Source organism: Staurois parvus, unplaced genomic scaffold, assembly GCF_062004578.1.
Source record: "Staurois parvus isolate SC_StPar_1 unplaced genomic scaffold, SC_StPar_1.0 ptg000630l, whole genome shotgun sequence".
NCBI lineage: Eukaryota > Metazoa > Chordata > Amphibia > Anura > Ranidae > Staurois > Staurois parvus.
In genome coordinates, this window is record NW_028318426.1 from 82,700 (window position 1) to 225,357 (window position 142,658).

The 142,658-nt window shown below is 43.6% G+C and overlaps 1 protein-coding gene across 1 annotated transcript; it reads left to right on the plus strand.

Moving 5' to 3' along the window:
• The first annotated feature begins 26,869 nt into the window (after window positions 1–26,869).
• Window positions 26,870–112,236, plus strand: ARPC5L (actin related protein 2/3 complex subunit 5 like). Its single transcript, XM_089693384.1, has 4 exons — window positions 26,870–27,220; window positions 90,414–90,486; window positions 90,914–91,090; window positions 111,320–112,236. Exons 1-4 carry the CDS (start codon window positions 27,075–27,077, stop codon window positions 111,380–111,382), a joined length of 459 nt encoding a protein of 152 aa, XP_089549510.1. The 5' UTR covers window positions 26,870–27,074; the 3' UTR covers window positions 111,383–112,236.
• Window positions 112,237–142,658: the final 30,422 nt, after the last annotated feature.

The window sequence follows — 142,658 nt, forward strand, 5'->3', positions numbered from 1 at the left end:
GGGCCCACTTCCATTTCCTCTGCTCCGGCTCCTGCTGTTCCACCTTCCGCGGTTCCCCCGGTGGAACACCATCCTACAAGATTCCAGCTGCCTCCACCACCTCACTTCTCTGGTGATCCCAAGGCTTGTCGAGGCTTCCTCAATCAGTGCTCAATTCATTTCGAGTTAGCAGCCGATCATTTCCCTACCGATCGTTCCAAGGTGGCATACATGATCTCCCTCCTTTCAGGTGAAACACTGGCTTGGGCCTCGCCACTGTGGGAGCGTCAAGATCACACTATCTCTAGTCTCCCAGCCTTCCTGCATGCCTTCCGAAAAACGTTTGATGTGCCTGGCAGGACTTCATCTGCTGCGGGAGCCTTTCTTCGGCTACGCCAAGGTAGCATGACGGTTGGTCAGTATGCAGTACGGTTTCGCACCTTGGCTTCAGAACTTGCATGGAACAATGAGGCCCTTTCTGCAACCTTTTGGCAGGGTCTAGCAGACCGAATTAAGGATGAACTAGCTGGGAGAACCATACCCTCCATCCTGGATGAGTTGATTGCTCTTAGCATCCAGATTGATATCCGCTTCCAGGAGCAAGATCTGGAAAGGGCTCATCCACGTCGCTTTCCAGTGGGTTCTCTTGCTCCTGTTTTCCAGGAATTCCCTGATCAATTTACCTCTGAAACCGTACCTACGTCTGAAGAGCCCATGCAGTTAGGTCGAACGCACCTTACTCCACAAGAGCGATCGCGCCGCCTAAGATTCGGTCTATGCCTTTACTGTGGGGCTGAAGGTCATCTAATTAGGTCTTGTTCTGTCCGCCCACCTCACACTGTACCCATGGCTGTGGCCACCACCTCTCCGATGCTTCCTCAACATTGCCAGACTTTACAAGATGTTTCTTGTAGTAAGGCTGCTCCCCTGCCTACTCCTATTACGGCCCCCCTTCCGGTGCTGTCCGCCTCTAGTTCCTTACCCTCTTTGCTGCCAGAATCTTTGGTCCCTTTACATATGTTGCAGCTCAGAGCGCCTATATCGCGACCTTTTCGGATGGGTGGAGGTCCCAACATCTGTGACCTCTGTACCATCTGAGTTCCCAGATTCATGTGCCCTGCATGCTGAGACCCCAAAATTCCCTTCAGCTGCTTTGGAGCCAGCCGTGGGTTCCACATTAGTAGCTACTGAACCCTCTGTTCCCAGTCCTGTCCCCCTACACTCTACCGTGCCTTCTGTCTCCTGTACTGCCCCCATACATCCTACAGTGCCCTCTGTTCCTTGTATTACTCCAGGTGCCTTTCCTGCACAGCCTGTCTTGCCCACTATACAAATCAAAGCCTTCACGCCCACCCCTGTGCCCTCCCTGACAGCCTCCTCACCAGACCCTTCATCCCGGTTATTGGTGTCTGCTCCAGCTCTGCTTCCTGTCATATGTTCTCCTATTCTTACTCCTTCCGAGGCAAATGTTTCCAAGAGCTTACATCTGTCTGCTTCTAAGTACAAAGTAGCTGCAGATTGTCATTACCGAGTGAGTCCCAAATATTTCCCGGGTGACAAGGTTTGGCTCTCTACCAAGAGTATCCGTTTACGGGTACCCTTTATGAAATTTGCTCCTCGGTTCATTGGTCCCCTTACCATCCTTTGCCAGGTCAATCCTGTTGCTTTCAAATTCCGCCTCCCTTCACATCTGAGAATCCCTAATGTTTTCCATGTTTCTCTTCTGAGACCGTATACCATCAAAAGATTTTCCTGTCCTCATCATCATTCTTCCCCATTAGCGAGTACTTCCGATCATTATGAAGTCAAACAAATCTTGGATTCTAAATTCATCAGAGGGAAGCTCTTGTATCTAATTGACTGGAAGGGATATGGTCCTGAGGAGAGGTGTTGGATTCCTTCTACTGATGTTTCTGCAACCCGTCTGGTGGAATTGTTTCATCAGAGGTTTCCCCTTAAGCCTGCCCTAAAAAAGTGGGGAGACCTCATAAGAGGGGGGGTACTGTCACAAGTTAGCTTGCAGCCTTTTGTGTGTTTACTCTTACCTCCATGCTGCTCTTGATTCCTTCACATGTGTATTGTTCTGTGCTTACCTATGGGTGTCGTCTGCTATTCCCTGGGTTTTATGTTCTTCCCTTCCATCACTTCCTGTCCCACCTCCTTGTCTGCCTGTGTATTTAAGATGTGCTCAGACTGGGCCACATTGCCTGAGCAACGTTTTGTTGTTGGAGCTCCCCAGTGTTCTCCTGAATCTGTTTAGTATATCTGTGTACCGACCCCGGCTTTGTCCCTGACATTCCTCCTGTATTGTCTATCCGTGCACCGACCCTGGCTTGTTCCTGACATCACTAGTGTTCCACCTGTCCTGACCTTGGCTTGCCTACTGGATCTCCTGTCTCTACTCCCATTGCACCCTGCTCCCGCTGGCGGTCTCTTCTACCTCAGCTGGGTGTACCTGGGGGCAGCGACCTGGGGAACCCCAAGCTGTGGTTTTATAGAGCTCACTACCATAGACGTGACAGAAGGTTTAATGGCACTGTTCCCACATCGGGTCTGGCTGCTCCACAGACATAACAATTAAACTTGTTGTGCTGCAGGGCACTGTACCTCATCCATTCTAACCAAAGATTTACATCTAAAAATTCAGTCTCCGCTGTCACGGTATCTTCAAAAGAAGGATCAGAGATGGCAATCATATCCTTAAAAATACTGATGTGTGGCTTCCGGGGATTGTAATCATTGTTATTATACGTCTTGTATCTTAAATTTCCCCCTTGTGCCCGATATACCCCCTCCCCAGTATAACCCAAATACATACATTCCCGAATCACTAGGGCTGGGATTTTCTATGGTAAGTGTATATTTGGCATTGGGCTTGGTAAGAGTCATTCTATTTATGAGGGATTTTCCATTCTTGTCCTTCTTATTTATGGCCGTGTCAGGTTTGTATCCCCAGTCAGTTCCTATGTTCCATCCCACTGCTTCCCAATAATCACAGTTACTCAGATATAATCATCAGTTACACAGTTGTAACCTATTCCCTCCCTCTTGTGCGCCCTTTTCCTGCTACTCTCTTCATCCCCTCTATCTGTGAGGTTTCCATAGGTGAAGAAAAAAGTAGCAATATGGGTGTTAGAAGAATCGAAGTACAATGTAGTAATCTTTCCCTTTCTGGTAATAGCAACCTGTGGTTTCTGTGCTGGTATATTGGTTTCTCTTTTGGTCCTAGTGTGTATTGGGTGTGCGTTTTTCTGAGATATTATTATCATTGTTGTTGTTGTGACCACATATAACCTGAACAGCACCCAGACCTTCTGGTGAGTATATGCAGTTGGTCACTATCCATATTGGGGTAAACACTAAAAAGGTAATCAGTCCCAGCAGAATCCATAGTTTGCCAGAGTCCTTGGCTAATAGAATGCTCATCTTGCTTATTTTCAGAGACTTTGTTACCGACTTCACTCACTCTTCGAGAATTTGTATCACCTGCTTCACCTCCTTTAATAGGAAGCACCTTGTCCTGGTCCTCTCTTATGCCTATGTCTTTGGCCACTTTAACTCTTTTCATCCGGCTGGCATGGATCCAGGCTTGCTGATTTTCCACTAAAACTGCGGTTCTGGTGACTGCTATCACTCTGGTCTCTGGCCTGAAAGGATATCCGGCCTTCTTGTTCTGGGATAGCTGCTTGACCACTACGATATCCCCAACCTGGAAAGGATGTGTTGGTACCTGTGAAGAAAAAGAGAGAGGTGCGAGCAACATTTCTTTCAACATTGTTCAAAGTTTCAATCAATTTACGGACATACTCTTCCCTGATCTGATTCAAATCTCCTGCCTCTAGGGTTAAAGGTGATTTAGCCCAGGGAGTAGGGCATGGTCTTCCTATTAAGAGTTTCAAAAGGTGAATATCCTTTGGTTTTGCTAGGTGTCATTCTAATCTCTGCAAGGATAACAAGTAGCATCTTTGTTCAATTTGCAAAAGTGTTCCTAGTTGCTTTCCTTAGTTTGTCTTTTATGGTCCTGTTCATTCTTTCTATTATCCCTGAACTTTGTGGGTGATAGGGAATGTGAAATCTCCATTCTATTCTAAGGGCTTTTACCAGGGCCTGACATACTTTAAATACAAAAGCTGGGCCATTGTCTGAGCTGATCTATAGAGGGCACCCCCATCTAGGAATAATTTCCTGTGTGAGGATATGAACAACTGTCTGGGAATCTTCCTTCATAGTCTTGAAAGCTTCTACCCACCTAGAAAACACATCTAAAATCACCAAAAAATATTCTTGCTTCTTTCCTATCTTTGGCATGTGTGTGAAATCAACTTCAAAATGTGTAAAAAGAGTAATAGTAGATGCTCATGCTTGGGCTTATTTAGTATGTTTGAATTATTACGGATGCAAACAATGCATCTGGATACAAAAACCTTCACTAATTTGGGGAGACCTGCAATGTAAAAATCTTGTAATAAAACTTTACAGGTGTTTTGCCAGCCCGTGTCCTACCCCGTGGTATTGTTCTATGAATAGGGGAGCACTAGCTGCAGGGATGCATGGCTTCCCCTCTTTGAGAAAGAGACCTTTCTCATCTTTTACTAGAATGACTTCATAGCCGCTCAGCCTCTGGGAGGACATGTGCTGAGTGTGTATATTTTTTAGCAAAATAGCTACATTATGTGTAGTGTGTAATGTCGTAGGGTGTCCTAAGGTGAATGACATGGACATCTCTACAGCCATAGCGCAAGATGCTAATGCTCTGAGACACGCAGGCATGCCTTGGACCTGAACTGGCACCATTTTTGAGAAAAAAGCTACAGGGCGAACTCTGCCTCCGTGCTCTTGGGCGAGTACACCAGCCATGGTCTTACATTTGTCCCTTGCATACACATGAAATATTTTTACATAGTCAGGGAGGCCAAGGCCAGGGGCGGTTCCCATTGCATTTTTCAAATACACATATGCATCAACCATGTCATCTGACCATTTAATAATTTCTGACATTTCCTGGGTTGTGGCTTGTCTCAACAAGTTATCATAGTAGGAACAGTCAGGTATCCAATGGCGGCAGTAACCAATGGCTCCAAAAAAGGAGAGCATATCTTTCCTTTCCCCCTTTGTAAGCACAAAACCCAGATATTCAACACTTGTTTTACACCATTGCAATTTTTTCCTTTGACACCTTGGGGTTTATTTACTAAAGCTGGAGAGTCCAAGATCAGACTCCCTTCTGCATAGAAACCAATCAGCTTCCAGGTTTCATTGCCAAAGCTTCATTGAACAAGCTGAGGTTAGAAGCTAATTGGTTTCTATGCAGAAGGGAGTCTGATTTTGGACTCTCCAGCTTTAGTAAATAAACCCCCTTGTGTCCACTCTCAAAAAAAACATTTCAACAAACTCTCCCCATCCCTCAAGCCGGCCTCCTTATTGGGACTACAGAGGCAGATGTTATCTGCGTACTGCAGCAGGACTAATCCATGGACCGGTGTCCACCCCCTCAGAGTGGCCTGGAGGACAATTGAGTAGACTACAGAAAAATCCACAAAAAACCCCTGAGATATTTCACACCAGGTCATCTGGCGGCCGTGGAAACAGAAACCAAAAATGGGCTGTGTCTCTACATCAACAGGGACGCTAAAAAATGCATTTGCTAAGTCAATTACTGAAAAACAATCAGCATCAGATGATATGGCTGTAAAAAGAGATGGCACTTCAGGCACCAACGGGTGGTATCAACCAGTGAGTCAATAATTAGTCTAATGTCTGTGTGAAATTCCTGTCTTTACATGCCTTCTTTAAATATGCTAATATTTTTCCCAGTGTAACAGTGGGCTTGGGACAGTGTTTTGTAATACGGTCAATGTCTTCTACTTCTAAACATTTAATTATTAATGTGTCCCCTACTGTGAGAAATGGATATTACTTGGTCTGTGTCGCCACCTTGTGTCTGGCTCTATCTGCCAGTCCGGGGCTCCCTGCCGGTCCGGGGCTCCCTGCCGGTCCGGGGCTAGGGCCTTTTATCAGATATACCGGACGTCCAGCAAGACGGACGTGTGTCGGCGAGCTCCTGCTCCCCTACTCCCAATCCGCTGCCATCTGGGCGGCAGCGGACCCTGACGGGGGCCCCACGACTCTCCGGTCCCTGCTCGTCAGCCAGGGAAGGCCACTGGACCTTTTTCCCGGAGCTCCGGGACTTGCGGCCTACCCGGCACCCGAAGCCGCGGCCTCGATTTTTGGCGCGGCCGACCCGGATCACCGGGCATTAGCCCGGGCTGCTGCCGCTCTGTTCCCCGGTCCCTGCCAATCAGCCAGCCTCCCCAGGGTCCCCCTCACCGGCCCTGGGTCCATCCCCGACCACCGGGTACCAGCTCGCCTGGAGCAGCCACTTGATCGCCAGCTCTGGCGCCCCCGCGCCCCATCCGCTGCCATCCGGGCCCCTGAGCCTGCTGCCGAGTTCCCCACCAACACCCTGAAGGGGCCACAGACACTCCGTCCCTCCGGCGGTCCGAAGCGGCTTGAGGCCTACCACGGCACCCGAAGCCGCAGTGTTTCCTGCCGGCCATGGCCGGAATCGCGGCGGGATGCCTCCGCTCCTCCGGGGAAGCTACCACCACTGGTCCTGCTAACACCTAGGAGGGATCCACCTCCACCCCGATGCTCCAGGACCCAGGACACCAGGTACTCCACCAGGGGCACCCACTACCCACCAGGAAGCCCAACCACCATCACACCGCCAGCCACCAGGGACACACTCAGGGATCCCACCATCCACCGGAAACCCCAAACCACCAGGGACCCTAAGCCACTATCCCTCCAGGGATCGCTACTACCCCACCAGGGATAGCACGGCCACCATCCCACCAGGGATTGCCTGCCCACCACCCCACCTGGGACTACCAGCCAACCACCCCACCACCCTGCCTTCCGGCACGCTATTCCCTCTGGCGAAGCCCCGGCGACTCGTGGCCCACCACGACCCCTGAAGCCATGGTCTCTCCTACCGGCCGCAACAGAGGAGCGCAAACCACGCAGGGCTGACGATCGCTACCGCGACGCCCCGCTCTGGACCCCGCAGATTGAACGGCGCAACAACCACCCCCATTAGCAGAAAGAGAGTAGGCCGCCATCGGCCCAACTGGGTGAGCCGCCGCAACAACCACCCCCACTAGCACAAAGAAAGTAGGCCGCCATCGGCCCGACTGGGTGAGCCGCCGCTGCCACATCTGCCCCCCATCGTGCTCCACTCAAACGCGCCCTGCCACCGCACAGCCCCGCTCCATCCGACGGAGGCGCCCACCGACGCCCAGCCCATCCCGGTCATCAGCCCACACCACCTTCAGACACCAGCCTACACCACCTCCTGAAGCCGGGCCCTCTGCACCTCCTGACGCCGAGCCCTCTGCACCTCCTGACGCCGAGCCCTCTGCACCTCCTGACGCCGGGCCCTCTGCACCTCCTGACGCCGGGCCCTCTGCACCTCCTGACGCCAGGCCCATCGCCTCCTGTAGCAGTGCTCTTTATGCCTTCCAACGCCGGGCCTCCAACACCCCTGACGCCGAGTCTGCAACACCTCCAATCACCGTGTCCCACGGCTCATCCTGCCGCCGCACCACCGTGCCCACCGACGCCGAGCCACAACACCCGCAGACACCAACCTTCAGAACCAACAGACTGCTATCACCCAGCTGCGACCCAAGCCGCCCACCACTCCCACCCCCTCCTGCGATTGGACACTAATGAACTGATGAACTCTGACATGGCATAACGGACTCTCCCCATCCTCACACCTGGACTGATACTTCCCTCCTCTCCGACCTGAACAGCACTCTGCTCACCCTAGCATGCCACCTGCTCTCCTCCTCCTCGTTCTCCTCTCCTCCATTCCCAAACTTGCCTCCATCTACCCCCCTACTCCCCCAAAACAGCTCTTCATCGCACCCTCACTTCTTCCTTCCCCCCTCTATGGCTCTCACCACCTCCTCCTAATACTCCACTCCCCTGCTGACCCCCTCGCCACCACTCACAGACCCACACGCTCCTGCACTTCCCGCTCCCATGCCACCTTCCTCACCCTCCTCCTTCTCCTAACCGCCGGAGACTTCTCCCTGAATCCTGGCCCCCCATCCCCCCACTCCACCTCCCAGCACCCCTGTACCCCCACCAGCCACCGCAACCCCCTCAACCTCTTATCTGTCCCCCTCCTCCCCGCTCCCATCTCCCCTCTCTCGGTTGCACTCCTCAATGCCCGCTCGGTTTGCAACAAACTCACTGCCATCCACGACCTCTTTGTCTCCCACTTCCTCAACCTCCTAGCGGTCACCGAAACCTGGATCCAAACCACTGACTCCACCTCTCCTGCAGCACTCTCCTCCGGAGGCCTCATCTGGACCCACTCACCCAGACCGAGCGGCCGCAGAGGCGGTGGAGTCGGTATGCTCCTACCGCCGCAGAGCACCTTCCAGGTCCTCCCCAACCCCTCCTCCCTATCCTTCGCCTCATTCGAGGCCCATTGCATCCGGCTCTTCTCTCCCACCCCCCTAAGGTTTGCGGTAATCTATCGGCCTCCTAGTTCCGCTTCCCCCTTCCTAGATGACTTTGCCGCCTGGCTTCCCTTCTTCCTCTCCTCCATCATCCTAGGTGACTTCAATATTCCCATCAACGCCAATAGCCCGGCTACATCCCAACTCCTCCTCCTGACTTCCTCCTTTGCGCTCACACAGCACACTCAGTCCTCCACCCACACCAATGGAAACACCCTGGACCTTGTTTTCTCCCACCTCTGCTCCCCCCACGACTTCACTAACACCCCCTTCCCCCTCTCTGACCACCACCTCCTCACTTTCTCCATCCCCCCCTCCCTTAACTCCCCCCCCAAAGCGTCTAATCACCACCCGCAACCTCCGCAATCTGAACCCGACCCATCTCCACCCGGCAGCCGACCGTCTGCATGACAGTATCCTCCCTCTATCCTGCCCCGACCTGGTCACTACCGCGTACAACGTCTCACTGACTGCTGCCCTTAACTCCCTGGCACCACTGACCACGTGCAGCACCAGACCCCGACTGCTTTAACCCTGGCAAAACAACTGTACGAAAAATCACAAACGATGCAGTCGCGCGCTGGAGCGCTTATGGCGCAAATCCAGATCCCCTCACGCGTTCTCCCTCTACAAAGCCGCCTACCTCACCTACACCACCTCCCTCCACGCCGCCAAGCAAGCCTATTTCATCACCCTTATCAACACCCTGTCCACCTGCTCTCGCCGGCTCTTCTCCACCTTCAAATCCCTGCTCTTCCCCCCCCCCCCACCTCCACTCAGTACCTCACTCACCGCCCACGAGATTGCCAGTCATTTCCATAACAAGATTGACGCAATCCGTAAGGACATAATCAACTCACAACCTACCTCTCCACCCAGCCTCCCGCCCTCCTCCAACCCCGCAACCCTCACCTCCCCTGACCTCATAGCCACACTACCCCCCCCCCTATACCCCATGCCCCGCACACCATCACCTCCCCAACACTTCGCTCCTTCAGCCCACCCATCCCTGAGGAGGTCTCTATGGTCTTCGCTGAAGCCCGCCTCACCACCTTCCCCCTGGACCCTATCCCCTCACAGCTCCTCCAGTCACCACCCCCCTCAATCATACGCTCCCTCACCCACATCTTCAATCTCTCCCTCTCCACTGGCACTTTCCCCTCCCCTCTAAAACACGCACACATCACCCCCATACTCAAAAAACCCTCCCTCGACCCCACTGACCTTAACAACCTTAGACCCATCTCCCTGCTGCCCTTCACTTCCAAGCTCCTTGAGCGCCTGGCCTACAATCGCCTAAGCGCTCACCTCACTGACAACAACCTCCTTGACCCCCTACAGTCTGGCTTCCGTCCCCTACACGCCACCGAAACTGCCCTACTTAAAATCACCAACGACCTGCTAACTGCCAAAGCTAATGGCCACTATGCTGTCCTCCTGCTCCTTGACCTCTCCGTGGCCTTCGACACCGTTGACCACCCTCTCCTCCTTGCTAAACTGCACTCCCTTGGCATCAGGGACGCTGCTCTCTCCTGGATCTCCTCCTACCTTTCCCAACGCTCCTTCAGCGTCACCTATAACAATGCCACCTCCCCCTCTCTGTCGGAGTCCCCCAGGGCTCTGTCCTCGGACCCCTCCTCTTCTCCATCTACACCTCTTCCCTTGGCAAACTAATACACTCCCACGGTTTCAACTGCCACCTCTACGCCGACGACACACAAATTTACCTCTCCACCCGCATCGCCCACCTCCTAAACGACATATCAGACTGGATGTCGCTCCATTTCCTCAAACTTAACCTGTCCAAAACTGAGCTCCTGGTCTTCCTCCCACCACGCGCCCCCCCCATCCTCTCCATCACTACTAACCACGCCACCATCACTCCCACCCCACTTGCCAAGGTCCTGGGTGTCACCCTGGACTCCCACCTCTCCTTCCTACCCCACGTCCAAGTGCTCTCAAGATCATGCAGGCTCCACCTCCGCAACATCTCCAGGAAACGTACATTCCTCACCCCAGACACTACCAAACTACTCGTGCACTCCCTCGTCATCTCACGCCTGGACTACTGCAACTCCCTCCTCACCGGCCTACCCAAACGAACGCTAACCCCACTCCAGTCGATCATGAACTCGGCGGCGAGACTCATCCACCTCACTAACCGCTCACCATCCGCAACCCCCCTCTGCCAATCACTTCACTGGTTCCCGATTGCCCAACGCATCAAATTCAATCTACTAACCCTGACCTACAAAGCCATCCACAATGCTGCCCCAACCTACTTAACCGACCTGATACCCAAATACTACCCTACCCGTGCCCTTCGCTCCTCTCAGGACCTCCTATTCTCTAGCTCCCTGATCTCCTCCTCCCACGCCCGACTGCAAGACTTCTCCAGGACCTCCCCCATCCTCTGGAATTCCCTACCCTAATCCATCAGACTGTCACCCACCCTCACCACCTTCAGGCGCACCCTGAAGACCCACCTCTTCAGGGAGGCCTACCCCTCCCTCACCTAACATCTGACCTCCACTCCTCCCACCACCTCATCCCCCACAGCCACTTCCTCCTGTACCACTTTCCCCTCCCTCCTAGATTGTAAGCTTGAAAGAGCAGGGCCCTCGAACCCCTCGTGTATCGCACTGTCTCTGTCTTGTCTCATGTCTTCTCCCCCTGCCTTTGTACAGCACTGAGCAAACCCTTTGGCACTATATAAATACTGTATAATAATAATAATAATAATTTCCATATGAAAAGTGTCATTATCTCCTGTTCTCGGGAACGGACTTGAACTTCCCATTGCTTCATTTCACCCTGCTAGATTGTCTATCCACGGATTTATTAGGTAATAATCAGTCCCACAAATCTGGACTATGAAGTCTTTACATGACTCCCCCTGTTCCGGACAAGGTGTATTTTTACTCTTATTTTGTCCTATTTTATCTATTCAGAAAAAATGTATAGATTCAAAAAAAAAAAAAGGAAAAAAGAAAGTGAAAATGATTCACAGTGCTTGACTGCCAACTGAGTTTCCCTCAGATGCGTCTTCCTAATACATAAATCTAGTCACTTGTATACCTTCTCGGGTTGAGTGATCTGTGACCAATTATCACTCTTATCACAAAAAATATAGAAAGACAGAGAAAGAAGAATATACAAATTTTTTCTACTCTATACCCTGCAAAGGACACTCTATATAATAATATCCTTTTGTCTCTAACCTGTCTTTTAACTTCTTCCACTGTAAGTCCCTCTTGAAATTCTACTGGACAATGTAAATTTACCCTTTCTACCTGTATGTTAGAAGTGCCTTGATAAAAAAGTCTTCTGCCTAATTTATATTTATATCCTTTTTCTACCTTACTCACAAGGTAACCTCCTGGAATACAATGACTAAAAAATAGTCCGCATACACATTCAGGACAAATCATTTGCAAAACATTTAATCCGTAACTACCGGTCCATACACTTACCACCTGGACATCGGTGTCACACAACAAATTATCTTATACTTTACGTGACAGAAAGATAAGCAACAGAATTTTGGCAGCCCAAATCTACCAGTGTCAATATTTTCTTATTTCCTAGACATCCAATTGTCCTTAAAAGTACTCACCAAAAGTACATACACATTTTCTGGACAACCAATGTCCTTCAGTACTTCCCAAAAGTACTTATGCCGGCCGGCAATCTTTTACACTATACCCTTTCATTAAAACATACTTCCAAAGTATGTGGGCATCGGAACTCAGCCAGAGCCTAGTCACGGTAAATATTAGAAAATATGAATCAAATACTTACCAGATAGGATGACTCTCCGATCCCGGGACGAGCCCCCAAACTGAAAGGAATTTGTGCTTCTAATCATCACTGATAGATTTCGGTTTCCCGTTGAGCTCAAGAGACTGTGTTCTGGAAAGAAGAAATTAGCATGCACACACAGGTTTCCAGAAGACAATCTGAATCTTTATTCGTAGATTCTCCTTCTTATATTGTAACAAAGAAAACCATACAATAGGATTTCGCTGGATACTTGTCAAGGCTGTGAACGTGAGATTTTTCGGACCTTGAAATCAGTTAAAAGTAACCAACAGTTATTTTCCCATGGGACAGAAGTATTTGACTTTTAACTATATCATAGCAGAAATAGGTGCTGTTAGTACAAAAAAATAATTGGTTAGTTTTAATGCCTTGAGCAGAACTAGATTTAAAAGAATACATGAGTGCAGGCCTATAGCACATAACTGACACACAACTATACATTTAATTATCTAAACAATATAAGATGAGAAAATGGAGGGCAATGAACATACATTTCCCTTCATTTAGTAATAAATCTTTCTTTCTGAAAGTGTTAAACCGTTTCTAAAGCGCTTAATTGCAATTTATGAATTCCTACCTCTAAAGAGACGCTACTGTGTTTGTCTAATCCTGTGCCCAATCGGTCTGCGGTGACCATATTGGACAGACGACTTTTCATTATAGTGTATATTTGATAAAGAGAGTTTCCTCTTTCTCTGTACAAAAAGGGGTGGTGGCAGTGAATGGTTAATTGCATGATTAACCTGACCAAGTAACAAGCGCATTCAGGCTGCAGGCACAGATTGTAGTCCATTAGCTGGAAAATTGCTGTGCAGGGGTGGAGCTGGGTGTGGCATTGTTACACACGTCACATAGCAGTTTTAGATCGGCGAGTCCTTCGGTCACGAGTTTGGTGAGAAGGTCTGGGGTCTGATGCCGCGATCGTGACATATTGGCTGGCAGCGTACATGGGATAATTGCATTAAGAGCTTCAGTGCAGTGTTACAAAATTGGCTCTGCACTGAAGGATTGTAACCTTTGTGGAAACAGTCCTTAGAAACAAGCGGTGCATGTATATATATATATATACAGAGAGAGAGAGAGACAGACATATAGCAACAGCTCCTTCCTTTTCCTACTATCTATTCTATCTTTGCTTGAAATTATGCCTGGTGTAGCAGAATACGAGAAAATGAGCAAAGGTAACTTGAAGGCAGAATGTACCTCACGAGGATTGGACGTCGGTCGCTAAAATCGTGCAGATTTGATTAGTGATCTAGTGGAGTATGATATCCGAGCAGAGCAAAACTCAGGGGAACTTGAACATGAAGAGGTTCACGCTACCCACATTGCCAGTGGCTCAGAGACGGCCTCGCAGGATGGACATACAGAGATTGACACTGGAAGATCACCAAATGTTATCGTCACACCACCACCTGAGCGGGCCAGCGCCGGAGTGCCTGTAACCAGCAGAGACTCTCCTCAGATGCAAGAAGCCCTGAAACGCCTCATGGAGACAGATCTTGAGGCATACCTGCAGTTCATTGAACGCCAGGCTGACAGAGAAGCTGCGAGAGAGGCGGTGCAGAGGGAAGCTGATTGTCGGCACGAGCTGGAGATGGCAAGGCTCCAGCAGCGACCGGGTCAGAACCTCGGGTCCCTAGATCACAGGGACGCCACTCTGGCCATAGGTGCAGCCAAGTTTCCAGTGATGGAAAAAGACAGTGACATTGACACATACTTACTGTCATTTGAAAAAACGTGCCGTCAGTACCATGTGCCCCCAACTCAATGGGCTCGGTACCTGACACCAGGGCTACGAGGCAAGGCCCTGGATGCGTTTGTTGAATTGCCAGAGGGGCAAGACGATGATTACGAAATTTTAAAAGATGCCATCATCCGGAAGTACCAGATGACCCCGGAAGTGTACCGCAAGCGGTTCAGGTCCATGTAGAAGGGACCTGGGGACTCTTACACGGATATGGCGAGTCGCTTACGCACCACATTCCGACAGTGGACTAAGGGACTGAAAGCTGACTCCTACGAGTCTTTGGAAGATCTCATGATATGAGATCAACTTTTGCACATTTGCCCAGCAGACGTCAGACAGTTCGTCTTGGAGAGGGAGCCAGCATCTAAAGCTGCAGCAGATCTGGCAGATACCTTTGTCCACACGTGGGTGTCTGACCCTCACAAGGCTCCTCCGAACTCTCCTACTTCGGTGAGTCAAGCTTCTCCTCAGCCCACACCTGCAGTGCTTGGAGCCAAGCTATCCCTGCCTGACACCCGCCGATGTTTCACCTGTGGGAAATCCGGACATCTCAGGACGCAGTGTCCTGAGCAGAAGCAGACGACATCATCTGGCCAGCCGGCCAGCAACTCTTCTTCTGTGCTGTTCGTTCGCAGGAAGATGCGGGTAACCCCCGCCAACCTGCAGCAAGTTACCGTGGGCAACCGGTCTGTAACTGGTTTCCGGGACACCAGGGCAGAAGTCACCTTGATCCGGCCAGAGCTGATTGAGCCACGGAACCTCATCCCAGGAAAGTTCCTTACCCTCACAGGAGTTGGGGGGACCCGTTCACGCATACCCTGTGCAAAGGTATTCCTAGACTGGGTGCGGGGAGGGGGATGAGGGAGGTGGGGTCTCGGACGAAATTCCTACACCTGTCTTGTTGGGCGCTGACCTAGGCACTCTTGTTTCTTATTATGCCCCTGCCGAGAATACCCGGAAGGGCCTCCTGGAACTCTCTGGACATGCCAAGGTACTGTGGGCAGATATTGGGGTAATGTCTGGGCCACCTATGGATGGACAGAGGGAGGGGGCTGGGAATGTAGTGGGGCTACAGGATTCTCCATTAGCTGGAGAACAATAAGAAATCCCCTTGCCTGGGGAGGTATCGAACTCATGTGTCATTGATCTTATAAACGTGACTGTTGATAATGGTTGTGATGACAATGGGGATGATATTAGTAATGTCATTGATAATGTCAGTAATGTTGATGAGAATGTTGGTAGTGCTAACGATGATTATGATATTCATGATGAAACAAATGATGCATTTTCAGTGTTGGGGGTCACTCAGTGCTGGGAAGGGGGCAGAGGTACAATCTCTGGGGGCTGAGCAAAGGGAGGGTCTGGACAGGCCTGTCCCTTGCCCAGACTCAAAAGATTGTGCCTTGATAAGTGGCCAACCGTTGGCCTTGCATAGGACTGGGCCGCCGGCTGGGACTTGTAGTTCCACGCATCAGGCAGCACTGAAAAGCGATTCACAAAGGAGCTTCAGAGGTAAGCTAGCTGTGACTTGTAGTTCCACGACTAAGGCAGCTCTGGAAAGCCATTCATATGGGGATTTCAGCCTGGGGCTAGGTGTGAACTCCCCTGCTGGGAAGAGGCAACACAGGCCTGACAGGACTAATGGCCTATCCCCAGGGGGCTGGAAGCCTGAAAGCCTGTCAGTTGATCTGACTTGTCATGGTGTGTCAACAGGCAGACAAAAAGATGTCATAGGCAGAGACAGTACGCTTGGATTGGGGGTGTAAGGGGCCTTATTGGGGTGGATGCGTGGATTACAGAGAGAGGGCTGCAGTCCTCAGATCCAATCACCCCTCACTGCCCCTCAGGTTCTGAAGCTGCTGGCAATACCTCTGATAGATGTTGTCCGGATTCAGGAGGTGCAGGCTGACTGGGGCACAGAGACCAAGGGAATGGCACAGTCAGGAATCCAGGGGTCAGCTAGAGTCTGGGCATCCCCGGTAGTCTCGGTCCTCAAGCAGGATCCGATGACCAGGTTTTCTGAGAACCTTGGAAAACTGAACGCCAGCCCTGTGGTTGTGGCCTACCCCATGCCCAGGAGCCATGGGGTCATGGAGCATTCGGGGGGTGCCCCGTTTTACCATCATGGACCTGAGCAAGGGGTTTGGGCCACCTTCTCTAACCCAGCAGGCTCAAGACGAGCCAGCCTTCGCTACCCCATGTGGCTTGCCCGAATCCACGGGAAGGCTAGTAGGGGTTGAGAACGCACCGACCACCTCTCCAGCGGTCAGGAATGGCCTGCAATGCGGAGTGGAACTGGGTGCAGTTGCCCACGTTAGGGGCCTTGCGGTGTTCGGCCCTGTCTGGGAAGAGCAACTTGGGCCCCTGTCACTAGTCAGGAACCAACTGCCTGCGCCTAATCTGACAGTCGAGAAGGGTAACGTTCAGAGGGGCAGGTCAGTGGTTCAGTTTTGGAACACACCAGTAGGAAGAGACCCCCAGAGATCTGGGCATGGGGAGACTGAGGCAGTTGTGGCCTGATCTGCTCCCCAGGCCAAAAAGCAGGTTACGTCAGTCATGGGTGCCGCTGGCTACGGTAGGACGCCTGGGTGCAACTATCATGGCTCAGCTGGACCTGTGACTGACCTAGCAGACAGGACACTGGAGGACCTGGTGTTCTGGATGCTAGCAGGTAATGAGGACTGTCCATCTTGGATGAAGGTACCTGAGGACCCCACTGGGAGGCGAGTTCCAGAATTCGCCTGTCCGGTTCCGGTGCACACAGGCGCTACTACCTTCAGGCCAGATGTAGTCCTAGGCCTGAGGAAGAAGGTGGGAGAGGGGAATCGCCTTGTTTACCTCGACAGGAAGCTACATATTAATATGTTAGCAGGTGACACCCCTCAGCCGAAGTGCTCTTTGAACAGGTGGGTACCCCAGCAGTGGCCACGGTATTCGGACAGCCACAGCCGACTGGTGCCCATCCGTGACCACCCACTTGGTCGGCATAGCAGTGTTCCTGGGGGGAACAGATTCCTGTTTAGATGGACCTTGGTTGTCCCGTAGTGCAGCGGTACCAGGTCGATCCACAGTGAACCTCTGAGCAGAGGTCGGTTGAGTCAGGAGGGAACTTGTAGTTCCCTCCCTTGCAACTACCTGAGGGGGAGGTGTAGCAAATTTGCGCATCAGAGATGGACGCAGATTCCCCCTTTTATTAAAAGTATTCATTTATTCTTCAGTCTCCTTCCCCCTCCCTTTCTGAGAGGCACTGTGACAGATGTGTGTGTGTGTGTTAAAAGTGTCACAGGCCAGATCCCAGCAGGGAGCCACATGGCACCCCTCTGCCCAAGAACCTGTGGAATCTCTCACCTCGTAACAAAGATAAGGCAGCTTTTCCTAGGAATTGAAAGAGGTCTTAACCTCATAAAACCTAGCAGCGTAGGTGACAGAATTAAATGAACATTCCTCAAATCAATTTTATCCTATGTCTCATATCTTGGAATATGAGAGACATACATAAAAACCGGGCACCTCGTCAGATTAACACTGCCATCTTCTGGTGAAAGTGTGGTAATTTTCAATTGAATATAATTTCGGTGTTTTATTTGGTACTTTTGTGTATATTGCTGTATTTGTCAAGTCTTTCCTCCCTTTGATATTTCCAGTCGCTTATTGTTTTAATTTAACTATGACCAGCGGATGTGCTAAATATTTAGCCTTTTTTCTTCCATTGGGGATAACTGCAATGTGATTTTTGCATATGTGGGTGGGTCTTAATCCACTATAAATAGAGGGTTGAATGCAGTAATCCCATTGGTCCTGACGAAGCTGAGTGAGATACGCCCATCGGCGAAACGCGTTGACGTCATACGTCAGATACGTCACTTCCGGTCATGCGCACTAGGTGGAACGCACGCTGACCCACAAGGAGGTAGCCATCTTCACATGCCATGAGGCAGGCTTAGGCGGCACAGGCGCCATGGAGAGGTTGGAACCCGCGGTATGTCGGCTGATGTAAGCGGTGGTTCCCTGGTTCCATACAGCAGTACTTTTTTGAAGGGCAGTATTCATGAAGGACATCTTCTTCTGTCTTACTACCCATTGCACAGGTGGTGAGTGGACTGTTACAGGACATTAGATTCAAGGTCCTCTGTGACCTACATGGCATAAAACGTCTAATATAGAGTTCAAAGCTCTTACAGTGACTTCCCTCATATTGTTTGTCTTATTACAGGATGGGGACATTATGGTGCTTTACATAGGAAACAAGGCATGCCATATATATTTCAACGGGCGGAGGAGCCGCTGGGCTTTATCTTGTTTTCAACAAGTGATGTGTAGTCCACATACTGTGGTGAAGTCATCACTTAAAGCAGTGTTCTGCTATCTGCATCTGTTTCTCCATCCAGGCAACAATCGGGGCGTTATTTTCATCTAAAGAGTCCTAAATATCAGTCACTTCTATTACAGATGAATGGGCCCCAACCACGTGTACCGGCATGGGACTGTACTGCATTTTATATATGATATCCTTTTGCTGCCTTACATAGGCTTATGGTTATGCCTCTCTTCTGACGCACACTGTGCTCGCCGCAATGCATACATGTGATATTTCATACCTTTGGAATAATTTTTGGGAAATCCCCTCTATGGGATAGAACCTACATGGTTATGACATATGTCTTTACATTTATTACATGTGACACTGTATACCTATGGTATAATTTTTGTGTACACCTCCTTTGGGAAGTGTTAACCTATGTGCCAGTGCGGCAAAGACTTTAGACATTTTTGTCATTGTCTTGGCAGCACATTTATTCAGACCGGTCTTGGTGATTTTATATGGTTTTAGGTCTGTGTGTATATTGTCTCATACTGAGGTGATGGTAACCAGGGCGACTGCCCATATGTCAAATATTTATATGTAATAAAGCATTATTTTTGGAATTTTTTCTGAGTATCACATTCTGTTCATAGTGTAGCCGCTTTTCCTGTGAATTTCTTTTCACAAACCCTTCTTTTTTGTATACCTCGTCAGATGGCCCCTGCGCAGACTAACATTTTGATGGGTTACACGCCCACCTCAGATCATCAGGGGAGCCAGAACATAGAACTCGTACACCGTGTAACGTACAATTTCATAATTCATATCTAAATGATCCTTAGACATATTTGCAGAATAAAATACCCGCTGGAAGGTTGTCGCTTGTGCAGATGGGAAGTTATAGGCCAGAATATGAATTATGAAAGATGCTGGTTCTGATTTTGGGTTCCGCCTGCCAATCCCTCCCTAAACAGAGTATTGGTCAGTTACTCAGAGCCACCCCCCTGCTGGGGGACTTTAAAAAACAGGCTAGCAGGCCTAAAGAGTAGTTAAGACCTAAAGTCTTCTCCCAATTTTAACATCAACATACCAACCGGGGAGACCCTTTCCCTCTGCAACTTGGATCTGCTTACATCAAAGGCTTAAATGGCAAGTAACTTAACCCTTTAACTTCTCCGCTATGGTTCTTTGTGTGTGTATATATGTATCTTAGTTACATCTTTTTCTGTAAATATTTCATTGCACCTGTTTGACTCTTTTAGTAATAAATCTTTCTTTCTGAAAGTGTTAAACCGTTTCTAAAGCGCTTAATTGCAATTTACGAATTCCTGCCTCTAAAGAGACGCTACTGTGTTTGTCTAATCCTCTGCCCAATCGGCCTGCGGTGACCGTATTGGACAGATGACTTTTCAACCATTATAATGTATATTTGATAAAGAGAGTTTCCTCTTTCTCTGTACAAAAAAGGGTGGTGGCAGTGAATGGTTAATTAAAGACAACATTTTTGCACAGGGTATACTACATGCCTCAGAGACTGCACAGAATCTATCCACAGAGGTTAACTGACTGTCCCCATTGTCATTCCATGAGGGCACTTACTTTCATATGTTTCAGGTCTGTCCTAAAGTGTAGCAGTTTTGGACGGAGGTGTTTACCTGTGGTAATGGCTGGATACAGCTGTCCCTTCCATTCTCCTCTGAGCTTGCATTACTGGGTATATAAGATGATGAGGCCTCGCCACACCAAATTGCTCCTTGCATACCTGTTATATTATGCCAAACAGGAGATACCTCGTAATGTCACCTCCCCACCCCTCCGTGGCCTCGTGTGAAGCATCCATTAAGCAGTATTACCTATGTACAAGTTGACATACATTAATAGAGGTTGTCCTCGGAAATTCGGTAAGGTTTGGCAACCCTGGATGGAACAAAGAACATGCTACTCTGTTGATGTTTTGTTTCATAACTGGTTCCATTGCTGCTGACATTGCTGTGAGCCCGGCTCCTCTACACCTGATAGGTTGAACTAATTTATCTTGTACTTTTGTTTTCTGTCTTTGGACATTGTTGTCTTGCTGTAATGTTTGCGTTTTGCTGTTATTGTACTATGCCATTGTTTCAATAAACAATAATCCTGGATGTTAAAAAAAATTTGTCAGCCAAACATAAACATCCTGTGCTGTGCAGAAGACATAACGCTCATCACCAGCAACAAAGAAGATATGCTGTATTTACTGAGAAAAGTCAAAACTGAAAGTCGAAATATGGAATTAGAACAAAAGTCGAAATATGAAATTAGAACTGAATATAAAAAAGACAAAGATCCCAGACAGAAAAAGATGACAATTTTGAGCATGATGGCAAAAGACCAGAGGTTGTAAAGCATTTTAATCTCTTGGGCTCCTTCATAAATAAACAACTAGTGACAAAATACTACACAGAATAGCATTTTGTCACCACACAATGAAGACTCTTGACAAAGTATTCAACAGTGATGAAATTACACTCAAAACAAAGATCAGACTTGTCCATGTACTCATCTTCCCATTGAAACTACTCAGCGTCCAGGTTTTTTTTGTCAAAGATTACCTGAACAAGAAGTTAAGAGCTGATTGCTGCCATGCAGAGCTGCACCAGATTTTGCACTCTCCAGTTTTAGTAAATCAACCCTTTGACTACAGCTGTAGGGATGACGCTGGAAGATTAGCCAGACTAGCACAAACGGACTTCTTTTTAGAACTCTCTTTCATCAAATCGCTAGGACCTGGACTTGAGTTGACGGCACTTAAAATCAAAAAAAGTTAAGGGGACATTTATAAATACAGAGTGAACTACCTTGTTATGTTGCTTATAATTCATATGGTTCATGGATTATGCTGCTCTTTTACCAGTGTTGCTGATACCAGTTAGATTTAGTGCCACTCTGAATCTGAAGAAATTGTCTCAATTAAGAACATTGTGTTATTTCTGTCTGCTGCTTCTTCCTCTGCTATTGTTTTGGCGGTTTTACAACCGCACTTATTCCCTTGGTTCTATCTAAGATTATAAATGTAACAAGTGATTACAACCTTTTTGTCTATACATGAATTCAGCCAATCCTCATGTGGCTATTACCAATAATGTTAATAGCAAAGGATAACAACTGTGCAAAAAATAAAGATCTAATTTATTTACACAGAAGACAAGTAGTTATTAATCGAATCAAATATACTGAAATACAAAAAATATGATACTGCAAAAAAATTGATGTTACAGTATAACATACAGTATATTACCAGTACAGAGAGATGACTATAAGAAAGAAAGAGCAATGGTGATACATTACACAGACATCCTGATGTCCTGATGCAAAAAGGGCAAAAAGGGAAGCGGGGGGGGGGGGGGGGGTCGTGCTTTGTTGTTTTATAGTCTTTGCAAAACACCACCCCTTGACTAACCCACCCAGGTAAAATCACACCCTTCCACATATCTTAACATCTAATGGGTGGACTCAAGACCTTGGTCAGTTTAGCTCACCAACTGTTTAAAAAAAAAACAACAGAAAGTCCCAGCTGCCTTCCTTCCCCCTCTCCTCAATTGAGTCCTTTGAGGTGGCATCCTCCACAGCTATTATCTCAACATGTCTAGTTCCTTTAATTGCTTTAGAACTGAGCAAATGTTCACAATATTGTTCATGAAAGTAAAAATTATTATAGGCCCAAAATAGCCATTACACAGAAACAAAGAGAAAAATCGTGACGGGGAGGGCACAGCCTGTGATTTACAGCCTCACCTCTGTTCCTGTGTGAAAGGGGGTGTGTCTCTTCCCTCCAATCCACTCTGTGTTCCCTTCACTGAGCTCTGCAGAGTGTGACTTTAGCTCTGCTCCCCGTTTTTTATGACAGCTCAGACAAGCTTTATAAATTCTGTCCTTTGAACAGATATGAATGAGAGAAGGCTACAGATAAACAGGTACAACTTATAGTATGTAGGAGGATTTGTTTCATCTCTGTGTATCACCTGAGGTTAGCCACTTCACTGGGCATATTTAGGGGTTTACAATCACTTTACCATAGGTCCTTGCCCATTCTAAGATATATTTACAGTTGTGTCCAAAATTATTCAACCCCCAATGCTGTAAAGGGGTTTAGGGACTATAGTGTACATTTGGAATTGTATTCAGAATCAAATCCTACAAGGACGTTGTAACTACCCAAATGCAACTAAAATGACATCAATTGTTTATGTAATACAGTAGTAAATGGTTCTTATGTGGTTTCTTCATTGCCACAATTATTCAACCCCTTAAAGACTACCACTCTGAAGAACAGAGGTTCATACAGGTGCTTTCCATCAGGTATTGAAAACACCTGTGGATGTCACCGAGCAGCAATCAAGCATAATAAGCACCAATTAGGCAGCTTTAAAATGACTGTGATACTCAGCTCCTTCTAGACATTTACTGGTGTGGTTACAAACATGGTGAAGGCAAGAGAATGGTCCAGGAAGACAAGAGAAGAGGTGATTTCTCTTCACAGGAAGGGCAATGGCTATAAGAAGATTGCAAAGATGTTAAACATACCAAGAGACACCTTAGGAAGCATCATTCGCAAATTCAAGGCAAAGGGCACTGTTGAAACGCTACCTGGTCGTGGCAGAAAGAAGATGCTGACTTCGACTGCTGTGCGCTACCTGAAGCGTAGAGTGGAGAGAAGTCCCCGTGTGACTGCTGAGGAACTGAGAAAAGATTTGTCAGATGTGGGTACAGAAGTTTCAGCCCAGACAATAAGACGCACACTGCGTAATGAAGGCCTCCGTGCCAGAACTCCCAGGCGTACCCCCTTGCTGTCTCCAAAGAATAAGAAGAGTCGACTGCAGTATGCCAAAAGCCATGTGGACAAACCACAAAAGTTGTGGGATAGTGTTCTGTGGACTGATGAAACAAAATTAGAACTGTTTGGGCCCATGGATCAACGCTATGTTTGGAGGAGGAAGAACAAGGCCTATGATGAAAAGAACACCTTGCCTACTGTGAAGCATGGTGGAGGGTCAATCATGCTTTGGGGCTGTTTTGCTTCTGCAGGTACAGGGAAGCTTCAGCGTGTGCAAGGTACCATGAATTCTCTTCAGTACCAGGAGATATTGGATGGAAACGTGATGCAGTCCGTCACACACCTGAGGCTTGGGAGACGTTGGACCTTTCAACAGGACAATGATCCCAAGCATACCTCCAAGTCCACTAGAGCATGGTTGCAGAGGAAAGGCTGGAACATTTTGGAGTGGCCATCGCAGTCACCAGACTTAAATCCGATTGAGAACCTCTGGTGGGACTTAAAGAAAGCAGTTGCAGTGCGCAAGCCTAAGAATGTGACTGAACTGGAGGCCTTTGCCCATGAAGAATGGGCGAAGATACCCGTAGATCGCTGCAAGACACTTGTGTCAAGCTATGCTTCACGTTTAAAAGCTGTTATAACTGTAAAAGGATGCTGTACTAAGTACTAAGATTGAATGTCACTTGGGGGTTGAATAAAACTGATAATGCTGTGAGCACAGAAAAGACATTTGTGGTTATTTCATTATAACTGTTATGTTATATTTGTCTGACCTACAAGTGCCTCTTTAATGTAAATGTAAGCAAGATGACTGAATGATCAAAAGCAATGTCAAACTGGCCAAAACACTCAATTTCAGTGGGGGTTGAATAATTTTGGACACAACTGTAGGTGTCAGAGGGGACAAAGTGATTAACATAGTTGTGGCAGAGAACCCAGCATACCAAGTGGCTCCTCCATGGCAGCACTACGCCTTTTCTCTTGAATAATTTTAAGGAGTTAAGAACAAAAACAAAAAAACCCCAAACACTTATTACAGACCTCAGATCAATGCAGCTGCTGCAGAGCGATGTCTCTCCTCCTCTGCACCTCATTCTGGCCTTTGTTTATGATAACATCAGAGCCAAGGAGGCGGCGGCAGTTATACAGACAGCTGGTGGGGAGAGATACAAACTGCCATAGAGGGGGCAAATGCAACATGTGGGATTCCGGGAAGCCCGCAAGAGATGCAGGACAAGTGATCCCGGTGCCAGTGCACTCCTGCCAAGTGAGGTAGTGGAGTCAAGTGCTGGAACTTGTTCTAGCCCTTGGCTCCAGTATTCAGCCCGGATTTGTGGGACACTGGGTTTTAAATCAAAACTTGGGACAATCCTAATGATTGTGGGGTGGTTGGAAGGTACTTACATTGGTCCAGCTTGCATCAATATAGGTATGCGTATCTTATACCTGAAGAAAGCTGAAAGTCACTGTGGTAGTCAGCACTACTAAAGTGATAGCTGCAATGTTCCAGATCCTGTACTAAGCGGATGCACCACTGCACACTGACCCCCCCCCCCCCCCCCCACCCCTCACAGGAATAGAGCTGAGGCTGTCAATGTGCTGGAGTTCCCTCCCCTGCCACCATTTCTCTCTTGATGTCAGGAAAACTTGTCAGAAGTGATTCATAGTGAAAGCAGAAAACAAGGCAGCAGACAGAGATGACACTTTGTACTTGTCTCACTATAGAGGGATATGCTTTGTTCATATTTCATGTCTGAGGTTTACAACTATTTTAAAGAATATAATATTTTCTGATTGGTCAAGGTGGAAAGGAGGGACAAAATCTCCACCTTGTCCAATCACAGTACACCTTGTATTTAGAAAATAATCGGGGTGTTCTATGAATGGCAGCAGTGCTGAGTGAGCGACCACCTGTGGTCAACGTGCATGAGGAAGCTGCTCAGCACTGGCCCCCGGAAGGTTGCAGCGATCACTGTTATGTTATGTTCTACTACAGTGATTGTCAGCTTCCCTGGTAGCTCTTTAGGTATGAGACATACAGGGGTTGGACAAAAATACGGAAGCACTACTTGATTTGCAATTGTAAAAGTGATGACGCTTCATGTTGTGATGTAACATTCTTTTGCGTCCGCTGTGTGATGAGACACCTAGCTAACAGGTGGGAAGCCTTACTTTCGTCATTCACTGCGTGCGCTGCTAGTAATACGGAGTCATTTCAGAGCTTCCTGAGCTTCAAAAAGGGCAAATTGTTGGTGCCTCTGTGACTGAAGTTGCCAATTTATTTGCCGTGTTGAGAGGTACAGGATCAAAGGTCATGACGGCATATACAGTTTCTGGGAAAACATCATCTGATAAGCATAAATGCAATTGACATGGTCAACTGATTGAAAGACAAAATGACATTACCCAGGATTGTGAGCAGGAATTAGAAAACATCTGCTGCAAAAGTGACTGCGGAGCTCCATCTTAGGCAGGTCATACACTATACAATTTTCTCACAATTTTCTGTCCAATTTCTGCCCAATTTCCTTTAGATTTACCTTAAACTATGTAGTGCAAGAGCCTGCCTAATTGGATACAATTGAAAGTGTTGTTTAGGTTTGACCTCCTATTATAAGGTTTTTGGTAAATTTAAAGCAAAATTCTCAAGAAAATTGTATAATGTATGGCCACCCTTAGTCTTCTAAAGCCTGTGTCCAAAAAAACTATGCGGCGGGAACTCCATAAGCAAAGCATTCACGGCGAGATGCAACTGCCAAATCACCAGTGACCCATATTAATGCTCAGAAGAGGAGATAGTGGTGCAACACCCATAAATCACGGACTATCGATCAATGGAAGACTGTAATATGGTCCGAGGACTCGAGCTTCACACTGTTCCCAACCACCAGATGTGTTTACGTGTGGCAAACAAGCTTACGACCAGGACTGTCTTGTTCCAACGGTAAAGCATGGTGGTGGCACAATCACGATTTGGGCAGCCATATCTTGGTATTCTGCAGCCCCCACCATTATTTTGAAAGGTAGGGTCACTGCCACTGACTATGTACAAGTTCTGGCTACTCATGTGCACCTCATGGTGCAGACATTGTTTCCGGAAGACAGGTTCATTTACCAAGACGATAATGCTCCGATTCACACAACTGGTGTTGTCAAATCGTGGTTTGATGGGCACCGTCTCGCACCTTCCCTGGGTGCCTCAGTCTCCAGACCTCAACATCACTATGGTCAATTTTGGAGAACAAGGTTCGGGCTTGTTTTCCACTAATTTCTGTGAGAACTGGAACGATTTTTGAATTAAGTATAATTAAGCTAATTATATTCCATTATCTTCCATCCAAGACATATATTTGTCAATTCCCAGGAGAATTCAGGCCATCTTGGATGCCAAAGGTGGTCCAACACCATGCTAGGAAACAATATTGTTCTTTTATCTGCTGTTTCCAGAATTATGTCCAACCCCTGTACATACTTACATCACACCAATCTGGACCAGAGTAATAAGCAACCAACATCATTCCTGCAGTTCAGCTTCCCTCCGCAGGCCGAAAGTGACAGGCAGACTCCCCCCTCCCCTTGATCCCCCTCAACAGGGCTGCAGTTGCTAGGCAGCAAAGCCACAACCAAGCTGCTTCCACCGCTGGCTCTGAGTGCTGACGCGTTTCCGGTTCCTTTGCACTCTCCGCCCAGGAGTCGCCGGAAGCGGAGGGAGCCGGGCGGAAAGGAACGGAAAGGCTTTGACAGCGAGCGGAAACGCTTTCTGTTTCAGTGACCGTGTGAGAAGCCGGCCAGGTTTCCCTGGTGTGTCCTGTCACTTCTCCCTCACTGTGGGCAGGGCTCCGGTCCCTTTCCCTGCTAGCCGGTGTCTCCGCCATGGCTAAGAACACTCTGTCGTCGCGTTTCCGCAAGGTGGACATCGATGAGTACGATGAGAACAAGTTTGTGGACGATCAGTTGCAGGAGGAGCCGGCAGAGCTGCAGGGGCCGGACGAGGGAGAGGTGGACAGTCTGATCAGACAATATCCTTTTTTTTTACCATTCATTGTGAGAGCTGTCATCTGCTTGCTGGGTGGGGGGGGCTGTGGACTTTCTAGGAAGAGCAACGCAGCTGAGAGATTCCGAGGCTGCAGGAAATATTCCTTCCTTCAACATCCATACACCAATCAGCTCTGTCCATCAAAGCAGCTCCCATCTGCATCCTATAGAGTGGAGCCTTGTAGAGAATGGTCAGGCCAGCTCACCTTCCCATCACCAGGGTGGCAGTGGTGCACAATATATATATATGTGTGTGATTTTGCATTTCTGGGTAGAGGGTGCGCATGCCCTACCCGTGCTGCCATTGGCAGCCTCACCTGTCGATCGCCAGGTCCCGGCCGGTGGTTCCCCGCCGGCACCTGAAGATCTTCGTGTATCACCGATGGTGGAGAGACCTGTATGTAAACAATACAGATCTGTCCCCTGTCAGTTTCTGCACACTGCTTTGTATGGTTCTGCATAGCAGAGCCATACAAAGAAATCTGCTTACACAGTAACGCACACACACAGCACATTGTAAAACAGCACACAGTTAACTCTTTGATCGCCCCAGATGTTAACCCCTTCCTGCCCAGTGTCATTGGTACAGTGTCAGTGCTTTTTATTAGCACTGATCACTGTAATATGTCATTTGGGTTGTCAGTGATAGTTTCCTTCTCCCGCCAGTGTCAGAATGCCCGCCGCTATAAGTCACTGATCGCTGCCATTACTAATATAACAAAAAAAATTTTCAGTGTCTATACTGCCATTTGTAGACGCTATAACTTTCATGTAAACCAATTCATTTACACGTATTGGGATTTTTTTTTAGCACAGACATGTCGCAGAATACATTTTTTGGCCTAAATTTTACAAAATTTGATTTTAAAATTTTTTTTGCTGGACATGTTTAATAGAGAAAAGTTAAAAATATTGTTTATTTTCCTTAACATTGTTGGTCCTTTTTTTTATTTTTATAGCACAAAAAATAAAAAACACAGAGGTGATCAAATATCACTGAAAGAAAGCTCTATTGGGAAAAAAAGGCCATAAATTTAATTTGGGTGCAGCGTTACAAATATCAGTTAAAGTAATGCAGCGCCGTAACTGAAAAAAATGGCCTGGTCAGGAAGGGGGGTAAATCCTCTTGAGGGCAAGTGGTTAAACAATACCTGAAGGCTCTTTTCAAGTTTTGGATGAATGGAGATGGATTAGAACCCCTATCAGGTTTATTGCTGTCAGTGCCTTAATCCTTTCAGTGCTTGAGCTGTTTTATTGCATCCTTTTTACTTGCACACATGTTTTAATAAAATCATTATATGTTTTCTGAAAGCAGACACCCTAAAGAATAAAATAGTGGTAGTTCCAAGTTTGTGTGTCACACGACATAAAAAGGTCTAAGAAATGCAACATTTCAGTAAAAAACACACTAAAGTGAATTTTGGGGTAAACAAACGCAATATATTACCCAGTTTTTTTGTAAAATATAAAAGGCAGTTGCACCGAGTAGATACTCGACATGGCAAACCTTACATTTGTGTGCTCCCCTGAAATGGTGACAAACTTCATTACCCCATATTTTCTATAGGCGACACTTCAAAAGCCCCTATAGATAATCAGTTTAGTGTTATGGAGGAGGTCTTGTGCTAGAATTATTGCTCTCTAGGGTTGCCACCTCATCCCCTTAAAACCGAACACATATTATTTACACAGATTCTGTGGCTGATTAAGGTGGTAAATAAACTCAGTACCTTATGTGGATTAAATTAGCCTCAGAACCTGTGTAATTAATGTTTGGTTTTAAGGTCTGAGGTGGCAACTGAGGTGGCAACTCTATCTCACTCCAGCATGTGCAGTGGTATATAACATGTGTATCATGTGCTGCAGCCACCAGATTGTGAAACCCCTGCTGCTACGGACATGGCAGCGAAAGGGTTAAAGGATAAGTTTACCTTTTCAAAAAAAGAAATATTATAAATGCACTTTTTTGCAGGTAAAATAAAATGCATTTATTATTTTTTTTTTTTTTTCTAAGGAGCCTACAGAGTATTGCACTTGTGGTCAGCAGACTCTCAGGATTGCTGCCGGTCTGTGCCTCATACGGACAGGCAGTTACCTGAGAGCAGGAAGCTCAATGGACTACGAGAGCCCCCACCAGCGCCCTCTTAATTCTTTGAGAACAGGAAACTGAATGAATGATGCGGCTATGTGGGCGGAGCCTCACACGGCCGTATTATTTTCAAATTGTGACAGCGGATGCGGGGAGAAGATCCTCTTCCCGCTGTCACAGGGAGGTGGGGTTGGGAGACCTCAGATGCTGAAACAGGTTTCATGTTCCACCCCAAAAGCAGTGTGGCCCTTCTCAGATCAGGGAATCCAGTACTGCACAAACAGCAAAAAAAACAGAAAGGGAGCAGACGCCTAGTGCATTATCTCTAGCACTTTATTAAGGGATAAAAATTACATGTTATACTCACAAACCAAAATGGAAAAGTGGCATATCAAGATAAAGAGCCCAGAAATCCGCTCTCCAATCAAATTGAAGTATGTGGATGGCCATGCCAGCTAACATGTGTCGAGGGACTGGCCCCCTTCCTCAGGGCTTGAGTCTTTGCTCTGTGAAGAGGGATCAGTCCCCCCAAAACGCATCAGCTGGCATTGCCATCTGCATACTTCCATGACGTTAGAAAGCGAACTTTGTATCTGGATATGCCACTTTTCCATTATAGTTTGTGAGTATAACATGTACTTTTGTATCTGTTAAAGTGCTGGAGATGGTAATTCCTGTTTTAAATTTTTTTTTCTTGTTTAGTTTAAAAAAAAATTTACATTCCCGGCATGCTGTCACATTTGCGTGTGCTCTCAACCAAACTGTCAGACCATCGAATGGCTGGTTTGATAACTGATCACATGTGCAGCACCATGACAGTTGCAGATCAACCAAAGGCTAAGATGGCAGCTTCCTTGGCTGAAAAGGATAGGAGAGTTTAGTTTTGCTTTAGTTAGACCTTATTTTGACAAGTGGTTAGGAGGGGTAAAAATGCACAGTTGAGCCGGGTTTTGTCTACTTTTCTGTCACTTCCTGCTTTGGCTATGGGACAGGAAGTGAGGGGAAATCTACCCAGTTGAAAACTGACAGGGGTTATAACCCTCCCTTACTCTATCCAAAATAAAAAAGTTTTGACATAAATTCTACTTTAAAGGATAAGTTCACCTTTTTTAAAAGAAATTATAAATGCACATTTTTTTGTAGGTAAAAAAAAGTGCATTTATTATTTTTGTCTGCAGGAGCCAGAAAAGCATTGCACCAGCGATCAGCAGATTGCTGGTGCCATGCAGGTCTCCTGCAGATCTGTATATTTGCTTGCCCTGTACAGGATGTACACGCAAGCAGATATACTGACAGGAAGAATCAATGAACTACCATGGCGCTTCACAGCACTGTGGTAGTTCATTGAGGACTACAAGCTAACAGCCGCTAAGGCTGCCGGGAGTTGTAGTCTTTCATTGACAGATGACTGTGAATGAGTGACAGCTAGTGAAAAGGGAGAAGTTGCCCCCGCTAGCTGTCAAAGCGGGGGCTGTTCTGATGGTAATATGGTAATATGTTACACCCTGAATATGGGTGTAACATGTTACGAAAGGTGAACTTATTCTTTAAGTAATGATTGAAATTTTAATCTATTCATATTAAAATGTTAAAGAGGATCTTTATTCTTTTTGCCAAATATTAAAAATCAATAGTTACAAATACTGTAGCTGCTGACTAAAAGGACACTTGCCTGTTTAAGGATCCAACGCTGTCCTCACCCAGGCCGGTTCTTTGCCTGTCTTTGGTTTCCCGGCACCAGCATGTTAAGTGTGGGAAGCCAGCTGTGACTCCTTGTGGCTTCACAGCTGACTTTCCACTGCATGAACTGTGATGTGCTTTGTGAATGGTCTCACAGCCTTATGGGACCTTTGATGTGTCCCAAGAGGTTGCGGGTAGGGAGGAGGGTGAACTTTCAATCCAATCACCTAGGCGATCCGGCCAGAAGTGGGTGCGGGTGCCTACCAAAACAGAAAGGAAGGACTTTATTTTTCCCAGACTTCAGCATTAAGAGCTTGTTTACACCAGCGAGCCACACTGAACAAAACGCAGCTGGTGTGCGCTGCGTAACATTGTACTGTTTATTTTATTTTTCACGTTGCTTTATTGAAATATGACAAGTGCAGTGTGGCATTGCAGTACTTAAGTGGACACCACAGTAAGGGCTCGTTCACACTTGACTTTATTTCTAAGTCTTGCCAAATGCCCCTATAGCATTTGACAGGCGTTGGGGAAGCGTTTTTAATGCTCCTCAAACGCTCCCTAAATGCCCTATGCGCAGTTTTGAGGCGGTTTATAGGCATTTGCCAAGCGTTAAAACCGCACCACAAATGCCTATAATGAAGTTAAATGATATTAACGCTCCGCAACCTCACCGCAAACGCTTGCCAGGCATTTGCGGAGCGGCACCATAGACTTAAATGGGAGGCTTCAACTCCTCCTGACCCAACACGAGACTTCGGTTTTGCTAACGCTTCAGTGTGAACAGCACTGTGTACTGCCATGTGCAGAATTTTCATAGCCGTTTGAGAAGCGTTAAAAACGCTTCCGAAGCACCAGTCTGACACCTGCTGACAGAGCTAGTGTGAACTAAGCCTAATAATGAGATGATTGGAAACAAGTGGAAGATATTATGGATTTACTGATACTAGTTCTTGATTACTAAAATGACTGATTCATCATATGACATCTTCTTTTCGTTTGTGTCTTATGATGTTGGGATTGGTTAACCAATTCAATACCGGGTAATTTTACACCTTCCTGCCCAGGCCAGTTTTCAGGTTTCAGCGCTCTCACACTTTGAATGACAATTGCGCGGTCATACAACCTTGTACCCAAACTAAAATTTTATCATTTTCTTCACACAACTAGAGCTTTCTTTTGGTGGTATTTAATCACCAGTGGGGTTTTTATTTTTTGCTAAATTAACAAAAAAAGACCAAAAATGTTGAAGAAAAAAAAAGTTTTTCTTTGTTTCTGTTATAAAAGTTTGCAAATAAATAATTGTTCTTCATAAATTTAGGCCGAGATGTATTCTGCTACATGTCTTTGGTGAAAATAACCCAAATTAGGATGTATTTTTTAGTTTGTAGGAAAGTTATAGAGTTCACAAACTATGGTATAGATATGAAAATTGATCAATCCTGATGTACTGACAGCCAATCTAATTTCTTGAGGTTCAAGAATGTCAAACAGTACAGATATCCCCCAAATGACCCCTTTTTGCAAAGTAGACAGTCCAACGTATTTCATAAGAGGCATGGCGAGTTTTTTGAAGTTGTATTTTTTTTGTCATAATTTTTCAAAAAATTAAAATTAGTTTCACTATTTTTTTTCACATATTGTCAACAGTGCAGTACAGCATCATATAACTGGCATGGCGGTGATCAGGGACACTGACTGGTGACAGTATGAAAAAAAAAAATAATATATTTTTTTAAATTTTGTTTATTATTTTTTATTACATTTTTTTCTCTTTTTTTAAGATTTTTTTTTCATATTTCACTATGACCAAAGTAGTACAATGTTACCATAGTAACATTGTACTACTTTGGGGAAGTGATCAGTATTTTTTTTTTTACACAATTTGCTTATAGCAAAGAATTACTTTGCTATAAGCAAGCATTTACCTGAATAACATCGATTCATTCAGGGTTTTTTTTTTTTTTTTTTGTGCTTAGCTGTGATTTGGCCACAGCTAATCACATGACATGTGCATGTGATTAGCTGTGACCATTCACAGCTAGGCAGTAGTATACAATGGATGTCATGAATGAAGCCATCCATTGTATACAACTGTCATGTGACCTGCTGTGATTGGTCACAGCAGGTCACATGGTACCGGCAACGGGGCCGATACTCAGATCTGTCATCGGCCGTGTCCGAGGTACACGGCCGGTGACAGATCGCGCCGCTCTGCAGGAGCGCAATCTGCTCATGTGCGGGAGGACGCCATATGGCGTCCACCCGGAAAGCTGATGACATTTGCCGCCCGCCATTCGGCCATAGGGCGGGCGGCAAATGGTTAATGTACACTTGTTGATGAGATCTAACATCTGACTAGAGGCTTGCATGCATTCTGATTCAATGCAGTATGACTACATCTAGAGCTCATATTGTATGCCTTTGTTTACTTATTAATGCTTGAGGTTTGTACTTATCAACAAAATCTATAGGCAACAGAAACAGGTGCGGGAATTTACTAAAAGCAGAGCAGCTCAGCTGTGCATATTCACAAATGTCTAGCTTTAGCTTGTTTAGTTAAAGTGGAACTAAACCCTCCAATACTTTATAGTCATTTTTCTGGAGTTGCCATGGTGCTGCACATTTGATCAGTCATGACACCAGCCATTTGCTGGCTTGACATTTCATTTGAAAGCACAAGCAACTGTGACAGTTATTTACAGCATGCCTTGAATGTAAATTTTTTTTGAGAGACCAAAGTGTCATTAAATCCAAAACCTATTTTAGAGCCAATTCACAGACTTGCGCTAAAATGCATGTATATTTCCATCCATTTTACTTGTGTCTTAACGTATGCTGATGTCCGTTGACCGACATTTTTGACGTCCGTTGACACATATTTTGCATTTTAGTGCAACGCAGTGGGCTTGTGTGTGAATAGGACACATTGGAAATGACTGTTTTTCAGATGTCCTTCCGTTGATTTGCATTTTACAGCTGCGCTAAAATTGCCTGGTATGAATTGGCCCTAAATGTCTTTAGACATAGAGCGAGATTTACTAAAACTGGAGCACTCAGAATCTGGTGCAGCTGTGCATGGTAGCCAATCGGCTTCTAACTTCAGCCTGTTCATTTAACCACTTTGCGCCAGCGCCTCCCGGCCCTTTAAGGGTTTCAGAAGCCGGAAGGCAGGGTTTAGGGTCATGTGACCACCGTGACATGCCGTCATGGCGGTCACATGATCGGGAAAGGTCCCAATTGAAAGAGGAGATCGGGACCTTTCCGTGAGTACCAAACATGTGTGGTGAGAGCGCGCGGGGCGCGTGCTTTCAGCACATATGTTCTTTTTTAATAGAATGCAAAGGTGCGGCTGCTCGGCGTCTAGGCCCAGACCCCGGGAGGCCGCACATTTGCTTTCGGCCAGTGTGAAGAGGTTAAGCTTTGTCAATAAAACCTGGAAGCTGTTTTGTTTCTATGCAGAGCTGCACCAGGTTTTACACTCTCAAGTTTTTGGCAACTCTCCCCCATAGTATTGCATTTCATGCATAATTGTGTAGCCTCCCTAGCGGTCTGATTATGTCAGTATTTCTGTGCTCAAAGTGGTAAATTTTTTTGCATGGAAATATGTAGTTGTTTTATTGTAGGCCTGTAATTTTTAGAAATAACTCACTCAAATCAGTCCGAACAAGAGTCTAGTAAACATCCCGGGTATGTTAAAATTTGAAACGCGAAATCATAAATTATGATTTACTAAATAATCATAAAAAAAATAATATAATACATTTAATTCAATAATATAATCAAACCAAAAACGCTGAAATTTGAAATATAGCGCCAAGTTCGCACATCCACTGAGCAAAGTCGCAAAATCGTTTTCAGTGTCTGATGACGAATTTCCCCACGAATCATTATCACTCAATTCTGAAAGTGATTCTAATTTACTATCGCTGTTCTCTAGCTGGTCTAAAACCGCCTTTGACCTAAAGGGACGCTCTTTGGACGTCATGGACATTTCAAAGTTTCCAGGCAGGAAGAACAGTAAATATGCAGGCAGGGCACAGGACAAAGCACTAGGGACAAAATGTATGTTAAATGGTTTGATACAGTAATGGTTTACTATGTGATTTTAGTGTGTCACTTTTTGACATTTTTAAATTTCTCGCCAGTTCCGTCCCCATACGTCCTGACGTCGCAGGGAACGGAACCCGAAAGACGGATGCCGGCATCGGCCGGAGGACATTGCTGGGGACACTGCAGGGGGGATATCGCGGGAGCTCAGGACAAGGTAAGTGCAGAAGGGATTCCGGAGCAACGCTGCAGGGTATTCCCGAGTGTAGCTCGTGGGTTACTGCTTGTGGTGCTGAAACTTTACCCCTTGCTACACTCGGGGATACCTCCAGGGAGGTTGATCCCCCACCTAAATTTCACATATTTGCAGGTGCGGGAGTGCGTGTGAGTTGCACACATTCCCACACACAAATGCAGCCACAAACTCAACAGGGTACTGCACATGCGTGGGGGTGCCATTAACTCTTAATGGCACCCCCACGCTGTGAAAAATGCACAAAATACCATGTGATTTCCTTGTGGCCAGGTTTTAAAAAAAGGTGCAGGGACCTTTTCCCTGCAGAAAACAGACACAACAGCCCATTCAAATGAGTGGGCTGCTGTGCCGATGCACCACGCACAGCCGCATGAATGTGAACCAAACCTTAATCATTAGCTCATTTTATATGGAATAATAAAAACTGGGTTGTTCCTGCTGTTCACTGCTGCTTCCCTCCTCTCTGTGTTTCTGCTGCAGCTTCAGATCCTGTGCATCTACTGTACTGCGCATGCTTTATTTTTAACACCTTGTGACTGCTAAAACTGCCAATTAGGGCTGTGCGGACATGGGAAGCTAGTTCACACTTCCTTGTATGACAGACTAGCTAGCTGTTCCTTCTACCAGTGATCTGTGATCTTTTCCTGTTTGTTCCTGTCCTCAGGGGAAAGAGCACTCAACCACAGTTCAGCCCACTGTTAAAAAGATAATTAGAAGCTCAATTTTTTAAAGCACGAATATTGTGTATAAACATATTTAGAATGTTTAAAGGCACTTAATCCTTGTGACTGTAATATCACTTTAAATCAACTGGTTTAGTTGTGCTTTAAGCTTTGAAAATGAAAACTACAGGCGCATGCGCAGCCAGCGGTGACGGACATGTCTCCTTGAGGCTCCTCCGCACCGCAGGGAAGACAGCCGACCCGCGATCCCGGCCCGCAGCATCATATAAACGGCGCCGGTTGCCATAGCGACCCCCCCTGCCACATGCTAATTTGGTCAGGGGAGCGTCCCGGCACCAGGCTCCACCGGCTGGCAAACCGATCCAGGAGCTCCTTGCTCGTGCCTCCTCCAAGATGGCCGCCGCACCCTCTCACAGCAACAAGCCAGCAGCATTAAAGTATACAGCCCTGCACACGGAGCAGCCAAGCCATCCCTGCACTTCTGAGGGTGAGTCTGATGCTGAGACAGAGACCCCCATACATGCTTCAACACCTGATCTTACTACTCCTGACCTTCTCACACATTTTGAAAAAATGCTACACAAAGCCCTGAAACAGACCTCTGACTGCATCACAGACAAGCTGTCCAGAGAAATCCATGAGCTATGGCAACGCACTGCTGACCTGGAACAGAGGGTGGATTACCTCGACGCCTCATTTCAAACACAAGCAGATGAACTCGACCTTATGCATGACAAAAACGCTATACTACAAACGCGCTTAGAGTACTTTGAGAATCGGGCTAGGCGCTCAAACGTGCAAATTCGTGGCCTTCCTGAGTCGGATATTGATGTCCAATCCACTGTCACAGCGCTATTTTAAGAGCTCGCCCCTGATATTCCCATAGAACGCCTAGAAATGGATAGGGTTTACAGAGCACTGGCTCCAAAACGCACCGACGGCCCTCCACAAGATATCATAGCCAAGCTCCACTTCTTTCGCACTAGAGAACAGCTTCTACAAGCAGCCTGTAACGCAGAATCCCTCACATTCCAGGGTCACGCTTACCAGCTATTCCAAGACCTCTGTTCCACTACCATCGCCAAACGAAGGCCATGAAGCCACATTTACAAGCACTTCAACAGCATGGCATACCGTATAAATGGTGCTTTCCTTTCGCAGTGCGTTTCTGGTACCAGGCCCGAGACCATATCTGCAAGATGCCTGATGAGCTTCAAGACACCCTGTGGAACCTCCAGCTGCACCCACACGCAACACCCGTCAGAAGGCCAGACAACGATCAGCATCATGCTCACAGCAGAAATCTCACCCGCCACACCTCACCAACGGTCAACTCAACACCCACAAACGAGGGCGTTTTTCATCACCTGCTCCTTCTCCACAAGATTCCATGCACTGAATCTCATCAATCATCTCTCGCTTTACAGCCTGCATTCAACGAAGTGGAACTCCGCACCCTCGTAGTTGACACCCATGGTGTCTGTTCCTCTCATCCCTCACCTGAATGCAGACGCTAAGCATCCGTATCCTTATGTAAGCCCCCAGGGCTCATACTGTCCTTCTGATTTCCTCTTCTGTTCTCCCCCCCTTTTTTCTTGAAACAATGTTATAACCTGTATTGAAGAAAATTTCTTGCTTCCCCGTATATCACGGGCCATCCTACTCTCTCTCTCCTCTTTCGTTAAGAGCTTGTTGTGCCTAATATAATATTCGTTGGTTTAATCTTTAATCGATTATGCCTGTATTTTATGTATAGGATCCTCGGTTCTGGCGGTATGGAGAATTTCGTCCCCCCATCTCTGCAGACCAACCTGGACGACTGATGCCGCCCGACTCTAGGATCCTTTGACTCTTCTGTATGCCAATCCTGATGTTCTTTCTCCCCCCAGGATCGCACTACTACATTCATGTGTATATGCTGTCTTCCCTGCGGCCAGCATACCTGCGCACTCACCACTAGCCCCTTTTGGTATAGTGTTTTTGATACCACTTGGGCTATTACCGCTCCCCAGACCACCCGAGTCCCGGGTGATCCCGGGGACCACTTCTTTGCCTAATTATGGCCCCCTATATCCCTCTCCTGATACCCTTCCCTAGCCCTATCCTCCTCTCCCCTACACGACTCCACATCTTTGTCTAACTCCTTCTCCCACACAACAATCTTGCACCTAGACTGCCAGATTCTCTCTCAGCTGGTACCACTCTATTATATGAATCACCACACGCTCTCCCCATGGGTTCCCTACACATTCTCACCCTGAATGTTCAGGGTCTTAACATACCGCAGAAGGGCAACAAGGCATTCCGCTCATTCGCATCATACAATGCCCATATAGTTTGCCTCCAGGAGACGCACTATACTCCTACCTCCACTCCCAAATTCTTTGGCCCCCGCTACCCACAAGTCTACACAGCCTCCGCCGCTACCAAACGTAGAAGGGTGCTCATTGCCTTCAACCGTACGATGCCCTCCACATTGCATTGCATTGAAATTAAAGACCCTGAAGGTTGATATCTCCTGCTCACCGGGCAACTTCTGGACTTAGAAGTCACCATCGCCACGTGTTACGCCCCAAACCAAGGTCTCTTACCATTTCTTTCCCACCTATCAGTTATTGACCATCACAAATGCGGCACGTTGTTAGTCTGTGGGGATTCACCTCTAAACAAACCTTTTTAAACCATATTACAACATTACTCAATGATAGATACATGGAGAGAACTCAATCCGATAAAACGCTAATATACCTTCTATTCCCATCCTCACAAGACCTTTTCAAGAATAGATCATATCTTTATGACTGCTAGCGCTTTCCCCTGAGTACTGGCCTCCGACATCCTCCCAATTCCCTGGTCAGATCACTGTGCTGTGCTTACTTCCATTCCCCCCCTGATCCCTCTTGGACCATCAATGAGAACCTCCTATCGAACCCGACAAATTGCTCAGATATCGAAATGGCGCTCAAAAATGATCTATCTCTAAACCAAACTCCAGATATCTTCCCTCTCCTTCTTTGGGAAGCACATAAACCTGTACTCTGCGGGTTTTGCATTTGTAAAACATCCTTCCCAAATAAAGAAAAGAGACGGCAACACCTTCTTCTACAACACACCTATGACCAATCTCATCAAGCTTTCCAAACGACCCCTTCCCCTGCCAACCGAGAAGCCCTAGAACAATCCTGACTGGCCCTTGATCTCCTTACGGACCAAGCTGAGCTCTCCCTTCGTAGATCCCGACAAAAATATTATACAAAAGCCAATAAACCTGGCACCTTTCTTGCACTTTCAATCCGTAGGCTTGATCAGATCACCAAACCCATTCGACTACGCACTTCATCTGATAACCTCACTAGTAATCTGGAACGGATCGTACAAGTTTGCCACAAGCATCTCTCATGTCTCTATTCTTCTTCCACACCCTTCGACTCTTCCCAGGCCGACACCCTTTTAGCCTCTCACATTCCCGAAACTCTCGGAACATCATCTAACAGCATTAGAACGCCCTATCTCTACTGCTGAAACTCTAAATGCTATTAAACTCCTAAAGCCCCGTAAACGTCCAGGGCCTGACGGTGTTTCTGCCACATACTACAAAAAGTTTGCCCACCTACTCACGCCTGTTCTTACTAACCCATTCAATGCCATATTATCAGACCAAACTTTCAACCCAGATACAGTACAAGCCAACATCTCGATGATCCTAAAGCCGAATTTAGACACGCAATGGTCCAATTATAGGCCAATTTCCCTCCTCAACATAGACATCAAATTGCTAGCTAAAATCTTATCTACACGCCTCAGCACGTGCATAGGATCCATAATTCATAATGATCAAGTGGGCTTTATACCAACCCGACAAGCCGGAGACAACGTCCGACGCGCAACTCTTCTGGCACACATAGCCAAATCCCGCAATATTCCCACCTGTTTCCTGTCCCTGGATATACGGAAGGCATTTGACACAGTCTCATGGCCATACCTGCACTACATTCTGCGCCAATAGGGCTTTGGCCCTCATTTTTTAACCTGGATCCTCTCTCTCTACCGCGAATCCTCGGCCAGAATCAAATACTTAGGTCATCGGTCTGCTCGATTCCCAATTTTACGTGGCACCAGACAGGGTCCCCTCTACTCTTTGCCCTAGCCATAGACCCGCTGGCCCTTTCGATCAGGACCAATCCGGATGTCCATGTACTTGAGATAGGAGGCACCTTCCATAAACTGTGTGTATTCGCGGATGACGTCTTACTTTTCCTCACCTCCCCCTTGACATCCTCTCCTACTCTCCTCTGGCTCCTTGACAAGTTTGTCTCTCTCTCTCCGGCCTTCAAATTAACCCTCAGAAGTCATTAGCACTCAATATTTCACTCCCCCCTAATGATCTGACCCACCTGAAACAGATACTTCCGTTCTCATGGTCACAAAGCTCTATTCCCTTCTTGGGTATAAAATTAATATTTTGGATCTCTGCGTCGCCAACTACACCCCTATGTTAGCTCATCTAACGGCACTTATGACCAAATGGTCCTCTCTTCCACTGGCATGGCTAGGCAGAATAGCAGTCGTGAAGATGTCTGGGGCAAGGTTTGCCCACATGTTCCCCGCTCCACTCTTTATCACCCCAAACTTAATGGCCGACTCGGTCTCCCAGATATCAGTAAATACTACCAAGCAGCACACATAGCACAATTACCAAAATATCATGCTACCTAGGAAACCCCACAATGGGTTATCCTTGAATCTATAGAGTGTGACCCCTTATCTACTGCTAACCTTCTCTGGTTAAGACCTATTGATCGTCGTTCAGTTACAAACTCTATTACTTCTCACTTCTTGCTTTGGGATAAATTGAAATCCCGCTATCCCCTACAGTCACACAATAACCCCCTTCTCTCATATCTCCGAAACCCAGCCTTCCCCCCGGCCTGGTCCTCGCCACACACATTTAAACACTGGTCCTCATCCAACCTTATCCGGACCCATCACTTTGTGCTCAGGAACAAGTTCAGACCCTTTACCTCATTATGTGAAACCCATGAACTCCCAACTTCCGAAATATTTCGGTACCTACAATTGAAACATTTTTACGCTCCTTACACTACAGCTACCAGTCCAGTAAACACCATGTCCCCTTTTGAACGGGCTTGCCACAAAGACCCCCATAGGCGAGGCCTCATATCATATCTGTACTCCCTCTTCATAACCTACACCACTACCCTCATATACGCAAATGGGAAACGCACCTTGGTTAGCAATTCGACCCTTCTGATTGGGACCACATCTGGTCCAATACTAAAGCGTCATCGCAAAATATCGTGGCCTTGGAAACCAACTATAAAGTCCTGACTCGTTGGTACCTAGTCCCAGTAAGAATAGCAAAGTACACCCCTAATTACCCCTCAACTTGCTTCAGAGGCTGTGTAGACCTGGGCACACATTTCCATATATGGTAGGACTGCCTAACCGCCCAAGTCTTCTGGGCGGAAGTCTAGAGTGCTTTCTACACTAAACGCAAAAATCCTCCAACCGAACCCATCAACTGCGCTGCTCAACCTATGACCCCCTGACATCACAAATTCACAATTCAAACATATTCTGCAAATTACTACAGCAGCAAAGCTGGTCATAGCCAAATCTTTGAAATCTCCCTCACTATGCATCGCAGTAGTTAAAAATAAAGTTACCCAGGCTATGATTCATGCAAAATAGAAGCCACAATTTTAGATAACATCCCTGCTTGAGGTGATTTGTAGCCGTATTAGTGCATTTGCGACAGGAACAATTCGAGTCCGTGTGTCAGGAATGGACTCAGCACTGGTGGTGGGACTCACCTGCCGTGTGGGCTGCAGTACCAGAGCTGACCAGCGGGTGCTCTCAGCAGCCAGAAGCTCACACGTGCACTCAGCCAAACCTGGGACTGATTGCAGAAAGGTGTATTTAAGGCATGGCCAGGCCTGTGATCTGGGCCTTGGTGTATGTTTTCCCATGAGCCTCTGTACCTGGTATCCTGTGTTCCTGCTTAGTTGCTGACCCTGCTTGATTCTGATCGTCTCCTGTTGAACCTGGCTTGTGACCCTGACCGTTCTCTGCCTGATCCCCTGTACCGCGCCGCCCGTGAGTTACTGAACCCGGGTTGTGACCTTGACCATTCTCTGCCTGCTCCTTTGATACCTTGCTGCCCGCACGTTGCTGACTTGGCCCGTCTGACCACGCTAACTGCTCTGCCATCCATCCATCCTGCACGGATCCAGCCGTACCTGCACATACCTCTGGCGGATCCCTCTACCACTAGCAGGTGTACTCAGGGGCCGCGACCTGGTTCCTGTCTGCTCCAAGTCCATCCCCACCATCAGGGGCCCTGGTGAATAGCAGACTGGGACTTAGACTCCGCGCCCTGGGGAATCCTGTCCTGGGGACCGCTAGAGGTACCACCAAACGGTCATTACAGAACCCTACGGCCGGCCTGACCGTTCCACCTCTCTAGCCCTGACTTTTTATTTGCACTAACATGCAATTTGGGGACAAGCTTTCGGGGAATGTCCCCTTCTTCGGGTCTAAGCGGTACTGAAACAAAGATTTAGCAGAATGTTAGAAGAGATGGGGAAAAAAAAAAATAAACCAGAAATAAGACACAGCAAAAGCATAGTCTGGGGGGGGGGGAAGACAACACTAGCAGAGGTAGTCATGCTTGAGCTGATAGTCTTAAAACTGTTGGATAATGATTGAGGAATCCCAAATTCAGGCCGTTATCTCTTGTGTCAAATAGAACTATCATTCTTAGTTCAAAAGTTTTTCTTTGCTGAATGGATTTGAAATTTCCTTTAAGAACTAAAATATTGAGGTCTCCCAAAGGTCTCACAACACCATAAACACAGCCTTGAGAACCCGAAGAGAAAATCTACTTCAGTACAAAGAGAAAAAAAACAAACAACCGTGTACCTCTAGTAACCACATACAACCCAGCACTAGAAGGAATACGAAAAATAATCAAAGATTTACAACCGATCATAACAGAGGATGGAACTCTGAAAGAAATATTCCAGCAACCACCAATACTAGCTTTCAGACAACCCCCCCAACCTCAGAAATAAACTAATCAGTAGGAAACTTCCTTCTGATTATGAGGTCACAAATAATGGAAGCAAACCCTGCAATAAGAAATGCTGCAAACTGTGCAACCAAATCAATACATCAAAAAGTGTCAGACACTCAAAAGGGATCTTCAATATCTCCGGCTCATACAGCTGCACCTCTAGTAATGTTGTGTACCTTATCCAGTGCAGAAAATGTAGCAAAGGATCTTATGTTGGCAAAACAGGACAGAAGTTGCAAACAAGGATGAATTTGCACAGACATACCATCAAGGAACATAAAGAAGATGACCTTTGCACATCTGTGGGACACCATTTCGCACAACCAGACCACACTTTGGGAGACCTCAATATTTTAGTTCTTAAAGGAAATTTCAAATCCATTCAGGAAAGAAAAACTTTTGAACTAAGAATGATAATTCTATTTGACACAAGAGATAACAGCCTGAATTTGGACATGGGATTCCTCACTCATTATCCAACAGTTTTATGACTATCAGCTCAAGCATGACTGCCTCTGCTAGTTTTTTTTTTTTCCCCATCTCTTCTAACATTCTGCTAAATCTTTGTTTCAGTACTGCTTAGACCTGAAGCTGGGGACATTCCCTGAAAGCTTGTCCTCAAAATTGTATGTTAGTGCAAATAAAAAAAGGATCACGGACAGTACTCAATTGTTCCAGATAACATCCCTAAATTCAAGAAGGTATGGAACCCCTGGGTAAAGCATTTCCTTCCGCCTAACTTTGATGACTCACTTCTCGACCCGTAACAAATACTTCAAGCTACATTGGTACCACCCCCCACCAATCTCACGTTCTTCTTCATCCATTGCTTCTAACCGTGGAGTCACCTACCTCTCCGTATCCCTCCCCTCTTTCTCTTCCCTTTCCTATAAGGTCTCATTTGTTATTGATACCTAATTTTGTACCTATGCAATTTTTTGTATGAGAATTGTATACCTCCACTGTCCCGTTTATTCTTTCCTGTTAAAATCAATAAAATCTTTGAACAAGAAAATGGAAACTACAAGCTGATTGGTTGCCATGCACAGCTGCTCCAGATTCTGACTGCTCCAGTCTTAGTACATTCTCCCAGGGGCATGTGCCTATAATAGCTGCAAGTGCAGTCACGCTGTATTTAGCATGCACAGGCCCTTGTTCAGTTTTAATTAGGCATCTGTTTCTTGGGTTCGTGCTTGTGGGTGGTCTGTACTCAGCATCATGCTGCTGGGTGCCACATGTGGTCTTTGAGCTGCTGGAAGGGAACCATTGTAATTTGCCATTAGGGTAAGAATCGAGTGATCACTGTTCTTGTAGAAATAAAGGTTTTTACAGTCAGCATTTCTCTGTTGTCAGTTTAATTTGGCAATTTGTAAAACACTGGCAATTGGTACAAAACGTTGGTCTGCTTAACTGAAAGGGCCCATTCACACCAGAGGCAATGGGGCTTTTTCCTGTACAGGCCCAATGCATAGACAAGGCAAATGGCTTGCTTCCAGTGGTGTCATACAGCAGGGCTTGACAAATTTTGCTTTGCATCTAGGAGCCAGCTAAAAATGTTAGGAGCCAGTTTTTAAAATCAAATGCCCGGGGCCAGGAGCTGTGTGAAAGAAAGAAACCTGTGTGAGCGGGCCAAGATGACACATTGAAAATGCAAGTTCACTTTTACAGAAAATTTGTAAGGTGACCTTAGAATGAACCCCCTCCTCATCCACCATGGTCCCGCTGTACTATTGTCCTGCGATCCCCTGCTGTCTGGCACCAGGATGCCGCTTCACCGGTCTAGGGATTTGTCAGCGCTGTCCATGTGACGGTACTGACCAATTAGAATGCCTCTTGTCTGTGCGCTGAGAGATACAGATAAGAAATTAAGCCGGCAGGATTTAAATTCCCTGGATCAGTGAAGCGGCATCCGAGTGCCTGACAACGGATGGCTGACAAAAACCCAGGCATCAGGGAACAATTTCTAGTCACCATGGCAACCTGGTGCCTGGGATTTGTTGAGCCTTGTCATACAGTACTTTTTTCAGCAACACTGCTGCGGTGAGCAGAACTGTATTGAAATGTCACTCGTGACATTGGTGCATTGACACTTTCTCTCCAACACGCCAGTGGCCGTGCATTTAGGCCTTAAAGCGGAGCTCCAACCAAAAGGGGAAGTTCCACTTTAAGGACTGCTCCCCATTAAGGTTTTGCACCTTTGTGGGGGGGGGGGGGAGCGGGTACCCGAATGTGACAGGTACTCGCTCCCACTTCCGGTCCGATTGCCTAGGCGGAAGGTGTCCTCCCTCCCTGTAGTCCTTTGGGACACGTGACAGGTCCCTGAAGACTACAGGACCATTCAAGCTGCCACAGCCAGGTGCTCAAACTGAAGATGCTGGCCTCCTGGAATCCAGGACGGCCGGTGAAACGGGTAAGTGGAACTCCGCTTTAGGGCTAGTTCACACCACAAAAACACACTGCGGATGTGTTTCGGCTTACACTTCACACCACAGTGTTCCTGTGCATTTTGCTGTGTTCCAGTACAGTTCTGTGCAGATCAAATGCAGCATGTTCTACTTTTTTTTTATGCACTGGAATACATGGAAAACACTGTGCATGCATTTTTGATGCAGGAAAAAAAAACATACTGGACCACATCTGGTGTGAACCAGCCCTAAATCTAACTGTGGACAGAATTAGTTTTACTGAATCTACCCTGTAAAATAGTTTATTACTTGTGGATCCTGATAGTAGGTAGGTTATCTTTCCATGTCCTATAACTGGCCCAGCTTTCCAGCAAATGGCAGTTATAGATTTGGGATAAACCTTTTTAAACTGATGGGGGTGCTTACAATTGTCAGCTTTTTATTATTTTCCACAAGAAAACAAAACCTGTTGCTATAAAGGCTTAACGGTATTAGCTTAAGTGGGATTTATTTTAGATTTATTTAATACAGAACAAAACCTTCCTATCCTTTACAGCCAAGGAAGCTGCCCTCTTAACCGCTCTTTGATCTGCAGTTGCCATGATGCTGCTCTTGTTATCAGTTATGACAGCAGACATTTGCCTATTTGATACTAAGCAGCTGTAGTTGCTGCCATTCACGGCATGTGTGACGAACCAGGAGTGCAGAAAGAGAATGTACCCAGAGGTAAATCACACAGAACTCAACGTGCGGGCGTTTATTGGGGAACTTGGGTATACAAGGAGAGGGCGGCAGTAGGACATGTCAAAGAGAGATATTCTTCACGGTGGCAATAGGGCACAGAAAGAGGGGATTGTCTTCAGGGTGGCAAAAGGGAACAGCAAGAGGGGATAGTCTTCAGGGTAGCAATAGGAAACAGGCAGGGCATGCCAATTGAGGACTCTGGGCACACAGTAGGGTGGACAGGCAGGGCAATCTGTGGGGATACTGGGCACACAACAATCTTGGGCCCACACAGGTTCTGGCAGTAAGTGGCTCCTGCAGATAAGGGTCTACAAAGTGGGGGGAAGTTCCAATGCCCGGAAACAAGCACAAACAATACAGAACTACAAATCTTAGCAATCCCAATGTCCAGAAAGTAGCAGCTCTAAGCACCTTCTAGCCCTCTTCTAATGAGACCTGCAGCCATTAGTTTCCCTGTGTTTATTATGGGAGTAAACTTATAAATGTCTGCCACTTTTTTAATTTTTTAAATTCAGCATAGAGATGCTGTATGGTACTTCAAATTCAGCCAAGACCTCAGCCCCAAATTGTGGGTGCCGAGTTGTCTGGCTTTATCCTAGTACAGTAACATCTGTGCTAGCTGCTGAGAGGAGCTTCCCCTTGTACCCCCTGTGTGCTCACAGGAACTTATGATCAGTTATTCAGATAATGGAAAAATGGGATAAAAAGGGGCAGCAGGATTTTTCTTGGTACCAACAAGGATATAACAATAGTCTAAATGGTTAAAACCACATCATTTTTATTGTTACAAATATAATCACAAAATTTTCTTTAAATGAGCAAAAGAATAAAAAATCCCCCTTGTTGGTCTGTACTACAGTCACACTGGTGGTGCTAGCTCACACCAAAGAGATGTCAATCCATGATGGAGGTGGATATGTAGTAAGCCAATCTTGATATGTGAACACCACAGGTAACAGCATTAGCAGTCTATCGGTTAAGTGGGCCAATTATTATAGCAGGTGGTTCCAAAGGTTGATAAAGATGTAACTGGATCTAAGAAATATATTTACAGCGGGTAAAGTAGATATTGAACACATCACCATTTTTCTCAGTAAATATATTTCTAAATGTGCTGTTGATATGAAATTTTCACCACATGTCGGTACCAAACTATGCGATCCATTCATAAAAATTAACCAAAACAAATAAGTTCCGAAATTAAGTTATGTGTAATAAAATGGAATTACATCTGGAAAAAGTATTGAACATGCCAACTGAAATGTATTTAATACTTTGTTCAAAATCCTTTGTTGGTAATGACAGCTTCAGGATGCCTCCTGTATGGAGAGACTAGTAGCATGCATTGCTCAGGTGTGATTTTGGCCCATTCTTCCACACAGTCTTGAAGGTTCCGTGGGCCTCTTTTATGAACTCTGATCTTTTAGTTCTTTCCATAGATTTTCTATGGGATTCAAGACAGGTGATTGGCTGGGCCATTCTAGCAGCTTTATGTTCTTTCTTTGAAACCAATTGAGAGTTTCCTTGGCTTTGTGTTTGGAATCATTGTCTTGCTGAAATGTCCACCCTGGTTTCATCTTCATCATCCTGATAGATGGCAGCAGATTTTTATCAAGAATGCCTTGGTATGTTTTTCCATATATCCTTTCTTCAATCACATGACATTTGCCTGTACTGTATGCTGAAAAACAGCCCCACACGATTATGTTCCCACCTCCAAACTTTACTGTTGGTATGGTGTTTTTGGGGTGATGTGCAGTGCCGTTTGACCGCCAAACATGGTGTATATTATGACATCCAAAGAGTTAAATTTTGGTCTCATCTGACCAGTTTATATTCTCTCAGTATTTCACAGGCTTGTCTAAATGTTGTGCAGCAAATTTTAAACGATTTTCAACATCCTTTTTCTTGAGCATGCATACAGGCCATGGTGGCTGAGTGCATTACTTATTGTTATCTTTGAAACTATTGTACCTTCTAATTCCAGGTCTTTATGAAGCTCTCCACAAGTTGTTTTTGGCTCTTGGATGACTCTTCTGATAATTTTTTCACTCCTCTGTCAGAAATCTTGCGAGGAGCACCTGGTCGTGGCGTGTTTATGGTGAAATGATTTTCTTTCCACTTCCGGAATATGGCCCCAACAGTGCTCACTGGAACATTCAGAAGTCTATAAATCCTTCTGTAACCTTTGCCATCAGTATGTTTAGCAACAATGAGGTTATGAAGGTCTTGAGAGAGCTATTTGCTTTTACCCATAATGAGATGTTTCTTGTGTGACACCTTGGTAATGAGACACGTTTTTATAGGCCATCAGTTGAGACTGATCCAGCTGATATTATTTTGCACTGACAAGGGGCAGGATTGCTTTCTAATTACCGATAGATTTCAACTTGGCATTCCATGCTTCTTTGTACCTCCCTTTCTTCATGTGTTCAATACTTTTTCCCTGTGTCATTCCATTTTATTACACATAACTTAATTTCTGAACTTATTTATTTTGGTTCCTTTTTATGTATGGATTGCATGGGTTGTTATCGACACGTGGTGTAAAGTTCATGTCAATAGCACCTCTAAAATATATTTACCTAGAAAAAATTTAATGCGTTTTAATAATTACTTTATGCGCTGTGAGTGTATGTATGTGTGTGTAGGGGGCAAATTAAGGGGAAAATTAATAAGGAAGCACAGCAGATAGACACTTAAATCCTTGGTTTACATTTAATGGGGTATCAACAACAGAGCAAGCCCCTAAGGAATAAACCGATAAATACTTTAATTACAATAGCTAAAGAAAAATACCCAAAGTGGGAGTTCAAAATGTATACCTGAGGAAACGTGTCCGCGCATCAACACCCATCGCAACAACAAACTAAGAGTGAAATCTGGCTCCTTAAATGTGCTCCAATTCAGCAACACCCAGCCAGCCCATTGGCCGACAAATTACGTCACCGTACCCGATCCCATACGGCGCATGCGTTTAAATATTGCAGTGCCAAAAGTGAAGTAGCCACAGCTGGAACTAGACACCACTTGGTGATCAAACTGGCAAAAGGAGGGAGCAAACAGTTCACACCCCTCCCACTTGCCAAGGAAAAAGGAAACCGCCAGTGCCCCCAAAGGGTCCAGCTCAAAACTACATCCAGAATGCCAGCACTGCCAGATAACACCATACCAGCAACAAAGAAAGGAAAATTTTTGTTATATATAAATCAAACCTAACCAAAAATAAAACAACAATAGTGATAGTAATATATTATTATTTTTCAGGTGCTTATATAGCGCCGTCAATTTATGCAATGCTTTACACACACACACACACACACACACACACACACACACACACACACCCCTTCCTTTAGCTTAGCCTACTATTGGCTTGAGCTGCATTGTATCCTATTTGTATTTCTCAATACAGTCACTAGAGAGTTCACACCGTTAGACCATTTATGCTGCCTGATCATGTTAACCTGAGTGAGGTTGATTTGCTTTAAGTCCAATGTTGCACATAAATGTTTATTTAGTATTGTGAGTGTACATAGAGCTTATGTCTTCTCTCTAAGTTCTTCTTGTGTATGTTTTATTCATAATGCTTGCTATGCTTTGCTTTATACATGAATGCAGTGTGGTCACGTTGAAGTTTCGTCCCAAATTTCCTATTTTAGGAGTGTTCTGAGCTTAGTACTAAATACAGGTTCCTGACTAGGCCCCCTAATGTGAAGTGACATTGTATTAAGTCTGCTTTGTATGATGGTAACTTACAGCTTGTTTGAGAGTGATTCAATATATTGTAAAGCATATCTAAACCCCAAAAAATGGAACCTATTGTTGCTTCGATGTGGTGGCCACATTTGAGTTTTCTATTCTTTCAGGCCTATTTCCCTTTACTTTTACCTGGTGATTCACCAAATAACACACTTCATATCCCTCTTTTCTATTTCTCTTTTATTTCTCCTAAAGCCATGTTTGTTACTCAGACTGGACTTGAAACATGACTGCCTTTGTTTATTTCCATTACGTGGTAGATTTATGGGGCATGTAGTGTACAGATGAAAGATAAGAATCTTTATGCTTTCTTTTCACCTCACAGGAAATGGCAAGGCCTATTTCTGGCAAGATCAGCAGGTATATTCTGTTCTTGCTGAAAATGTTAATTGTATTATTTATCTCCTACTCCTAAACTGTAACCTGTTAAACCAGGAGCAGGCAAGTAATTTTCATAAGGGGCCAGGTGAGAAACTGGGACTGTGGTGGAGAGCCGAACTGAATTCTGCTCAGTATTAATTTTGGACTTGAAGGCCTGCAAGTATGTAAATGTATAAAAAAACATATACCTGACACTAGGAATAATAGGTACAGTGCTGTGAAAAACTATTTGCCCCCTTCCTGATGCTTTTTTATTAATGTATATTTGTCACACCCTTTGGCTTCCAGGTTCGTACGACAGCGGGGGGTTGTATACCCAATTCGGTGGCTGCAGCCACCAGGATTGTGTATAAAACTGACAGGCAGACTCCTACCTATGAGGTAGAAGTTGCCCGATCGTTTCCACAGCCTCTGGTACCACCCTGTGTTTGTGCTCCCGCCATCTATCTGGGCCCCGCTTGCCCATCTGCGGGCCTGGGGAGCATCATGGCGGGGAGAGAGGAGAGTGGACAAATGTCTGCTCTTCACCCCTTCTTTCTGTGACCCAGAAGGTGATGTGTGTGACGTTCCTTCTGGGCCATGGCTGTCACTTTCTTGGCTAGCACAGCCGAGAAGCAATGTATTGCAATGCGGTCTACACTGCAATACATTGAGTGGAGCCCAGAGGAGACATGCAGAGTCTTTTAGAACCTGTCCTACATTAGAACTACCACCATTTGCTTCTCTAAGGTGTCTGCTTTCAGAAAATATATAATGTTTTGTGTAATCCTCAGGCCTAAAATTTATTTTTTTTAAACGTGTGTAAAAAATGCAAAAACAGCTCTGGCCATGAAAGGGTTAAATCAGATCAAACAAATTTCAATATTACACAAAAATAACCTGAATCAATAGAAAATGCAGTTTTTAAATGATACTTTCATTTATTAAGGGAAAAAAGCTGTCCAAACCTGCCTGGCCCTATGTGAAAAAGTAATTGCCCCCTAAACCTATTAACTTGTGCCACCCCTAGCGGCTATAACTGGCAATGAGTCTTTCACATCACTGTGAAGAAATTTTGACCCACTCTTTGCAGAATTTTTTTAATTCAGCCACATTGGAGGGCTTTTCAGCATGAATGGCCTGTTTAAGGTCTTGCCACAGCATCTCAATCGGATTTAGGTCCGGACTAGGACACTCCAAAACCTTAATTTTGTTTTTTTTTAGCCACTCAGAGGTGGACTTGCTGGTGTGTTTTAGGATCATTGTCCTGCTGCATAATTCAAGTGCGCTTGAGCTCGAGGTCATGAACTATTGGCTGGACAGTCTCCTGCAGAATTTTCTTTTTAGAGTGCAGATTTCATGGTTCCATCAAATATTGAATGTTGTCCTGAAGCTGAGAAGCAGCCTCAGAGCATCACGCTACCAGCACCATGCTTGACTGTCGGTATGATGTTCTTTTTATGAAATGCTGTGTTGGTAGCAGGAGACACACTTTCAAAAAGTTCAAATTTTGTCTCATCAGTCCACAGAATATTTGCCCAAAAGTCTTGGGGATAATCAGGATGTTTTTTTGTCAAATGTGAAACAAGCCTTGGAACTTTCCCATGGATGACTTTTTTGCACAATCTCTTTCTTATTGTTGAATCATAAACACTGACCTTAACTGAGACGTGCAGTTTAATAGTTGTTCTAGGTTTTTTTATGACTTCATGGATTCATCGTCATGCTTTTGGAGTAATCTTGGTAGGCCAACTACTCCTGGGAAAGTTCACCACTGTTCAAAGTTTTTTCCATTTGTGTAATATTAAAATTTGTTTGCTGTTAATCATTTAAGTGTGACAAATATGCAAAAAAAAAAAAAAAAAAATCAGGAAGGAGGAAAATACTTTTTCACAGCACTGTACAACTGTTCACAAAATGACTCTATTTTAGATGGGCGATCAGCTGAACCACAGTTTTATGCCTCCCCCAGGCCACTCATCCACCCTGAAAAATAACACCCGGACTGTTCACATGCCGCAGCCACGCCATTTTAGCATGGATTGCAGAGTTCAACAATTTGCGCCACTTGTCAAACTTGCACATTGAATTCAATGGGGCAACGTCACAACCATGTGCAGTGCATTGTAGTGCAGCAAAATAGGGTTAAATCAAGTGGTGAGGATGTGATATAACACCTCCTCCCTCCTTGAAAAGCACTGTGACTAGGAGAGAGCCTGAGAATGGGGTTTGCAAGGTGCAGGCGCTAACACAGAAAAAACTTTGCCAGGTGGCAGAGTGGTGGAATATTTTGGTTTTCATTTCTTGGTTGGTACATTGTTTTTTGTAGCTAAGAACCCTGCATGCCACCTGACCTAAATTTAAAGCATATCTAAACCCTAAAACAAACATGTTAATATATTGCAGGTTACCGATGCTTAGATGTGGAGGTTGCATTCATGTTTTCCAGGCTTCTTTACTTAATTTCCACCTGTAGAGTTAGCTGTAGTGTGCCCTTGTCCAGATTACCCCTTTATGTACATTCAAACCACTATCTAGCCTTCTAAATGGCATGGCAGGAACCAGGATGGCTGGGGGTTATTCATTTATTTTTTTAATTTAATTTTTTGTTCAAAAACATAAAACACCATATATTCACATACAGGATAGATTATCAAGCATAGAGAGTTCCTAAATAGAAGTACAGTCCCAACCTAAGACAAGTAGGAGTGGTGAGAAAGACGCACAAAGGGAAGCATACATACAAAGGGAGGGGCAAAGAGGGTAGGAGAGTGGGTGGAGGTTAAGGGAAAGGAATATGTTAGATGAGGGGGTAGGGGAAGGGAAGAGGGGGGAAACAGGGTCAAAAGCCAGTCAGAAAGTATGGTTTTGTGAGCAACACCCAGTGTCCCTTGTTTCAGAAAGTCCTCACAGAAGGTAGCATGAAGATAGAACTTGGCCCACAGTTCTCTATTCTTTCAGAATTTTGTCATGGTGTCTGTATAGCCGTGTTGTGTGTTTTTAAAAATTTTCTTTTATAAAATATGACCTCAGAGACACGGTGCTTCAAAGGGTAATACAGGGGAATTCCAAGCTCTAGTTTTATAACCCTTTTAATTAGTCAAAATATATGTAACCAGCTTAAATTGAGAGTTGGTGCAGGCTTCTGGGTTTTTGATGAGCAGTGCTTAATAATGATCTTTAGCAGTGTGTATAGCTTTTGGTAGACTCTGGTCCACAAACTTTTTTTGACCTTCAGGCAGTCCCACCACATGTCTGGAAAGGAACTGTTGATGCTACATCCTTCAAAACAGGGTGGTGAGTAGGTTGGGACAGTACAGATGATCCTTGTAGGAACTGGGTACTATCTCAAAAGTAGTTTGCAATTGGCTTTAACTACTAGCACATGGGTCAAACGTTTGGCCACCATGGCCCAATTCTGGGTCCAGATTTCCTGTGGGATGACAGCATTGAGGTCAGATTCCCATTTTGCCACATAAGGAGAATATGAAGATATTGAAAGACTGTACTTGGTTTGAGTTTTTGTGAGTGTCAAAGAACTTGAAGGGATTTAAACCAGAATCTGTAAGGAAATGTTTAATATGGTATAGGCAATTGTTAAACCAGGTTTTGAAGATCATAGGAGTAGTGTACCCTGTGGGGGAATAAAGAGTTACCTAATATAGACATCAAGAGACGATGTGGTGAAATCATTTGAGGGGTACACTTCAAGTGATCCCATAAGCTCAGTGTGCGTGTGTTTGGTAATAAGGCAAATGACTTTACTCTGGCTCTTGGGGGAGCAACTACAGTAGGTTAGCTGTATATATCGGACAGTGCACATTGGCCTCTAACAGTACCCCCAAAGGGGTGTTTCTTTCAAATTGCATTAGAGCCACTTGAGCCAATTGTGCTGCCTGTGCAGAAATGACTTGGCAACCCTAGAAAGAGAGCCTTTCAATGTAGTTTGGAGGCTGTGGTGTTGTAATAGTTGTAATCAGAGAGAATAGCGATTGACAAAACTGTAGCTATAATATAAACATTTGGGTAAAAAAGACACATTGTTATGGCCAGAATCTGACTAACCCAGGAGGTCACTAGATGATATATGTTGGTAATAAGTTTAGGAAAATTAGCTTGGTATAGGATTTCATATGAAGAGGTAAGGTGGACATTCGGGTAATGGAGGGCTAAGGGAACCCACTGAAATGAAAGAGTTCTGTAGAGATGGTCAGGAAAAAAGACAATTAGGCTTAGTAGCATTGACTTGCAGTCCTGATTTCTGCAAGCAATTGCATCAGGTTTGGTGGGGAGATCAATAGATTGGAGAGGGTCAAGAGTACATCATCTTTGTATAGACAGAATTTATGAGGATACTTGGCCACCTCCACTCAAGTAATGTCCTGGGGCATTTTGATGGCTTGGGCAAAAGGATCAATAGCCAGGGCAAATAACAGTGGGGGCAACCCTATCATGTACCTGTAATATTGGAAGTAGATCAGAATGAAACCCTCCATAGCGCATGGACCCTGTAGAAGAAAAGTAAAGGGCCATAATCCAATTCTTTTTTTTTTTTTTGTTAGAACATTACTTAGACATGATATATTTAGGCAGCAGAGTAAAATGGTGGGTGTTGCCGTTTTTTATGCCACACAATATTCATGCAGTGGTTTATCAAACACAAATTTTTAGAAAAAAATACTTTGAACTTTAGTGAGCACAGGCACAATATAATACCCAATGTTTTGGTAAAATATAAAAAAAAATGAGCAAATGGATATGTCATGTCATGCTTTAAAATTGTGCACACCCGTTGAATGGTGACAAACTATGATGCTTTAAAAACCTTTACAGGTCACCAGATTAGGGTTGCATAGGAGGTCTTGTGCTAGAAATATTGCTCTCACACTGACGTTGATGGCATTATCTCCTGTGTAATGCAAATGCCGTTTACATATGTGTGTGGGACCTTCGTGCATGTTCCCATTTGCACGATTGATGGAGATGCTTTACTTTGACTTTATTTGTATAAATTTAAATCTATTTTTCTTTTACACTATACCAATTTTGTTTTTTTGATCAACCTTATTTTTTCACAAGGGATGAATAATAGCTCTTGTAATGGCATGGGATGTGAGAGACTTTTTTTTTTTTTTCTTTTTTGGAGAGATCTGAGGTCTGTTGGACCCCAGATCTCTCCTCTGCCTTCCAAAATAGCCGATCAAGCAGGTTTATAGCCGCTCAGGTCAGCTTTACTTAAAAGAGAATTACTGGCTGAGAAAAAAAATGGTACTAGGATCATGGTTGTAGCTGCAACTTTGATCCTGGTGTAATCACCTCAATACACGGTTGTGTGTGTGCGTGTGTGTGTGTGTATATAGGTATGTGTGTATGTATATATATATATATATATGTGTGTATGTGTATATATATATATATATATATATATATGTGTGTGTGTGTATATATATATACACACGTACGGTGGTATTGAGGTGGTTAAACTAGTTAGCACCCGGTTGAGTTTTATTTGGAAGTACCTAAGCCGTAATTCAATGTCAGTATTAAGCAAAGAAATGGTGCTGTAGTTTGCTAAAGAGGAATGGTCCGTGTGAAGTTTTGGTATAATGGAAATATTTAAAAGTTGAAGATCTTACCCGAACAAAAGAGACTTGCCTAAGCTTGTTAGACATTTTTGGTGTGGTGGCAGGGTATGGCATCCATGAATTGCTACTTTGACCTCTTCCACGGCAATCTCTGTGTCTATGTTGATCTTAGCAGAGGTGTGAAAGAATAAGCCTCTCAAGAAAGGGTTCCATGGCCTGGTGGTTAAAGAAGTTGTTACTCTGATAGAGGTTAAATACGTAGGTGGGTTTGAAACAACTGAAGGATTCTAATTGGGTTTTCTGTGAGGTGACCTTCTCCCAATCGCAACTGAAAGGGTTTATGAGTAGTGCCAGTGTCTCAAAGCCTGTTTGCTAACAAAGTGAAAATCCAGCAAAGTTAGCGCACAGCAGGGCATATTAAAAGTATCAAAACTTTATTTGGAACTTAGGTTCAAAATGCAATTAATCAAAACTCCTTTACGAGTTTCAGTCTTGAGGCCTTAATCATAGATGGCTGATATACAAATAACACACGTTTTTAAAAAGAACATAACCTTGCACTTGCATGATGTACTAGGCAGGTACGTTTTTTTACTTACCTGCCTAGCACATCATGCAAGTGCAAGGTTATGTTCTTTTTAAACGTATGTTATTTGTATATCAGCCATCTATGATTGAGACAGAGTGATATACATGACAGAGTGAGCTTAAAGAGGAAACCCCACAAATGGAAAAGATAAACAGTATTTATTGTTAGAAAATCCGGAATAATTACTTATTTAAGAAACAAGTTAAAGCGTTATTAAACCGAGGACCCTGCATTCACTAATATATGGTCTCCCCACAGCACACAGAACATGCAAGTGAAAATATTTTAGTAAATATAAACTACTAAACACCTTTTCTCATCAGCAGTTAGAGCAGTCTTGTGACTTCTATCAGTGTCCAGCAGAGCACTGGTTAAAGCTTGTAGGAGGAGTTTTCATTCTGCTCTAGGAGGATGCAGAACCCCTGGCTCCTGTCTGGACAGTGCTGATTGGCCATGTACTGATCACGTGCACTCTCCCAAGAAAAAAAAAAACCCTCTCTAGCAATACACACCAAACTGAGCATGTGCAGAGTGACTCCACACGATAAGGGGGACACTGAAAGAAGGGGAGGATCAGAGAAGTCAGAATCAAATAGCCTTTTTACACAAAGCAGAGGATTAACCCCTTAGGTTCCACAAGCTTGCTTTATTGCATATAGACTAAACATTAGTCTATATGCAGTGATCCCCAGATGTATAGCTAAAATAGCTTTGGCTATATTTCCCCTGGTATGGTCACTGCTGCCCAGATGTTTTTTTGATATATTAGTAATAAGCTCCATTGTGTTTGAGTTAACATGTCTAGCAGAGCATGCCATTTCTAGTTGGGGCTTCTATAAACTGTACCAAAAAATTGCCCTGTAGGTTTGTAAATTTCTGCCGTTTCAGCAGTGCCATTACTCCAGTGAATTTCAAGGTAGTTAAAATCCCCCATTATTATCACTGTCCCAGCCTTTTCAGCCCTTTCTATCTGTGCAAGAAGCAGTGTCTCTACCTCCTCATTAACATTAAGTGGCAAATAAAAAACTTCAGTAATAAACTTTGAAATATGTATCCCCATATGCAGCTCCACCCTAAATGCTTCAGCACCATCACACTCCACAGCAAGGACTTGCTTTGAGATCACTTCTCACATACATACATACATACATACATACAGACAGACACTGCCAACTTTTCGTTTTACCCTTTTTCTCCAAAAAGAATATATCCAGGAATATCAAAAACCCAATCTCGTGAAGAATGAAGCCAAGATTCAGCAATACCAATTCACAGTTCCCTTCATGCACCAACGTTTCCAACTCTCCTATTTTGCTTTGTGGCTGAGGGTGTAGTTGCCATCATCCCTGATTACATAACATACTAATGTATACTTCTAGAAAGGGATTTTCAAGGCAATCCTACAAATAAATCGAAATTAAATATAACTTTTTTATTTTTCATTATTTGAAAAAGATTAGATATTTGAAAAGGATAATGTCCGTGTAATCCAAGACCTGACATACATTATAAAAAGGATGTACATGAAAGGGTGTATACAATTACATATATATCAATACTCATTATTCATAGTGGTATTCTCAAATTGTTGATTTAAAAAAATGGCAGAATTACATTACTCTGACTGCAGGGTTTATTGAGCCATAGGGTAACCAATGCGTTTCAAGCTTTTTCAAAACAATCTCTTCCTCAGGGATATGATAACCACTCTGTGGAATTCACACATCTATTTAAAATCAGGCTTATAAGATGCGTATAACACAATTTATATTATTGCTCACAATTAAAAAGCAAAACAAAAACCAAAGTTCAGAGATCCACTTGACACAGCTCCAGATGATCCACATTGGCCCACAATTGATATGATTCAAAAATATTTAGACAGAATAAAGGTGAATAAAGCACCTGGACCGGATGGCATACACCCACGGGTCCTTAAAGAATTGATCACTGTCATTTCAAAGCCATTGTTTCTAATTTTTAGGGACTATTTAATGGCTGGCATAGTACCACTGGATTGGTGTAAGGCCAATGTGGTGCCAATATTTAAAAGTGGTCAAAATCTTTACCAAGTGATTATAGACCACATAGATGAGTTCTTGCTGGGAAAAAAATATTTTAAGGAACAGACATCATGGATTCATGAAAGACAGAAGTTGTCAAACAAATCTGATTTTTTTTTTTTTTTTTATGAGGAGGTGAGCAAAACCTTGGACAGAGGGGTGGCGGTGGACGTGGTATACTTAGATTTGGAAAAGCTTTTGAAACAGTTCCCCACACACGGCTAATTTGTAAGGTAAAGTCTACGGGCTTGGAGAAATCTGTATGTAGATGGATAGAAAACTGGCTAAAAGATCGTATTCAGAGAGTAGTGGTTAATGATTCATACTCTGAATGGTCTGGGGTCATCAGTGGCGTACCCCAGGGTTCAGTGTTGGGACCTTTACTTTTTAATATATTTATAAACGATATAGGGTCTGAGATTAAACATCCCATTTCAGTCTTTGCAGATGACACCAACCTGTGCAGTGGAATAACGTCCTTACAGGATGTCTTCAATTTACAAGCTGACCTCAATGCACTGTTTAATTGGGCAACTATGTGGTAAATGAGGATAATGTTGATAAATGTAAGGTTATGCACTTGGGGGCTAAGAATATGCATGCATCATACATACTAAGCAGGTACAACTGGGGGAATCAATGGTGGAGAAGGATCTGGGGGTTCTGGTAGATCACAAGCTTAATAATGGCATACAATGCCAGGCTGCACTTCTGAAGCGAGCAAAATCCTCTCTTGTATCAAAAGAGGTATAGACTCCAGAGAGAGAGATATCATATTACCCCTGTACAAATCATTAGTAAAACATCATCTGGAATATGCAGTTCAGTTTTGGGCACCAATTCACAAAAAGAACATTGGAGAACTTGAGAAGGTACAGAGAAGGGCAACTAAACTGATACAAGGCATGGAGGAGCTCAGCTATGAGGAAAGATAAGAGGAACTAAATTTATTCTCTCTTGAGAAGAGGAGATTAAGTGGGGATATGATCAACATGTATAAATACATCAGTGGTTCATATAGTGAACTCGGTGTAGAGTTATTCACCCTGAGGTCAACACAGAGGACAAGGGGGCACTCTTTACATCTGGAGGAAAAGAAATTTAATCTCCAAACACAGAAAGGTTTCTTCACAGTGAGAGCTGTGAAAATGTGGAATAGACTCCCTTCTGAGTTGGTTCAGGCCAGCTCAGTGGATTTCTTCAAAAAAAATGCCTGGATTATTTCTTAGATACACAGAATATTACTGGATACTAACATTTATAGGTAAAGTTGATCCATGGAATATCCGATGGCCTCTCGGGGGATCAGGAAGGAATTTCTTTCCCAGCAGGTGCAAAATTGGATCATGCTTTGCTGATTTTTTTTGCCTTCCTCTGTGGGTATAGGATTTTTTTCTATGGTTGAACTGGATGGACTTTTGTCTTTTTTCAGCCAGACTAACTATGTAACCTACATATGATGCAAAATGACTCAGACAGACTCCACCCAAAAACTTTGTGCTACGAATTGGATTGTGCTACGAATGCCAGGCCAATATTCAGATTGTCACTAAACAAAATATAAAATATAAGGGCATGTTCAGAGGAGCTAAAATAACCTGAAAGGCTTAGTATACAGATTGTATGTTCTCATAATTAGCAGCGTTAAACTGTTAATATGTGGAAATATTCCTCCACAGAAAGATATATGTAGGTATTAAATACTCTGGGTGACTAATAAGACATGCATATGCAAGTAATATGAGTATTTCTCAGCAGGACTATGTATATAGACATTAGATATTCATAGACAGACATGGGACATAGGTATACAAAAAATATATGTACATATATATATAGGGGCATATGAACCTATATAGATATACAAAAGGACCATATTAAAGATCCAGCATGGACTAATCTAAATGCTCCCATCAATAACATTGAAATGTCCTCTGATTCCAGCTATAAAAGAAAAAACAAATACAAGTTTCCTCCATATTTTATGCTTGCCTCCAAAGCCTAAAGATAAACCCAATTATCAATGCTCAAAGATAAACTGCTTGTGAGAACCAATTTGCACTGATAGCTCCATCTTAGCACCAGCATAAGAGAACTTGTGTTCAAAGGCAACCCTTTATATTATGTGGACAAGTTCAGGCAAATGAACGACCTCACCTGCCATGGATGGCTTCTACCCAAATGCCACCAATGGATTCTGCAAAAAGATGGCGCCTTTGTTTGAGTCTCCGGTGTCACTAATGACATTGAATGCGTGATGTGATGACGTCATCTGCAGCCACGTCATTTCTAGAATTCTGGAAAGTCAGTTCCAGGGAGACCCGCATAGTGCCATATTGCAGACTGCCGCCGACACCTTAAGGCTTGCCACCTTAAGGTCTGCTCCCCTGCAAAAGGTAGAAAAAGCAGGAGGGGCCTAGCCACAGAGACACGGGAATTCAAAGCCCCACTGTTAAACAGTTGGGGCTTTGTGTGCTGGGCACAATACATCTGAGGACCATATCCAAGAGGGACCCAGCTAGTAAACACAGTGAGGGGGACGTCTGTTCACATATTAACTACATGTCAAACAATACATGAATATTATCCAAAAAACCCAAACAGAGTTAAAAAATTTTTTAAAAATAAATCACTATACATCCAAAATGGGGTTTAAATGGGGAAAAAGAAACAAAAGTCCTTAATCCACCCACCCTTGCAGCAAAAACTGCTAGGAGATCATGGTTATGGACATTAACAGGTTGAATTTAGCCTGAACTAGAGCCCGCTAAGATGAGCCTAAAACTCACATTTGTTTAAGCCAGGGGGTGAGGTGGCCTTCAAACCCCTAATTTGTCGCTGGAGTAGTACCTTATTCCAGGCTCCTCCCCTTATAGGAATATGCATTCCTATAAGGGGAGGAGACTGGAACAAAGTACTACTCAAGCAAGAATTGTCTAACTGGGACTGGCATATTTGTCTAGTCCACCATTTCCCTGTCCCCTTTCTTTTTCCATTGTGCATTTATGCGCTTTTTCACTGTGTGCTAACACACATTAGGTGGGTTAACATGCATTTTTATGTGTCGTGTTTTTTTGTTTTGGCCAATGAGAACTCCTTTCTACAGTGAGATCAATAGCATCTGACTTTTGTTGGATCTGTTTCTTGGATTTTTGTGTTGTCTGAGGAATCAGAGCAAAAGTCTGCTTTCCAGCAATTTTTGCAGCAACCGCAGCAACTTCCCCAGTGTTACTCGAACAGGAGGAGGAGAATAAGGGCTGATGTACACGAGCAGCTGCTAAATTTCAGTTTAGGAGCTTTTGGCATTTTTTTTTTTTTTTTTTGCAAAGCTCCTAAACTCAACGCCTAAAAGCCTATGTGTTTTAGCAGAGTTTAGCAGCTGCCACGGTTAGGTGAGGTTAAACCTCCCTCTCCTGAACGCAGAAGAATTGCGTTCAGGATAGGAACGTTTTGAACGCCGACTGCTGGATGTCTGTGAAAAGGTGAGTTCAGGTATCCAATCTACCAAATCATACAGTTACAGACACTGTCGTCTTGCAAATTAACTGCTAACTGTTATGTGTACATCAGTAGAGGGTAATTGGTAGAGTTTGTTATAGGAGTGAAATCCTAGCATAATTCGCTGAAGATTTTGGGATAATGTGCCATCCCTTAATTTAAGTCTAGCTTGAACTGGAGGTCTAGTATTAAGTTTATTGGCCAACAGTATGCCTGGTTTATCTCATCATGTGAAAAATTTGTGATGGAACCATCTTTAACCTCCCTGGTGGCATTCCCGAGTGTAGCTCGGGGTAAAGTTTCAGCACCACAAGCAGTAACCCCGAGCTACACTCGGGAATACAAAGAAAAAAAATACCCTGCAGCGCTGCTCCGGGATCTCTTCTTCACTTACCTTGTCCTGCGCTCCCTCCTGCAGTGTCCCCTGCAATGTCCTTTGGCTGATGTCGGCATCTGTCTTCTGGGTTCCGTTCCCTGCGACGTCAGGACATACGGGGGACAGAACGGCGGGAAATTTGAAAGTTGTAAAAGTGACATTCACTAAATTCACTAAAATCACATAGTAAAGCATTATTGAATCAAATCAATTCACATACTTTTTGTCCCTAGTGCTTTGTCCTGTGCCCTGTGCCCTGCCTGCATTTTTACTGTTCTTTGTGCCTGGAAACTGAGAAATGTCCATGGCGTCCAAAAAGCGTCCCTTTAGGTCAAAAGTGGTTTTAGACTAGCGAGACAAAAGCTATAGTAAATTAGAATCACTTGCAGAATTGAGTGATAATGATTCGTGGGGAAATTCGTCATCAGACACTGAAAGCAATTTTGCGACTTTGCTCAGTGATGTGCTATATTTCAAATTTCAGTGTTTTTGGTTTGATTATATTTACCATATTTTCTGGCGTATAAGGCGACTGGGTGTATAAGAGGACCCCCTAATTTTCCAGTTAAAACAGAGGTTTTGGGCTATACTCGTCGTATAAGACTACCCCCCTTCTGAGGCAACACCATTTAACCCCTAGCCTACAGGGCTCCTATACCCACTTCCCCCCCAGGCCAATTTTCTGCTTTTAGCGCTGTCACACTTTGAATGACAATTGCGCGGTCATGCAACACTGTACCCATATGAAATAGGTGGCACTGATGGGCCCTGATGAAGAGGCACTGGTAGGTGGCACTGATGGGCATTGACAGGTATCACTGATGGGCACTGAAAGGCAGCACTGATACATGGCATTGATAGGCGGCACTGATGCGCACTGATGGGTGACACTGTAAGGCAGCTCAGATGGGCACTGATATGTGGCATTGATGTGCACTGGTAGGCACTGATATGTGGCATTGATGTGGCACTGATGGACACTGACAGCTGGCACTGATGGACACTGACAGCTGGCACTGCTGGGCCTACACTGATCATCAGGGCACACTGATCATCAGTGCCCTGATTATCAGTGTACATGTCCCTTCTGTGGAAAGCCGATTACCGGCTCTCCTCTCCTCTGTCAGCGTGACAGCTCGAGAGGAGAGAAATGCCTATAACCGGCATTTCCCTGTTTACATGTGATCAGCTGTGATTGGACACAGCTGATCACATGACCGAGTCGACATCTTCGGCTCTTTCCGTGATCGGTGATCCGCTGTGTCTGAGGGACACAGTGCACCACTGATCACCGCGCTGTGTGCTACCTGAGCCGTGCATGCGCGGTGAGAATGGGAGGACGTCATATGACTTCCTCCCAGAACAAGAGAACCACCTTGCGTCCGTCATATTACTATATGGCGGGTGGGAGGTGGTTGAAGTACATTATTAAATATTACAGGTACTTATAATTCGCATGCAGGTAATTCTTTTTTGGTATAGCAAAAGTATCACAGCATAGCTATTGGTCTTTCTTACTAATTTTTATATGCTTTAATTGGTTTTAATAGCTAGTGCCAGGTTGGTGTCCTTGAATAAGATTTGCTTGGCTTAAAGTCTGCACTAGGTATTTACAAACAATCTGTAGGGTCAAACATTGTCTTTTGTCCCAGCATGTCAACCTACAAGAACAAATGCATGACTCCATCTTACATACTTTTTGTAGTTCACAATATATGTTGGATGTAATCCACCTGGTTAATAACACCTTACTTGCATCCTGCTTAATATGTAGCATACTCCAAGCCCTGTAACTTAGTTCATGTGGATGTGTGTGTACATGGAAAATCTCCCCTCCCTTAATTACATTTAACAAACCTCCTTACCATGAAGCAAAAATGTTTATATAATGTTCTATGATAATGTGACATTAGAGAATCTAGCTCTTCCACATCGCTGCCAAAAAACAATTCAGAGATGTATAATTATAGACTATCCAGGGAGCTTTAGAGGATCTGTAAGCACAGGTATATATTTTCCATACCTGCGCTTAAAGCAGCTCGGCAGCAACTGGGATAATCTGCACCAGTGGCTGTCAACATATGAGCTAAAGGGGTCCTCAAATGCAGCCCCTGACATTACCAAAGGGCCACACCTAATGTTCAATATATGTAAAAATTGAGAGGACTGTCAAAAACTGCAGACCTAACAGAGGAGATTATGGTCACAGACTGCAGACATGCAACATTTTGGCTGGGGATATGCTGCAGAAGACCATATGAAACTGGGAACATGTTACATGAGGCTAGTAGAGAGTGTTGTTAATCAGTGTTCCCACTACAGACTGCTGGGGTGCTAGGGCCGTACATTATATACCACAGGGCAGCAGGTTGGCACCGGGGATTTACACTAATGATATCTTTGTTGAATGAACTACTCTATAATTATCAATTTGCATTTCCATGGTTACACTGTTCTATACCATTGCACAGAGCATGTAAGCATTAACCTGTTTTATTTTTTTAATTTAAAAAAAAAAAACTTTACAACGGGGTGCTCAACCTGATCTGTTCTATGACAATTGCCAGTTATCGGTGGAACTTTCCTCATGCTGTGACAATGTGAGGAAAGTGCTATCGATAACCGGCAACTGTATTTACTCCGTGATCTGCTGTGTCATTGAACACAACTGATCACGTGGTAAAAGGCCGCTGTGATTGGCCTTTTACCTCATCACGTGATCAGCTGTGTCCTTAGAACACAGAGATTGCTGGGCGCTCGACGCTGGGGGTGCACGGGAGGGTGCTTTCTGGGAGGACATCAAACAATGCCTTCCCAGAACTGAACAACCATGCTGAAGCCGTCATTCGGCTATAGCATGGTTGGCAAGAGATTAATAAACTGACCTTCATCTTCATTGCTAGGCTGCTAGAAAGGTCTCAGGCAAAGTGCACTTGGTATCATTCCACTTAGGACAGGAACTGGCACTACAGAGTAAGCACTGGCTTATGTAACACCTGCTCCCTCTGTGGCTGCTTGCTTCCTCCGCTGCCCGTGATCCATACACTCTGATGCCCTGGAATGGCGGGTTGGCAATCCCACTATCTGGGCTTTCCAACCTGCCATCCCAGAGCATGAGGTTGCTGGCCACATCAGAGGGTGCTGCAGGCCACGAGTACCTCTGCTTTACAGCCTCTTTAGGGACAACTCTTTTGGCAACTGAATATAACCCAAGTTATGTATTGTTTTGTATCTTATCCAGTTTGTGATGTGCTAATATTATGTTTAATGAGCTATGCATTGCTAATTTTCATATCTGACTGTGTTTACATGATTGTTCCACTTACAAGCAAATACAAAAAGCAAACTCACAAATCACAGGATTCTTCTGTTAATATAGTTGAAGGCTAAGTTCACTTTTGGGGAAAAATAATAAAGGTACATATTTTTACAGAAAAAAAGTGCATTTATTATTTGTTTTTCCCCGGGAGCAGCATTGCAGTGGATCGCGGGTGCAGTGTCAGGCTGCTGCACACTCTTCCTCCAGATTTCTTGTCTGTGTTTCTGTATGGACTTTCTATTAGAAAGCTGGAGGAAGTGTCATGAATGCTGGAGAAGCTCATAAGTTCCCTCATAGTTCTGTGAGAACTAAAAGTTGTCTGCCGGAAATTGTTGGGAATGAATGGTGTGGCTGTGTAAGATGAAGCCCCGCACAGCCATGTCAATTATGAAGCTGCTGCAGGGGAAACCCTGTTTGCTGCCGGGGGGAGGGGATTGTGCTAGAGCATGTTACATGTCACAACGTAAATACGGATGTACCGTGCTTCAAAAATAATGCAGCACATGCTTTTTCAAGTGAACCATAGCAAACAGCATAACATTGTAAAAGCAAAGGTGTATATTAAAATGTATCCCTCTTGCTAATGTGTAAGGTAAAGTCTACAGGCTTCTGCAACATTGACGTGTGATAGTAAAACCATATATATCACCACAACTACTTTGTACATCCAGGTGGATTATACCTTGATTTTTTCTGAACAAATTGGGCTTTCATTTGGTGGTAAATGGTAATGGATAGCTCCTGATTGTTTTTATTATCAAAGGAAAACTGGCCCAAAATAATAAAAAAAAAAATATTTTTTTTTTATTTCGCTGTGTGTTTCTTGTTACGACCATAACCTACCACCAAATACCAACCCAAAATAAATTCTACAGCTCTTGACGATCACAGCGATATCATATATGTGTGTGTTATTTGTTGTTTGTACCTGTAGTACAGCCCAGAAACAATAGTGCGCATTTTGTTTGTCTTGACACTGACATTAACACTAACTGACACCAATTTTTTTTTTTTTTTTTTTTAATCCTGACCTTTGACCTTGACTTTTGACATTGACCTTTGATGCTAACATTGACACAAACACTAACCCTGGCACTGAACTAGATCAAACCTTGATCTAGGTATTTTTCTTTATTTTTATTATATTTATTTATCTTTTTTTTTTTTTTTTTTTTACAAACATTTCTTTTTCTCTCTATGCCAGGAGTTAGAGAGATACAATGTATGTCTCTTCTTCATTCATAGAGAAAAAAGCAAGGGGGCTGGGCTGTACAGTGATTGATCACTGAGCCAATCAGAGGCTATCACAGCGGATCATGTGACCCGGAATCGGGAGTCCCGGGTCCCGATCATTAGAACGGGACGCGGGGCTCTCAGTGACAGCGCAGTCTCTGTGCTGGGAGCACGCTGAGCGGCACACTCCCAGCACAAAGACAAGTACGCAAATATGCGGCTCCACGGAAAAAAGCCCAGTTCCGTGAGTCTGCATATTTGTGTGATGTCAGTGTCAAGGTGTTAATGTTGATAAATATAAGGTTCTGCACTTGGGGGCTAAGAATATGCATGTATCATACATACTAGGGGGAGTACAACTGGGGGAATCAATGGTGGAGAAGGATCTGGGAGTTCTGGTAGATCACAAGCTTAATAATGGCATGCAATGCCAAGCTGCGGTTTCTAAAGCGAGCAAAATCCTCTCTTGTATCAAAAAAGGTATAGACTCCAGAGAGAGAGATATCATATTACCCCTGTTCAAATCACTAATAATACCTCATTTGGAATATGCAGTTCAGTTTTGGGCACCTATTCACAAAAAGAACATTGGGGAACTGGAGAAAGTACAGAGAAGGGAAACCAAACTGATAAGAGGCGTGGAGATCAGCTATGAGGAAAGATTAGAGGAACTGAATTCTCTCTTGAGAAGAGGAGATTAAGGGGGATATGATCAACATGTATAAATACATCAGTGGTTCATATAGTGAACTCGGTGTAGAGCTATTCACCCTGAGGTCATCAGGGGACAAGGGGGCACTGTTTACGTCTGGAGGAAAAAAAATTTAATCTCCAAACACGGAAAGGTTTTTTTCACAGTAAGAGCTGTGAAAATGTGGAATAGACTCCCTCAAGAGTTGGTTCTGGCCAGCTCAGTGGGTTGCTTTAAAAAAGGCCTGGATTCTTTTCTGGATACCCAGACTATAACTGGATACTAACATTTATAGGTAAAGTTGATCCAGGGAATATCCAATTGCCTCTCGGGGGATCAGGAAGGATGTTTACCTGCAGGAGCAAATTGATTCATGCTTTGCTGGGTTTTTTGCCTTCCTCTGGATCAACTGTGAGTATAGGATTATAACTTTTTCTTTTTTTTTTTTTTTTTTTTAATGGTTGAACTGGATGGACTTTTGTCTTTTTTCAGCCAGACTAACTATGCCTGATATTTTACAGCTGGTATACAAAAAATAATATAAAGTTTCTACTAACCTTTTTTTTCTTCTTGATGGAAGATGAATACATGTTCCCACTGTGCATAGAAGTGGTCACAATTGTTCTTCATCTATTTTTGTCCTTATAATGGTGGCACAGGTCTTACAAGAGGGTGAGACGATAAACCTTCCTGATGAGCGTTTGTGTCAAGCTCAGACTCTCCAGCAGCCACTTTTCTCTGAGCTTTGTGTGGCCACATAACAGGTATCCAGGGAAGGAGCTTGTTACCAGTGGTTGGCAACACTTGAAAATGCACTATATGTGCATTTTAATGCATTGCCATAGACTACTATGATCCTTCTCGTGCATTACACTATGGGGAAAAACAGACATGAGCTATTTTTTTTACAGTGTGTTGCAGTACAAAGATGTGAACAGGCATATTAGTTTACGTTTTGAAAAAAAAATTAGTTGCACTTGTTCCTTTAAAACTATATTTGGTGACGCAAACAAATTCATGAAAAACCACAAATTTGCATCTAAATATGCCAAGTGCAACTGTAAAGATAATTGTGCAAAGCCCTATACAAACGTAATAAATGGGGCAGCACAGTGGCTAAGTGGTTAGCACTTCCGCCTGGCAGTTTTGGGGTCGTTGGTTCTTATCCCAACTACGGCACCACGTGCCTGGAGTTTGCATGTTCTCCCTGTGCCTGCGTTGTGTTTCCTCCGGGTACTTTGGTTTCCTCCCACACTCCAAAGACATGCTGGTAGGTTAATTGGATCCTGTCTAAATTGGCCCTAATATGTTTATGTATGAATGTACGTTAGGGACCTTCAATTGTATGAGAGTTAGAGACTGATGTGAATGTACAGTGTGTGTGTTATATATATATTATAAATGTGTGTGTATATATATATGTATATGTAATGCGCTGTGTAAATTGATGCCGCTATATACAGTGGGGCAAAAAAGTATTTAGTCAACCACTAATTGTGCAAGTTCTCCCACTTAAAAAGATGAGAGAGGCCTGTAATTGGCATCATAGGTAGACCTCAACTATGAGAGACAAAATGAGAAACAAAATCCAGACAATCACATTGGCTGATTTGGAAAGAATTTATTTGCAAATTATGGTGGAAAATAAGTATTTGGTCAGTATCAAAAGTTCATCTCAATGCTTTGTTATATATCCTTTGTTGGCAATGACAGAGGTCAAACGTTTCCTGTAAGTCTTCACAAGGTTGGCACACACTGTGGCTGGTATGTTGGCCCATTCCTCCATGCAGATCTCCTCTAGAGCAGTGATGTTTTGGGGCTGTCGCTGGGCGACATGGACTTTCAACTCCCTCCAAAGGTTTTCTATGGGGTTGAGATCTGAAGACTGGCTAGGCCACACCAGGACCTTGAAATGCTTCTTACAAAGCCACTCCATTGCGCGGGCGGTACGTTTGGGATCATTGTCATGTTGGAAGACCCAGCCACGTTTCATCTTCAATGCCCTTGGTGATGGAAGGAGGTTTGCACTCAAAATCTCACGATACATGGCCCCATTCATTCTGTCCTGTACATGGATCAGTCGCCCTGGTCCCTTTGCGGAGAAACAGCCCCAAAGCATGATGTTGCCACCCCCATGGTTCACAGTAGGTATGGTGTTCTTTGGATGCAACTCAGTATTCGCTCTCCTCCAAACACGATGAGTTGTGTTTCTACCAAATAGTTCTATTTTGGTTTCATCTGACCACATGACATTCTCCCAATCCTCTTCTGGATCATCCAAATGCTCTAGCAAACTTCAGACGGGCCGGACATGTACTGGCTTAAGCAGGGGGACACATCTGGCACTGCAGGATCTGAGTCCCTGGCGGCGTAGTGTGTTACTGATGGTAGCCTTTGTTATGTTGGTCCCAGCTCTCTGCAGGTCATTCACTAGGTCCCCCCGTGTGGTCCTGGAATTATTGCTCACCGTTCTTTTGATCATTTTGACCCCATGGGGTGAGATCTTGTGTGGAGCCCCAGATCGAGGGAGATTATCAGTGGTCTTGTATGTCTTCCATTTTCTAATTATTGCTCTCACAGTTGATTTGTTCACACCAAGCTGCTTGCCTATTGCACATTCAGTCTTCCCAGCCTGGTACAGGTCTACAATTTTGTTTCTGGTGTCCTTTGACAGCTCTTTGGTCTTCACCATAGTGGAGTTTGGAGTGTGACTGTTTGAGGTTGTGGACAGGTGTCTTTTATACTGATAATAAGTTCAAACAGGTGCCATTGATACAGGTAATGTGATACAGGTAATGAGTGCAGGATAGAGGAGCCTCTTAAAGAAGAAGGTACAGGTCTGAGAGAGCCAGAAATCTTGCTTGTTTGTAGGTGACCAAATACTTATTTTCCACCATAATTTGCAAATAAATTCTTTCCAAATCAGCCAATGTGATTGTCTGGATTTTTTTTCTCATTTTGTCTCTCATAGTTGAGGTTTACGTTTGATGCCAACTACAGGCCCCTCTCATCTTTGTAAGTGGGAGAATTTGCACAATTGGTGGCTGACTAAATACTTTTTTGCCCCACTGTAAGTACCTGAAATAAATACATTGGATGCACAAGCTCTTTCAATATATCAAATGATTCATACATGCATATACTTTTGTAGTGAACAATACAACCGTGCATCAATTTATATAAAGTGCAATAAAAAGTCCATATATCATGTGAGTAAGCTGTGATAACAGTCCACATATAATGATGTGACCAATTCATGTTCTACCACCTGATTGCGCTCTTTACCGGATCAAATGACCTCCCAAACATGATGTCTTGAGTATTTCATAGAAAAAGAGGCTTTAAAAGCATCTTCACTGAAATCCTTCCCGAACTCAAGTATCGCTTGGAGGAAATAAACTGGATTTAAGGTTGAGGTGATTGTAGCCATATTAGAGCACTTGTGACGGGAACAATTGAGTACTGTCCACAATACTTTTTTAATTTGCACTAACATACATTTTCTCAGGACAAGCTTTCGAGGTGTGCCCCCCTCATCAAGGTCCAAGCAGTACTAATGCATAAAGTTTTAGTTTTAACCTCTTCACGCCAGCTAAACGCATGTATGAGGCTGCTTGGCAGTTGGGTGGTATGTAGCTGTGTTAAACCAACATACTGTACTGAGAGCAAGTTCCCTGCAAGCTCCCAGCATGGTAGCACATGGGGATTGGTAAGCATACTTGCGATCTGGAGCTTTACGATCTTGCCTGAACGCCCGCCTCCCAGCTTTTAGAATTCTTAAAGTGCCAGTAGCCGGTTGGCAGGAAGAAGTTAATAAATACTCAGGAAAAAAAACACAAACAAATGTGCACAGCAATGGTAATTAAGCTTGGACAGCTGGTGAGATAAGGCAGGGAGGGGGCAGAGTCACAGATGTTTGAGTAGTCCTAAAAATGTTGAATAGTGATTTAGGAAGCTGAGGTCTGCATTTATCCTATTATATTTTAGTACTTGGTTTGGGCCCCTTTTGCAGCAATTTACTGCCTCAATGCGGCGTGGCATGGAAGCTATCAGCCTGTGGCATTGCTGAGGTGTTATGGAAGACCAGGATGCTACAATAGCAGCCTTCAGCTCTTCTGCAGTGTTCGATCTCATGTCTCTCATCTTTCTCTTGGCAATGCCCCATAGATTCTCTATGGGGTTCAGGTCAGGTGAGTTTGCTGGCCAATCAAGCACAGTAATCCCACGGTCATTGAACCAGGTTTTGGTGCTTTTGGCAGTGTGGGCAGGTGCCAAGTCCTGCTGGAAAATGAAGTCCGCATCCCCATAAAGCTTGTCTGCGGAAGGAAGCATGAAGTGCTCCAAACTCTCCTGGTAGACGGCTGCGTTGACCCTGGACTTAATGAAGCACAGTGGACCAACACCAGCAGCTGACATGGCTCCCCAAATCAACAGACTGTGAAAACTTCACACTGGACTTCAAGCATCTTGCAGTGTGTGCCTCTCCATTCTCCCTCCATACTCTGGGTCCTTGGTTTCCAAATGAGATGCAAAAGTTGCTCTCATCAGAATAGAGGACTTTGAACAACTGAGCAACAGACCAGGTCTGTTTTTCTTTATCCCAGGTAAGATGCTTCTGACGTTGTTTGTTGTTCAGGAGCAGCTTGACAAGAGGAATACGACATTTGAAGCCCATGTCAAGGATCCGTCTGTGTGTGGTGGCTCTTGATGCACTGACTCCAGCCTCAGTCCACTCCTTGTGAAAGTCCCCAACACTTTTGAATGACCTTTTCCTGACAATTCTCTCCAGGCTTCGGTCATCCTTGCACCTTTTTCTTCCACACTTTTCCCTTCCACATAACTTTCTATTAATATGCTTTGATACAGCACTTTGGGAACATCCAACTTCTTTTGCAATTACCTTTTGAGGCTTTCTCACCTTATGGAGGGTGTCAGTGATGGTTTTCTGCACAACTGTCAGGTCAGCAGTCTTTCCCATGATTGTGATTCCTACCGAACCAGACTGAGAGACCATTTAAAGGCTCAGGAAGCCTTTGCAGGTGTTATGGCTTAATTAGCTGATTAGAGTGGGACACTTTGAGCCTAGAATATTGCACCTTTTCATAATATTCTAATTTTCTGAGATTGTGGATTTGGGGTTTTCATGGGCTGTAAGCCATAATCATCACAATTATGACAAATCATGGCTTGAACTATCTTGCTTTGCATGTAATGAGTCTATCTCATATATTAGTTTCACCTTTTAAGTTGCATTACTGAAATAAATGAATTTTTGCACGCTATTCTAATTTTTCGAGTTTCACCTGTATAGTCGACAGGTTTCTTGTGATAGCAGTCAGTATGGCTAACAAGCAGCGGGAGGGGATGCCACTTTAACAGATCTCCCATCCCACCTAGTCACAGAGCTGAACAAAGACCAGCTTTGTTTGGCTCTATTAAATAGTAAACCAGAAGCTTTCACTTGACATCACTTCCAGTTTACTTGAAAACAACTCCATTTTTAAAGAAAGCTTTCAGTCACACTGATCTTAGTGTGATTGAATGCTTTTAAGGGCAGAGGAGGGATTTGGGGTCTTGACTCCAGATTCCTCCATAAAGAGTACCTGTTGCATGCCTATTGCTGTCACAGGGGTTGTTTACATTATTTGTAACAGCAATAAAAGTGATAAACAAAAAAAAAATGTAAGTGACAGTGTAAAATAACAATTAAAGTGCTTCCCCCCCCCCACCAGACCTCCTCTGTAAATCTAAAGTGGTAACCTGTAAAGGCTTTTACAACCTTGCCTATGGATAGTAAAATTTACGTTGTTTGTCGACGTTGCTTGGGAGTGCACAATTTTAAAGCGTAACATATTTGGTATCTGTTTACTCGGTGTAACATCATCTTTGATATTTTACAAATACATTTGGCTATGTATTGTGTTTTTTTGCATTAAAACTTTTTTTTAAAAATTGTATTCTTTCCCAAAATTTGCCTTTGAAACACCACTGCACAAATACCATGTGACATAAAAAAAATTGCATAACCCACCAATTTATTCTCTAGGGCCTCTGCTTTAAACAGTATATGATGTTTGGAAATTCTAAGTAATTTTCTAGCAAAAAAAAAAATAACATGATTGTTACATGTGAACAAAAAGTGCCAGAAAAAGCTTGGTGCTTAAAGCGGTAATGAGCCCCAAAACAAAACTCTAATATATTGCAGCTTACCAATCCGTTGATGTGCTGGCTACAGCCTACAGTATTTTTTTTTTTTTTATTTCACCTAGTGATCCAACACACTTCCTTTCTCATCTCAGGATGTCTGCATTCTGGATGAAGTATTAAAGCAGACATGTTTAGACACAGTGTTGTCAGTCTTGGGAGAGGGTAGCCTTAGAATAGCAGATTTAGATCTACTTGAAGTGAACGCTCCAGCTTACCTTTATTAAGCACTTACAGCAAACATTTTTGTTGGGGGGGGGGGGGTTAAAGGTTTTAATAAATGAATAAAAGCTAAACCTTGTAAGCACCCTTGTCGGTGGTAAATGATTTGTCTTAACCCATCATCTGCTATTTTGTCTAGACAGCCTGGTCTGTTAAAAGAAGTTGAAAAATAAGACTTGCTGGCAGGATCACCAGGTGAAAATAAAGGAAAAAAAGCCTGAAAAAAGAAAACTAATGCAGCCATCACATGTAAGTATTGGTGAGCTGCAATTTAATAAAGGTTTGTTTTTGGGTTTAATATCACTTTAGGGATGCTGGCTCTTTTTTAAATTTGGATTTATTTGGTGCCACAGTTGGTTGTGTACTCTTCTCTACTGAGTTTGGGTAACAGTATGGGACAGAGTGCTGTATGTTAGTTTGGCTGTGACTGTCAACAGCACCCCTGAAATACAGTATACAGTCATGGCCAAAAATATTGGCACCGCTGCATTTCTGTCAGTGCTGCATTTCTGTCAGTGCACCACTTCGCCTAAGAAAATTGTTGCAATTACAAATGTTTAGGCATTCTCATGTTTTTTTCTTTGACCCCTGGCAACCAGTTAAAATGGTGAAAAAGTGACTCAACCTTTTTGTTGTGTGTCTCTGTGTGCCACATGGAGCACGGAGATAAGAAAGAGCAGCAAAGGATTGTCTGAGTATTTGAGAACAAAATTTGTGGATAAGCATGGAGAATCTCAAGGTTACAAGTCCAGAGATCTATTCCTGTGTCCACTGTGCGCAACATTGTGAAGAAGTTTATAGCCCATGGCACTGTAACTAATCTCCCTGGACGTGGACCAAAGAGAAACATTGATCAAAGTTTGCAACAAAGGATTGTTCAAGTGGTGGATAAAGAACCTCGATACACTTCAACACAGTTTCAAGCTGACCTTCAGGCACACAGGGTACAACTGTGTCAGGTCGCATTATACATCACAATCTGAAAAGGGACACTATGGTAGGATACCCAGAAGGACCCCATTGCTGACACAGAAACATAGGAAAGCCAGATTGGAGTTTGCCACACCTGAGCAAGCCAAGATCGTTTTGGGAGAATGTTCTGTAAACAAACGAAACAAAATTACAGCTTTTTTGTAAAGCTCATCATTCTGTTTTCAGAAAAAGCAATGAGGTCTTTAACCACATGCCGCCCAGCCACTGTAGAAATACGTTGGCAGGGCGGCACGGCTTGGCAAAACCACGTTTTAAAACGTGTGTTTGCAATACAGGTAGGGGGCGGGCACGCGAGGCACGCCACCGCCCTACCTGTCCTGCCGATCACTCCCGCGGATGTCAGTCGCCGGGTCACAGCCAGTCGTTACCGGCTGTGTCCCGCCGATTAGCGGTAATCACTGACAGAGAGCAGGGCTGCAGTAGCTCTGCTTTCTATCAGTTCCCCCCTAGTGTCAGAATGTCCGCCGCAGTCCCACCATAAATCGCTGATCGCCGCCATAAGTCGCTGATCGCCGCCATTATTAGTATAAAGAAAAAAAATTTAAAATCCCAGTATCTTTACCGCCATTTGTAAACGCTATAACTTTCACATAAACCAATAAATTTTTTTACTGTACATGTTTTATAGCAAAAAGTCCAAAATATTGGTTTTTTTTCTCAAAATTGTCAGCCTTTTTTTATAGCGCAAAAAATAACGCACAGGAGATCAAATACCACCAAAAGAAAGCTCTATTTGTGTGAAAAAAAAGGCATAAATTTCATTTATGTACCGTATTGCATGACCGCACAATTGTCCGTTAAACTAGCGCAGCGCTGTATAGCAAAAAAAATGGCGTAAATTGCAGTATCTATACCATAGTTTGTAGATGCTATAACTTTCACACAAAGCAATCAATATACACTTATTGGGATTTTTTTTACCAAAAACATGTAGCAGAATACATTTTGGCCTAAATTTATAACTAACTTTGAATTTACTATATATTCTTTATAGCTGAAAGAAAAAAATAGTTTTTCTTCAAAATTTTTGGTAATTTTTTGTTTATAGCGTGAAAAATAAAAAGCGCACAGGTGATCAAATACCACCGAAAGAAAGCTCTATTTGTGTGAAAAAAGGACGTAAATTTCGTTTGGGTGCAGCATTGCATGACCGCGCAATTATCAGTTGAATTAGTGCAGCGCCGAGTAGCAAAAAGAGGCCTGGTCATTAAGGGGGGTAAATTCTCAGGAGGGCAAGTGGTTAAAGGAAAGAATACAGTCCCTACAGTCACACGTAGTTGAGGGTCACTGATGTTTTGGGGTTGCTTTGCTGCTTCAGGCACTGGATGTCTTGACCGTGTGCATGGCATTATGAAATCTGAAGACTACCAAAGAATTCTGGGGTACAATGTAGGGCTCAGTGTCAGAAAGTTGGGTCTCCGTCAGAGGTCATGGGTCTTACAGCAGGACAATGACCCAATGAACATATCAAAAAGCACCCAGAAATGGTTTCAGGCAAAGCGATGGAGAGTACTGAACTGGCCAGCAATGAGTCCAGATCTCAGTCCCCTAGAACACCTGTGAAAAGATCTTAAAACTGCAGTTGGGAAAAGGAACCCTTCAAAATGAGAGACCTGGAGCAGTTGGCGAAAGAAGAGTGGTCCAGAATTCCAGTAGAGAGGTGGAAGAAACTCATTGATGATCACAGGAAGTGATGGATTTCAGTTATTTTTTCCACGGGGTGTGATTCCAAATATTAAATTGAGGGTGCCAATAATTTTGAAGTCTATTTTTGGAGTTTTGCTTGAAATGTGTCAGGTTTGGCTTTTTGTTTCTCCACTTTTTTGTGTCATACCAATACAAACAAAAGAAATAAACATGAGAATGCCTAAACATTTGTAATTGCAACAATTTTCTGGGCAAAGTGGTGCATTGTCTGACAGAAATGCACTCTTGAGACATTCGTACAAGTGGGAAATTTATTGAATCTGGAGCAGCAGATGAAGCTTTGAAAATGAAAGCTAGAAGTTAATTAGTTGCCATGCACAGCTACTCCAGAGTCTGTCTGCTCCAGTTCCCTCCAGTTTCCCCTTTAATTACCTTTATGGTGTGTTTTTTTTTTTCGGGTATGCTGACAGGCTGGTAAATATACTGGAAACATTGAAAAAAAACTGTTGATTGCGGAGTCACACTGGGGGCCTTCAGGCTGCCTTTGTGCTATTCTTTGCTGGGCTTCTGGTTTTTCATTTCACTTGTGTAAAGTGCTACTCCTTAAGCTGAAAAGGCAGCGAACCGGGGTGTACAGCAGCTGCAATGCATTGTGGCATGGCAGAACCTATCCTTACGGTTAGCTAGAATAAAGCTGTTAGGAGTGTTTTAGTAGTGTTTAGAAGTATTCAGCATTTTTTTCTGCTTGCAAATTACTCCTAAAAATGCAAAAAAAAGGCGTTTTTGTTTTTTTTTTTCCTGCTCCTAGAAGCTGAAGCTTGAAAAACGTGTCTAGTCTACACTAGTGTGAACGGACACAGGATAATACTATTTGCTTCTAGGGGCAGAAAAAAAAAGCTCATAACTAGCTGCTAGTAGCTTACAAATGAGCTAGTGTGCATGGAGCTTTAATCTGTTTTATTGCTGTGCATTTCATAGGGTGTTTTAGTAGTTTGGAGTTGGGGACCACACTGTGTAATTGGGCGTTGCAGAGGCTGAGTGACTTTCACATAGGTTTGTAAATATACGCTACTGGCACCTTTTACTTTTAATACATTTAGGAGAATTAAATAACGTCACTGAAATTGAGTTAAAGCACCTGTACAAGGTGAAGGAAATCCTGAAAACATGACCTCTTAAGGGTACTTGAGAAGCTGGGGGCTACTGTCTTAGGAGAATGGACATCTCTCTTTGTGATGCTGCATTTACTGCAGAGCACATTAATGCAGTTTTCTATATTGGCATAGCTATCAACCCATGCTATGCCAAAGATGCAGGGCCATCCTCATATGTGACCCTAGGGCTCTAGTCTCTGTTGTGGCACTTTCCAAGACACCTGGTGTAATATGTGAGTCAGACACAGAGCACTTTACTCATCCAGGGCCATAGAAAACCCACTGGTGGAACCCTGTACCCATAGACCTTAGTGCAGTTGCCCACCTGAGGTGCCGAAAACTGTTTTTGAAGCACGTCACATTGGATACTGCCTGCTTGTCTGTACTAATGTAGCCACCGGGCATAAGTTAAGGGCATTGCCCTTTAAGATAGCATGGTGTGTGCTAGCTACTATTGCTCCAGTAGCACTCCTGGAAGTGTTACATTGTTAATCAGGTTGAAAAAAAGGCACAAGTGAATCTAGTTAAACAAAATAAATATATAAACAAATAGAAATCTTCCATATACACAGTCCAACATCCAAAGGAAGAGAAAAGAAAACCCAATAAAGTGTAATCTAATTTGCTCTAGTGGGTGGGAAAATCCTTTCTGATCCTACAGGAGGCAATCTAGTATTCCCTGGATCAACAACCGCTGGTATTATCAATAAATGTTAGTATCCTGGTATACAATGATTAGCCATAACATTATGAGCAACCACCATAACCTGTGTATTTTGTGAGTTTAGGAATACATCTGTTTTTTTTTTTTTCTTTTTTAAACAATCTACCTATCTGGTCAGAACTAGTTCTTGCAGGAGTCTTTTCCACATTTTTACAGCTCTTATTGTGAAGAAGCTTGTTCCTCGGGTTTCCAGTGTTAACATTGGAGCTCCTGCTCCACTTTTATGGTCAGAATCAGAGGTGGGGAGTGGGGCCCTTCCCTATTTTCTATTTGGCCTCCTGCTCTGCAAAGTCTCTGTGGGGGCTCCCTTGTGCTACCACACTGTGCATGCCCTTTGCACCCGTTAGGCCTGGTTCACACCTATGCAGGTAGCAGTTGCTGTGATTTCGTGGTGGTTTTTGTGTTTTTTTTTTATACTTTTTAATACTTTTGTATGCATTTTTTGGAGGTGTCTGTTGTCTTGTGGGAGAAATCAGCAGAAACGCATCAAAATTGCAAACACTGCGTTTTTGGTGCGTTTCCACTGCATTTCCATTGAGGAATTTTTTTAGGTTTACAAACACTTTAAGTGAACTGTAGTGCGTTTCTGTAAAACTAAAAACTCACTGAAAAAAGCAGGCCTGAAGCCTTCTGCCCATTTCTTAAGCCGCACCACAGCCACTGTACTCATAGGATGATCATCCACAGGCTCCCTGCTGCCTTACAGTAACAAGCTCTCACAGCAGGCCATATTTAATTTCCTGCTCCTGCAGTTGGCCTGTAAGTACCCTTTGCAGGGCCTGCACTTGTGGACCCTGCGGTATGATGGATCACAGGTGCAGAGGGGGTGGTCCTGTGGGCCTTCCTGACTCCCGATACACTATCCTCTCAGGTAGCAGAATCCCTGCCCAGGGGCCCAACACCAACATTCAGGACAATTGTTCCTTGCTAGAGTTTTTTTGCTCCTTGGAGTCTTACCCAAATCCTGTTCTCCAGGAAGGAATTTTCTGCAACCATGTCTAGATTGAAATCACTGAGCAGAGCCCTCTTGTCTTGAATTTTATTGTAACTGTACAGTCTGTAAAGTACTACACAAACTGGTGGTACTATAGAAATCTTGTATATTCTAAATATTCATTTTATAGCGAAACCTCCATGATAGCTGAGACTACAGAGGATGCAAGCATGCTTCTTCACATTTTCCTTCAGAGTCTGTCTGATTTGCCTGCAGCAGCCTTTGTGCTGGAGGATGAGGAGGTGAGGAGTGTTGAAACCTGTGTACTTTAGTCGAGTTTGTGCCTATGGCTTGGTTCACACTTATGCAGTTTGCTTTTGATCAGTTTCTACAGTGCTTTTTGTGATGCGTTCTTGCACACTTTCTTGGATGCATTCTGTGGTTTTTTTTTTGTTTGTTTTTTTTTTTTGGGGGGGGGGTGTCTCCATTGAAGTCTAATGAACCAAGAACGCACGGTTTTGTATTTAAAAAAAAAGTCCTTGACCCTTTCCAAAAACAGCTGAAAAAAGATGTGAACATGTCCCGTAGGAAACCTTGTTAAATGGACTGTAGTGTGTTTATGCAAAAAGCACCAAAACGCATAGGTGTGAACCAGGCCTAAGAAGCTTTAGTCTGCTGTCTTTGGGATTAACTGCCACCAACATAAGGCTTATTCTGGTGGCAGCAGGGGTCTTCAGACACACTCCCAGCTGCTATAGCAGCCAGAAATGTATTTACATAGGTCAGCTTTCTATTGGAAGTGGGTGACTATAAAGTTGCCTGATTGCTTCCACAACTCCTCTGAAGGTAGGACATGTCCAGTTGAATGTGACTTAACTGCTACTAGCTAACATCTGACAGTGGTATTGCTGTTCATGCATTATTGTTTCAGAATGTATGGGAACCACAAATACAGAAATTGAATTACCATTATCCATTCATTAATTCTTGAAGACCCTCTCTGGGCAGCATAAAAAACACCCTTGCACTGGGGCAACAAATAAACACTGTTCACTGTAAAAAAGAAATGCTTATTAGGACTAGGGCAGCCATAGAAATAGAAATTGTAGCTGCTGACTGTTAATTTTTTTGGAGAGACTGGAGCTCCTCCTTAACCACTTGCTCTCATGAATCTAACTCATTCATGAACTGTCATCAATGAGTTAAGTTTTTGACAGCTCGATAGTGATCTGTGATTGGCTGGAGCTAACCACATGGTACAGGGTGCTGTAATTGGCCCCATGTATCATGTGACCGCTGTGGGCCAATTACAGCTCACTAGGAAGAGAAGCAGAGCTGTTATGAATGAGATTGATTCATAAAACCTCTGCTTACATTGTGATCATGTGATCACATAGCGATCACATGATCACCGGATCCCGTTCACCGATATCTTCATTCCATTGTGTCTGCTGGACACAGCAGTCGTGATAGGGGAGCGCTGCACACCTGATTGGGTGCGCAGCGCCCCCTTGTGACGGGTACGTCGCTTTGCCTGTAGCTGCCGCCCGGCCGCAGTACATTGCGGGCAGGCGGGAAGTAGTTAACTCCTGTAACTTCTTTCAGGAACAGTTATCTACAGGCCTTCACTGCAGCATCAGCCACACATTGTTGCTTAGGACCAGCTTCCTTTTGTTGACAATGATTGTCCATATCTGCACAATGTGTGTTGGCCAAGCTGCTCATAGCCTCTACCATTGGTTCTTGTGACTGGATGATCATTTAGGAGCACAACTGGGAGTCAATAGTTACCTGTCTATTCTGCGGCAGAATTATCAGGTATTATTTTAATGAAAGTTGTAGATTTCAAAATACTGAAAATTACATTTAAGATTTATTTAACATGGTACAGATTAATTTTAGTGTTTTTTTTTTTTTATTTGTTTCAGTATCTTCTCAGTCACAATTTTCTTACTTACTCTAAAGGTTCTAGAAATGAAAGTGATACTAAATTCTTGTTTTTTAAATAACAAACATGTTATACTTACCTACTCTGTGCAGTGGTTTTGCACAGAGCAGCCCCGATCCTCTTCTCAGGTCCCCCATTGGCACTCCTGGTCCCTCCATTCTGTTGCCTTTTGAGCCCCGGATCTGCCCGTCCATTCACATACAGTCACATCTCGACCCCTCCACCTCCTCTCCTGATTGGCTCACTGGCTGTGATTGACCTGCTGCTGCCTCAGCCAATCAGGCGTAAGAGTCCATGGAGAAGCGCTGGAATGAGAGAGGGCTCAAATAAGTCTTAGGGGGGCTGGGGGCTGCTATACACAGAATGTTTTTACCATGCATGAAGGTAAAAAACCTTGAGCCTTTAGAACTCTTTTAAGCCTTTTTATGTCAATATGATGAGGACCTATTTGTAAATTCTTCAGCTTATTCAAATGTTTTTGATCTGAACAAGTTGATAGCTATATGAATGCAACAATGGTTTATAGCTGTTTTTGTTTTGGCTTCTGGTTCTACCAAGGGGGTTTTTGCAAGGGGGATGAGGGGAAATATTGCCCCTCACCCCCCTGATACGTATAAGTCCTCACTCTATCCAGCTCTGTTCCCCTGTGTAGCTTCTGTCTTCTCTCTCCATTCTTAAAGGTTTTTCTGAGGCAGGGGGAGCAATCTATGGATGCAGGCAGCACAGTTCTGGATCAAGCCTGCAGGTGTACCACAATAGGTAGCAGTTTCCTGTGGTGGCACACCAAGAAGAAGAAGAGCACAGGAGTGCCCGCGGGAGCCTCCAGAAGAGGAGGATTGGGGCCACTATTTTATTACTAATTGGTAATCCAAATTTTGCTATCCTTTTCAAACACTTGTAAAACACTGTATCAACAAATTCTTGAAAAGTATTTTATCTCCCTCCTATATGACAAGATAGTCACCAATATAACAAACCCAGAGTTTGGCATAACTGGCAAACTGCATTCTATCATGGAGTCAACATTCCAGCAGTAGAAAAAGAGGCTGGCACACATGGGAGTCACAGGTGTCTCCAATTGTGGTATTGGCCTTTTTGATGATTTAACTCACTGTCAAAAAGAAATTACTTGCTGACCAAAAGGTACTGCAAAGTTCTTCAAGACAAATTCCATCTTCTAGTTATAGCTGAGAAACTGGTAGAAAGGATACACTACCCATGCTTTAGATGGACCTCTACAAAGAATCAACATATATACTAGCTGAATGAATTGCCTTATGCCAGTGCGTATGCCTTATAAAAGATTGCATATCAATAATATCTTGAATATACGAAGACAAGCTCATCTCCCTATCATCAATGTGCTGGAAATTGAAGTTATCGGGTTTTCATTTCTGCATTGGACCAAAACCCTGAGGGGAAGCCTGGAAAGGGTGCAGTAAAAAACTCAACATTCCACAATTCCCTTTCACTTTCAGCAGTTTATATTTCAAATGTGAAAAAAATGGCAGGATGATTACCTTAGGTGGTTGGTGCCTGGATTAAGGGTATCAATTTCCTCACTTGCATCCAAACTTTGTCTGAGGGGTCCATCTTTCATATTGCTGTACAGTTGCTAGTTTAACTTCCTGTCTGTTGAAAGCTAGTTGCTGAAACATAGGGGCCTGTGGCCCACAGTTATCCCTAAATTGCCCAAGGTGTGCAAGTCTACCACCTTTAAAATATATTAACTTACATTGACGTTTTGCTTGTATGGTGTGAGTCTTTGGGGATCCATCCACACTTTTTCTTTGCGTACAAAGTTTTGGTCTCCTTTCAACAGAGCATAGCCCATCATTTTGCATGCCTATCATTTAGGGCAAGGTTTCAGCCTTTACTGTCTTATTGTAGAGACCTTTAGCCATTTCAAAGCCTGTGCCATCATTCAAGGTGCCACACTTGTTGATACCCTGGCCAGGCCTTCCTTGACACCAAGGGACCTTAATCTGGTACTTTAAATGGTCCTCTTTTCGAGGACCTTAGAGAGACCCCCTCAATAACTCTATCACAAAGTGGTCTTAGTGGCCATTATCGTGGCTTGAAGAGTCTCTGAGTTAGAGACCTTGTACTGCAAGCCCCTGGATAAGGCCATTTTTCATTCAAGACTGTCCTATTTCCTTCTGCATATGCGTATTTGCTAGATGCATGGAGGTGCCATGAATATTTCATGGCACCCATGTGTGTCTACAAAAGTCGGCACATTTTTGTGCAGCGCAGAAAAATTGCAATTTCACACATGTTAACACACTGCACCTGGTGTGAACGAGCCCTAAAATGTCTGTGAGACTGAGTTCAGTGGTCCGTAGGTTGTAAATCTTCTCCCCCCTACCACAAATTCCCCCTCCTAGCACAAATCCCCCTTCCCAGCACAACCCCCGCTCCCCAATCCCCCTTTCTAGCACAAATCTCCTCTCCCTCCTGTCTGTTTACAGGAGTTAACACAGGATCACTCTGATTCACCTGTACAGAGTTTGATTACCACCCCCATACCCACAGTTTCTGCTGCCGGGACAGGATCAGTGTGGGGGGGGGGGGGGAGATAGGGCAGTAATCAACCCCTGTACATTCAGTTCTGAGAGGGATCCTGTATTAAATGAGGTGCCGCTGCAAAAGGACAAAAAACTGTCCCAACCCTATACAGTCTAATCTGAGCAGTCCTGTATTAACTCCTGTATACAAAGAGAAGGGCACCTCCTCCCAGCTCTCGCCTTCTCCCTGCTGCTAGCTGTACTAAAGTTTGCAAACCAGAAAGCTGTGCAGGCTGCCTGACATGTTCCTAGCAGCTGCTAAAAAACAGCAAAAGGGAGGAGGAAAGGGCAGGGAGGAGATATACAGAGAGGAGGGTGGGAGCACAGCCCTTACCTTTTCCCAGCTCTCTCCTCATCTGGGAGCTGAGAGACGACAAGTTACTGGAGTTTTGGGAGAGGAATGTTGTCACATTCTTGCCTTCGCATATGCTGCTCTAAAACCTGGATATACTGTATATTTCAAATAAGTTTCAGTGTGAGGCTCAGAAAAGAAACCACTAAAATCATAAGAAAAGTAACATTTTCTGCCGGCTGTAACACCACACCACAAACTGCAACACATTTCATCACCACTTAAGAAAGTCAAGTTTTGCACTGAAACATATTTGATCACTTCTGGGATTCTACTTAGGACGTACCTTTGGTTATGTTGTTGAACTCCACTCTGGATATATTCAAGAATTACAAATGGATAAATGCCCTCTTTATTTTCCATGTGCTGCCAAGGAAATGCATATCAATATCAACATTTGTTCTGTGGTAGCCATATTTAATGATATGACAGTAATGAATCTGATTACAAGGTAGTGAGATAGTATGTCTGATTTCTACATATTGGATATTACAGTATACTACCATAATAGTCATTCCCTATACCACTTGTGAACACACTGAGAATTTCTGTTGCTGGGTTGACCAATGTTGGATTTTTATTACCTGTATACCGAATTTTGAATTGACTTGTAGGTCATTCCCTTCATCACGTCTGAATACAATATACTGAAAATCTGTGACACTGGGGTGACAACCTTACAATGTACCCACATCTTGAAGTGTTTATATCCTGAAAACTTGTGTCTGGGGTATTGACCAGTGAATGGCCTTTGGGGAGGGCCTTACATTCAAAAGCCTGGATCGCTATATGGTTTCAATATCTTTTAAATTATAAAGACTATTCCCTAGCTAGTGCAATCCCTACAGATGCTGCACAGTCTATTATAGTCATGTGGAAAAAGTACACCCTGTGACAAACATGGTGTCAGATCACTGCTTTTTTCAACAACTTGTGACAAATGAGTGGTCAACCTCACACTGCACTGTCACTAATACGCAACAATGGCACTCTCAGCCTCGCCCTGCTCAAAGATTTTCGCTCTTGTGGGACCTCAATCTAAGTGCCAACAGACTGAAAGCAATTGTCACTGCTTTAAGTTAACTAAGCAATTTACTCTTTATACCCCAAACTGCCACCAGATAGCTTTGGGCCTATCAACCCTTCACAATAATAGCAATGACAATTATGAAAATTAAAAATTTATTTTAGAATAAACATCTGTAACACACACTGTCCTCACAGACAGGTATATTCAGAGATTTACACTACAGTAGCACTCTTCAAGAGACAGGGTTTCTTCAAGATTGTGTAAGGTTTGCGTAAAAGTTTGAGAGAGGGTAAAATATTTCCAAAAAAAGAGTATTGCAAAGAAACAAAGTGACACAATGCAACAGAAAATTAAAAAGTAGTTGAGGTTGAGAATAGTTAATACCCTTTGAAAACCTACATGTTTTAGTCTTCTAACGCATGTATTATTCTCCAGCACTGAATTACCTTTAGAATCAATATAGATATGATAGGTTTTGCATGCTCAGTTCGCCTACAAGAGGAGTTGGGCCGGTTCTGATCCCGGTACTCTTAGGGTAGAGGTGTTTGGGCTCAAAACGTTACTAAATGATGGAAGTAAATATGTCCTTATTCTTACTCTACTGCTATTATTTCAAGTTATGAAATACACTTAGGATATGGGATTATGGATTCTACCAGGGGAGAGAGACATTGCTAATCCAGCTAAGGTATTTGCGACTGTTAAATTACTGATGTGCCTGAGACCAGACCAGGTATCTGTACAAATCTTGTAACAGGGCAGCACAGTGGCTAAATGGTTAGCACTTCTACCTGGCAGTACTAGGGACACTGGTTCGAATCCCAACTACGGCACCACCTGCCTGGAGTTTGCATGTTCTCCCTGTGCCTGCATGGGTTTCCTCCGGGTGCTCTGGTTTCCTCCCACACTCCAAAGACATGCTGGTAGGTTAATTGGCTCATGTCTGAATTGGCCCTAGTATGTGTATGTATGAATGTGAGTTGGGGACCTTAGATTGTACGCCCCTTGAGGGTTAGGGACTGATGTGAATTTAGTATATCTTTGTAAAGCACTGCGTAAATTGATGGCGCTATATAAGTACCTGTAATAAATAAATACTCAGGCTTCCAGATCTGACAGTTTAATGAGGCACTGTGTATTGGGGTTAGATTCTGCTAGTCCTATTAACATACTGATAAGGGGTGCTAGTCCTATTAACATACTGATAAGGGGTATCTGTAATGCAGTTAAGAGGTTGTGGATTATATAAACTAAAGGTGGAGGGATGGGGAAGGTCACTCTGGCTATTTCTGACAAAATGGCCTGGGTGACCTGGGACCTGAACAAAATGGCTGCCACATACAGCTTTTCATGTGCCCAATGCTCACAACCATTACACACCCTATGAAAATAGTTGAATTTTTCAATGTCTTTGAACAGGCAAACAGATGTTAAATCAAACCGTGCCTACAGGCAAACCTTGTATACTTGAACAAATGATGCATAATACTGACATGATGCATGCATTCTTATTCTCTAAATTAATCATAATACAAATTTTCTAAATGGGGGTAAAAAGTAAGTACACTACTTTTAATCTGTGAAGTTAGAATCAGGATTTTAGTTTAGCTAACAATGATTAGAATTTTCCTAGGAAATGTGTAGGTGTAATATCTACTTCGTAACCTCAAATATTTAGATTATGCTGCTCTTTTTGGTATTGACTTCTGTGGCATCATCATGCCGAGGTCAAAAGCCCTCTGACAGTCTGGCAATGGATTAAAAAGGTCACCAAATTAGTAATTCTACTGTAAGGAAAAACTACAAGCGGTATAGATTTCAAACCACTGTTTGTTTGTCCATGACTGGCTGGCCTTGCAAATTCAGTACCAGAGTTTACCATTTACTGTTAAAAGAAGTCTCAAAAAACCTCAGTGTCATTGCAGGATCCACAGGTAACTCTTGCAGCAGTTGATGTCAAAGTTTATGCATCTACAATCTGGAAGTAATTGCAACTATTAAATCTGCGTTGGAAATATGCCAAGAAAAATGATTTACTGCCCAAAAAGAACTTAAAAGCAAGAGTGATAATAATGATCTGGAATTACACTAATAAATCCACCAAGAATTAGCTCAGAAATAGGTATGGAGAGTTATAGTCCTTCCAGACTGAACGGTATTTGAAATGGGCAGTTCGTGCAAAAAATCCCACAAACATCTTCCAACTTAAGGAATTTTACATAAGGAATGGTCACTGAGCTGATGTTAGAGACTGGTGGGCAGTTATAAAATGCCTACAAGTCATATCTGCCTAAAGAGGCTATGTCATCTTCTGAGTCAAAGGGCGTTCTTACTTTTTCCAAAGTGCACCATTCTATAATACGAATAGTTAAATACTGATATTTTTCTTGAATAATTTGAGGGCCCATTGACACAGGAGCATGCTGCAGGAAAAGCGTGTTCTATGTACGTTTCCCGCACTGCATGCGAATACACCGCCCTTGCAAGATACACGCAGCTCCCGATTGCTAATGGAACCTCGAACACATCTAGCAAATGAAACATGTTAGTGGCCACCAAGCTGTATGGTTCCACAGTACCAGGCGGTTTAGTATGGTGTAATTAGCAAAATTAGTGCTTGCACTACTTTTTGCATGTTAAGTGTGTTTTGCAGCCCATTCAGATACAGTCATGGCCGAAATTGTTGGCACCCTTGATATTTCTCCAGGAAATCATGTATTTCTCACGAAACGTATTGCATTAACACATGTTTTGCTATACACATGTTTATTCCCTTTGTGTGTATTGGGACAAAACAAAAAAAGGGAGGAAAGAAAGCAAATTCGACATAATGTCACACAAACCTCCAAAAATGGGCTGGACAAAAGTATTGGCACCCTTTCACAACTGCGGATAAATAAGAATGTTACAAGCATGTGATGCTCCTGTAAACTCACCTGGGGCAAGTAACAGGTGTGGGCAATATAGAAATCACACCTGAAAGCAGATAAAAAGGAGAGACGTTCACTTAACCTTTGCATTGTGTGTCTGTCTGTGCCACACTAAGCATGGACAACAGAAAGAGGAGACGAGAACTGTCTGAGGACCTGAGAACCAAAATTGTGGCAAAATATCAACAATCTCAAGGTTACAAGTCCATCTCCAGAGAACTAGATTTGCCTTTGTCCACAGTGCGCAACATTATCAAGAAGTTTGCAACCCATGGCACTGTAGCTAATCTCCCTGGTCGTGGACGGATGAGGAAAATTGATGAAAGATTGCAACGCAGAATAGTCCGGATGGTGGATAAGCAGCCCCAAACATGTTCCAAAGACATTCAAGCTGTCCTGCAGGCTCAGGGAGCATCAGTGTCAGCGCGAACTATCCGTCGACATTTAAATGAAATGAAACGCTATGGCAGGAGACCCAGGAGGACCCCACTGCTGACACAGAGACATAAAAAAGCAAGACTACAGTTTGCCAAAATGTACTTGAGTAAGCCAAAAGCCTTCTGGGAAAACGTCTTGTGGACAGATGAGACCAAGATAGAGCTTTTCGGTAAAGCACATCATTCTACTGTTTACCGAAAACGGAATGAGGCCTACAAAGAACAAAACACAGTACCTACGGTAAAATATGGTGGAGGTTCAATGATGTTTTGGGGTTGTTTTGCTGCCTCTGGCACTGGGTGCCTTGACTGTGTGCAAGGCATCATGAAATCTGAGGATTACCAAAGGATTTTGGGTCGCACTGTAGGGCCCAGTGTCAGAAAGCTGGGTTTGCGTCCAAGATCCTGGGTCTTCCAGCAGGACAATGACCCCAAACATACGTCAAAAAGCACTCAGAAATGGATGGCAAAGAAGCGCTGGAGAGTTCTGAAGTGGCCAGCAATGAGCCCAGATCTAAATCCCATTGAACACCTGTGGAGAGATCTTAAAATTGCTGTTGGGAAAAGGTGTCCTTCCAATAAGAGAGACCTGGAGCTGTTTGCAAAGGAAGAGTGGTCCAAAATTCCGGGTGAGAGGTGTCAGAAGCTTATTGATGGTTATAGGAAGCGACTGATTTCAGTTATGTTTTCCAAAGGGTGTGCAACCAAATATTAAGTTAAGGGTGCCAATACTTTTGTCCAGCCCATTTTTGGGGTTTTGTGTGACATTATGTCATATTTGCTTTTCTGCCTCTGTTTTATATTTGTTCCAATACATACAAAGGGAATAAACGTGTATAGCAAAACATGTGTTAATGCAATACCTTTTTTGTGTGAAATACTTGATTTTCAGGAAAAATATCAAGGGTGCCAACAATTTCGGCCATGACTGTAAATGTGCTGTCAAAACCAGGATGCAAGGGACTGTATGAGAGCACTTGTGTTCCAGTGTAAACCGGCCCTGAAAAGGCACATTTTCCTTGTGTTTTTTTTCAACAAGTCTTCTTTATCTGCAAACACAGTATGCATGAAGATCTATTGGTTTCCTTTTCAAATATGTTGAAAAATGTCAGTACTTCTCAATAGGGTGTACCTTTTTTTTTTTTCTATATCACTGTATATTGGTAAGATTTTCTTTTCCTTCTTTATTTTGAATATTTGGAAAACAAGATAATATTTAATGCATTTCAGAGGAAAAAAAACTAGTCTGCCATAAACAAATTACATTTACCCCCATAACACCTTTCTCTCAGCACACCTGTGGAAATGCCTTACAGTTATTCTTTGCTGCCTATTCAATCTGCCTCCAAAGATTTAAATGAAAGGCCCATCAGACTTTTTTAGCGTTTGTTGGCTTTATTTTATGGCATACTTGTTTAAAATTGATTTTTTAAAAATGTTATCTTCATCCTGAAGTATTTTGTCAACCTATTCTCAGAAAACTTACTTAGACATCCATATTTGATTAATAGAACCTAGGCACTACTCCTTGTGTTATCCTTAACTGCTTGATGTACAGGGGACCTGGTTCGAGCTTTCCACGCCGCCTTTCGGAATTCTCCGGTCAACTCCAAAAACCAGTTAGTGAAAGTAAGAGACAATTGTCCTTGTGTTTTTTTTTTTTTTGTTTTTTTTTTTAACTGGGTGATTAAAACTGGAAGGATTATTTGATCTTCTTAATTACTCGTCTTAAGGCAAGATTGTAAAATCATTCATTTTTTTAATGCCATGTGTTATTAGCAGACTTTTTCTATTTTTACTATACAGTCTTTTGATTTACTAATACAATTTGCCTGTTAAAAATTTCAGGTATCTGTATACACTATTTTCAGCTGACTTTTAATTGCTTGTATAGATACAGCGTTCAATGCAATTACAGTTTACTCCTAGTAGCAAGCAGATTTAAGTGCAATCATAATAGAACAAACAAGGTCTCAGTGGAGTTGGACTTTAAAAACATGAGAGAACACTGATTTGGCATTATTTGCTTCTGACTTCATGCTCTTACTCCACTCAGGAACGAACCCAGGCAGTTGTACTGAAAGTCCTGACATCATTTAAAAGTAATGAAATTGAGCAAGCAGTAAAAACACTGGATCGAAATGGGATTGACCTGCTTATGAAATACATCTACAAGGGGTTTGAAAAGCCTACAGAGAACAGCAGTGCTATATTGCTACAGTGGCATGAAAAGGTATGTAAGTATGAAGACAGGCTAGAAAACCTGAAAAGCTAGGTAACAATATGAAACAATACTTCTAGCATCACACTGGACATTTGCATAACTGAAAGTGTATCTATTGTCATCCCAAGAACACATATGTAATATGTTGCAGCTTACCAGTTCTTGGATATGGAGGCAAAATAGTTTTTCGCTTTTGCAGTAATTTTCCTTTCTTTTCACCTGGTGATCCTGCCACTAACACACTTCCTTTGACCATGCTTACTCACTGTACTGCATCTATGGATGGACAGAGTTGTCACCCTGAGACAGGAAGTGTGTTTGGGTTACAACTCCCCCCCCCCCCTTCATCTTCATAACAAAGGTTGGATATGTTATGCAGTTTACAGGGAAGAACTGGACATGGCTAACACAGTAACACCCCTAAACGTTATACATTCACAAGAACAATATTCTAGAGTAGGACTTTAAAGGCCTCACATTAACAGCTATATCACAGATGAATGATTAAAAAATGATTCTACAGTACAGGTGCAGGCTTCTTTAAATCGTTATCTCTGGGTCGTATGCAGCTACTTTTAAGTGATTGGACACTGGCAAAAAAAAGCTGTAGGGACATCGCCATATAACTTCTGTTATTTTGCTAGTGTCTTTAGTGATGAACCTCTTCTCTCTACTCAGGGAAGTTTGCCTTCTTATATGGAGATTTTCTATTTGTTTATTCCAAGCTGATTCTTCTATTAATATGTTGCATAGTTAGTAAAGTTGAATAAAGACTCCAGTTCAACCTGTGTCGCACCATAGTCACAGTGGCTTTTGGTGCAGCTTGTGGATCAAGTGACTCTTTAGCAGAGCTTTGGGGACTATACCCAGACTCCACCTGATGGAAGACCCAGGTTTGGCCTGTAGTGTTGCTGTCATTCACTGGATCCTACTATTTTTGCGTTCTTTTACATGTAGTGGAACACATGGAGTCGCATAAGCCTTTGTCCTTGAAGACCCCTGAAGTTTATGCATGTAGTGGAGGGCAAAGGTAGGCAGGAGTTAATTCCTGCTTCTGATTTGGTTAGTAAGGGTGGAAGCCTTCTAAACATTCACATCTCAGGGTGCTCATATTCTAATAATCCTTTATGAGTGTGGGGTAGTTGCCATCCAAGTACTTGCTTATGTGGCAGAGATCAAGTTAACCTTTCTTTTTAAATTTTGCCACCACTGGTTTCTTTAGGCTTGCTTTTGGGGTGCTTTTGTGCACATGCAGTCCGGTAGTGGCCAGACTTGTGGTTTCTACACCTGTACAGCCCGGCGCACTAACTCTACACCTCCTAGCTTCTGTGGACTTACTGCACCTGCACAGCCTTCCCATCTCTTCCACTTTGGAGATGGACTTTGAGCTGGCTAATCAACTGGTCTTGGCTTCATTGCAGGCACATAAGCAATCAGAATCACAATACCTAAATTGTTGCGGCCTATAGATGGCTGAAACTGAGGCATTCCTCTCCCTCCATGTTTGCTGCTGAGGTTTGTATACCCCCTGGGGACAATATTTACTAGCATGGCATGTCCTAAATAAAGGGGAAAAGGGTCTGCTTTCTTAGGGTCAGCTTTTAATTGAGTTGGGTAGTTGAGTAGTTCCTCTGGTACCCTAGTAGTTGTAGTCTGTCTTCTGACTCTTTGCCTTCCTCTTATCATTTGGCTCTTTTTGGAGCCACTCTAGTCTCTTTCTCATCTAGAGAATATTTTTCTGCCACAATACTAGATTACCTGGTCAAAATTTCAGGCCTTATTGACGTCATAGATGGCAGGGGTTCACAGCTGTTTTCCTCCTCACTCCTGAATATTTGATTTCGTCCTTGAGTCAGGAGTAGTCCCTGAGGAGCAGGATCCCTTGTGTTTCTGAGACATCAGGATGACACCCCTACTACTGAGATTTCACCCAAGCTTAAGGTACTATACAAGAGCTACCCTTATTAACACTGTACATTCTTTCTTGGCATTGGAGCAGCCTGTGTCTGCTCACCCCAGGGTGTCCAGTATGGGGTCACTTAAATGTCCTATTCCCTGACTTTCCCAGTCAGTTTGCTAATACAGCCTGCACTATATGGGGACTGGCCTCAACCAGAGAAGATTTTTTTATTTTCTCCTCCAAAAGCATTTGTCCAACAATATCCTAACGAGGAAAGTTTCCTTTGTAAGCCAACACTTTCTGTGGTAGATCCTGCCACCTTCTGCCTTAAAAATACCATCATGGCCCCTGTTTTATAGTTGGTAAAGTTAAGTAAAGATACCAGTTCAGTGTGTGTGTGTTTGCTTCCATTTTCCATATCCCTGTACATTGTGCTTGCTAAAAATCACATCTAAATGCTGATTCACGCATGTGCGGTGTAGGTTGAAGCTCAGGTTTCACAGCTAATTAACACAGTAGCTGTTCACTGGTTCAGGTTCAGGACAGGATTAGCTCAGGATTTTATCCTGTTCACAAATATGTGGTTTAGAAACTGTTCCCACTGCACCTGAACCGGACCGCACTGCTCAGAAATCGTACATAGCTCTTTGTTTTAAACCACACTGAATCCGCAGCAGGAGAGTATCAGACAAATGTGAACAGGCACCATAAGAAGCAATGTTATTTCACATGTCATGCGGATTGGATGCATTTTAAACTGCATCCAATCCTCATATATCTGAACGGGCACTAAACGTTTTTGAATTCACATACACTCTGCTGACATCACCAACTTTGGAAGGGAGTTACACACATCCTTACTGCTTTAATAGTAAAGAACTCCTTACGCAGTTTAATATTAAACCACCTTTTACCTAACTTTGTGTTGCTGCTCATCTTCTTTAGAGACATTGTGTTATAGAATCGTTTCCTCCCAATGCTAGAGTCCCCAAGATTTGTATGTTATCATATCCCCTATTAAGCATCTCTTCTCCAGGTTGAATACGTTTGTAGTCCTTCATTAAAATTGATGTGCTCCATCCCTCTAAGCTTGGTTGCCCTGCTCTAGACTTTATCCAGTTTAGGCCCATAACTCCTGAGGATTGGTGACCTGAACTGGTCTGAACTGGTCCAAGGCGGAGTTTTGTAAAGTAGTAGAATTAGTTTTATTTCTTGAGTAAATACCCTTTTAAAATGAATGCTAATAGTCTGCTGGCCTTACTTGCTGGAGTTTGTCATTGCATGCTATTGCTGATTCTGTGATCTAGCAAGAGCCCCAGACCCTTTTCCATCCTTAATTTCCCCAGAGGCTCTTCCCCTAGCAAGTAACTTGCAGTCATATTTTTAGCTCCCAGTTGCATTACTTTACATTTTTTTTAATATTAACCTATTCAATACCGGACTGTTTCACCCCCTTTCTGCCCAGGCACTGTCACACTTTGAATGATACTTAGTCATGCATCTAATTCATTAAAATTTTTTGTTATAAAACTTTGCAAATAAACTTTTTTCATAAACTTATTCCAAAATGTATTCTACTACATTTATTGGTAAAAATAATTAACTACAGTGTGTGTCATTTAGTCTGTGAAAATACACTTGTAAACACCATCTAGATCCCGGTGTGTCTTCACCACTGAGAAGCAATGGGAATCCTTCCTGCCTCAGGAAAGGTATTTTGGTATCTGTTGTGGATGGTACCATGGGTCTTAGTCTTGCTCATTCTGTTTCCGTTAAGGCAGTCCTCTAGAGTAGTGTTTCTCCGCTGTTTTTCATTCAAGGCACCGTTTAAAATTTTGCACAATCTCAAGGTACCCTATTCTAAAATGTAAAAAACTAAACTAATAGTTTTCCATAATGCAGCATCATCCACACTCATAGGGCACCCCATACTAGAGATGATTTAGTGTTCTAAAGCAAACATACCTTTGCACATTGGTACTGACTAGTATTCTGCAGTAATAGTGATTCTTTCTCCCTCAGTTTCTATCCCTCATTCAGCTAATGTGACCCCATTGTGGACAGAAAAGGGCAGGGGGGGACAAGGATGCTGTGCAGGCGCCCGATGTCCTCCTTATCAACTGATGTTGTTGGGATGCCAGCAGCTAGAAGGTTTTAATGGTGCACAATGAAAGCCTGTGGCTTTGTGAAACTAAAAGGCAGGCCTAATGCACCTGTTGACTTGTTTTCGGGCATTTTTTAGGCATTTTGTCAAGGCAAACCCAGTACCAAAAATGTAATATATTGCAACCTGCCAATCCTTCGATGTGGTGGCTGGATTGTTTTTCTTTTTTTAGGTTTTTCGCCCTCTTTTCACCTGGTGATCTGGCCAGTAACACACCACCTATATTAGAGTGTGCCCCCACTCTGCAGGCAGGACCTTTTGGATAGCAGCATTAACCGTCTGGTGGGAGGGTAGTGTTAGATGTAATAGCAGATTTAGATACACTAACAATTTGAAGCCAAACTCAAGCTTACACTTTATAAATAGTTACAGCAACAGCTTTCTCTTTTGGGATAAATGTTTTACATAAATTAAATTGTAACTGGTTTTCCTCAACACTCAACTGCTACATGTGCAGGACAGCCTGTTCTTTTGAAAAACAACAGACTTAATGGCTTGATCACCAGGTGAAAATATAAGAAAAGCCTAAAAAAGAAAATTAATGCAACCATCACATCTAATAATTGTTAAGATGCAATATAATAAATGTTTACTTTTGGGTTTAATGCTGCTTTAAAAGCAGCCATTATCCTGTGATGGACATCACTGGTGTGGGCTCAGGAATACATCCAAATTCACTGTCTGTGAACATAGTTTGCCGTGCCATCCAAGAATGCAAGGTAAATCTTTGTCATGCAAAGAAGAAGCCATATCTGAACATGATCCAGAAACACTGACATCTTTGAGCCAAAACTCATTTAACCACTAGCCTACAGGGCACTTATACCTCCTTCCTGCCCAGGCTAATTTCCAGCTTTCAGCGCTGTCACCCTTTGAAAGACAATTGCGTGGTCATGCAACACTGTACCCATATGAAATTTGTATCATTTTTTTGTGACAGAGCTTTCTTTTGGTGGTATTTAACCACCTCTGAATTTTTTATTTTTTTCTTAAACAAACCAAAAACCACTGAAAATTTTGAAAAGTTTTTTTCTTAGTTTTTGTTATAAAATTTTGTAAATAAGTGATTTTTCTCCACTGATGTGCGCTAATGAGGCTGCAGTGATGGGCACTGATAGGCTGCACTGATGGGCACTGATAGGTGGCACTGATGGGCATTGACAGGCATTACTGATGGGCATTGAAGGCAGCACTGATATATGGCACTGACTGGCGGCACTGACTGGCACTGATAGGTGGCACTGATTGGCATTGATAGGTGGCACTGATTGGCATTGATAGGTGGCACTGATGGGTGACACTGAAAGGCAGCTCATCTGAGCTGCCTTTCAGTGTCACCCATCAGTGCCACCTATCAATGCCTATCAATGCCAATCAGTGCCACCTATCAGTGCCAGGGCACTGATATGTGGCATTGATGTGCACTGGTAGGCACTGATATGTGGCACTGATGGGCACTGGCAGGTGGCATGGATGAGCACTGAGAGCTGGCACTGCTGGACACTGACAGGTGGCACTGCTGGGGCTACACTGATCATTAGGGTACACTGATCATCAGTGTCCTGATGATCAGTGCACATGTCCCCTCCAAGAAATGCCGATTTACCAGCTCTCCTCTCGAGCTGTCAGCGTGACAGCTCGTGAGGAGAGAAATGCCGATAACCGGCATTTCCCTGTTTACATGCAATCAGCTGTGATTGGACACAGCTGATCACATGACTGAGCTGACATCTTCGGCTTTTTCCGTGGATTGGTGAACCACTGTGTCCGAGGGACACAGCGCACCGCCGATTGCCGCGCTCCTGGAACTGCGCATGCGCGGTGAGAATGGGAGTATGTCATATAACGTCCTCCCAGGACGAGAGAACCGCCTTGCATCCATTGGACTATATGGCGGGCGGGAGGCGGTTAAAATGGTCTTTTGCAAAGTGAAAACTGCTCTGTGGTCAGACAGATAAAAAATGTAGCATTCCTTTTGGCAACCATGGGCGCAACAGGGGAGAGGGACCTTCTGACTTATCAGAGCTCAGTTTACGAGCCTGCATGTCTGATGGTATGGGGTTGCATCCATGCACATGGAATGGGCACACCCGGAAAGGCACCATCAATCCTGCAAGATATATCCAGGTTTTAGAGCAGCATATGCTCAGGCAAGAACGAGACAACAATCCTCTCCCAAAACTCCAGCAAGTGGTCTCTGGTTTCCAGATGCCATACCATCAGCGAGGTGTGACTGTCCCAAATTTATTCTGCGCCAAGACAGCGACCCCAAACATAAAGCTAATGTCATTAAGAACTACAATTAAGTCCATATATATTTGGAGGCAGGCACAATTTTAGGTTTTTCAGGTATTTACCAAAACATATTTAAGCTATAGTATAATATGGATATGGGCTGGAAGTCCTCTCAGGTTTAATTTGAGGGTATTTACATCCAAATTGGAGGAAGGGTTTAGTAATGACAGCTCTTAAGAGTAGCCATCCCCTGCAATGGCCGAGTCAATCACCTGATCTCAACCCAATTGAGCATGCATTTCACTTGCTGAAGGCAAAACTAAAGGCAAAAATACCCACAAACAAAGAACTGAAGACAGCTGCAGTTAGAGCCTGGCAAAGCGTGAGAAAAGAGCAAAACCCAGTCTTTGGTAATGTCCATCGGTTCCAGACTTCCAGGTAGTCATTGCCAGTAAAGGATTCTCAACAAAATATTAAAAATGAACATTTTATTTATGATTATATTCAATTGTCCAATTACTTTTGGGCCCTTGAAAAAAAAGGGGGGGTGGCTACTCTTAAAATCTGTAATTCCTAAACCCTTCCTCCAATTTGGATGTACATACCCTCAAATTAAACCTGAGAGTGTGCACTTTCAGCCCATATCCATTATAGAACTATAGCTTGAATATGTTTTTGTAAATATGTTTTTGTAAATATCTGAAAAAAAACTAAAATGGTGCCTGTGTCCAAATATATATATGGACCTTAACTGCATCTTCAACGTAAAGAAGAATGAGTCCTGGGAGTGATGGTTTGACCCCCACAGAGCCCTGATCTCAACATTGAGTCTGTCTGGGATTACTAACCACAGATCTTCTATGGATGTACACTGTCTCGAGCACGGGAGCGTGGTTTTTCGGAGGATCAGGGTAAGTATAGCTCTTCCCTAAACCCCTGGTCAAAACGAGCAGTTTTCCCATGCAGTACGGGCACAGCCCCACTGCATGGGAAAATAAAAAATGTATATGGAGTTCTGCTTTAAGATAGTTCTTAATGACATTGATCATATGTTTGGGATCTTTGTCCTGCTGCAGAGTAAATTTGGGGCCAATCACAAACCTCCCTAAAGGTATGGCATGATGGGTTAGTATCTGCCTGTATTTCTCAGCATTGTCGTCACAATTGTTTCTGACCATTGATTCTGACCAAATCTCCAACTCCATTTGCAGAAATGCAGCCCAAAAACTTGAGAGGAACATCCACCATGCTTCACTGTTGACTGCAGACACTTATTATTGTACTGCTCTCCAGTCCTTTAGTGCAGCGTTTTTCAACCACTGTGCCGCGGCACACTAGTGTGCCGTGAGATATTGTCTGGTGTGCCGTGGGAAAAATTGCCTCGGCTCACAAATAGACAATCATTAGAACAGCAATGGGCAAACTACGGCCCGCGGGCCGTATACGGCCCGGCGGACCTTTTAATCCGGCCCGCGGAGCGTGATACTGTCAGGATGATCTGTCCCCCTCGACGTATCTGCGCATGTGCCGGAGATCGCCGATCGGCTGCTAATGCCTGAAACTGGCACATGCGCAGATACGTCGAGGGGGACAGATCCTCATAGGAGACAGATTTTCATGCTACACCGGAACGGCGAGAGGAACGCGCGGAGCAAAGGTAAGTGAATTGACACAGGGGGGGCTTGGGGACTTAATATGGGGGATGAATTACTATGGGGGATGTATTACTATGGGGGATGAATTACTATGGGGGATGAATTACTATAGGGGGGATGAATTACTATATGGGGGATGAATTACTATATGGGGGATGAATTACTATATGGGGGATGAATTACTATAGGGGGGATGAATTACTATAGGGGGGATGAATTACTATAGGGGGGATGAATTACTATATGGGGGATGAATTACTATATGGGGGATGAATTACTATGGGGATGAATTACTATATGGGGAATTAATTAATTATGCTTACTATGGGGGAATATTACTATACTTACTATGGATGACACGTACACATCATTCATCTACTCTTGGTCCGGCCCCCGGGTCCAATATATGAACCCATTGCGGCCCTCAAGTCAAAAAGTTTGCCTATATATAAAGTAATTCTCTTGAATAGGAATCAAACACAAAGAAATTATGTTATAATTACTTTATTATGTGTTGATGCCAGAGTTGCACCTTTGAACGGAATCCATTTATTTTATCTGTACTTGTAAGCAGATTTTCATTTCGGCCTTGCATTCGTGTGTTCAGCTCATTCAGATGATGAAAAATATCTGCCAGGTATGCCAGCCTTGCACACCACTCATCACTTGCAAGCAGCTTTGCGTAATCTGACCTCTCATTTGTCAGAAACACTTTAAGTTCCTCCCGCAGCTCATACACACGAACCAAGACCTTGCCACGCGACAACCACCGGACCTCCGTATGAAACAGCAAGGTTTTATGCTTCGCTCCCATCTCTTCACACAAAGCTGCAAACATGCGACTTTTCACGGGTCGTGACTTTACAAAGTTTACCATGCGCACAACATCATCCAACACAGGAACTAGGTCTGCTGGTAAAGTCTTGGCTACGAGGGCCTCACGGTGTAAAAAACAATGCGTAACAATCACATCTGGATTTCTTTCCTTCACTCTGCTTACAAAGCCTTTGGTGCGCCTGACCATGGCTGCAGCTCCATCGGTGCAGACACTTGTGCAGTTTTCCCACTTAAGTCCTCCTTGTTCAAGGTATTCTGATGTGACCCGAAAAATTTCTTCTCCTGTTGTTTTTTCTGGCAATGCCTTGCAAAAAAAGAAGTTTTCTCTAATTGCATCACCATCCACAAAACGCACATTGGCCAAGAGTTGAGCATGTCCACTGATATCAGTAGACTCGTCAAGTTGCAATGCAAATTTCTCACTGATACGGATCTTTTCCAAAACCACACTTTCTATGTCTGCAGACATGTCATTAATACGTCTGGAAATTGTGTTGTCTGAGAGAGGGACTTTGTCTATTTCCTTAGCTGCTTCAGGTCCGAGCATCTCCTCTACAATAGCTTTGCAGGCGGGAAGTATTAATCTCTCTGCCACAGTGTGCGACTTTTTTGACTTGGCTATAAGTTCAGCAACTTGATAGCTAGCTTTAAGAGCTCTTTCATTTACCTTTGTGGTTTTTCTCATGAAAGTTGCCTGTTTCTCCGTGTTTTCACGCAGGTGAACAAAAAAGTCTGCATTCTTGTTTTGAAGCGAAGGGTGTTTCGTTTGGAGATGGCGTTTAAGTTTACTTGGGACCATAGCACTGTTAGATAGCTTTTCACCACACACCACACACAGTGGAGTTGGTTTCTTTGCATCTCCGGTGAAAGTAAATCCAAATGAAATATAGCTTTCGCTATATTGCCTTGTGCCAGAGAATTTCCTTGAGCTAACCATCTTTGCTTTCTTTTGATCCCCACTCATACGTGGGCTCTTATCTGGCTCTGAATTTTGTTCAGAGTCCAGTTCTTTCCTTTTCAAAAATTTGTCCATCACTGCAGTATCTGCTCCTGTCTCACTGTCACTCAGTACTTACTGCGCTTGTCTCCTCCAGATAGCCGCTGTCCGTCACACTCAGCACTCCATCCAGATCCATCAGTCAGCGCTCTTCTGCTCCTGTCTCCTCCAGATCCATCACTCAGCGCTCTTCTGTGCTGCGTCCGCGATAATCCTCCAGAGTCCAGATCCTTCGGTGCTCTTCTGCGCATCGGCGATCTATTGCGATGTCTTCTCCTGTCAGTGTAACAGTGACACCGGAGCTATTTATAGTCCGTAACATGCGCTCACAAATAGACCAATCATTAGATTCTAATGCAGGGGTGGGCAAACTTTTTGACTTGAGGGCCGCAATGGGTTCATATATTGGACCCGGGGGCCGGACCAAGAGTAGATGAATGATGTGTACGTGTCATCCATAGTAAGTATAGTAATATTCCCCCATAGTAAGCATAGTAATTAATCCCCCATATAGTAATTCATCCCCATAGTAATTCATCCCCCATATAGTAATTCATCCCCCATAGTAATTCATCCCCCATATAGTAATTCATCCCCCATAGTAATTCATCCCCCATATAGTAATTCATCCCCCATAGTAATTCATCCCCCATATAGTAATTCATCCCCCATAGTAATTCATCCCCCATATAGTAATTCATCCCCCATATAGTAATTCATCCCCCATATAGTAATTCATCCCCCATATAGTAATTCATCCCCCATATAGTAATTCATCCCCCATATAGTAATTCATCCCCCATAGTAATTCATCCCCCATATAGTAATTCATCCCCCCTATAGTAATTCATCCCCCATATAGTAATTCATCCCCCATATAGTAATTCACCCCCCATATAGTAATTCACCCCCCCTATAGTAATTCATCCCCCCTATAGTAATTCATCCCCCCTATAGTAATTCATCCCCCATATAGTAATTCATCCCCCATAGTAATTCACCCCCCATATAGTAATTCATCCCCCATATAGTAATTCATCCCCCATAGTAATTCATCCCCCATGTTAAGTCCCCAAGCCCCCCCTGTGTCAATTCACTTACCTTTGCTCCGCGCGTTCCTCTCGCCGTTCCGGTGTAGCATGAAAATCTGTCTCCTATGAGGATCCGTCCCCCTCGACGTATCTGCGCATGTGCCAGTTTCAGGCATTAGCAGCCGATCGGCGATCTCCGGCACATGCGCAGATACGTCGAGGGGGACAGATCATCCTGACAGTATCACGCTCCGCGGGCCGGATTAAAAGGTCCGCCGGGCCGTATACGGCCCGCGGGCCGTAGTTTGCCCATTGCTGTTCTAATGATTGTCTATTTGTGAGCCGAGGCAATTTTTCCCACGGCACACCAGACAATATCTCACGGCACACTAGTGTGCCGCGGCACAGTGGTTGAAAAACGCTGCTCTAGGACCTTACAGGTGGAGAGTACCTTTCCTTGTGATCCTTAGCTGTGCACCAATTGGTTGCTCGTCAGGAAAGGGGAGTCTTGTGCTCTTTTAACGCCCAGCAGAAGTGCATCTGCTGAGCAAGTAAATGAGGCACTGGCCCCATTGAGAACTATTCCTTCAGGTTACCCTCTCACGCAGAAGCACTGGGGTGCTCAGGAAAAGCACATGCTGAGCAGCCAAATCAATCTTCAGTAACTGCTCCATTAAGGGGCAAAAATGCTGCAAAGCAGGGCTAAAAAAAAAACAAACACTTGCCTGGTGTCCAAAACTGCATGTCCTGGGTGTGTGCATCCTTGTTACAATTTCAAAGTCATCCTTTCGTGAATCTCGAGGCCTGAATTTTTCATGAAGAGGCACAACTTCATAATGAAGCCTTCCGTTTGGTGGTGGCCTCCCTCTAGCTTCTGTAGATATCAAGGTTTTCTACCTGTATGTCCTCTTCTGAGCCAGGCACTAACGCTTCTTACAAATTGTGTTTGGGGAAGCTTATTACCAGTTTGTGTCTCTCCCTTTTGGTCTGTCCTCTACTCCTTGGGTATTTACCAAGGTGTGCCGGCTCCGGTCCTGACGTTGCAGAAATAACAAGGGATTGCTGTGATTGGTTATCTGGACAGACTTCTCCTCTGAGTGAAGACTCATTCTTTGCTTATGGACAATGTAGCGCTCGCACTGCACCATCTGCAGGAGTTGGATGGGTCCTGTGCTTCAAATAGTCTGCTCTAACTCGAACAGGACCCTGGATTGTTTGGGTCTGATGATTGACTTGGTGAAGGCCAAAGTGTTCCGTCTGCTGGGTAAACTGTGGAAGCTTCAGGTGGCAATTAATCTGCTGCTTTCCCACAGGCAGGCTTTCCCTGCGATCCTGCATGTAAGTTCTGGACTCATGGTATCCTCCTGCTTTGAGGCGGTCCAAAATGCACAGTCCCACACGAGAGGTCTGCAGATGGAAATCCTCTTTAAGTGGGAAAAGTCTTTCCTGTTCTTGGGACAATCAGATTTCTCTGAATTGGTGGCTCCAATCTCCGTAGCCTCTGGCCAGGGGAGTCTTCTCTTCTGCGGGGCTGGGCGTTTGTCACTACAGATGCCAGCCTGTCCAGATGGGGAGAAGTCCAGGGGCCAAGGTCGGGTCAAGGCCACTGGACAGTAAGGGAGGCTCGTCTATTGATCTGTGTCTCAGAACTTTGGGCAATTAGATTAGATTATGTCTAAAGCAGTGGACTGGGAAGAATGGTCTCCGCAGCCAGAGGTGTTTCGACAGCTCTGTCTACTGTGGAGCACACTTGACGTGGATTTCCTGACATCCTGCTTCAACAGTGAAACCATTATCATATCTTTAATGCATCTCCTCTTTTTAAAGTGATTGTAAGCCCTCACCTTGTAAAACCATGCATTCCGATATTAAATAAATTAAAATAGAAATAACAGGCAAAACGTGTGTTTTTGTTTTTTTTGTTTTTTTAAATAAGTTAAAATATTCCCTCTGTTTTCAGCGGCATAAGAGCTGGGGGATGAGAAACAGCAGCACACTAATCTTCCCAGTGAAAGGCTTGCTCTATTCCTGATCATTGGAAGAGAGCAGGCTGAGTTCCCAACACAGAGAACTTACAGCAGTGTGTACTTCTGCTTAGTGTGGTCAGTTTTTAATAGGAAACCAGAGTTACTGCCAGGAACACCAGGGATTTCACACAAAGAAAGCAATACAAAGAAAAAAGGATACTTCCTCATATGAGTACAAGGTACAGCAGACACATATCAGGAATATGAAATGTTGGGTTTATGTATTCTTTAAGCTTCTCCCTCATCTGCTGTGCAGGAAAAAGGCCGAAGGTATTCCTGTCCTTCTGGTGGCCCAGATTGGCTTTGTCGACCCTAGTACGCTGACATGGTGTGGCTGATAGTAGAGATCCCCTGGCGGTTGCTTCTAAGGGAAAATCTTCTATCCCAGAGCCCAATCTTCCATCCTGATTTATCATCGCTGGCTTTGATGTCTTGGCTTTTGAAAGCCAGGTTCCGGCAGACGGGGCTGTCAGGCTCGATGATCCCAACCATACTGAAGGTCTATACATGTACCTACCAGAAGAGTTTTTATCACACTTGACAGGCTTCGGTCTTGGCTTGAGCCTTCTCAGTGGCACGGATCTTAGCCTTCTCCAATATGGCCTTGAGAGCAAGCTTGCTTTGAGTACCATTAGGGGTCAGGTGTCTGCCCTTGCGGTTGTGTTTCAACGTCCCTTGGTTTATGGTTAATTTTCTCTTGAGGGTTTCATCATGTGGCACCCCCGGTGTGTTCTCCGTTGCCACCACATGACCTGAACTTGGCTTTTGCAGTGCTTCAGAAGCTTCCCTTTAAGAAAGTTAGGGAAATTCCCTTGCTCATGCTCTCTCAGGTCACCTTTTTTTTGCCATCACTTCCGCATGTTGTGTGTTGGAGCTGGTTGGCCTTGTCCTAATAAGTCCCCTTATTTGGTCTATAAGGGGACATGTTGGTTGTCCTTCCTTTCTTCTGAAAGTGATATCGATTTTTTTTTTTATCCAAATGAGAACATTGTCCCACCTTTACTGTGTCCACATCCTGAGGAGGTTGCGCTGCACTCCTTGGACATGGTCTGGGTGGTTTGTGTCTTCCTGTGCACTACGGCTTCCTTCAGAGGTCAGATTCTTTTTTGTGATTACAGATGGGCCGCATAAAGGCCTGTCAGCCTCCTCTGCCTCCGTTTCTAAATGGATATGGCAGAAGGCAGTTCAGGCTTATTCCATTAAGGGTTGGGCTCCTCCCTTCCTGGTTACAGCACACTCTACAGAGCACTTAGTGCCTCTTGGTTCATATGGATGTCATATTGGCCTGGCAAATAAAAGTGGCTGGAAGCTAGCCACTCGAAGATGTCAGTGGCCACCATGGAGCCCGGGGCGCTGCATTGCTAGAAACAAAGTGAATACAGTTCATCTTTAAGTGTGCGAGCCACCTACCCCTTACACGCACACACACTCACACACATACATACACACACACACACTCTATTACCATTCCATTCGGACTTAGTATTGCACCCATTAAATTATTCTGTATTATGGAAGCTGTTATATTTTCCCTTTTGTTTATTAATGTGTGCTATTTTTTTTTTTTTTTGCAATACTCACCATCAATATGGAGCTATCCCCATGCAGAACCTTTTGTTCACCAGAAGGTCCAATCGTCTGGATTGACCTGCACCCAGCGCCACTCAGTGTCACTCAACCCAGACAACTAAGAAACGAGTGCGAGTGTAGCACATCATAGGCATGCATTCAGAGCACAGTGTTTTGCACTCACAATTTGTATCTTGAAGGACCGCTGAACTTCAAGAGAATTCTGAAGAGGATTCAGCGAGTCACATGACTGTAAAATGTAACTGCTTTCAGGGTCCTCTGGAGGTGGAGAGGGGCATGAAGAGTTGGGCTATAAATGAACCTGTAATTTCCTCCAAAGTATATAAAAACTAGTAAAGTACAGTCACAGCAACTCTTCCAAAAAAAAAATTAAAAATAGGACGTATACTTTGTGCACTTGTGTATCTATACTCATTGCATAGTTAACTAAATTTCATTGTGAGAAGTAAACTATTGCTCTCACATTTAATAATAGAAAGTGAGCTTATGGGAACCCAAGGCCATACTTAGGCTTCTTTCATGCAGAACAGCTGGCAGTCCAATCCGTTTACATGTTTGATGATGTTGCCCCTTTGTTAGCCTTAAGGATGTATCTAATAGCCACATTAAATACAGTGTGCTGCATGACATTTTCATTATGTTCAGAGTGAATACTGTGGAATAGAGCAAGCGGACTAGACCACCAGCTTCAAACCACGTAAGGAGATGTCTAAGCTAAATAAAATTGTTTTTGCAATGAGTCCATCTCTTTCCTAGTGGTTTATAGGATTTGCTGCTGGAAGGGGAAACCTAGCAATATGGGACAAACACAGTGTAAAAACATTGTAATGATAGTTCTTTTTTAATAGTAGTAGTTCATTAATTTGGGTTTTAAACCTTCCAATACACCAGTAATACTAAAACCTGTATTATATTGTATTATGTGTAAGTTGTTATTGGTGTTAGGTCTAGAGAAAAACTAATTTTCCGAATCATTTTTCAAGGCAGCGTTCTGCCCATATAATAAAGGAAACAGAGGTTAGAAACTACCTTTTTTGGTGTTAGATGGGGCTCCATTTGCTATTGTGAGTCCTATGGAGTTTTCCCCACGTGTTTTACTTTACTTAAGGTGTATTTTGGTCCCACAGACATCCTCTCTCATGCAGAGGGGATGGAGCTCTCTCCCTCCTTTGTGTTCAGAGAGAGCCAGCACTGCCTGGAATATATAGCCTCTTGAGATACCTCGCTGGTACGCAGCACGTCCTCCAGAAGGGGCGGGTCTTCAGGTCAGGCTTTTTGGCTGCATTATTTTTGGTGTTTGAAACACAGGCAATTGGCAGAACCGTGCTGGTGCCTTGGATTCTGGCGCAATTCAACAGAGTTTTGAAAGCTGGAACCAAATATAGACACATGCCTCTTTTTGTGCTGTGTACATATTGTTTGAGTCTGGAAATGTAGTAGTGACAACGGTGGCAGCAGAAGTCTTAGTGGTGTTCCTTGTCTGGCCATGACTCATGACTGTTATGTGTTTCTTTGCAGGCCAGATACATGGAAAATAGTAAACCATCTCCTGGTAAAAGGAGATGTGCAACATGTAACACTACAGTGTGAGAATCTAGGAGAAAGCCTTTGTGAGTCTTGTATGAATAGCCTAAATTAGGATCAGTATTCTAATTTTATAAGGTTCTCCTTTGTACCATTAAAGAGGAACTCTCTGCCATGTTCTAGTTTTTTTCTATTCACTTTGCAGAATATTTCACACCTTAACCAGTCTGCAATTATTCCGTAATCATCAGCTTCTAAGTCGCAGGGTATGGGTATACCTGTCAAAACCAGGCAACCGCTGCCCCCCCCCAGAGAAAAAAAAAAAAGTTCTAAACCTAAAGAAGAGGAGGGAAGATGCATAAAAGCCTTCTGGAGTATTTCTGGCCTCAGCTGACAGTTTGTGTATTGTACCGGAGGGCTTTCTGGGGAGGATGTAAAGGGGTACCACTGCTGTTACTATGTCTGCGTTGTTACAAACTGTCATGGCTGAATTCTGAACAGCACGGTGTCCTTGCCCTTTTGCACAGCCTTGTACACATTTCCATTACAGGCAGGGCCAAACTGCAGCATGTCATTGTTGTGTGCCAGTGATACCAGAACTGTCATGCCTTGAATAGCAGTAGCAACATGGCTGTGGAATCACTGTCACTCAAGTCATGTGACTGCCTCGCTCTTTCCAGGCTATGCATGGTCTGAATGTTGGGAGGGGAGTATACTTAGATGACCTCCTGTTGAGAATATAGTCAGCAGGGGCTTTGAAGGAGAAATTGGTCCCGTCTCTGGACAAACTGATTCAATTGATTAAGTTGATGCCAAAGACTAGGCTATCCCTGTCTTGGTGGTCCCACGATCTGGCGATGGAATCTGGGAAGTTGTTTCTTCCCGTAATCTGCAAAATTCTGGTGATGGCCACCAACCTGTTGTGTTGGGAGGGACCAAGCCACAGTGCATCAGCTTTATATAGCCAGTAAATACGCCTCTAGCCTTGCAGTCAATGACAGTGGGGTTCTCCACAGGAGCTGCTGTCATTCAATGCTAATATCCTCCCCATTGAAAATGTTAAACATTATGAAGGTAAAAGCACACATTGTTAGAGAAATGTATTATGAAGGCTTCAATGTGCTTTTTTGTTTTGGGGTTTACAACTGCTTTAATTGCTATAAATTGTATTAGCTTTAACTAACTTTTAACTGCTTTAATCCCTCAGAAACCCAGGACAGTGTTTAGTGCACAGCCTGACAATTGTTCATGAGCTTTTGATGTTGATTACCTCACAAAGGTACAAATGAGTTTCCAAAATGGTAGAAACCCTTTGCTTTGTGGCTTGCATTTTTTTTTCTTGTCCATTGAGAGACACAGGAAGCCTTAAACCTTCAATTATACTGTGCCTACAGGAACAAAAGGGTGGACATCTTTTTTTCAGGACTGCTGTTTTAATGACTACGTATAATTTCTTCTAGAAACTTCCTTCTTCAGTGAACACTCTTCTCTAGAAAGCTGCTAGTAGTTCTGTGCATTAATTCACAGCTATCCCACCTTTAGCCTGACTTTTAAACTGTTTTGTAATTGGACCCCAATTGACTGGACATTGTGGGTTGAGCCTGAAAGTCACCCCCAGGCACTGGTCTCTGCTTGAGTGCTTTTTAAACTGGTTCTGGCTATGTCAGTTTTGGAGTTCAGGTCCAGAAGCACTGGCTGTGTTTCTGTGCTTGCCCTGTCTCTGAAGCCTCACTTTGTTAATAGGCCATTTGAGTCTGGCATTAGGAGTTTCCTTTATTTTGTTGGTTAAAGGGCACCAAAGTCTGTTTCCCACCAGCTTTGTCATGGAAGGGGGTTGTCACTGTGGGAAATGGCGCTGAAGTCATTCCACTGGGTGGAGTGTCATGTGTGCATACTTAGTGCTCTTTCCTACCAAACAGCATCAAGGAAGCATTCTGCTGCTTCAACTGCAAAGAGAGAACTTCAATCTCGCATCCATTTCTCCTGCCCCCTATAGTGACTTTGGTCACCGTCAACTGTCTAACCCTCCTGTTGTAAACCTTTTCATCTGCTACCAGCTGTCCAGAGTTTGTGAGTACTTCAAGCCTGTGACTGCAATATGTCTCATTGTAGATACAGGAAATGAGGAGGGGGCACTGTACCTGTAGCTCTCAGCATGCTCTCCACTAACCTGTTGGAAACTACTTGAAACATGCCCCCTGATATTGGCAATGTCTGTAGCCTGAAATCTTGCTGCCCTCTGATATTAGTATCATCCCTCCTGGGAGCCCTCTTTGGCTTCATCAGGTGTGGCTGGGTCCTCTGCACTCTCAGCTGAAGTTTTTACTATGGTCATGCAAGAATTACCCAGTTGTTTTCCAACTTTGTTAGCAGGGGCTGCAAGCACATAATGTTACTCTCTTCAAGTTCAGGATCTGATTCAGCTGCAGCCTTAGCGGAGTCTGAGCCATTGGCCTCAGAGGCTCTGATACCAAGTTGCTCAAGTATCTAACTGATGAGCTTTCTCCTGAGAAGTCAGACCACTGCTATTACTCACGAGTTAAAGGATACAGTTACAGTTCTTATTGATGTGGCACACACACCCCTGTAACTAGAGGATCAGCCTATTACTTCTGTGAGTGCTGTTTTAGGTCTTGGGTCTTATAGGACCCCTAATGCTGAAAATACTTTCCTCTTGCACCTGCTTTTCTAGTTATCTTGGATGTCAAGGCTCTAAATGTTTGCATTTGGCACTAAAAATTCTGGATGAAATCTACCACACCAATATTTACTGCATTTTACTATACGGTCTCTGCCTTACTACTTCATGGCTCTTCATTCGGCTTGTCTTCTGAACCTCAGGTGTTGGCCCTGTTGTGCTTTCAGGATTTTAGCATTGTGATATGCTTAAATGACCTCCTGTTGAGTGAACAGTCAGCAAGGGCTTTGGAGGAGAAATTGGTCTTATCTCTGGACAAATTGATTTGGTTGATGCCAAGGACAAGGCTATCCCTGCCTTAGTGGCCGCAGGATCTGGCATTGAAGTCGGGGAAGTTGTTTCTTCCCGTGTTTTGCAAAATGCTGGTGACGGACACCAGCCTGTTGTGTTTGGGAGGGAGTCCTTGGTCCCTTGTCGGTTCAGTATACTTCATTATCGATGAAATCTGTCTCCTGATCAGCATCTCTGAACTTTGGGCAATACAGCTGTCCATTTAATCAAAGACCACCTGCTTGACTTCCAGTCTGACAATGCCACATTAGTGGCATTCATCAGTCAATCAGGGAGGATCAAGAAGTCCCAATGCGGCAAGAGAGGCAGAGCAGATTCTGCCCATGGTAGAATTTCAAGTTCCAGGCTTATCAGACATTTATATTCCCAGTATAGACAACTGGCAGCAAATTCACCAGGCAACATTTGAGATGAAGGGTATTTCAGTGAATACCCTAGGAGGAGGAAGAAAGAGAGTGATGTGAGGGGTGAAAGGGAGAAAGCAAGCAGACAGCAGTAAAAATTACAGAATTTTAGAAATTAATGGACATTTAGCAATCCTGATTGCCTTTTTGCCCAGGGCCCAGGACTCATTCCACCATTTCTAAGACATGTTATTGTTCTTTAAGAATCTGGCTTAACCCCTTTCCAATTAATGTTCACTGCACTAGTGCAATTAATGCCTTTTGAGCTTTTTGCATCTGACCCGTTCCCCTGGTTTGCAAGGCAGACCCTTCTCTTTTGGTCACACGTTCTCAAAGTTCTGATGCTAGTTTTGGGCAAATGATTTTTTAGCTAGATCTATGAGCTGTAAGAAGGCTTTGCTTTCTGTTTTTTCTTTTGGGTCTCTTAGCCATTGTTGGCTGTGTTGGTCATATCTCAGCTGGACTGCTTTTGGATGTCCTGGAGGTTTATGACTTTCTGTGTTCCTCAATGAATGAGAAATAAAATGAGATTTTTGTACTCACCGTAAAATATTGTTCTTGGAATTCATTTAGAGACGCAGGTGCTACCCCCAGTGTTTGATCATGGCCTTTGTACTGCTTGCTACAAAACTGAGGTTTGCTAGCAGTAGGAGTGGATACAGTATGGTGTGGTCTACAGTTTTCTTTGTTGGCCAATGTCCCATCCTACTGTAGCCTGCAGTATAACCTAGGGTTTCAGAAATCCAATGTCCCTCAATGGACTCCAAGAAAAAGGGTTTAATGGTGAGTATAAAAAAAAAAACATTTTAAACTAGTTTGTTTTCTTACTGAAGGAATTAAGTGTTCTTGTTTCTGATCCATATGTTTCTTTTTATCTTTCCACAGGCATTAGTAATAGGAGGCCTTGGTTCAATAGTCCGAGTTCTGACCTCACGAAAAACTGTGTAAAAGACTGTATTAGCTGAATTCAGAATGACCTGTTCCAGGGCTCCAGCACAGTGAAGGAAGAGCGGATGCAGAGGCCCACCTGTCTGCAGAGTGCTATATATTAAAACTGTTTTGGAAAATTTAATTGGGAATGCTTCTTATTACTGACTGGGGACAAGACATGAATGTATGTTTGTTAAATGGGGTATATTTTGTTCCAAGCACCAGTCCTCTTTGGTAAAGTGAGGCTGCATTGACTGACGAAGATGAGGCAGTAGAGTTGGGGGGGTAATGGTGACATATTATGGCCAGATAATGGCTAAGAAACGGCCACCATAACAGACGAGTATAGAGCTGCAACCAAGTGACTTTATCTTTTCCTCCAACCAGTGTGGCCCTGCTCAGTGATGTTCAAATTGAAATCTAGCCTCTTCTGCCAACATAAGAATTCCCAGTTAAATCAATTATGATTAAGGAACAGAACTGACCTATTCCAATGCAATGGGACTGGTAGCTTTTTTGTTAACTTGTACATAAATGATTTTAGGAGTTTGTTGATTTTGGTCTTACTTGAAAAAAATGGCCTTAACTTTGTGTGTTGCCAGAGTGGCTAGCAACACAATCGTTTTCCAGGTGATGCCATCTACTCTGGTACTCTCAGGATTAAGGCCTGTAGTGGTTGAGGAATCAGATATGTTTTGTGCTGTTTCTGAATTAAAGCTGCAGTATCGCTGGGAAGGGGGGCAGTTTGGGGTTCTTTGTCCTGAGCGTGATGTTTTGGAGAAAGATGCCCACTCTTCTGTAGTGCCCACTGTTCTTATGATACCTGTAAACTTTATTAAACTGACAGCTTCCATAAGTGAAGTGCAAAAACACTTGTGTTCTATCTTTGTCTTATTGGCTAGCATATCTTTGTATTTTTTTGCTAATTTGAATTCTGTATTCCTAAATGTTTGTTCTTTGATTCTTAGGTTGTGCACACATTGTCAGATTTTGGAGAAAAATGGCAGTAGAGAACAGAATAAGAAAGCATAGTAGACTGTTCAAACTTGAGAGAAAGATGTTGCAAATATGTTTCGCTTAACCATGCTTTGATTACTCCTTCATGCTACATTGCACCCAAATGAAATTTTTATCATTTTTTCACACAAATAGAGCTTTCTTTTGGTGGTATTTACTTACCACTGGGTTTTTCTATTTTTTGCGATATAAGTAAAAAAAAGATCGAAATTTAGGAAAAAAATATTTTCTACTTTGTTTTAAACAAATATCCAATAAAATCAAATTTTGCCATAAATTTAGGCCAGAATGTATTCTGCTACGTGTCTTTGATAGAACAAATCCTAATAAATATATGATAATTGGTTTGTGTGAAAGTTATAGTATCTACAAGCTAGGTTACGTATTATTGAAAATTGATCAGTCCTGATGTACTGTCTGCCTATCTCATTTCTTGAGGCCCTAAAATGTCAGGACAGTAAAATATCCTCTGACCCCTTTTTGCAAAGTAGACAGTCCAAGGTATTTAGTAAGAGACATGGTGAATTTTTTGAAGTTGTAATTTTTTTTTTCCTTACAGTTGTTTGGAAAATGAGGAAATCATTTTTTTTCCCTACAAAATTGTCATATTACATTATTTTTCATGCACAGAATAGGCATACTTGCAATTACACACCAAAATACATTCTGCTACACCTCCTGAGTATGGCGATACCAAATGTTAGACTTTTCTACAGCCTAGCCTCATACAGAGGCCCAAATTCTGAGTAGCACCTTCAGGTGTTCCAGGGGCATAAATTACACATCTAAATTCCTGACTACCTATCACATTTTTGAAGGACCTGAAGCACCGGAACAATGGAAACACCCACAAAATGACCACATTTTGGAAAGCAAACACCCCAGTGTATATTCTGTGAGGCACATTGAGTCTTTTGAACATGTCATATTTTGCCCAAGTTTTTAGAAAATGTAGAAGGAAAATGTAAACGTATTTTTTTTTTTTTTTACACAAAGTTGTCAATTTATAAAATATTTCTAACACACAGCATGTACATACCACAAATTACACACCAAAATACATTCTGCTATTTGAGTACATTCTGGTTATTGAGTAAGGCGATACCACATGTGAAAGACTTTTCCACAGCCTTGCCACATCCAGAGGTCCAACATCTAAGTAGCCCCTTCAAGCTTCTAACGCATAGCATGTACATACCAAGAATTACACCTCAAAATACATTCTGCTGGGCAAAGGATATAAAATAAAGATTACCTTTGGTATTAGTAATGCAGTTGTCCACAGAAGAAAGCATTGGTCCAGGCAGCAGGCAGGGATGTGATTAGTGACAGCAAATTGAATCGTCCAGACAGTAATATTGTCCATAGTCAGTACAGGCAGCAGGAATATATATTGCTAGCACAGCCAAATCATTGGTACAGGCAGCAGGCAGAAACGTGCTCAGTGCAGCCAAAGTATTGACCCTGGCAGTAGGCTGGAACATGGTCAAGAAGGCAGTACAGGTAGCAGGCGGAGGTGTAGTCATTTCAAGTGGCAGGCAGGCAGAGGCATGGTTGATTAACAGGCCAGGGTCAGATGGCAGCAGGCAGAAACATCAGGCTTAGGAACTCGGTAAGGTAAGACCTGGACACGGGTGGGGGCTTCTTCCCACCCAAATCTCTTTGAAGCCTCTGGTCTGCAGACACTAATCCGAGAATTACAAAACCCAGAGAAAGCCAAAAGCTTAGTTTTCTCCACTTGGAAAACCTATTCTGGGGTCTCTCACATACACGAGACCCCTGTGTTGTCTTGAATCCCACTAATACAGTGGCAGTGCAAAAGATCAGTTCAGGCGGCAGGAAAAAGCACAGTCTATTAACAGTCCGAGGTCAATTCATGTGAAAGGCAGAAACTTGGTTGATCATTCAAGCAGCAAGCAGAGGCATCATTAATAAACAGTCCAGGTTCAGTTCAGGTGGCAAGCAGAGGCATTGTCTTTAAACAGTCTAGGTCATACAAGGAAATAACAGATAGCGAACATGGAAAAATATCTTCACTTCACATATACTTGTAGTGATGTGTGATAGACTCTCCAATACAGAGGCCTGGCTGGGAGGGACATTAGAGACAGTAGTATCGGGTGTTGCAGCAAATTCCGTTACTGGAAAATACAAGACATTTTCTTTGTGGTTTGCGGCCTGTTTGGGTAACAGAGAGGATATCGGGGAAATACCTTTCATGGAGTCTGGTTTTATGGAGCAAATTTGTTCGGAGGCATGGCCATGTGGATAGAGAAGAGCTAACAATGTCCTCTTGATATTATTATTATTACATCGAGTTTATATAGCGCCAAAGGGTTTGCTCAGCGCTGTACAATAGAGGGGGGGACAATACATGAAACAGTACAGCAACTACAAACAGCACACGAGGGGTTAGAGGGCCCTACTCTTTCGAGCTTACAATCTAGAAGGGAGGGGGTAGTGGTACAGGAGGAAATGGCTGTGGGGGATCGAGTGGTGGGAGGAATGAAGGAGAATGGCTGTTAGGTGAGGGTGGGGTAGGCTTCCCTGAAGAGGTGGGTTTTCAGGGAGCTCCTGAAGGTGAGAAGGGAAGGTGACAGTCTGATGGATTAGGGTAGTGAGTTCCAGAGGATGGGGGAGGACCTGGAGAAGTCTTGCAGTCGTGCGTGGGAGGAGGAGACCAGGGAGCAAGATAGAAGTAGGTCCTGTGAAGAGCGAAGGGTACGGGTAGGGTGGTACCTGGGAATCAGGTTGGTGAGGTAGTTAGGGGCAGTGTTGTGAATGTCTTTGTAGGTCCGAGTGAGTAGTTTGAATTTGATGCATTGGGCAATAGGGAGCCAGTGGAGGGATAGGCAGAGGGGGGTGGCAGAGGTGGAGCGGTTGGTAAGGTGGATGAGTCTAGCCGCTGAGTTCAGGATGGTCTGAAGCAGGGAGAGCCTGCACTGGGGTAGGCCGGTGAGGGGGGAGTTGCAGTAGTCAAGGCGTGAGATAATCAGGGAGTGAACGAGTAGCTTAGTGGTGTCTGGGGTAAGGAAGGAGCGTATCTTGGCGATGTTGCGGAGGTGGAGCCTGCATGTGTTTGTAAGTGATTTGACATGAGGTTGGAAGGAAAGGTTTGAGTCCAGAATGATGCCAAGGACTTTGGCTTGCGGGGCGGGATTGATGGTGGTGTTGTTGGTAGTGATGGATAGGATGGGGGGGGGGGCGCGGGCAGGGGGAAAGACGAGAAGCTCGGTTTTGGAGGGGTTAAGCTTGAGGAAATGGAGCGACATCCAGTCTGAGATGTCGTTTAGGAGGTGAGTGATGCGGGCGGAGAATGTGGGGGTGAGGTGAGAGGTGGAGAGGTAAATTTGAGTGTCATCAGCGTAGAGGTGGTAGTTGAAGCCGTGGGAGTGTATGAGTTTGCCAAGGGAGGAGGTGTAGATGGAGAAGAGAAGGGGTCCAAGGATATTTCAGGTGGGTTAGGGATGTTTGTGTGCACTTAGAAAAGATGACATACTAAATGTATAGGGCTAACTGAAACAAGTAGATGGTGACCTATTTATACCAATAGATTGATCTAGTAGCTAAATAGGGCTGTAATATCAGGTCGTTCATATCCATGCCCCCCCCCCATGACCTGGTTATAGTCCTGTATGCATTTTGGTTTCAGGACGGGACCTTGTCTTGTTCCATCGGATACATTTGGAATTCTTTTCATTCAGAAAGGATATTGACATCTTTTATCTCTCCACTTAGGGCTAGTATCTTTTTATTCCTCAACCTGGCAAACTCCTCCCCATCTTAGTTTTGTGGTGACCAATCTTTGTGGAAAGCCCTTGTGGTTGGTCCGTGCAGTCCCACAGGTCACGGTTTGCTTTAGATAGAGATGGCCGAATAGTGCGAGACTTGGGTAGAAATTATTTACATATTCAGTAGATGGTAACCCTTCTTGAACAGCAGTTCTATAAGTTGCCAAACAATTTTGCCACTTGTCCTCATATAGGTAGGGCATCCAGAGAGGTCTAGCTGGCTGTCTTTTACCTCATAAATTTTGATGTTATTGGCATATCCCATGACCCTGTTGCATACCTTGTAGAGGTTTACCCCATATTTGGCCCATTTATTAGGCATGTACTGTTTAATGCCAAGCCTTCCATGAAGTGGACTAGGGATTCATCCACACAAATAATTTTGTCAAGAGTAAACATGTCCTTGAACATACTGCAAAAATGTTGATTAGTGGCCGAATTTTGAACAGTTTGTCTTAATCAGGATGATTATGAGGGCAGTGGGTATTATTGAAATGTAAAAATGTCATTATATCGTAGCGTGTTCTGGGCATACAAGAAGAATAGATTGGCGTATGATGTATAGGTTGGATAGAACAGTAGGCATAGACTTCATTATTTATTTTTGTCAGTCCCATATTCAATGCAAGTCCAAGAAATAAATTCCTCCATGTTGAGGGGTTTCCACACAAATGAGCGGTCATATGATGAATTAGGATTGCTGGCAATATATTGGCTGGCGTATAGAGTGCACTGATCCAAAAAGTAATTTTAGCAGATCATCAGTAAAATATAAAAAGAGGTAACATTTTCTGTTTGTATCGGAGGGCCTGATAGTGCTTTTAAAAGGGGGAATTTCACACTTGCATACTGTGACCGATGTGGATTTGACAGCGGTACACTGTGACAGATGTGGATCACTGGTACGCTGTGATTGATGGTGATCACTGGTACGCTGTGACAGATGCGGTTGATCACTGGTGGGTTGTGTGTAAGGTGAAGCAGAGCTAATCAACTGACAGGTGGCTGTGTTTACATTACATGATGGCTGTGACTGGACACAACCATCATGTAATCAGAAGAACCAATCACAGAGCCCTCTTGCTCAGCGGTGATGCGCTGTGTCCAGGGAACACAAGCACACTGGGAATGCACAGCCACGTTCTGAGGCATCACTCTCATGCCTCTTGAGAATGTCAGGAAGATGAAATGCCACGTTGGGGCGTAGCAGGAAGGTACGTCATCCTACACAGCAAACAAACCAGAAGTGGTTAATGCAGGAGAAGGTGACGGTGAAGGAGCCTAGAACCAGATCCATGTTATCCCTATGCTTATGATGTAACATGCATTTTTATCCTGGAGTAAGGGTATTCATCTGACAATGTGAGTGGGCATTCTGGAAGTGTTTTGTAATAAATAAAAGGTTTTAAAGATTTCAAACTATGGTAATCCTCCATCTCTCCCTACATGTTGTGTGAGACATTTAAAAGGAAGGAGTACAGCTAGGCCCAAGAAGAAGGCTGATGATGGTTATCCATTATTATTATTATACAGGATTTGTATAGTGCCAACAGTTTGCTCAGTGCTTTACAATATAACAGGAGACAATACAGTTCAATACAAGAGGGATTTGAGGGCCCTGCTCCTTGGAGCTTACAATCTAGGAGGGAGGGGCTAGTGGTACAAAAGGTAGTAACTGTGGGAGATGGACTGGTTGGAAGAGTAGAAGTTTCCAGTATTAGCTGAGGGCAGGATAGGCTTCCCTGAAGAGAGGTTTTCAGAGTTCGCCTAAAAGTGAGCAGAGTAGGCGATAGTCTAATAAATTGGGGTAGAGAGTTCCAGAGGATGATGGAAGCTCTGGAGACGAGCATGGGAGGAGGAGACAAGGGAGCTAGAGAGTAGGAGGTCTTGCGAGGAGCGGAGAGTACGGTTTGGGTGATCCATGTAACTAAGTGCTGTATGACTCACCTGTGATAGGTAGTCATATAAATCTGGTGAGTGTTCTGTGTTTTATGGTTGAGGATTTTGAGAACACTATGGCACTGATTGTTGGAAATGGAGCACTTTCTTGAGCATGGACACTTTAATAAGTTTGAATGCATTTTGCATTATCCTATGAATACGTGGAAGCTTGTGGACACTATATGCACAGAGAGACTTTATTGATGCACAAAGGACATTATTGAATTGTGTTTTTCATTTTTATTTGAGTATATGAGCATTTCAGAGAATATGCTTGTTTATTGCACATGTTTAAACAAAAACCAATAGCGTTGTATAAAGGAGTATACAGTGGGGCAAAAAAGTATTTAGTCAGCCACCAATTGTGCAAGTTCTCCCACTTAAAAAGATGAGAGAGGCCTGTAATTGGCATCATAGGTAGACCTCAACTTTGAGAGACAAAATGAGAAAAAAAATACAGACAATCACATTGGCTGATTTGGAAAGAATTTATTTGCAAATTATGGTGGAAAATAAGTATTTGGTCAATATCAAAAGTTCATCTCAATACTTTGTTATATATCCTTTGTTGGCAATGACAGATGTCAAACATTTCCTGTAAGTCTTCACAAGGTTGGCACACACTGTTGCTGGTATGTTGGCCCATTCCTCCATGCAGATCTCTAGAGCAGTGATGTTTTGGGGCTGTCGCTGGGCAACACGGACTTTCAACTCCCTCCAAAGGTTTTCTATGGGGTTGAGATCTGGAGACTGGCTAGGCCACTCCAGGACCTTGAAATGCTTCTTACGAAGCCAATCCTTCGTTGCCTGGGCGGTATGTTTGGGATCATTGTCATGTTGGAAGACCCAGCCATGTTTCATCTTCAATGCCCTTGCTGATGGAAGGAGGTTTGCACTCAAAATCTCATGAGACGTGGCCCCATTCATTCTGTCCTGTACATGGATCAATCGTTCTGGTACCTTTGCGGAGAAACAGCTCCAAAGCATGATGTTGCCACCCCCATGCTTCACAGTAGGTATGGTGTTCTTTGGATGCAACTCAGCATTCTCTCTCCTCCAAACACGACGAGTTGTGTTTCTACCAAACAGTTCTATTTTTGTTTCATCTGACCATATGACATTCTCCCAATCCTCTTCTGGATCATCCAAATGCTCTCTAGCAAACTTCAGACAGGCCCGGACATGTACTGGCTTAAGCAAGGGGACACGTCCGGCACTGCAGGATCTGAGTCCCTGGCGGCGTAGTGTGTTACTGATGGTAGCCTTTGTTACGTTGGTCCCAGCTCTCTGCAGGTCATTCACTAGGTCCCCCCGTGCGGTCCTGGGATTTTTGCTCACCGTTCTTGTAATCATTTTGACCCCACGGGGTGAGATCTTGCGTGGGGCCCCAGATCGAGGGAGATTATCAGTGGTCTTGTATGTCTTCCATTTTCTAATTATTGCTCCCACAGTTGATTTGTTCACACCAGGCTGCTTGCCTATTGCAGATTCAGTCCTCCCAGCCTGGTGCAGGTCTACAATTTTGTTTCTGGTGTCCTTCGACAGCTCTTTGGTCTTCACCATAGTGGAGTTTGGAGTGTGACTGAGGTTGTGGACAGGTGCCATTGATACAGGTAATGAGTGCAGGACAGAGGAGCCTCTTAAAGAAGAAGGTACAGGTCTGTGAGAGCCAGAAAGCTTGCTTGTTTGTAGGTGACCAAATACTTATTTTCCACCATAATTTGCAAATACATTCTTTCCAAATCAGCCAATGTGATTGTCTGGATTTTTTTTCTCATTTTGTCTCTCATAGTTGAAGTCTACCTATGATGCCAATTACAGGCCCCTCTCATCTTTCTAAGTGGGAGAACTTGCACAATTGGTGGCTGACTAAATACTTTTTTGCCCCACTGTATATAAGGGCTGATATGATTAGTATAACACTTGGTACAGCAGCTGTGGTGAATTAAAAGGGTCACATCTAAAGTGCTGGATCACATTATTTAAATCCACTTTTGTGGGGAAAAAAAATGATAGCGTATACAATTGCTACACAAGTCATATTGTAATTTAATGTTATAAAATATTATCTTTCCTTTTCAATATGTTGGTGTACAGAATGCCCCCAGAAATGTCATTTTCTGCTTGTGTGATTGGCTTACTCACTTTCGCAGAAGTCTACACTAAGATACAAGTCAGATTTTGAGCATCCCCTGCAACAAAGATGTCATTTTTAGTGAGATACTCACAAAGTGAAATCACGTCCAAATGGATGCAGATCCTGCCACTTTCCTCATTACAGCCCTGAAGATACAGCAGCTGCTTGATATTTATAAAGTCACTCCCATTCATACTCATTTTGCACACTGACATAAACAGCTATTTCTTCAGAATAACAAAAGGTTGAAATCTGCAACACATTTTGTTAAAATCCTTGCAATGTACGTTGATCACCCAGAGGGTAAAGTGCAGTTACCTTTAATCATACAGTACAGGTTAAAGAGCTTTTATTTATAGATAGTGGATTATATGCAGGCTGCCTTTAGGTGATTAGACACTTTAAAAAAAAAAACAAAAAACTTGCTGGTACATGATCACATAACCCAACCCACTCTGTGAAACTCCAGTTTTTTGCAAATGTCCTTGGGTGATGGGACATTTTTTTTTTTTTTACTTTTTAATTGTTCCTTTTTTTACCTTCTCACACTTTTATCAAATCTGATTGCCTAATGTTCTGGGCTATCCTGTCCTATAGACCTATTGCTCTGATCTGTCATAAACCCTCATCATTGACTGTCAGTGTTGTGTACACTGAGCTGAACAGGCAGAGCTCAGCTCAGATTTGCTGTGACAATGTGACTCGTGTGGGAGTGAGATTATCATGGCCCTGTCAACCAAGCGGCCAAAGAGTTGGAACCCAAATAGAAGACCAGAAGAAGGTGGCCCATTGGGAGCCCTCACAGCCCAGCACTGGAGGGGATCACTAGCCAGGTAAATCTGCCATAATGTGTTGTTCTTCATGCAGTGGTTTATTTGCATTTTAATTCTTTTGCTACCAGCAATGTGTGGCTTACAGTGGCAGATAATCGCTTTCAGCTGGCCATCTTAGTAAGCCTTCCATCTCTTGCATTCCCCATTCTGCTTCAGCAACTTTGAACTTAAAGTTGTTCAGCAAACTCTTCTGAATACAAGAATAGCTATGATCAGCAGCTCACAAGCCACTGATTGCAGCTTTTCATCTAAATTAAAAAAAGTTTTTTTAATGTCAAGAAAGAGTGTCAGAAAAGGCTTGGTCTTCAAGTGGTTGGAGGAGTGGGTGATATGTGGCATAATCTTCTAATGTTGGCCCTGAAATGCCAGAATAGTAGAAGCCCCCTCCCCAAAATGATCCCTTTTTGGAACGTAGACACTTCAAGGTATTTGCTAAGAGGCATGGTGAGTTTTTTGCAGATCTCATTTGTTGCCACAAGTTTTTGAAAAAGAAAATGTAAAGGTACAGTATGTTTATATTTTTTAAAACTCTGTGACAAAAAATTATATCTGCAAAATACTCACCATGCTTCTTATCAAATTCCTTGGGGTGTCTACTTTCCAAAAAGGGGTCATTTGGGGGGGGGGATTTACTATCCTGGCATTAGGTAATAGGTAGTGAAGTGGCATGAGGAAATATGCCCTTTGAAAGCCTGAAGGTGGTCATTGGATTTTGGGGTCTGTATGTGGCTAGGCTGCTAAAAAAGTGAGCAATCTAGCATTAAACTGACAACTTTGTGTTAAAAATAAAAAATGTTTTGTCATTTTCTAAAAAATGTTGGCGACACATAGAATCTTCCATGGACTCAACATGCAAGCAAATTGTTGGTTTTCAAAAAAGGATAATTTGGGGGGGGGGGGTTGTGTACTACCTTGGCATTTTAGCACCTCAAGAAATGTGAGAGGCAGTCAAAGTAAAAGATGCGTAAATTCCAATATAGCGCTTGGTCCATATATATTTGGACACAGGAACAATTTTCATTCTTTTGGCTCTGTATGCCACCAGAATAAATTGAAATGAAACAATCCAAATGAATTTTAAGTGCAGACGTTCAGCTTTAATTCAAGAGGTTGAACATAAATATCAAGTACAAATTTTAGGAACTGCAACCATTTTCCCTCCATTTCCAGGGGTTCAAATGTAATTGGACAAATTAATATGATCATAAATAAAATGTTCAGTTTTAATATTTTGTTGAGAATTCTTTACTGGCAATGACTGTCTGAAGTCTGGAACCCATGGACATTACCAAAGACTGGGTTTCCTTCTTTCTGATGCTTTGCCAGGCTCTAACTGCAGCTGTCTTCAGTTGTTCTTTGTTTGTGGGTCTTTCTGCCCTTAGTTTTGCCTTCAGCAAGTGAAATTCATGCTCAATTGGGTTTAGATCAGGTGAATGATGTAGCCATTGCGGAATATTCCACTTCTTTTTCTTCAAAAGCTCCTGGGTTGCTTTTGCAGTGTGCTTTGTATTATTGTCCATCTGTACTGTGAAGCGCCATCCAATCAACTTTGCTGCATTTGGCTGAATCTGGGCTGACAGTATATCTCTAAACACTGTAGAATTCATCTGGCTGCTTCTGTCTTCTGTCTGATCTGGCTTTTTTAGATGTTTTTTGGCAAAGTGTAATCTGGCTTTTCTATACTTCAAGCTTATGAATGGTTTGCACCTTGTGGTGAACCGTTTGTATTTAATCTCGTGAAGTCTTCTCTTGATTGTAGACTTTGGCAATGATACGCCCACCTCCTGGAGAGTGTCCTTCACTTGTCTGCATGTTGTGAATGGGTTTTTCTTTACCACAGAGAGGATCCTGCAATCATCCACCACTGTTGTCTTCCGTGGATATCCATGCCTTTTTATGTTGCTGAGCTCACCAGTGCATTCTTCTTTCCTCAGAATGTACCATACTATTGATTTGGCCATTCCTAACGTTGCTGCTATCTCTCTGATGGACTTGTTTCATTTTTGAAGCCTTACAATGGCCTGTTTCACTTGCATGGACAGCTCCTTTGAACGGATGATGTAGGTTCACAGCAATAGATTCCAAATGGAAATACCACACTTAGAATCAACTCCAGACATTTTTGCCTGCTTAATTGATGAATAAATGACGAAGGAGTAGCCCACACTTGGCCATGAAACAGCTTTTGATTCAATTGTCCAATTACTTTTGGTCCCTTGAAAAAGGGGGGATGGCTACTCTTAAGAGCTATCATTTCTGAACCCCTCCTCCAATTTGGATGTACATACCTTCATATTAAACCTGAGAGGGTGCATTTTCAGCCCATATCCATAATATAACTATAGCTTGAATATGTTTTGGTAAATACCTGAAATAAACTAAAATTGTCCAAATATACAGTTGTGTTCAAAATAATAGCAGTCAGACATCACTAACCTGATCAATCACTGTTTTTGGTAGAAATAATTTTTCTACATGACAAATAATTTACTAGCAGGTGTAGTAGAGTAATAGAAATCTAACAGACCCAACAGTCATGACATGCATGCTGCTGATTCTGTGTAATTGAATCACTAATTGAAAGGGGCATGTTCAAAATAATAGCAGTGTGGAGTTCTATTAGTGAGGTCATTCATTGTTTGAAAAACAGGTGGCAATTATTGCCCTTATTTAAGGAAGGAAGGCAGCAAATGTTGTACATGCTGGTTACAGTGCATTTCTCTCTGAAAAGGAAAATGGGTCATTCCAGACATTGTTCAGAAGAAGAGCGTACCTTGATTAAAAAGTTGATTGGAGAGGGGAAAACATATAAAGAAGTGCAGAAAATGATAGGCTGCTCAGCTAAAATGATCACAAATGCTCTAAAATGGCAACCAAAACCTGAAAGACGTGGAAGAAAGCGAAAAACTACCATTTAAATGGATAGAATAGCCAAAATGGCAAGGACTCAGCCAACAATCAGCTCCAGGAAGATCAAAGAAGGTCTAAAGTTACCTGTGAGTACTGTTACAATTAGAAGACGCCTATGTAAAGCCAAGCTATCTGCAAGAAGCCCCCGCAAAGCCCCACTGTTGAAAAAAAAGACGTGCTGAAGAGGTTACATTTTGCTAAAGAGCACATTGACTGGCCTAAAGAGAAATGGCACAACATTTTGTGGACTGATGAAAGTAGGATTGTTCTTTTTGGGTCTAGTGGCCAGAGACAGTTTGTCAGACGACCCCCAAACACTGAATTCAAGCCACAGTACACTGTGAAGACAGTGAAGCATGGTTGCGCAAGCATCATGATATGGGGATGTTTTTCATACTACAGTGTTGGGCCTATTTATTGCATACCAGGGATCATGGATCAGTTTGAATACATCAGAATACTTGAAGAGGTCATGCTACATTATGCCGAAGAGGAAATGCCCTTGAAATGGGTGTTCCAACAAGACAACGACCCCAAACATACCAGGAAACGTGCAACATCTTGGTTCCAGACCAACAAGAGTGACGTTATGGAGTGGCCAGCCCAATCCCCGGATCTTAATCCAATAGAAAACTTGTGGGGTGACATCAAACATGCAGTTTCTGAGGCAAAACCAAGAAATAGAGATGCAACACAGATGTACAGCAGTTCTCAGAAACAGTGGTTATACAACTAAATATTAAGTGATTCAAAGGAAAGCAAAATCTTCAAACATTTTTCAGTTTATACAGGTGAAACTCGAAAAATTAGAATATCGTGCAAAAGTTCATTTATATCAGTAATGCAACTTAAAAGGTGAAACTAATATATGAGACTCATTACATGCAAAGCAAGATAGTTCAAGCCGTGATTTGTCATAATTGTGATGATTATGGCTTACAGCTCATGAAAACCCCAAATCCACAATCTCAGAAAATTAGAATATTACATGCAATCAATAAAACAAGGATTGTACATAGAACAATATCTGACCTCTGAAAAGTATAAGCATGCATATGTACTCAGTACTTGGTTTGGGCCCCTTTTACAGCAATTTCTGCCTCATTGTGGCGTGGCATGGAAGCCATCAGCCTGTGGCACTGCTGAGGTGTTATGGAAGACCAGGATGCTTCAATAGCGGCCTTCAGCTCTTCTGCATTGTTTGGTCTCATGTCTCTCATCTTTCTCTTGGCAATGCCGCATAGATTCTCTATGGGGTTCAGGTCAGGCGAGTTTGCTGGTCAATCAAGCACAGTAATCCCACGGTCATTGAACCAGGTTTTGGTGCTTTTGGCAGTGTGGGCAGGTGCCAAGTCCTGCTGGAAAATGAAGTCGGCATCCCCGTAAAGCTTGTCTGCGAAAGGAAGCATGAAGTGCTCCAAAATCTCCTGGTAGATGACTGCGTTGACCCTGGACTTAATGAAGCATAGTGGAGCAACAGCAGCAGATGACATGGCTTCCCAAATCAACACAGACTGTGGAAACTTCACACTGGACTTCAAGCATCTTGCAGTGTGTGCCTCTCCATTCTTCCTCCATACTCTGGATCCTTTGGTTTCCAAATGAGATGCAAAAGTTGCTCTCATCAGAAAAGAGGACTTTGGACAACTGAGCAACAGACCAGGTCTGTTTTTCTTTAGCCCAGGTAAGACACTTCTGACGTTGTTTGTTGTTCAGGAGCGGCTTGACAAGAGGAATCCGACATTTGAAGCCCATGTCCAGGATCCGTTGGTGTGTGGTGGCTCTTGATGCACTGACTCCAGCATCAGTCCACTCCTTGTGAAAGTCTCCAACACTTTTAAATGGCCTTTTCCTGACAATCCTCTCCAGGCTGCAGTCATCCCTGCTGCTTGTGCACCTTTTTCTTCCACACTTTTCTCTTCCACATAACTTTCTATTAATGTGCTTTGATACAGCACTTTGGGAACATCCAACTTCTTTTGCAATTACCTTTTGAGGCTTTCCCTCCTTATGGAGGGTGTCAATGATAGTTTTCTGCACAACTGGCAGGTCAGCAGTCTTTCCCATGATTGTGATTCCTACTGAACCAGACTGAGAGACCATTTAAAGGCTCAGGAACCCTTTGCAGGTGTTATGGCTTAATTAGCTGATTAGAGTGGGACACTTTGAGCCTAGAATATTGCACCTTTTCACAATATTCTAATTTTCTGAGATTGTGGATTTGGGGTTTTCATGAGCTGTAAGCCATAATCATAACAATTATGACAAATCATGGCTTGAACTATCTTGCTTTGAATGTAATGAGTCTATCTCATATAATAGTTTCACCTTTTAAGTTGCATTACTGAAATAAATGAACTTTTGCACGGTATTCTAATTTTTTCAAGTTTCACCTGTATAGTGAATGTTTGAGTTTGTAAAGAAGCATACAAACACTGCAATTTTTTTGAACAGTCTAATCACTTTTCTTCAATTTTTTTGTAGAGGAACAGCACAAATTTGATATATTTTTCTTCATGTTTTGATTTGGAATAGAATGTGTAGTGCTCCCAATGTGTGTATGGAAATAAAAGCTATTAGAAGGATTTTAAGCTTTATTCACTTTTTTCAACATACTGCCATTATTTGGAACACAACTGTATATGGACCTAACTGTATATACCATAGTTTGTAGATGTTATAACTTTCACACAAACCAATTAATATACACATATTATGATTTTTTTTTTCATCAAAAGCATGTAGCAGAATACATTTTGACCTAAAATTTATGACTAAACTTGAGTTTATTGGATATTTTTTTTTTACAACTGAAAGTAGAAAATGGATGTTGTTTTTCAAAATTTTTTGTCTTTTTTTTATCACAAAAAATAAAAATCCAGGTGCTGATCAAATACCACTGAAAGAAAGCTCTATTTGTGTGGACAGATTTCATTTGGGTAGAGACCATACAATTACCAGTTGAAATAGTGCAGTGCAGAATAGCAAAAAATGGCCTGGTCAGGAAGGGGGGGGGGAAACCTTCCAGAGCTGAAGTGGCTAATAACCAGTGACTCATCTGCTGTCAGCGGCAGGGGCGGACTGACCATTTGAAAACTCAGGCACTGCCCGAGGGCCCGGGGTCAGTAGGGGGGCCCATGATATGCCCCTGGTACCTTTTTCATAGGCTGTTTTGAGTTTAGGCAAGGACACAGGGGCGTCATGATTCCCTATTGCCTGGGGGCCCCATGAGTTGTCAGTCCGCCCCTGGTCAGCGGGATGTAAACAAAAGAAAAGCCAGTATTAAAAAAAAGAAAAACATACATATCAGGTCCTTTGAGTCTAGTATGGATTTTGAGGGGACCCCCCCCCCCACTAGTTATTTACTGGTAGTTAAAATGGATCTCCACCCAAAAGGGTAAGCTCCGCTTTAATGCTTTGTCCCCCATTCCCATTAAGGGATTGGCACCTTTGGGGAGCGGGGGGAATCCCAGAAGATTACGGGGGGCATTCACAAAGTGCAGCGCTTCTGGCGCATGTGCAGTGGGCACCCAGCTATGAAGCTGCAAGTTGTCACAGCCGTGTGCCCACACTAAAGATGCCGGCGCCAGGGAGAGAAGACGGCCGGTGAAACCAGCGGTGGTGAGGACACCGCTGGACCGAGGGACAGGTAAGTGGCTGTATTTTAAAAGTCAGCAGCTACAGTTTTTGTAGCTGCTGACATTTTTTTTTTTTTTCAGCTGGAACTCCGTTTTAAAGCTGGTTTCTTAACAGCCAGCTGAAATTTCATTCCTTAAAGATCACATGCCTGGACCACTACTTATTGAACTCATACATTGATTTACTGAGCGTTTTTGCTTTTTGAGGTAAATACTGCATAAAGTGACAGTCAATTGACACATTCAGTATTGCAGGTGACATTTGGAAAAAAAAATGTGTCATGTGACCCAAATATCGCATGTGATAGCTTTTCATGAATTGAGCCTATTATCCACTCTGTCCATCCAACACATGTCAAATTTCCCTACACTGCTTGGTTGTTGTCTGAGCCGTTGGGGTCTACCTGGCAGCCACGGTTTATGTTTGCAAAACTGGGTCCCTTTTTGTATATGAGGGCAGAAATATCAGCGCCAACATTGGTTTGCTTTTAAAGCATATTCAATGTGTCCTCTTCATCCTCCACCCCACTACTGGCACAAACACGCATCAAAAATGCAGAGGTGTGATACCAGCAGTCAGGGCTGTGGATAAGGGGATACCACCAGTCATCCTGTATGGGGCCCAGGCAGCTGGGTGAATTGAATGTAGGCAGGGAGGATGATCAGTACAGTAGGTGGGGGGAATACTGGAACCAACCCCCTGTATGGCTCTTCCTGCAGCAGCTGAAAGCTGGATTCCTCTCCTCTTCCTCCCAGCTTACTGCAGAGATAGCCATGCAGGGAATTGGGTCCAATAATCCCCCCCCCCCCCGCTGCACCCATCACCATCCCTGTGCACCATATACTTCCCTCTGCTGTCCAGGTGCTGTCCCTGTGTGCCCCCAGCCCCTGCAGTGCTGCCGGCTTCCCTCTACTGCTTCCCACTGGCAGCTGCCAGCACACAATATGATCCTTCAGAATGGAGAGTGGGGGAAGGGTCCGGTAAATATGTCACATTTACTAGTCCCTTTCTTTTGTGAATGAACACAATGAGCGATTGTTACCAATCACTTACTGTGTTCATAACTGAAACATTTGAAACTGTATTTTTTTGGAGAGGGCGCCTGTCAAGTCAGCTGTATGGGGCCCTGTGGTTTCTAACAGCAGCCCTGCCAGCAGTGAAGTTTAGAACTGGTTGACAACCCGAGGCCCTAGATCTCAAAAACACTGGCTGCTCCCATTTCCTCATGTTCCCTTTCAGATGTATGAATGGGACAACAGCTGGAATTATATATGACTTGCAATGATGAAATGGATAACAGTTGGATTTCCATGGACAAATTTCAATCCATGTGTGGGCATGGAGGTTGTACAGAAGTTGATCTACTGATTGACTTCTGTTCAACCACCCTGTGAGATGTTCCCTGCTCTGGGCAGGAAGGTTATACAGAAGTTGATCTTCAATCGACTTTTATACAACCACCCTGTCAGATTTTCCCTGTTCAATTAGCGGTGCAGGCTATAGCCTGCAATGCTGATTAGTGTATTCTGATGGCTAAAGTAACTCAGGGAGGATTTCTCCTGTACATATACAGATGAGTGTGTGGAGGAAATCAAGTCAGTTGGCTGCATTAGTGCATTTTCTATACTCCGAGGAAGAGCACACAATAGAAATGCTTTGGGAAAGAGTTGACAGGTTGTAAACCACATTCTACTTTGTAAACCAAATAAATAAATTAGTGGTGTGGGCAGCACAGTGGCTAAATGGTTAGCACTTCCACCTGGCAGTACTAGGTTCAAATCCCAACCACCATGTTCTTCCTGTGCCTGCGTGGGTTTCCTCTGGGTACTGCGGTTTCCTCCCACTCTCCAAAGACATGCTGGTAGGTTAATTGGCTCCTATCTAAATTGGCCCCAATACGTATGTGTGTATGTATGGATGTGAGTTAGGGACCTTAGATTGTACCCTCCTTGAGGGTTAGGGACTGATGTGAATGTACAATATATATGTAAAGCGCTGCGTAAAATTGACGGTGCTATATAAGTACCTGAAATAAATAATAAAAATATAATTTAAAAAAAATTTTATGTTTGATTTAATTGATAAAGGCACAGTAAAGTCTTCTTAAACAGAAGGTATCTGCATGCCTTACCTACATTTTAGATCCATAATAGAAAGTTTAGACCTTGGTGACAACTGTGGCATCTGCTGGTCAATCCTTTAAAGTCCCACTGAACCCATTTCTACATCCCTACTCTTTCCACATCGTCTGGCACAAAACTGCACTCCGCCCCTTAGATAGCCGAAGTCTTTCACAGCTTTTACTTAACCTTATACAATATACAATATGTTTTCTAGTCTCGGAGTCTCGGCACACCCTGAATCATAAGACATATCCAAGTCCATACAGGAGTCATCTCTTCCTATGCATATAGAGGATGAGTGTGATGCCCTTTCTCAACCCATCTCTGAAGAGGAAGTTGCCAAAGCCCTGTCACTCTCCAGCAGGCAAGGCTCCTGGCCTAGGTGGCTTCACGCTTTCATATTACAAGACTTTCTTTGCTCACCTCGTGCTATACTTTGTAGCAACCTTTAACTGCTTCTTGTCCACCCACTACACATTGATGGTGGAACTTGAAAAGTGCTGATGGGGGTTGACGTACCCATACTTTACCCTTCATTGGAGGCTCATGCGCAACTCTCAGAGCGCGCACCCGGAGCCCGGTAATTGGTGTCCCCTGGACACTACCTCTGTATCTGGGTGATCACATGGTCTTTTACCATGTGATGGCTCTGTCCAACCACAGCCATCACATGGTGAATAATGGAAACCGAACGTATACATCAGTTCTCCCTGAGAGTACAGGGAGAACTGTTGCTGCACCCTATGAGAGTAAAGCAGCCTGTCACACTGCATGTACACTCAGACTGCAGTGCCAGCCTGCCCCAGTGTCCCAGATCACTGCCCCTAATGTAGTGTAATTAAACAATGCAGCTAGCCCCTGTCCCTGTGTCACCAGTGCTCACAATAACACCACTATACACCATTCCAGCACCCTGATTACTGCCATTCCCCATACCAACCTCCTGACCACACCATACCCCACACCAGCATCCTGATCACCGCCATACACTATACCAACATCCTGACTACCACCATATCACACACCAGTGTCCTGATAAATGCCATACCAACCTCCTGATCAGCATCCTGATCACCGCATACCCCAATAACAGTGTCCTGATCACCATCGTATGCCATATCAACATCCTGATCCCCGCCATACCCCATACAAGTGTCCTGATCACCGCCATACAAGCATTCTGATCCCTGCCATACCTCATACCGTTGTCCTGATCACTGCCATGCCCCAATACCAGTAACCTGATCACCACCATACGCCATACCCCAATACCAGTGTCCTGATCACCATCGTATGCCATATCAACATCCTGATCCCCGCCATACCCCATACAAGTGTCCTGATCACCGCCATACAAGCATCCTGATCCCTGCCATACCTCATACCGTTGTCCTGATCACTGCCATGCCCCAATACCAGTAACCTGATCACCACCATACGCCATACCCCAGTACCAGTGTTCTGATCACCACCATATGTATCCGGGAATACGCATATCTGTGTGCAGGTGCAGAACCCCTGTTAGCCCTGCTTGTGGCCGATTAGCAAATACGTGTGATTGAGAGGGGGAGTATGAGGTGGAGACCATTCTGGATTGCAGGAAGAGAAGAAACCAGATACAATACTTGATTAAGTGGAAGGGGGGGGCAGAAAAGAACTCTTGGGAACCAGAGACTAATGTTCCTGACAAAGAACTAATTTGAGCATTTTTCTGCAGACGTTGCTTTCGCCTGGTGCCAACAGTGAATAGGCTGACAAAAGCCCAGGCACCAGGATGTGATTTCTAGCCACCATGGCAACCTGTCACCTGGGATTTGTTGAGTCCTGAGTGACTATATAGCCTCTGCACACTTTAAAGCTAGGAACCATCTGAACAAATGGGGCACAAGCTGATGGCCTGTGATAATCCTTTTAATTTTTGGGCATACAGTTGTGTTCAAAATAATAGCAGTGTGTTGAAAATAGTGAATAAAGCTCAAAATCCTTCTAATAGCTTTTATTTCCATACACACAAATGCATTGGGAACACTACACATTCTATTCCAAATCAAAACATGAAGAAAAATATATCAAATTTGTTTTGTTCCTCTAAAAAAAATTGAAGAAAAGTGAATATTCGACTGTTCAAAAAAATAGCCGTGTTTGTATTCTTCTTTACAAACTCAAACATTCACTATATAAACTGAAAAATGTTTGAAGATTTGGCTTTCCTTTGAATCACTTAATTAATATTTAGTTGTATAAGTACTGTTTCTGAGAACTGCTGTACATCTGTGTTGCATGGAGTCAACCAACTTCTGGCACCTGTGAACAGGTATTCCAGCCCAGGATGATTGGACTACATTCCACAGTTCTTCTCTATTTCTTGGTTTTGCCTCAGAAACTGCATTTTTTTATGTCACCCCACAAGTTTTCTATTGGATTAAGATCCAGGGATTGGGATGGCCACTCCATACTGTCAATCTTGTTGGTCTGGAACCAAGATGTTGCACGTTTACTGGTGAGTTTGGGGTCGTTGTCTTGTTGAAACACCCATTTCAAGGGCATTTCCTCTTCAGCATAAGGCAGCATGACCTCCTCAAGTATTCTGATGTATTCAAACTGATCCATGATCCCTGGTATGCGATAAATAGGCCCAACACCGTAGTATGAGAAACATCCCCATATCATGATGCTTGCGCAACCATGCTTGACTGTCTTCACAGTGTACTGTGGCTTGAATTCAGTGTTTGGGGGTCGTCTGACAAACTGTCTCCGGCCACTAGACCCAAAAAGAACAATCTTACTTTCATCAGTCCACAAAATGTTGCGCCATTTCTCTTCAGGCCAGTCAATGTGCTCTTTGGCAAATTGTAACCTCTTCTGCGCATGTCTTTTTTTCAACAGTGGGACTTTGCGGGAGCTTCTTGCAGATAGCTTGGCTTCAAATAGGCGTCTTCTAATTGTAACAGTACTCACAGGTAATTTTAGACCTTCTTTGATCTTCCTGGAGCTGATTGTTGGCTGAGTCCTTGCCATTTTGGCTATTCTTCTATCCATGTGAATGGTAGTTTTTCGCTTTCTTCCACGTTTCAGGTTTTGGTTGCCATTTTAAAGCATTTGCGATCATTTTAGCTGAGCAGCCTATCATTTTCTGCACTTCTTTATATGTTTTCCCCTCTCCAATCAACTTTTTAATCAAGGTATGCTGTTCTTCTGAACAATGTCTGGAACAACCCATTTTCCTCAGAATTTCAGAGAGAAATGCACTGTAACCAGCATGTACAACATTTGCTGCCTTCCTTCCTTAAATAAGGGCAATAATTGCCACCTGTTTTTCAAAGAATGAATGACCTCACTAATAGAACTCCACACTGCTATTATTTTGAACATAATGGAGTGGTATGGCCATACAGAAAGAGTTACCGCTGAGGAGTGGGGTTATCTTGGACTATCTCACTATATGGAAGCTGTTTTCATCAAATTTTAATGTAAGTTGCTACAATAAAATATGTTTGTCATTTAATATACATACTGATCCCTGGTTTGTTTATGAGGTCTATGGGAAGTGTTTGGAGAAGATGGTAGAACAATGTTTGGAGGCAATCTCATCTTTATTATGGATCCTAAGCTGATTTTATTTATGTTGGGGTAATTATGCACTCTTTATATTGTGTGCAGTGGAGTTATTAATTGAATTATTGGAGTCCTGATATCTCACGATTGCTGTGGCACTTTTGTTTGTCTGCATGTGACACGTGTGGCACTTTATTTTAATACTTGGGGTAATACAATATGTTGAGATTTTTTTCTTTGAGGTATATGAAGATTTTCTGGAGTATACCATCAATCTGATTCGGGGATAAAGACTTATTGGGAAATCACTTGCAAGAATTCTTTGGATTTGGATTTTAAGTTGGACTTTATTTGGACTCTCTAGGTGTATGGAACTTTGTATTTTTGTTTATTTAAGTTTGCTTATTATTATTTTATTATTTATGTACTTCAGGGGAAGGAATGCTAAGTGACTTATTGGGGTTTTGGTAGAGGAAGTGAGTGCTAATTTTTGTATTTGATTATTTTGAACATGCCCCTTTCAATTAGTGATTAAATTACACAGAATCAGCAGCATGCATGTTATGACTGTTGGGTCTGTTGGATTTCTATTACTCTACTACACCTGCTAGTAAATTATTTTTCCATGTAGAAATATCATTTCTACCAAAAACAGTGATTGATCAGGTTAGTGATGTCTGACTGCTATTATTTTGAACACAACTGTACGTAGTAATTATAGTATTCCAGCCTAAACCTAACTAGTGTTAAAAATGCCTCCTCCTAACACCTATGCTGATTAACCTATGTAAAAATATGTATATAATACCTTCTTAGTCCAGACAGTCAAAATGGCTCCACCATTTCCTGGCCAGGACAGCCAGAGGACACAGCTGATCTGTGCTAAGTTAGATGCTGTGAAGGGCAGGGGAGACATTGGGGACTATTAGACTCCTAATGTCTAAAAAAAAAATTGTACCTGTCACCTGCCCAGGGCTATCACATGGTGTTTATTACCCCTTGTGATAGCAATAAAGTAAGAATAAATAAACAAAAGTTTAAAAAAAATAAAATCGTTATAAAATGTATTTAAGGTTTTAACCATAAACCCTGTTGACAAACACACACACCCGCAAACTCATGCCCAGGGTGTGCATGTGTATGTAAAACCAGTATTACCGTGAATGTCAGAGTAAGACCGAAAATTCTAGCACAAGAGCTCCTGGTTAACTCTAAACTGATGAGCTGTAAAGGTTTTAAATTGTCACCTATGACATTTTTTTTTTTTAATGGTTGAACTGGATGGACTTTTGTCTTTTTTCAGCCAGACTAACTATGTAACTGTGTCGTTTTTTGCGATATCAAGGGTGCATGCAATTTTGAGGCTTGGCATGTTTTGTATCTATTTAAATGTAAATTTGCAAAGAAGGCAATTGGGATTTTTGAGGCACAACACTTTTTATTAAATCATAACATATTTATTGATTCATACATATAAAAAAATAATATATTTAAGCACTATTCTTTGCCATACACATTCTACAGTACAACATAGAAAATATTTAGTAGAATACAACGGCATAACTCGGATGCACCAATACATCAGGAAAAAAATGCATGCTTGGTGTAGATGTTATTTTTTTTCTCTGGAGGCTCAACATGTTTCTAGGATGTAGTCCTCTTCTTCTTCAGGAGCTACATGCATATAACAAAATGAAAAAGCATTCTCTAAATAGAACCATAAAATAAGTATATGTAGAATTTACAAAATACAATTGTATTGTATTATACAGGTGAAACTCGAAAAATTAGAATATCGTGCAAAAGTTCATTTATTTCAGTAATGCAACTTAAAAGGTGACACTAATATATGAGATACTCATTACATGCAAAACAAGATAGTTCAAGCTGTGATTTGTCATAATTGTGATGATTATGGCTTACAGCTCATGAAAACCTCAAATCCACAATCTCAGAAAATTAGAATATTGTGAAAAGGTGCAATATTCTAGGCTCAAAGTGTCCCACTCTAATCAGCTAATTAAGGCATAACACCTGCAAAGGGTTCCTGAGCCTTTAAATGGTCTATCAGTCTGGTTCAGTAGGAATCACAATCATGGGAAAGACTGCTGACCTGACAGTTGTGCAGAAAGCCATCATTGACACCCTCCATAAGGAGGGAAGGCCTCAAAAGGTAATTGCAAAAGAAGTTGGATGTTCCCAAAGTGCTGTACCAAAGCACATTAATAGAAAGTTATGTGGAAGGGAAAAGTGTGGAAGAGAGAGGTGCACAAGCAGCAGGGATGACCGCAGCCTGGAGAGGATTGTCAGGAAAAGGGCATTTAAAAGTGTTGGGAACTTTCACAAGGAGTGGACTGAGCCTGGAGTCAGTGCATCAAGAGCCACCACACACAGATGAATCCTGGACATGGGCTTCAAATGTCGGATTCTTCTTGTCAAGCAGCTCCTGAACAACAAACGTCAGAAGTGTCTTACCTCGGCTAAAGAAAAACAGACCTGGTCTGTTGCTCAGTGGTCCAAAGTCCTCTTTTCTGATGAGAGCAACTTTTGCATCTCATTTGGAAACCAAGGACCCAGAGTATGGAGGAAGAATGGAGAGGCACACTGCAAGATGCTTGAAGTCCAGTGTGAAGTTTCCACAGTCTGTGTTGATTCGGGGAGCCTTGTCATCTGCTGGTGTTGGTCCACTGTGCTTCATTAAGTGCAGGGTCAACGCAACCGTCTACCAGGAGATTTTGGAGCACTTCATGCGTCCTTATGCAGACGAGCTTTATGGGGATGCTGACTTTATTTTCCAGCAGGACTTGGCACCTGCCCACACTGCCAAAAGCACCAAAACCTGGTTCAATGACCGTGGGATTACTGTGCTTGATTGGCCAGCAAACTCGCCTGACCTGAACCCCATAGAGAATCTATCGGGCATTGCCAAGAGAAAGATAAGAGATATGAGATCGAACAATGCAGAAGAGCTGAAGGCCACTATTGAAGCATCCTGGTCTTTCTTAACACCTCAGCAGTGCCACAGGCTGATAGCTTCCATGCCACACCACATGGAGGCAGTAATTGCTGCAAAAGGGGCCCAAACCAAGTACTGAGTACATATGCATGTTTATACTTTTCAGAGGTCCGATATTGTTCTATGTACAATCCTTGTTTTATTGATTGCATGTAATATTTTAATGTTCTGAGATTGTGGATTTGGGGTTTTTATGAGCTGTAAGCCATAATTATCACAATTATGACACATAATTCACAGCTTGAACTATCTTGCTTTACATGTAATGAGGCTATCTCATATATTTGTTTCACCTTTTAGGTTGCATTACTGAAATAAATGAACTTTTGCACGATATTCTAATTTTTCGAGTTTCACCTGTATTGATGCATCAGAGTTATGCTGTTCTAAATATCCTTCATTCTTTATATGTATGAATCAATAAATACCGTATTTTCCGGCGTATAAGACGACTTTTTGACCCTTGAAAAGCTTCTCAAAAGTCGGGGGTCGTCTTATACGCCGGTATACGTTAGGGTGGCACTTTTTAGGGGGGCAGCGCGGTGCCGCCGCCGTCCCCCCCCCCTTACCGACGGAAGGGACACTAAGTACAGGGGTGGGCAGAGGGCTGCAGTCTCTTACCTGGCTCCCACGACGATCCATCCAGGAAGCGCTGCTCCTTCCGTCACTCCGGCCACTCCCTCACTCCTGCCGCTTGGCTCCGCCTCCTCACCGGTGATTGGCCGCCAGAACTGTAGCTCAGGAAAGGCACACAGGCGGCCAATCACGGGCGAGGAGGCGGAGCCGAGCGGACCCGCGAAAATCGAGTGAGGGAGAAGCCGATAAGTGTGCAGTGCAGAGGTGCTGCTGCAACCACATATGCTGGCTGCAGCAGCACCATACTGCAACAGGGGTCAGCAAATGTCATTGGTGTCAGTGGGAGGAATAGTGCCACATCATTGGTGTCACTGATACTAATGATGGGGCATTATTCCTCCCACTGACACCATGATGGGGCACTATTCCTCCCACTGACACCAACGATGGGGCACTATTCCTCCCACTGACACCAACGATGAGGCACTATTCCTCCCACTGACACCAACGATGGGGCACTATTCCTCCCACTGACACCAACGATGGGGCACTATTCCTCCCCCCACTGACAGCAACGATGGGGCACTATTCCTCTCCCCACTGACAGGGTACTATTCCTCCCACTGATACCAATGATGGGGCACTATTCCTCCCACTGACACCAATGATGGGACGCTATTCCTCCCACTGACACCAATGTTGGGACACTATTCCTCCCACTGACACCAATAATGAGGCGCTATTCCTCCCACTGACACCAATGATGGGGCGCTATTCCTCCCACTGATACTAATGATGGGACACTATTCCTCACACACTGACACTAATGCTGGGGCACCATCATTGGTGTCAATGGGAGGAATAGTGCCCCATCATTGGTTTCAATGGGAGGAATAGCGCCCCATCATTGGTATCAGGGGGAGGAATAGTGCCCCATCATTGGTGTCAGTGGGAGGAATAGTGCCCCATCATTGGTGTCAGTGGGAGGAATAGTGCCCCATCATTGGTGTCAGAGCGAGGAATCGTGCCTTATCATTGGTGTCGGAGCGAGGAATTGTGCCCCATCATTGGAATACCATACTGAAATACCATACCATATTGAAATCAAATCTGATGTTTTTTAATTTTTATTTGGTGTGCGTTGGAAGAGGGGTAGTCTTATACGGTGAGTATAGCCCAAACCCTATATTTTAACAGGAAAAGTAGGGGGTCGTCTTATACGCCCAGTCGTCTTATACGCTGGAAAATACGGTATGTTATGATTTTTTTTTTAATTGAGAAAGTTTTAAAACATTAAACAATTAACAAAATACATCAGAAAAAACAGCAAAAAAAAGTTGGTTTTTTGTCGGCTGTGATTATGCTCTTTATTCACTTATTGTTGCATTTTGTTATGCTTTATGTGTTTTGTAAATATGTTATGATTTTAGAATAAGTGTTGTGCCTTGAAAATCCCAACTGCCTTATTTGCAAATTTACGTTTAGATATCTGCTTGCCGCCTGCCCTATAGCGGCTTTACTGCTACAGGACAGCTGCTCTGTGCAGAATCACGTATACAGTGCCTTGTAAAAGTATTCATACCCCTTGCCCTGGCGTGCTTGTCCTGAGGAAGTCACGTGATTGGTGACGTAATGTGTAGGATGGAAATGTGGTGACGTCATTTCTGGTGTGCTTGCCCTGAGGAAGTCACGTGATTTGTGACATAACACATAGGACGGAAGTGAAGTGATGTAATTTCCAGTATGGACGGCAGCTGCCATCTTGATACTCCTTAGTGTTGTACACCTCTCTGCTACTGCAGTTTCCCATGCCTTTTCCATTCCATGCTGAATGTGAGTAGTCACTCTGCTGGTTTTTATTCAATAAATGTTTACTTTCTACACTATGGGAGGTTTTTTCTATTTCATTTCCATGTGTGGGCTATTGGAGAGGAGAGTGTTTCTGGCCATATCCGTGATGGGACTTCTGCTGGTACGCTGATGAGCGCTTACCATTGCCACTTTAGAGGATTGCCCAGATAATTACCGAAGGGATATACAGGGATACAGTGTTGCATGACCACGCAACTGTCAGTTACAGTATCGCAGTGCTATATAGCAAAAAAAGGCCTGGTTATGAAGAGGGGTAAATGTTCCAGAGGGCAAGTGGCTATGGACAGCGATGCGGTACTTTTAGCCAATTTGTATTTTATTATTATTATACAGGATTTATATAGCGCCAACAGTTTACTCAGTGATTTACAGCTTAAGGGCCGACAGTACAATTACAATAAAATTTAATATAGGAGGGATCAGAGGGCCCTGCTCGTTAGAGCTTACAATCTAAGAGGGAAGGTCAAGAGATACAAAAGGTAATAACTGTGGAGGATGGGTTGATGCAGAAAATAAATGTACAGTTGTTAGGTGGGGGCAGAATAGGTGTCTTCTAAAGAGATGAGTTTTCAGGGATCGTCTAAAAGTGGACAGAGTAGGAGACAGTCAGACACATTGGGGAAGGGAGTCCAAGAAGATTGGAGTGGCTCTGGAGAAGTCCTGGTGTGAGCATGGGAGGAGGCAGCAAGGGAGCTAGAGAGCAGGAGGAACGAAGAGAACAATTTGGTTGGTATTTTGAGACAAGGTTAGTGATTTAGCTGGGAGCTGAGTTATTGTAAGTATCTTGAATTTAATTTGTTGGGTGAGCGGCAGCCAGTGGAGGGATTGGCAGAGAGGGGTGGCGGCCAGGTGGATGAGCCTGGCAGCAGCATTCATGATGGACTGAAGGAGGGATAGCCTATGTAAAGGTAAGCCAGTGAGGAGGAAGTTGCAGTAGTCAAAGCAGAGATAACCGGGGAGTGAGTTAGGAGCTTTGTGGTGTTATTGGTTAGGAAGGTGCGTATGCTGGAGATGATGTGGAGGTTGAGGAAGCAAGCTTGAGACAGTGATTGGATGTGGGGCTGAAAGGATAGTTCAGAGTCCAGGATTACCTAGAACCTTGGCATGCGGGGATGGGTTGATGGTTGAGCTATTGATTTTGACAGAGAAGTCAAGGTAAGGGGCATGTGGGGGATGAAATATGTGTTCAGTTCTGGATAGATTGATTTTCAGGAAGTGGTGTGACATCCAGGCTGATAAGTCTGTTAGTAGATTAGTGATGCGTGAGGAGACTGATGGAGTGAGCTGAGTTGTAGAGAGATAGATTTGGATGTCAACAGCATAGAAATTATATTAAAAGCCATGGGAGGAAATCAGCTGACCCAGGGAGGAGGTGTAGATTGAGAATAGGAGGGGTCAAAGAACAGAATCTTGGGGAACCCCAAGGAGAATGGAAGAGGAGAAAAGGCACTGAAGTTGCGGTGGGATAGGTAGGATGAGAACCAGCAAAAAATACAGCCACAGAGTTTTTTTTTTTTGAGGAGGGAATGGTCCACTGTGTCAAAGGCAGCAGAGTGGTCTAGGAGTACAGAATAGTGCCCATTGATTTTAGCCATTATTAGCCATCATTTGTGAGTTTAAGGAGAGCAGTTTCTGTGAAGTGTTGAGGGCGGGCAAAATCCGGACTGAAGGGGATCAAGAATGTTCTCAGTAAGATGGGTTGTAGACCAGGCATTCAAGGAGTTTGGATTAAAAGTGGAGTAAGGAGATGGGTCATAGGTTAACAATGGTGGGGTCTAGTGAGGGCTTTTTAAGTATGGGGGTAACTAGAGCATGTTCTAAAAAGTTGGGGAAGATGCCGAAAGAGGAGGGATTGAAGGTGTGAGTTAGAGAATGTAGGAGAGAGCCAGAGGATGACCGTAATATTTTCAATGGAACAGGGTCCAGGGGGTTAGGTGGGCACTAGAAAAAAGTTTAGTCACCCAGTCTATAGTAGTGGGGTTTAATGTAGGAAGTAGTGATTGTGGATATGGAGTGTTAGGTGGGGAGGGTATCTGCACTTTGGAGATCTCCTCACAAATTGTATCAGTTTTCTTTTTGAACTGAATGGTGATCTCCTGGGCAGTGAGTGAGATAGTGGGTGGAGGACGGAGAAGAGGGTTGAAGGTAGAAAACAGTTGACAGGGACTTGATGAAAAGGTGGTAATAAGAGTGACAAAATAGGTCTGCTTGGCAGTGAGGAGGCAGGAATAATAAATCTGGAGGGCAGATTTATATATGTTGACGTCTTTCTGAGACCTATTCTCACGCCAGAGGCACTCAAGAGTATGGCTATGTTTGAGACTTCTGGTGTCATCTGTTTGCGAAAGTTGTAGGGGTCAGGGCTTGATTGTGTGTGTAGTGTGGGGACGGGGGGAGCTTGTCTATGGGAGAGGACAGTGAGCTGTTGTAAACATAAGTAGCTAGATTGGGGCAAGACAGGGATGAGATTTTGTCATCGAGGTGGTCAGTAGCAGAGTAGGGTTGAGGTGGCAAAGGTTTCTAAGGGTAATTGTTAGGTTCTTGGAGGGAGAGGAGGTGGAAAATGGGGATAAAGTGAAACTAATAAGGTGGTGATCAGAGAGTTGGAGAGGATTGTTGGAGAGGTTGCACGGAGTGCATAGATAGGTGAATACAAGGTCCAGGGTGTTGTCATCGGAGTGAGTAAAAGCCAGTATCCATTGCTTCAGGTCAAAAGAGGAGGCTAGACTATGAAATTTAGAAGTAGCAGGAGTGTTAGCATGAAAAAGGATGTTAAAGTCACTGAGAATGATTGTGGGGATTTCAGAAGAGAGAAAGTAAGGCAGCCAGGAGATAATATATAAAAATCCCCCTGCGCTCCACAGAACCTAGTGAGTGAGCTGCTATCACCTATTCTCTATACCCCAAGATATGTGAAACAAATTATATTAGTGGTGAAGCGCTCAACTAAAATAATCAAAAAACTAGTGCAATAACCCCTTTATAAATATACGCTGGTGAAAAAGGTGATAAATACTACCTCTTATACAAATAATACAATAATAACTAGTGCAATATCCTCATCACTGTATATTACATCCCTAGTGGTGTAGTGATTAATATTACTTAAACTGTGCAAAAAAAAGGTACTCAAATGCAATTAATCGGACCAATTTAAATAAAAAACAAATAGGATGGTGATGCCACACTGTGCAAAAACATAAAAAGTGTTCAAATAATATCACTCCATGCTGCAATAGTGCTCTTCGTGAAATCTTGACGTGACTCCCCTCAATGATAGCCAAAATGCCCCCTCACCTTCCACATTCGACCCTTGCGGGTCACAGAGCTTTTTTTATATATATAATTGCCAGATTTATTCTCCTCCACTGCCTCCACCGACCATGATCCTCCTCCAGGCAGTAAGTAATACTCCAAAAGCTCCCCTCACAAAACGGACTCTGCCAGATATAATTCTCCTCCACTGCCTTCACCGCTCAAAATCCTCCTCCAGGCAGTCAGTTACACTCCAATACCCCTCATAGAATGGACACAGGCACAGGGCGCATATGAAAAACAGAATCACATCTCCATAGTGCAACACCGTTTAATACACTTCATCAGTAGAATCGAACATTACACTCACATGTCCTTCAGCAAGGTGAAGCAGTTCCCATGTACTATGGGTGTATACAGGTGTCCAAAGATGGCGTCCGAACCCGGAACCGGAAGTACGTCACCCCTATACGTCGACGCGTTGCGCCACAGTCACGTGGCTTCTTCAAAATACCGTATTGGATGGCCGCACTTCCTTATAACCGCTCTCCTAATCTACAAGGGGCGTGCATATTAACTCCATTTTCATGGAGCCCTCTACACAGGACGTCCGCGATCCGCCGCTACTT

What these genes read in the sequence shown, in the direction of transcription:
- ARPC5L (XM_089693384.1), top strand. Translation starts at nt 27,075, where the DNA reads ATGGCTAAGAACACTCTGTCGTCGCGTTTCCGCAAGGTGGACATCGAT. An exon ending in CCAAAAACCAGTTAGTGAAA is followed by an intron (nt 90,487 to 90,913) that starts GTAAGAGACAAT and finishes TACTCCACTCAG; the next exon opens with GAACGAACCCAGGCAGTTGT. An exon ending in TGCTACAGTGGCATGAAAAG is followed by an intron (nt 91,091 to 111,319) that starts GTATGTAAGTAT and finishes ATCTTTCCACAG; the next exon opens with GCATTAGTAATAGGAGGCCT.